This window comes from Fringilla coelebs, assembly GCF_963513975.1.
Source record: "Fringilla coelebs genome assembly, chromosome: 6".
Lineage (NCBI taxonomy): Eukaryota > Metazoa > Chordata > Aves > Passeriformes > Fringillidae > Fringilla > Fringilla coelebs.
In genome coordinates, this window is record NC_140034.1 from 53,540,331 (window position 1) to 53,662,926 (window position 122,596).

At 53.4% G+C, this 122,596-nt stretch overlaps 7 protein-coding genes across 8 annotated transcripts; 4 read left to right on the forward strand and 3 right to left on the reverse strand.

Moving 5' to 3' along the window:
* Positions 1-627: 627 nt before the first annotated feature.
* SIGIRR (single Ig and TIR domain containing) lies at positions 628-3,387 on the reverse strand (the record flags this gene model as incomplete). The annotated part of the gene is made up of 9 exons (XM_084208727.1): positions 628-830; positions 971-1,157; positions 1,753-1,903; positions 1,983-2,085; positions 2,157-2,300; positions 2,396-2,536; positions 2,699-2,829; positions 2,921-3,107; positions 3,381-3,387. 9 exons carry the CDS (start codon positions 3,385-3,387, stop codon positions 628-630), a joined length of 1,254 nt encoding a protein of 417 aa, XP_084064853.1.
* Positions 3,388-7,818: 4,431 nt separating this feature from the next.
* Positions 7,819-20,040, reverse strand: ANO9 (anoctamin 9; the record flags this gene model as incomplete). The annotated part of the gene is made up of 25 exons (XM_084208728.1): positions 7,819-7,846; positions 8,691-8,810; positions 10,140-10,252; positions 10,349-10,442; positions 10,537-10,647; positions 11,067-11,214; positions 11,444-11,596; positions 12,011-12,177; positions 12,312-12,409; positions 12,577-12,634; positions 12,802-12,913; positions 13,403-13,439; positions 13,519-13,683; positions 14,375-14,479; positions 14,734-14,816; positions 15,699-15,759; positions 16,021-16,117; positions 16,217-16,351; positions 17,046-17,128; positions 17,325-17,383; positions 17,629-17,678; positions 17,954-18,090; positions 18,336-18,452; positions 18,639-18,704; positions 20,005-20,040. 25 exons carry the CDS (start codon positions 20,038-20,040, stop codon positions 7,819-7,821), a joined length of 2,433 nt encoding a protein of 810 aa, XP_084064854.1.
* A 6,245-nt stretch (positions 20,041-26,285) lies between these two features.
* PTDSS2 (phosphatidylserine synthase 2) lies at positions 26,286-56,412 on the forward strand. Of its 2 annotated transcripts, XM_084208001.1 has the most exons (13): positions 26,286-26,583; positions 34,883-34,984; positions 39,563-39,645; positions 44,275-44,342; positions 45,866-46,000; positions 46,784-46,834; positions 48,270-48,383; positions 49,035-49,153; positions 49,825-49,939; positions 51,581-51,726; positions 54,567-54,752; positions 55,259-55,425; positions 55,513-55,630. In XM_084208001.1, exons 1-12 carry the CDS (start codon positions 26,390-26,392, stop codon positions 55,401-55,403), a joined length of 1,458 nt encoding a protein of 485 aa, XP_084064127.1. In that variant the 5' UTR covers positions 26,286-26,389; the 3' UTR covers positions 55,404-55,425; positions 55,513-55,630. The 2 variants fall into 2 exon arrangements, with proteins under 2 accessions (XP_084064127.1, XP_084064126.1); XM_084208000.1 differs by lacking the exon at positions 55,259-55,425 and having other exon boundaries at positions 55,513-56,412.
* A 1,215-nt stretch (positions 56,413-57,627) lies between these two features.
* On the forward strand, positions 57,628-67,910 carry SYT12 (synaptotagmin 12; the record flags this gene model as incomplete). The annotated part of the gene is given in 14 exon segments (XM_084207800.1): positions 57,628-57,755; positions 58,045-58,101; positions 58,103-58,168; positions 58,170-58,207; positions 58,210-58,269; positions 58,272-58,452; positions 62,153-62,157; positions 62,160-62,216; positions 63,483-63,676; positions 63,990-64,382; positions 66,445-66,660; positions 66,753-66,873; positions 67,042-67,175; positions 67,717-67,910. Coding segments are annotated over 14 exon segments (1,824 nt in total). The 3' UTR covers positions 67,891-67,910.
* A 2,274-nt stretch (positions 67,911-70,184) lies between these two features.
* Positions 70,185-93,555, reverse strand: IGHMBP2 (immunoglobulin mu DNA binding protein 2). Its single transcript, XM_084208230.1, has 15 exons — positions 93,454-93,555; positions 92,774-92,943; positions 92,340-92,532; positions 91,728-91,825; positions 87,122-87,285; positions 86,226-86,426; positions 84,064-84,211; positions 82,201-82,375; positions 77,524-77,706; positions 76,993-77,111; positions 75,953-76,047; positions 75,543-75,666; positions 72,730-73,629; positions 72,174-72,346; positions 70,185-70,811 (listed from the first exon to the last, which is right to left on the reverse strand). The coding sequence occupies exons 1-15, from the start codon at positions 93,525-93,527 to the stop codon at positions 70,614-70,616; spliced, it is 3,015 nt and encodes a 1,004-aa protein (XP_084064356.1). The 5' UTR covers positions 93,528-93,555; the 3' UTR covers positions 70,185-70,613.
* Positions 93,556-93,586: 31 nt separating this feature from the next.
* MRPL21 (mitochondrial ribosomal protein L21) lies at positions 93,587-104,613 on the forward strand. The gene is made up of 7 exons (XM_084208231.1): positions 93,587-93,641; positions 94,544-94,604; positions 95,776-95,861; positions 98,066-98,229; positions 99,861-99,913; positions 103,797-103,900; positions 104,396-104,613. The coding sequence occupies exons 1-7, from the start codon at positions 93,611-93,613 to the stop codon at positions 104,458-104,460; spliced, it is 564 nt and encodes a 187-aa protein (XP_084064357.1). The 5' UTR covers positions 93,587-93,610; the 3' UTR covers positions 104,461-104,613.
* Positions 104,614-111,065: 6,452 nt separating this feature from the next.
* Positions 111,066-117,429, forward strand: LOC311154613 (ras-related and estrogen-regulated growth inhibitor-like). Its single transcript, XM_084207265.1, has 4 exons — positions 111,066-111,263; positions 114,827-114,883; positions 115,541-115,614; positions 116,123-117,429. Exons 1-4 carry the CDS (start codon positions 111,167-111,169, stop codon positions 116,606-116,608), a joined length of 714 nt encoding a protein of 237 aa, XP_084063391.1. The 5' UTR covers positions 111,066-111,166; the 3' UTR covers positions 116,609-117,429.
* Positions 117,430-122,596: the final 5,167 nt, after the last annotated feature.

Below are 122,596 nucleotides of genomic sequence, written 5' to 3' on the forward strand. Positions count from 1 at the left end.
TACAACCCCCCGCCCTGTGTACCCCTGAAATAAAGGCCTTGAGTGATGCCCACCTGCACCTGTGTTTGGATGGCACCTGGGAGAGGGGGGACAGTGTCCTGGTGATAGCAGTGCCATGGGGACACCAGCCTGGCATGGCTCAAGAGTTAGTGTGACAGGGACACTGGTGTGGGAAAGACAGACCAAGGCACTGCCTGTGGTGGAGACCCATGTCACCTGTGTCCCCATCATGGATCGACACAGTGGGGGCAGCAGCCTTTTATTGTCATGGGGGTTTCCATATGGGACAAAGGCGCTGCCACCACTCCTGTCAGGCACTCCCTGGGGCTGGGGCACATTGTTCCTCGGAGAGCATCACCCATTCCAGCACTTGTCCTTCATGCAGGAAGAACATACCTGCCACCCACGGCAAGGGACATGGCCCAGCCACCTGGGTGGCACCCAGGGGTGGCACTGAGGTATTACGGGCCGGGTGCTCCTGGTGATGGTTTTCCAGTTCTCCACTCTGGAGCCAGCTCCTGCTTTCCCAGCACCGCCCTGGCTCTGATCCCATCATAACTCCCAGGCTCCTCCACCCTGACCTGGTCCATGTGTCCTCACAGGGCTGGGGGACACTTGTGGTCCTGCTCAGATGTCATCCTCTGTCACCAGGCAGTAGAAGTCCGTGCGGGCGCCGTAGTTGCGCGACCCCAGATCCGAGACGTCGAGCTCGGAGCGCTGCCCGTCCCGCGGCTGCGCGTCCTCCATCCCGCCGGAGGCCGGAGCTCCGGCAGCGCCGGGCCCACCGAGGCGGGGCGGCGGGGGGCTTCCGAAGATGCGCCCTCGGAGGCCTGGCAGGAGCAGGGAGATGGGTTTAGCTGGAGGGGGAAGGGGCTGGACCCACCCCGCCGCCACAAGAGGGGGAGGCAAAGCCCAGGAGTGACGTCCAGCGCGCAGCTGTCCCCTCGGGAGAAGCAGCGGGGACACGGACCTGTGCCGAGGTCTCCGTCCGGGTCCAGGTCTCCCGCGCTGTCCAGGTAGCTGCTGTGCAGGATCAGCATGGGGTCCTTGTCCTCCTGCAGCTGGGTCTGCGGGTCGCCCACGCTCCTCCCCGCCGGGAAGGACACCTTGCGCGGCAGGGCCAGGCACAGCTCCTTCCAGAAGTCCGACGATGGGGTCTGCAGGGGCCCGGAGGGGATGAGCCGGGCCGGGACCAGCGGAGCACGGCCCCGCGGGGTTTCGCGGGCTTGGCTCGCTCTCCCCGGCGCTGGGAGCTCGGCCAAGGCGAGGGCTGTGCTCCGGCGTGGCACCGTGCCCACGCGCCGACGGAGAAACCGGCCCGACCTGCCGGAACGCTCCGCAGGGCTCCGGCTCCCAGCCTGGCCCCGAAATGGCCGGAGTGGCCCTGGGCCAAAGCTCCGCTCGGGGAGCCGAGGCTGGGGAGGCCCTGAAGTGTCACGGGGTCCTGACCATGCAGGTTTGGGGGACGAGCTCCCAGGTCCGGGGCTCTTCTGGTTGGGTTTTTAAATGTCCTCCAAAAGGGGAGTGCCCCAACCTGCTCTCTAGCACTGGAGCCTGGGGCGCAGTCCCAGAGGGCAGCAGGGAGGCTGACCCAAAATGGGGAGCTGGGAATGGAAGGGGGTGCTGGTGGGATGGGTCCTGCTCCGCTCTCACCATGGGGCAGCCCTAAAGGGCAGCAGGGAGGCTGGCACTGTGGGGTGCTGGGGAGGGAAAGGGGGCTCTGGGGGGGTCAGGATCCCACTTGGCATTCACCATGGAGCCGGCTCTCCACACCAGCAGGGTCACTGTGCTTCGGTGCTGCTTCAGCAGGGTGATGGCGGGGTGAGTGATCTCCCGGTACTGGCTCTCAAAGACAATGAAGATGGGTTTCCTGGAAAGCTCCAGCAGCCTCCAGAGCCCTTCCCTGCGGGACAAGTGGGTGACAGGAGGGTGAGTGACCCGGCAGCCCCTCTCCTCTCCTGTGGGAGCTGCTGTGCTCCTACCTGAAGCTGCTGTTGCACCACTCCTGCTCCAGGTACGCCACGGAGAGCACCACGATGAGGCGCCGGCAGCGGCTGACGTTCATGATGAGGTCAGCTGACGGCTCTGTGGGCAAAAAGGGTGTTAAGCCCCCAGGTCCCTGTGCCACCCCCTGCCCAGCCCTGCCTGGTGCCTACCTGAGTTGGGCAGGATGTTCTGCTCGTCCAGGAAGAGCTTGTAGCCATGGCGGTTTTCCAGCTGCGGCTTCACGATGAAGTGGATGAACTTCCGGTCATCGGGGGCATTGGCGTGGGAGACGTAGGCATCGTACAGCTTCCCATCTGGGGAGATCCACGGAGCAGGGATAACATGGGAAGGGCTGTGTGAGCCGGCAGACTGCAGGAGGCTGTTCCCAGCGGGAGCACCTCTGGCTCACCGTTGATCTCCAGCTCTCCGTAGCGGTCCCGGTACCAGAGGAGCGCGTTCAGGCGGCACTGGACGTAGAGCACAGCCAGGAGCACCAGGAGCACCAGTACCAGGAGGGCTGCCAGCACCGCTGGCACGTGCCCCACCGCCTCTGCCGGGACAGGGAAAGGCACGGTGAGCAGCACACCTGGGCTTGGTGCAGGTTTGCACCCCAGTGTGGGAGAAGCAGCAGGCCCCTATCACTCTCCTCAATCCCCCCGTGCACCAGGGCTCTCGGTGGGATGCCCCCTCCCTGTCACCAGCAGGTCCTTACCTGCTCGCCGCAGGGTGAAGGTGGCCGTGGCATTGCTGATCCAGCAGGCAAACACCCCAAAATCGGCATCCTGGGTGAGGTTGAGCTGCAGGACGCTGGCCAGGAGCCGCTCCGAGGAGTTGTGGCCAGACCTGATAGGACATGGGGATTGCTGTGGGTCGGGCTGTGTGGTTACAGCCCCCAAAAGCAGATGGATGGATGTTTCCAGGGCAGGCTCCTTACCAGACAGTGTCCTGGCTGCTCCCACTACTCAGCCACTGCCCATCCTTGCTCCAGGTGGGAATGGGCTGGCAGTGTTCCGTGCCTGCCCAGCGCACAGTGCAGTTCAGCTCGACCTGGCTCCCCAGCACCAGGTCCAGCGTCTCGTTGGCAGCCGGCACCAGGATTTCGGGGGGCACGCTGCAAAGGTCTTGGGGCACAGAGAGGAGGGGGTTTGGATGGGAAAGCTGATCCAGCTCCCCCCAGGGCACACGGCTGCTGTAGCCATCCCGGAAAAACAAGCTCTGCCTTGGGGGTCTGACAGCGAGGGGTGTCCGTGGCTTTAGCAACATGCTGAGCCGGTTTGGGGGGCTGGGAAGGACCCTCGGCACCCTAAGAGGTGACACCAGAGCAGGACCCCCAGCTGAGCTTGCACAGGGATCCTTCCCAGCTGAGAACAGGAGAGAAGTGGGATTTCACCTACCTGCCATGGCGCGCTCAGATGATAGGCGCGGGCGCTGCCAGCATCTCACGCGGCGTCTTCCGGGGGGGACAAAGTCCACCTGCCCCTGCCACAGGGTGGGCTGGGCCTGGGACACACCGGGAGTAGCTCTGTGAGTGCTGGCACAGGGAGGGCCTGGCCACCCCCATCGGCCCCCGCAGCGATTCCCACTGGGGGTGGTGGGTGCTGCTCTGCCGTGAAGCCGAAGCCACGTCCCACCCACAGCCTGGTGGCCACTGTGTCACCTGCCCTCCCTGCACTGACTCCCAGCCTGGCTTTCCCAACCATAAATTTGTGTGTGGGAGGTGATTAATGACCAGCTGGGGGTTGCAGGATTTTAAAAAATGTGGCTTCAGCCCAAATACAAAACCAAGGTGGGGAAATGAGCTCAGCTGTGGGAAACCACAGCTTTGGGGGTCTCAGTGGTACCTCCTTCACCTGCCCAACCCCCTGCCTGGGCTGCAGAGCTGCCTCCAGCCTGACATGCCCTTGAACCTACTAATTAACCAGACCAGCGGTCTGGTTTGTTTATGGAAACGCAGCTCCCACCTGGAGAACTCCCTGGCGGGTGCCGTGTTCCCGGCGTGTTGGGAGCCTGGGCGCGTTGCTACCCCATGGCTGTGCCCAGGGATTGGGATTGGCACAGCTGCACAGCATTCCAGGCAAGTGAGGAGCACAGGGATGGCACACGGGGACCCCCCCAGCTGGCATCACTGGGGTGGCCCCATGGGAAGAGGTGGATACTGGGAGCAGAGCCTGGCAAGGCCGGGCTCTGTCCCCACACAGCTGATGCGGGTGATGCAGGTGCTGGGGCTGAGGTGGGAGTCTCAGGGATGCCACGGCGCCCGTGTTTCCACGATAAACACCCGGCCTAACTCTGGGAGTCAGGAAGGGTGAAAGCCTCTCCCAGGGCTCCTCTTTGCTGTGGAGCTTCAGCACTCCTGGCTGCACCCTGATTTTGGGTGGGAGCAGGGCTGGTCCCCCTGTGTCTGTTGGTGTGGAAAGGGAAGGGGGAGGTGTGTGGTGCTGCCTGGCTTGGAGCAGGGATGCAGGCACAGTGCTTCCCTCTGGAGCCAGCCTAGTGCCAGGCGTGGAGTGAAACCAGGGATCAAGGTACGCGAGAGACGCCCAGTACGTGTTCAGCTTGACCAGCTGGAAGTGATTTATACCTAAAGGATTAACTGAGTTTCTCCGTGGCCAGGGAAGGAAGAGGGTGGGATGGAGATGAGCCCGCCCATCTGGACTTCACATGGAGAAAGGGTGGGAGACGCTCATGAGAGTGGCATGGGGCTGTCTCTGCCTGGTGTGATGCTCCAGCTCTGCTCCTGGATGGGTCACTCCTAAGCCATTTCCTCTGATGGTCCGAATAAGGAAGTTCCAACAAACTGCAGCCTGGCCAGGGGGTGTGGGGAGGCCCCAAAACCCCCGGAGCCCTTTGCTTCAGTGTTGCATGGCAGGAAGTGCGTGCTGGGGCTGCCGAGGGCCAGGGAGGGAGGAGCACCGGCTAACGGGCAGCAGCGGCTCCCATTTCCCATCCTGGCGTGGGGACGCCCCGGATTTGAGGCAGAGGACCGTGTGGACGTTGTGGGGTGGTGAATGATGGCTGGGCATGGCATTCCCTGGAGCACGGCCGTGGGAAAGCGAGCAGGGCAGGGAGGCACCCTGGCCAGGGAGTTGTGGGGTGGGTGTGCCGAGGCAGAGAGTGGGATGGAGAGCAAAGGAGAGCCCAAACGGGAATGCACAGGGAATGGGGTGAAGGTGAAAGCCTGCTGACCTCATCTGGGGCGGCTTCAGCGTGGAAAGAAAAGCAGAACAGAGCTGCATTTACCTTTGGAGCTTCCCCAGCCGCAGGCTTCCTGCTCGTCGCCTCCTGCTTGAGCCGACCCGACCGGCCAGATCAGTGCTTGGAATTTCTCTCTCTCTTTTTTTTTTTTTCCTTTCTGTTTTAATAGTTTATCTATTTCTCCTCCCAGTTCAGCCCCTGCCCTCGGCCGGGCGCTCCCGCTGCCCCAATCCCCGGGCGCCAGGCCCATGGGAAGGGCTGGCTGTCCCTCCCTCCCACTGCTCCACCTCCACCTGAACCTGCGGGGGAAGAATTCAACAACTCCGGCTTCAGGGGAGGGGAGAAGAGAAGAGAAGCGAGGAGGGGGACAGCAACACACCCAGCAGGTGCCACAAGGCTTGGGGGCCAAGGAGGAGCCCCCGGTTTCCCATGTCTGGAAGAGCCCACAGAGGTGTCAGGGCGAGGAGAAACCTGCCATCAGCTGTGGGATCTCTTGTTTGTTTCCTTCTCCTCCCTTTCCTTCTCTCTGTGCCTTTAGAGCCTTTTTGCCAGATGAAGCTGGTGCTGGAGGTGGTTGCTCCAGCTGGCACTGGCTGTGGGGAGCCAGATCCAGCTGTGGCCACTGTGGACAGCAGATATGCCCTGTGCTAATTACTATGGAGGTGATTAGAGCCTCGGCACGCCCCAGGCATGGATCATGGATGTGGTCACAGCAGCACCAGCAGCCCCTGGACAAACACCAGCCTGAGCCAGAAAAGCATCAACCAGCACGTGATTTGAGGCCAAGAAGATAAGAGGGCCACGGGTGCAGTGTATGTATTTTCATATATATATATAGTATTATATTTAATAATACATAAATATATGGAGATGTATATTGAATAACTATGTATATATAAATAAACAGGTGCAGGTCACAGGTAGGACTCTGGGCCTGTTCCCATGGAGAAACACCCAGACTCTGACTCCTCATTGTTTAAGATATAAGCTACCAGTGCTGTTGGCTTGTTGTGGGAGGGAAAGGGACAGATCCCTGTTGGCATCTCTGGGGAGAATCCCCTGCTCCTGGTCTCCAGAGTCACTGGCTGTGTGTGTTTGGGGAAGCAGGTATTGGAGCAGCCTTTTTTGAGGGCTGCACACTTCTCGTGGACACTGTGATGCATCAGCTGGAAAATCCAGTGTAAATCTGTTGGATTTGTGGGATGGTGAAGGATTGCATGGAAGAAGCCCAGGTCCTGGGGATGGCAGGGGTGTGGGGAGGCTTGGGAGCAAACCAGGAGCTGATAAGATCTTTCTTGTCCATCCAGGTTATCCCTGTGATAGGTAAGTTACAGGGAGGAGCAGATCCAGTTTTGGTCACAATGGTGCAAAACCAAGACAAGCCTGAGGGCTCAGCAAGCTCCTTTCCGTTCCCTATGGGGTTGTTTGTGGCTTTCCATGCTCTTGGGAACGAAGTTTTGAGGCTGAGTTAACCGTGGTGCCTTTCCCTGCAGTCCTGACTGGGGTATGTCACCTCCAGGGCACAGCCCCCAGGACTGACACCTTGGGAAGTGTCGTGGGACAGGGGCAGTGCCAGGGTGGTGTCCAGCCAGGTTGGGGTCACTACCACTGGGAAAGGAGGGGGCTGCCCCCCAATTCTACTTCTGGGATCCCCTGTCACCCCATTCCTGCTGCAGACAAACTCGTTCTGTCTGGAGCAGGGGGGCCAGCCAGTAGTGATGGCTCTAAAGGAAAAGGTGGGATAACCCTATCATTTGGGATTTGCTGTGGTTTTCCTATTTCCCCAGCTATTTCCATTATCCTGGCACGTTTACCAGGCTGTGTTGTTCCAATGTGCATGGCCAAATCCTGGTGTCCCACCAGCCAGCTCCCACACAGCCCTCAGAGTGGGCACTGCAGCTGCCACTCGCTGTGATTGTCCCCACTAAGACAAGGAAAGGTTTTGGGGGATGATTTGGGGTGCCAGAGGAGGAAGGCAGGAGCAATACCAGGCAGTTGTCCACGTGGGTGCTGTATTTATTTACCGATGGCTGCTGGCAGCTGAGCCAGGAACAGCTCTCAGGACCCGGCTGAGCCCGAACTAAAGGCGAGATTACAGCGGCGTTTTCCCAGTGACCATGGAGACAGCCGGGCGGAGCTGCAGCCGTGGGGGAGTCGTGACACACGGGGAGGAGTTTGGTGACAGAGGGACCCAAGTGCCCCGGTGGTGCAAGGGTGAGGAGGTCACGGGAGGCAGTGGAAAAAGAGGCCAAAGTGCAACAAAAGGGCTGGAGAGGGAGCCTGGAATGAGGTAAATGGTGTTTCCTGTGCTTAAGGAAGTGAGTGACAAGGACCAGGTGATGTCCTGCAGCACAGCATCAGGGCGCTGCCCCTGGGTTTGTCCCCAGGCTCTGTCCCAGCCACTCCCCGTGCCGGGGAGGCACATCCCAGCTCTGCCACAGCATCCTTCCTTCCCAAGTCAGAAAGCAGCCTGCTCCTGTGAAGCCACTGTCTTGTCATCACTTCCCAGCTCAGGTCCAGCTCGGTCCCAGATGGGACATGTGGCACCGTGTCCTGGGGTTCATCCGGCACCCCTGGCACTGCCAGGCTGGGAAAGGGGCTCGAGTCCGTGTTCTCCTTCTCCTTGGTGGGCGGTGGCTATACCTCGGTGGAGTATTCTGCCGTGCTGGGGAGAGAGGAGAGAGGCGTTGGGAAGGGAACTGTCTGAGCTGGGAGGTGTGGAAAAACACTCCCAGTAGGAACAGGGCCTCTTCCCCAAAATAGATGGAGAAAGAATGACAGGCTGTTTGTGGGGAACCCCTGTTTGAGGGAAATCCCACAGTCAGTAGGAAGGCAGAGATGGAAATCTGTGACAGTGTGGTGTTGGGTTGGTTTTGCACAGCCTGGTTTTTGGTGGCGGGGGGGCACAGAGGTGACTTCTGTGAGAAGCTGCTGGAAGCTTCCACCCTGTCTGGCAGAACCAATTGCTGATGGCTCTGAAGATGGACATGCCACTGGCCAAGGCTGGGCCAGTTAGAGATGGAGATGTTCATAACAGGTTTAAAAAGAAAATCAAAACAAAAAAGGGAACAGGTTTTTTTTGCAAGCCAGAGAAGAGGAGGAGGCGAGAACATGTGAGGGAAACATGCAGACACCAAGGTCAGTGTAGAAGGAGGGGATAGAGCCGCTCCAGGTGCTGGAACTGAGATTCCTCTGCAGACTGTGGTGAGACCATGGTGAAGCAGCTGTGCCCCTGCAGCCCATGGGGACCCAGGAGGATGCAGAGATCCACCCACAGCCTGTGGGGGTTCCAGAGGGGATGCAGAGATCCACCCGCAGCCCGTGGAGGAGATGCCCAGGCTGGAGCAGATGGATGCCTGGAGGAGGCTGTGATCCAGGGGAGACCTGGTGGAGAGAGGGGGCCCTGCTTCCAAGCTGGAGCAGCATGTCCTTGAAGGACTGAGCCTCTGGAAGAGTGACCCACACCGCAGCAGCTTTGGGAGGACTGTGTGCCCATGGGAGGGACTCACATTGCAGCAGTTTTGGGAGGATTCCTGCTTGTGAGATTGGAGCCGTGGTGGAGAGGGTTGCAGAGAACTCTCTCCTGTGGGAAGGGACCCCACGGTGTATCAGGGGAAGATCTCATCTCCCTGAGCAGTGGAAAAAAACCTTGGGTGATGAACTGACCAAAACTCCCATGCCCTGTCCCCTGCACTGTCGGTGGGAAGGAAGGAAGGGTTGAGGGAAGCAAAAGTGTTTTTAAAGGCTTATTTTACTTCTCATTATCCCCCTCTGATTTTATTAGTTGTAAATTCACTTTGTACTTCTAAGTTTAGCCTCTTTTGCCCTTGGAGTGTTTTCTCCCTGTCCTTATCTCAACTTGTGAACCCTTTGCTAAGTTTTTCTCTCCTCTGTCCAGCTGTGGCAGGGGAGGGTGAGTGAGCGGCTCTCGTGGGTGCTTGGAGTTTGGCCAGTGTCAAACCATGACAGGTTGTCTTAGTTTGAAAGATGTTAGTGGGGGTGTGTATTCTATTTGCCATCTGTTAGAGGTGGGGTATTTGTCTTCTGTTAATTGGGCACTTTTCTTTTCCTCTTCCACAACCAATCCTCCCTCCGGGAAATATCTCTGTTAATGGGCCATTGAATCTCATTGCATGACTGATAAAATTACATCATCCATTATGAGAAGCTCCATCCGGGGGGAGGAGCTAAGCATTCCCACCTGGATATAATCAGAGATTTAGAACACCACAGCTCCTCTTTTCCCACTGGATTCCCAGAGAAGCAGCTTTCTTCTCCACTGCATTCCCAGAGGAAGACCAGACCCATCTACAGCACCACTGGACCTTCAGAGGAAAACTCCCCCCTTCTACAGGATCCCTGCTCCAACAGAATCACACCTGTCACTGCAGGAGGGCTGTAGCCACCATTTAATGGGACTGCTACCACCACCCTGACCCACAGGGTGTCAGGTCGTATTCTGACTCTGTCAGTGGTTTGTTTTCTTTTTTTGTACTATGACATTTGTATTTTTAGTTTTCCTAGTAAAGAACTGTTATTCCTATTCCCATATCTTTGCCTGAGAGCACCTTAATTTCAAAATTATAATAATTTGGAGGGAAGTGGTTTACATTTTCCATTTCAAGGAAGGCTCCTGCCATCCCTAGCAAACACCTGTTTTTCCAAACCAAGACGCAGGTGTTTCCTGAACCCCGCTATCTGCACCCATTGGGATTTTGGGTGGCAGCTGGACGGGGTGGCCATGGAGAGGGATCAGGCTGAGCCCTTCCAAGAGCTGGGCTTAGTCAGTATGGGACAGCAGCACTGGGGCAGCTACAATGGTTCTGTTTCCGTCCTTCTCTGGGCAAAATTACTTCTTGTTTTAACTTGGGGCTTTTCTTTTTCTGAAGGAAGAGGGGCTCCAGAGCAGGCAGATCCTGAAACCTGGCAACTCCTAGCACCTTGAGGGCATCACCTACCTCAGTTCATTACGGAGATGGATGTGTTTTTCCGTCAGAATTTTATTCTTGACCTTCTGGGGGACGTCGGGGATGTACCAGGCTGCGATCAGCTTCACGCACAGAGCCACGTGCTGTGGGAAGCAAAGGCAGTCAGGGGCTCCCAGCCTGGGCACGAGGCACAGATCCACCCCCTTTCCCAGCCCTCTCCTGCCTCCCTGAGTGCTCACCTCGAAGAGGATGAGGAAGGCAAGCCGGGCTGCGAAGATGTGCCAGAACTGGACGGTGTAGGTGTAGTCGTCAGCACTCCGGTAATCCCGGTACCTGCAGCACAGCTCCGTCGATGCCAGCCCAGGCCACTCCATTCTGGCCTGGATGTCGTGGTGAGGGACAGGGGGTGGCAGGGGGCTGCTCTTACCTGCACTCCTTGATCTGCTCCCCTTTAAATTCTGGCAGCACCTTGGTGTGGGGCTCGAAGTCCTGGATGTGGAATACGGAGAGGCTGTTGTTGATGTAGCCGGTGGAGCAGCTGTGGGGAAGGACCGGGTTGAGCACGGATTGTACCTCCTGTTCTGGGGAAGCAGAACCCACCTGGGCGGAAATGGAGGGCTCAGAGGCTTCTGCCCAGTTTGAGTGAACTGGGTCAGTCAGACTAGGCTTAGAGAAACAGGGGGAGGGCAGGAGAGATCATGTATCTGCATCCTGGGAATCCTGTAGCTCTCCAGTGTTACACACTGCCCTTTCGGTCAGTTTACCCACCACAGGGATGATGTGATGATGCCATGTGGGAATGTTCCCCTGCTCCCCTTCCCCCCCAACCTTGCTTTGGGGGACAGCTCAGCTGTCTCGTGCTCCTGCAGTGGTGGCCCTGAGGCAGGAGGGGACATGGCTGTGGGGACAGGGCCGTGGGGAGGCTGTGGGCAGGAACTGTCTCAGAACTGAACTCACTCCATACTGGTGTGGTTCCCCCTCATGCAGGGGCTGTACATGTACTTGTAGACCTGCACGGGGATGAAGTCGGAGGTGATGGCGATCACCAGCCCATTCCCGATGACAGCCAGGGTGCCAATGGCCTCTAGGACCTGCAGCCAGATCCCTGTGGGAGAGGAACAGCCGGTGAGGTCCCTCTGCCAGCTCACTGCCACCATTCCAGCTCAGGGACAGCTTTAGCATGGCCAGGTCAAGGAAGAACCCTCCAAGCTGCACTTCAGCCTCTGGCAGAGGCTGAAGCAGCTTGTCCTTCTCCAACTCGCGGCTGTCCCTGTGCTGTCCCAAAGCCATGGGGGCTCAGGGGCTCAGGCTGGTGCTGGCAGGAGCCCTCTCACCGATGTCCTTGGCCTTCCTGGGCACCATGCGCCGGCGCAGCCGCATCATCTTGATGGCATCCATGTGGATCTCGATGACGTTGTTGATGAGGGCCAGCAGCGGGGCCAGGGGAAAGGCTGCCGCAAAGATGGTGGTGAAGCTGTACTGGATCACTGTGGAGGGGCAAACGCAGGTGCTGGTGTGAAGCCACCGCAGAGGGGACGTCCCCCTCTGCTTGGGTTTGTCCTGCTTTGTGGCTTGGGTCAGAGGGGTTTGCAGGGGTGGAAGGGGAGACAGCCCCATCTCAGGGATGCCCAGTTCTCACAGGGCTGTCAGAGAGTGGATTCTGTGGGGATAGTTGAGCCAGCCAGGCACAGGCACACCCTGGGGTTACAGCCGTGCCTCTGGAAGGAGAGGAGGTCTGAGGCAGGCTCAAAGGCTAGTGCAGTTGTTTGCTCTCTGTTTTGGGAATGATGTTGGTGTCCCAGGGCTCTCAGACCAGGGCTGGGTGTGGAGCTGTGGCTCCTTGTTTGTGGGTGGTCTCCCTAGCATCCATCGCTCCCCAGCCAAGGATCTGCCCCACGTACCCATCTCCAGGTACTCGTTGAACAAGCTGAAGACATTGACCTCGTTGAGTTCATAGTTATTCAGCCACTGCCTTTTGCAGGGGTCCTCTGCCTCCTCCTCCTCTCCTAACATCAGTCTTCTCTTCTTGGGGTGCTTTTTCTTCTTCCGTAGCTGGTGGGATATCAAGCTGCAGGGTGAGAGAGGGATTTGTGTGGCTGCCTGCAGAGGACAGCAGGGCTGGGCTGCTTCCAGCACCTCCCTGGAGGAAGAGGAAAAGGAAGAAGAGCAGGGTTTCTCTCCCTGTCAATGTGGGAAGCTTACGGGATGAGATACTCCATGATGTTGCTGATGGTCTGCTTGAGCACCATGATGACAGCCATCTGGATGAAGAGGTCGGTGATGCAGCCGCTAGGGTGGCACTGGAGGGGACGACAAGACAGGGGTAGTGCCCTGCAAGCAGGGTGGGTGGGTCCCGAGGGACCCTTTGGCAGGTGCAATGGGAGAAAGCTGAGCTTCCCAGGGGCTCCCTGGGCAGTAGGGAAAGGAAGAGGAGAAGTTGTTTGTGGGGTCAGAGTGGGTGCCTCACCTCCTCCAGCCTCCAGTGGCCAGCGATGCGCACGTAGTGCCCTGGGTGGCCATTGATCCTGAGCAAGGAAGCAACAGTGATACCCATGGGGTCATGGCCCTCCTGAGTCCCAGATGGGGTCCCTGTGCCTGGTGGGGAGGGTAGAGGGGCTGGGCTGTCCAAACACCCTGGGGAGAGTCAGGAACATCCATCCCAAACCCTGGCTGCCCTGTGTTCCCCACTCACCGTCCCAGGAAGAAGGCGATGTAGATGAGCGAGGAGAAGTTTGTGAAGAACTGAAAGAGGAAGATCTTCACAGTGAAGTTGTTCTCCCGCTGGGAGGAGGTCCGTGGTTTCTCTAGGAAAGGGAGCAATGCCCAGGGGCTTGGTCAGAGCAGTGGGACCTTGCCCTGCTCCCCCACGGGTGCCACCACAGCTCTGAAGGTCCAAAGGGTGTCTGCCTCTTGTGAAGCCTTCCCTGCTCTCCACCTGAGCCCTCTGATGGAGGTAAGTCCAGCCAAGCAGGGAGGTCCCTCAGAACCATAAGCTGAGGGAGAAAGGGCCTTAGAGCTGAGAGGAAATCCATGTTGTGACCTCTCCTGGTGCTGGGGTGGCTTCCTGCTCATGCCAGGTCTCAGCCCTGTAGGGCAACTGTCCCTGCAAAGCTGGCTGTGGGACAGCATGTGGGCACAGGTGAGTGTGTGCTGGGGGGCTGCTGGCCCCCTCTGTCTGGAGCTGCCTGGGAACTGCCTTGCGCTGGTGCAGGGAAGGAAGGGGATGGGAGGCTGGCTGTGCTCAGGGAGAAAAGGGTGCTGCAGGTGGGACACACCCCATTTATTTCCCTTACCCAGGTCGCAGAGGAAGAGGGCCACGTGCCAGTTGACCTGCAGGACAGAGGGATATGATGAGCAGGGGGGGCTGGCCATGGGGAAATCCTGCCAGGCATGCGGTGTGTCTCCCCACCTTGGTCATGATGACGATGGTGAGGTAGTGCAGCACGGCCCCCGTTAGCACGACGATGATGTCGGCGTACTTGCTCAGCAGGTTCATGTCGCTCTGCATGAACACAGCCAAGGCCACCGCCCGGTAGATGACGAGTGCGTGGGCAATGCCAATCAGCACCATGATCTGTGGGGAGGGACAGGAGGGCTCAGGAGCCACCGAGGGCAGTGCTCCATCGGCCCCCATGGTGCCCTCAGGAGGGCCCTGGAGGTGGCCTCAAAGGCAAACCAGCGCCCTTCGGTGGAGGCTGACAAATTTGTGAGGTGGGTGTAGTGATGGGACAGGGAGTAACGGGTACAAACTGAAGGAGGGGAAATTTAGGCTGGATGTTAGGGAGAAATTCTTCCCTGTGAGGGTGGGGAGATACTGGAACAGGCTCCCCAGGGATGTTGTGAATGCCCCAATGCTGGCAGTGTTCAAGGCCAGATGGGACAACCTGGAGTAGTGGGGGTGTCCCTGCCCATGGCATGGGGCTTGGGACTAGATAAGGTCCTTTCCAACCCTTAACATTCTGTGATTCCAGGATTCTATGTCTGCACCTGAACCAGTCTGCAATGACCCACAGCAGGGACAAGTGCATTGGAATTTGCCTCTTCCTGCTCTCCATGTCGCTGCCTTGATCCTCACTGCAAGAGCAGAGCCTTCAGCCCCTGTCCCCAAAGGGTGGGTGGCCCCTGCCGTCAGCACAGTGAGGTGTGGGCATAAGGAAGCCCCAGGATCCTTGTGATGGGCATGGAAATGTCCAAAAAACCTGTGCCTTTGCTCCTTTGTCCATGTGCCCTTAAACCAAATGTTCTCGTTGTCAGCTGGCACGTACCATCAGCAGGGCCAAGGTGAGGACGATGGTGCTGCGCAAGTAGGAGTGCTGGTACAGCCGGGGTTCGTGCTGTGAGTTATTGATCAGCTGCAGAGCCAGCTCCTCCTTCAAAAATATATATATTAAAGTCAAAAATGGGAAAGAAAGGACCCTGCTGTGCTTTGTGCCCCTTTTGTCAGTGGACATATGGGATGAGCAGTGTTGGAGAAGGACAGGGGTGAGCACCCAACACACAAGAGCATGGCCAAGCCTGATTGAGTTCAGTCTGGGCAAGGCACCCCTGTGATGTGTCTTTTATAGATACAGGTGACTCCTGTCCTGAAAGGAGAAGCACTGAGCGGGAAAGATGATGTCCTCACCTCTTCCTCATCCCACCCGTACAGGTCCCAGCTGGTGACCACATTGGCTCTCTCCCTCTTCCACAGCTCCAGGAATACAGTGGCTGGATTGGGAAGGAGAAAGTGCAGTGACCCTTAGGAATGGCTCTAAATGCCACCCCTCTGTCTCCCAGAGAGTCACATCACATCCAACCTGATGGCAAACCATCCTGGACTGCCCTTGGCCCATGGACAGGCCGTTCCCTCTGCACTTTGGTGACCTGGAAGGGCCCTGGACAGGCAGCAGTGAAGGAACAGGGATGGCTCAGGTGAGCTTTCACTGGCCTGGCCTAGTGTGTCCATAGGGAATTTGGGACAAGTCACTTTTCAGGTGGAATGGGTGTCCTGCACTGCACCCTGGCAAGGCTACACCTCTCCAACTCCAATTCCAACCACCCCTTAAGTTAATTGGATGGATGCTCCTGATTGTGTCCCTGTATGACCCGGCCCACAGACACACTCAGGACTGTGCCATGGCTTCGCAGGTGGGACACCCAGCCTGCTCCCGAGGTGGCTGGTCAGGGAACAGGCTGTGGAAAAGCCAGATGGGTGTGTAACTACGGCAGTGATGGGATCCCATCACCCCACAGAAAATACGAGGCCCTGCAGTGATTTGGGAAGGTGGAGGAGGAGTTTGGAGGCCCCTCCTTCCTGTGGTTGTGGCCGTTTATGGGCAGCTGCTGGAAAATTGCTGAGTGCCTTTGGGGAGGCTATGCTGAGCAGAAGCTTCAGGTAGGACAAGCTTCAGCTAAGGAATATTTGGGGAGCTGGAGGATATCACCAGGGTGGTTTTGTCTCTTGCTGTGTCTGGAATGGGAGCTGAAGGCTCTGGAAGCGGAGGAGATGTAAACCCATCCCAAAGGATGAAGCTACGCTGGTGTTCCTTTTTCCACCTTCTGCTCCCTCTCCCAGCCACATGTGCTGGGCACCCAGGCATGGACACCTACCCCAGATGGCCATGAACATGGCAAACACCACCGTGGCCTCATTATCAATCATGTGAGTGACCTGGAAGAGATGAAGGAAGAGTGTGATGGGGCACTGAGGTGCAGGGGCTGTGGTACCTCAGGGTCTTGGGATGCTCATCTCCCCTGAGACAGGTAAAGGCAAAATGCAGGAAGGTGATGGACACTGGGGCTTGTTACTGGTAAAATATTCCATGGTGAGGATGGAGACCTGAGGTGGGGCTTCTTTTTAGTGGTGCGGGAGCAGCATGAGCTGGGAGTGTTTCCCCATCCTTTACCCTGCCCTGGAAAGGGGGTTCCCTACCTTGGCATAGGTGCAGGTGTCAGAGAGGAGCCAGAACGAGCAGTTCTGATCGCAGAGCGGGCACATGATGGTGGTGTTGGCATCACAGATCTCCTTGCTGGAAGAAAGGAGAAGAGAAGCCAAGGGGGACAAGGGTGCCTCAGAGCCACCTGCAGAGCTGGATGGGGTGTGCATTTGGCATTCCCGAGGGCCTTACCTCACCTGGCTGGAACTGAAAACAGTAGCCCCAGCTGCCACGGTTGCCAGCCCAGCCACAGCAGCAAAAATCAGCAGGTAGGTGTACCAGCCCAGCCAGGCAAAGTACAAGGCCACCTTCTCTCCAAAATAGCACCTAGGAGGAAAGGTGAGGTGGGAGTTGCAGCCAGAAAGGAGATCAGATTTTGGGAGTCACTAGAAAATGCCCGTGGTGGCAGTATCTCAGTTTTTATGGTGTGGGGAGCAGGTTGGAGTCACGGATAAGAAATGACCTACTGACTGAGGGACTGGTGAGCCCTGTATCCCATGCCAGCCATCAGAGGTGCACATCTGTTATAAGATCTCCCCTCTCTACCTGAGCCCCCTGGCAGGTTTATAAAGTAACACATTCTTTTTGCCCCCCTGCCCAGGGAGTTAGTTTTCAGAAACAAGAGCCATGCTCTTTCCTGGAATTTCATGTGGTTGTAGGAGCCCCATGTTGCCTTTAGTGCCCCGAGTTCAGCCTCAGGCTGGCTATGCAGCACTGATGCTCCATTCCCACCTCTTCTGCCTTCTGAATGTGGCTGGAAATCAAACAGGTTCATTACAGTCCTCGCAGACGAGGGGGTTGTTTCATGCTGCAGGATTAGCAGATGGAGCTTGGAGCCACAGGGATAACCTCAGGCTAAGAGCTTTGGAAGCTGCAGAGGCAGCCCAGTGATTGTGAGAAGAGCCAGGTTCAAAATAATGATTTTTAAGACAATGCAGAAGCCTGGCAAAGGGCATTGAGCTCTCTGGGTTTCAGGTGGGACCTCCTGGTTCAAAAGATCTGCCTCTTGTGCCTGTGTTACCTGATCTCCTCAATTGGCTGTTCCTTAAATAGAACTCTCCAGCGAGCCCACTTCTTCTTTAGTATTTCCCTTATCTCTTCTTTCTGGAGAGCAGAGAAATTGCTTGGATGCAGGAACATCAGGGCACCCTTAATGCCCTGCCCAGCTGCAGGGCAGCTGCCAGGACCTTTGCTGTGCCCTTCACCCAGCGAGCTCTTGGTGTAGCCCCGGTCACCCCCAGGTGCCCCCCACCCCATCTCTCCTGGATTTTCCTCCCAGGCACTGTGTGCTCAGCCTCACCTTGTGCAGGGGAAAGGCTGCCTCAAACACCTTCTTCTTTATCAGGTCATGCAGCTTCTCTGAGAGCAGAGCAGAAGGGACAGGGTTAGGCTTAGGATTTTGGGGAGACAGAGCAGAGGAACTGCTGGTTCCTGCAGTCCAAATCTCCCAGCCTGTGGTTGCAGCAAGAAATTTACTTGTCTGAGCTCCCCCCATTTCTGTTCTTCCCAGGATGCCAAGGCAGCTGGGACGCCAGTGCCCAGGATTCTTGGGCAGGATTCTTCCTGCAGATCCAGGATCACCCCTGTGATCCCCATTCCCTTACCTAAGTCAGATGTCACAGTGTTCTGCAGGATGAAGTGCACGACCCGTATCCTGAACAAGGAGAAACTCTGCTTAAAGGCTGCTCTGGGATACAGACTTGTGTTGTGTGGCTCAGGAAGACAGGGCAGAGAAGGGAGAAGGTGTGCACTAAAATCCAGGGAAGCAAGGGAAGGAGATATGTGGGCAGCGACAAGCCATCAGCTTTGCATGTGGGAGGTGAAGGAAGGTTCTGTGCAAAATGAAAAGGCTGGGACAGCCTTTTGGAAAATGGATGCTGGTGTGCAGAACAGTGAATGCAGGAGGCTGGAAATCAGCTCAGCACCCACCTGGTGGTCACTGGGACGTCCTGGTAGGCACTGGAGTTTTGCTGTCTGCTGTTGGGGTTCATCATGAGACACTGGTATTTCCAGAAGATGTGCTGCGGGGCACGGACTCCATAAAAGAGCTTTGTGTCCTCTATTTTCTGGTGAGGGGAAGAGAAGAGCTGTTAAAACAGAGCCAGAGAGGCAGGGAAGAGCCAGAGCTGGAAGGGGTGGGGACTGTGTGAGTCCTGGGGCTGGGGTCTTTCTCTGCTGGTTGAGAAAGTGGGTCATTTTCCAGCTCTGATGTGGTGAACAGCTCAATGGTTCATGCCTCTCCCATTTCCTGGGATGCAGAAGCCCAAGTCAAGCCAAGTATCTGCTGCCTTTTCCTCCCACAGCCCCTCACCTTGATGGTGAAGCCCTTCTTTTCTAGCTCATCCAGGAACTTCTTCCTCTTGATCTCCTTCTCACTGCCCATTTCATGGATGTCACTCACCAGGACAAAATCCCACTTATCTTCACTCTGCCCACAAAACCAGCAGGGAATTATTAGGGATGGAAACCTGAGAGCTCTCCTTCCCAGCTCCAGCCTCTCAGAGGTTTGGACCCTCATTGTGGCTGTGTAGAGGGAAGCTGGGAATGAGCAAGGCAAATGGGGATTTGTCCCCTCTCTGAGCTGGGCTGCAGATGCAGAAGGAGCAGAGCTTACCGGGGAGGCAAAGGAGTCCGTGTCCTCAGCAGCAGATTCCCTGTAGGGAGTCAGCAGAATTTCATCCTGGTGAAAAGAAAACCAGTGAAGGGAAGGCTTCAGCAGGCTCCCTGGGAGATCCCGTGTTTTCCTCTTCCAGCAGCCTCCAAGAGATGCCCAGGGAGGAAGGTAAGACCAGCTTGTGTGAAGCCTTCTCCCACATGCTCCTGATCACCAGTGTGGGGTCTTGCCAAGCCAGCCAGGGATTTGTGTTTAGGAATGCTGCAGGGACTGCTGCCCTGGGAGGGTGTGCAGCCTCCCCTAGAACTCAGCATGCCTAACTGTGCCCTGAGGCTGTGAGGGATCTGGACCAGGAGAAAAAACCTCTCTCAGCTCTTTCACCTGATGCCCTGATATTTCTACTGGGAAATGTTTACCTTTCACCCTCTCTTTTCATGCTACAGTGGATTTTACAGGCTTTAATCAGCCGTTTCCATTTGTCAGTTGTTCCTGACAGATAGGTGACAAAGTTTTTGGGTTTTTTGGGGAGGGTGGGGAAGGTAGTTTTAAATTCCAGTAAGGGGAGAGGGGAGCACGGCCACTTGGAGACTGGAACAACTCTGCAGGAAAGCAGGTGAAAAAATTCCTTGGAAAACATGTTGGATGCCTCAGGCTGAAGCCAAGGAACAGAGAGAGGAGGAGGATGAGCTGTTGATTATAAAATCATAGAATATCCCAAGTTGGAAAGGACTCACAAGGATACTTGAATCCAGCTCCTGGCCCTGCACAGGACCACCCCAAGCATCCATGTGCCTAGGAGTGTTGTCCAAACACTGAACTCTGGCTTTTGCCTGCTGCCCTCCTGTGTGTCAGTGGCTCTGGAGAGAACAGCTGTGCAGCTCCCACCTTCCTGCTTGCAGGTAATTGCACTCAGACACCCAAGGTGCAGATGTGGGGGAGCACAAAGCAAACATCATGGAATGGTTTGTGTTGGAATGGACCTTCACGCCCCTCCAGTCCCCCCAGGGACACCTTCCACTAGACCAGGTTGGTCCAATCTGGTCTTGGACTCTTCAGGAATGGGGCAGCCACATCTTCCCTGGGCACCCTGTGCCAGGGCCTCAGCACCCCCACTGGGAAGGATTCCTTCCCAGTATCCCATCTAACCCTGCTCTCCTTCAGCTGAAGCCCCCAGCTGCCCCTGTGGGGGTATTTTTCACCCTTTGGTGTGATTTGTGGTGTGTCCCCACAAACAGTTACACCGCTGTTCCCGAGGGAGGGTGATGCAGCACAGCAGCGGGAAGGGGAATGGGAATTCCCAGGGGTGGGAATACTGTCACTTGGTGTCACCAGAGACACTGTGACCTAAAAGAGCAGCCAGCCAGACGAGTTCCTCCAGCCGTAATCTTGGCAGCAGAGCCATGGTGGTGCAACTGTGCCCTGATGTAAGATCTGCATCCCGAGCTTTCACTGGAGAATGAGGCCATGGGAGCAGAGAGGCCGGGATGGGGAAAGGGCTGAGATATTCTGCCAGATGCTTGCTGACATGGATCAGCCAGAGCACAAGAGCCATGAGGAGGCTGACTGACAAGAATGAGAAGTGGGAAGGCTTGAGAAGAGGGATGCTCTTCCCCGGAAGTGCTGTTGTAACGAGAGCCAGAACTTCTCTTGGATAAAAAGTAGCAGGGGAGGGTTCTGGTGCTGTCATCTGCTCTAGCCAGGTTTGGGGGGCAGGATTGGGTACGGCAGTTCCCTGTATCCCAGTCTGAGCCCCTCTCTGGGCACAGGAGAGGGTGGGGAGCCTCTCAGGGATCTTCCCACTGCCAGTGCTCTCATGCTGGCATGGATCTGGCCTGGCACACTCTGCTGTTGTGTTGGCTCACTCCTGCCTGGCTGGTTTCTCTCAGCCCCCATGTGCACCAGCCTCATCCTGCAGCAATTCCCTGCCAGTGCCACCTGTGATCTTACAGATGGATGTGGAGGGGAAGCCATCCTTTGGGTATGGGAACATTTTGGGGTGTTCCTAAAGCCGCCTTGGCACACTTCTGCTGCTGCTGTCCCCAATAAAGCTTAAGATGAGGTGAAGGGACCTGCTGGCATCACACCCTCTGTTCCCAGGTGGCTCCCAACTCCAGCACCTGTAGGGATGGTCCTGCTTGGGCATCCAAGCATCCCAGCCAGCACATCCACTTCCTTGAGAAGAAGCTGGGAGGTTACCAAGGTGGGATCACAAAACAGGATGTTGGATTCATCCCAGTGGCTGCTGGGGCTCAGGCTGCCACGCAGGTGCCCAGTTTGCTTTTGGGGTGTGTATAGAATCCCAGGATCCCAGAGTGGCTTGGGTGAGAGGGACCTTAAAGCCTGTCCAGTTCCACTTTCTGCCATGGGCGTGGACACCTTCCACTGGCCCAGGTTGCTCCAAGCCTTTCCAGCCTGGCCTTGGACACTTCTGGGGATGGGACAGCCACAGCATCTCTGGGAAATCCATTCCAAGGCCCCACCACCCTCCCAGGAAAGGATTTCTTCCCAATATCCCATCTAACCCTGCCTTCTGGCAGTTTGAAGCTATCCCCCCTGTCCTGCTGCTTGCATTTCCTGATGGGAAGGCAGGGATGTGTGGGCAGGGATAGCCTCAGAGGGCAGGGACTTTGGATCACTGCTACTCTCACAAGTAATTGTTTTTTCTGGGAATTAGGGATACTGTCTGACAGTGGCTGCTGTGCTCTGGCCTGGCAGGGCAGTGGGATCAGGTGCAGGTAAGGCCGTCTAGGCTCTGCGGTGGTTGTACGAACCCTGGGCTCTATCCCTGCTCTCAGGAAGGACAGTTTCAGTTTCACTCCTTCCTGCCCTGTGGAACAGGATGTGGAGGTGCTGCTGTGCAAAGGTGTAAAAGTGACTGCCACAATGGGAAGCAGGAATTTCCATATTGAAAAGGGTTTCCGTATCTCCAAGGTGTACCACTGGTCCTTGTCCCTGGCCAGGTAACCCACAGCCCTGAGAGTTCCTTCTGGGAATGGCCACAGGCACCCTTGGGCTGTGCGCACAGTCACCCTTGAGAGTAACTCAGGACAAGGACCTGGATAGGGATCTGGCAACCTTGTTATCCTTTCCTGTCATGGATTGGTGTGGGGTTGGGTGGTTCCCTCACCCACACTGAGATGATCAAATTGGTTTTATCTCCAGGATGTTTCTTACTCAGCTTCCCTTGGAGCACTTCCACCTTAGCCAATGCCTTGCCGAGAAGTAGGACAGTCTTTGCTTGCACAGAGAGGGCTGTACCTTTACTACCTGTCCTGAATTTGGACAGTTTGCCTGGCTTTTCCCAGGAAAAAAACCCACATCTTTTCTTCCAAATTAGAGAAGAAAAAGATCACAGCTCCCCCTCTGCCCTTGCTGTATTCCAGGTGCTCCTGGAACACCCAGGGCTGTCACCTCTGCAGTGCTCATTCCTGGGTTAACAAGCTAAGCTCCATCCATACCATCCTTCTCTGATCCGTACTCTGGCACCTCTGAACTCTGGGATCAACATGTGGGGCCAGTGTGACCCCACTGCACCTTGGGATGGTGCATGGGACCGGCAGCACATCCTGCTTTCCCTGTCACACACTTGTGGTAGGAATTTTGTACCTTAAAGGCTGCAAGCAGGTGAGTGGTGGAGATTGGAAGTTAGTGTATCCTGTGTTTCCAAGCCACAGGTGCTCAGAGGTGCTGAAAAGCAACATCCTGGGAATATCGGGGTAGTTTCTGTTCCTACCTGCATGGTGAAGCGGAGAGCCTTCCTCGGTGCCCCTCTGTCCCCTCGGGGCAGATCCCTGAGGAAAGGGCTGGCGTGCAGGATGGGCTGGAGGCTCCTGGGCTCTCTCACGCTCTGGTTTCCTTCCGCAGCTCCTTCGCCCGAGGTCTCAGAGGTCTCATGTGAACCGAGTGGTGCTGTGACTTCCGTGTGGCACTCGTGCCTGCCTTGGGAAGGAGCTGCCTCTGCCTAGCAGTGGGCAGATATCAGGAGGAGGTGAGGGAGCTGCCCTTCACCCTCGCCCAGAGGAGTGGCAAGCCCAGAACCGCCCTGCGCAGGTAACAGTGCCGAGCTCCTCCTGCCAGCTCCTGGGCGCTGCTTTCCCCTCTGCCCCTCGGGGTGCCAGGGCTGTGTGTGGCACCCTGTGACATCCCCAAGAGGTGCAATAAACTGGCCAAAAGGAGATATTATCAGAAGCTCTGGAAAGCTCTAGAAATCTCCTCTTGATGCCTCACTGGTTGGTAAAACAGCTGTGGGAGCCGGGTGCTGTTTTCTTCCCATGTGTAATGGTGCTGTCAGCCTGACCTTGAACACTTCCACGGCTTCTCTGGGCAACCTATGCCAGGGCCTCACCACCCTCACAGGGAAGAATTTCTTCCCAATATCCCATCTAACCCTGCCTTCTGGCAGTGGGAAGCCATTCCCCTTATCCTGTCACTCCAAGCCCCTGTCCAAAACACCTCTCCAGCTTCCTTGCAGGCTCCCTTCAGGGAGTGGAAGGGGCAATTGGGTTACCCTGAAGCCTTCTCTTCTCCAGGCTGAGCAATCCCAATCCTCTCAGCCTTTCCTCATGGCGGAGCTGCTCCATCCCTCTGATCAACTTAGTGTCCCTCCTCTGGACTCTCCCCAACAGGTCCATGTCCTTCCTGTGCTGGGGACCCTGGAGCTGGATGCAGAAGTTCAGGTAGGGTCTCACCTAAGCAGAGCAGAGGGAAAGAATCAGCTCCCATTTGGACCTATGGCTTGCAACAGGGAATAACTCTTACTGTAAAAAGTGAGTGAAAATGTTGTGTGTAAGCCAGATCTTGGCTTACACCTCTTTTCTTGGGGGGTTTGTCACTTTCATTTACAAATAAGAAGAGCATTTCCGGGAAATAACAGGAGGGTCAATAACTGCTCAGGATTCCAAACAGCATTCCTGTGGGCTGCTGTAAAATAAACCAAGTCCTGTGGGTGGTAATCCAGCTGTATTCTGCTAGGAAAGGCAGCCAGCATTTCCAGAGTGGCGCTCCCAGTTAAGCCACCATCATCCTGTGGCTTTGCCAAGTGAACAGGTGCCAAACCAGATCTGGGGATTATTGGGGGGAAAAAAGAGTTATCTTCCCAGTATCCTGCTGTGTGTGAAACCAAGGTGTGGGCAGACCTTTAGCCTTCCAGGGGTGATCCATGAGCTGGGAGCGGAGAACAGGCTGTATCTCTGGGAGATTGTGCGTGTTTACCCAGAGAGAGTGAAGCCCTGTCAGGTGGTGCTTTCCAGCAGGGCAAAGGCCTTTGCAATGGGAGCGCAGCCGTGCTCCAGGGAAAAGGGGTTATCTGTGGGAGGAACAGCTGTGGCACCCCTCCCATGCTCCTGCTTCTCCTTCCTGAATAGGGCTCAGCTCTCCGGACAGCCCAGGAGGTGATGCATCCAGCAGCAGTTCCCAAAGCCCATGGATGTCACAGCCAGTGGGGAAGGTGAGTCTGTGCCTGCAGGTTGGCTTTGGCTGAGGTATATCCAGCACCTGCAGGATCTTTGATGGCGCTCAGAGGAGACCATGCTGCTGCTGCTCCTCTTTAGGAGGAATTTGGTTTTGCCTGGGCAGGATTTAGCTGCATTTGCAACAAGGCAGGTGAGCAAGTTGATGCTGTCCCACTTCCAGCGCTTCCCTCCCCTCCTGCATTTGCTGCTGTTGGGTGACGGGGGCTGAGTACGGCAGCAGGAAAAGCTGAAAGTGGGGATGGAGCCACATGAACCCTGTGGGAGCAAAGGAAATTATTTAGGATGGGATCAGCTCTGTGGCTGCTGGGTTGGTCACACACCTGAACCCACTGGACTGCAGCTGCTTTGGGCAGCGATTTGACCTGCACTGAGCACTGGTGGGGAAGCTCCAGGAGCACTCCCTGAGCTGTTAGTCCTGGATGTGGAGATGGTAATTCCCACCTGAGGAGACTGCTGAAAGGTTTTGTGTGTGAAACCAGTGCAGCTGGATGGAGGCTGCCTGTCCACCCCTGCCTGGCAGCTGTGTTTTTGGACAGGGAGCTCCTCTTCTGAGGGTGCAGAGGCACTGATTCAGGATGGTGCTCAAATGGCTGCAGATGTCTGTGTTCTCTCAAAGCTGGGCGTGTTTTCACCCAAATCCTCCTGGTCTGTTTGGATCCATGGGTATCCCTGGAGCTACAGTCAGTGTTAGAGCAGAGGATGTGGTTTGGGGTGAAACCCTGCTTGCAATTAAAGTACTGGGTGCTCATTCCAAGCAGGGAAGGCTTGAGCTGGATATTAGGAGAAGGTTCTTTCCCCCAGAGGGTGGTCAGGCACTGAGCAGGCTCCCCAGGGAATGGTCACGGCCCCAAGGCTGCCGGAGCTCCAGGAGCGTTTGGCAATGCCTCAGGCACACAATGGGATTGTCCTGGTGTCTGTGCAGGGCAGGAGCTGGACTGGCTGATCCTTATGGATCCCTTCCAACTCGGGATATTCTGCGATCTCTTGGAACAAGCCTCCAGCTCTCAGCAAGCATCCTGGGATGTGCAGGAGAGTGTTTTAGGCTGGAGGGGGCATTGTGCCGCAGACAGAGCTGTGCTTGCCCGCTCGTCGCCCAGCCCGCTCCTGCCCTCCCGTGGCCAGCTCCGTAATTCCACAGAATCCCACAATCCTGGAGTGCTTGGGATTGGAAGGGACATCAAAGCCTGTCCAGTGCCATGGGCCCTGACACCTTCACTATCCTGGGCTGCTCCAAGCCTTGTCCAGCCTGGCCTTGGACGCTGCCAGGGATGGGGCAGCCACAGTTTCTCTGGGAAACCTGTGCCAGGGCCTCAGCCCCACACAGGGAAGGAATTCTTCCCAATGTCCCATCTAACCCTGCTCCCTTTCAATATCTCACAGAACCATGGAAGAGCTTTGGGTGGGAAGGGACCTTTAAAGCTTGTCTTGATTATTTGCCATCCTGTAAATATTTCCTCTAATTTCCTTCCCTGTTTCATTTCTCTGCTCCCACAGGACTTTGCCTTCCCTCCACACAGTATTCCTGGAGCTTGCTGCCATGCCAAGATCTTTCCAGAAAGCCGGAGCTCCCTGCAGGCTATCCGGGATCAGCATGGCACATTCCGGATGAGGAGCCTGACCAAGGTCATTTGGGAAGGGCTGAGGGATTTTAGAATTCTTCAAATCCAAGGGCACAGGGGGCACCTGCAAGCCCCCCCAGCCCCGGCCAGACCCTGCGGGCGGGAACAAAAACTTTTGCCAAGCAAAACACATTTTATTTCGCCAGCAAAACGCACATATTTAACAGATATTGAACATTTCATCGCACAAAGACGTGGGAATCGGGACAGCTACGGCATCAGGAATGGGGCACCCAGCGTGGGCTACTCGAGGGCCGCACGGCAGCCTGGCAAAGGACACTTTTATTCCGGGGTTTTGTTGAGGGCGCGCGGAACGGAGGCATTTTGTTTAATTACCGCTCTCCGGCTCCTGAGGGCTCGGGCTCCGGCCCTGAGGGGCGGCGGCTCCGCCTCAGGGCGCCGCCTGCCGGTCGCGCGGGGGTCGGGAGGCCACGCGGTTGCCACGGCAACGGGGGGGGGGGGAACGACGCCCCGCCCGGCCCCGCCCCCCCGGGCCCCGCCGTCCCGCGCACGCGCCGGCGCGGGGTCGCGCGCACGCCGCGTCACGCCTCCCGCCGCGCGGCCCCGCCCGCCCCTCCCGCCGCGGCCCCGGCCCGCGTCCCCCGGGGCCTCCCCCGCCACCCCCGGTGCGCCCCCGCCGGTGCCCGTGCCCTCCGCCGCCATGAGGCGCGGCGAGCGGCGGGCGCACGGCGGGAACGTGGGCAAGGCCGCTCTGGAGGAGCAGCAGCCGCCGCCGCCGCCGCCGCCCCCCGCGCAGCCCAACGGCGGCGCTCCCGGGGCCGAGCGGGACGGCGTCGGACCCCGCCGCAGCACCGAGTCCGAGGTGTACGACGACGGCACCAACACGTTCTTCTGGTGAGAGGCGCCGGGCATGGGCCGGGGGGCTCTGCGTGGGCCAAGGGGGCCCTAAGGAATGGGATGTGGAGGGGCTGGGGAATGGGATGTGGGGGATCCCTAAGGAATGGGATGTGGAGGGCCTGGGGAATGGGATGTGGGGTGTCCCTAAGGAATGTGGTATGGAGGGGCTGGGGAATGGGATGTGAGGGTCCCTAAGGAATGGGATGTGGAGGGGCTGGGGAATGGGATGTGGGGAGTCCCTAAGGAATATGGTATGGAGGGGCTGGGGAATGGGATGTGGGGGTCCCTAAGGAATGGGATATGCAGGGGCCCCCAAGGAATAGGGTCCCCGAGTTATCTGCTCCCTATTATCTGCTGTTTATGTGCCTCTTCTGTTGCTGATAGCGGTGCTGGAATCGGCTGCAAGTGTTTCCCTGGTGTGGCCCTACCGCTAATTGTTTGCTGGCAATTTAACGGGAATTCAGGGCTGGCTTTTGGCAGCAACACCTCTTTTCCCAGTCCTGGTCCCTGCTTTTCCAGGAGCAGGATCCTTAGGGCTGAGCCCGACGGCTTGTCCTGCCTGGTGGGTGCCTTGGAGGTGTTTTCCAGTACCTTGGGAGCCCACTGTGTTCGGGCAAGCATTCCTGCCTGATTCCAGTTATCAGCATGGTTTACATGGACTCCACCTCCTTCTCTCCTCTCCCGTAATCTTGGAAGGGGTTTTTTCCTCTTTTCCTCCCAGTGATCCTGGCAGAAAGTTGAAGTTGTTGTGCCCCACTCCTGCTGGGCAGGCGTTGTGTATTTTTGTGTATCTCAGTCCGTAAAACGGGTGCAGAAACCCACGGCTGCTGGTGTTGGGCCAGCGGAGAAAATCAGCTTATTGTTAAATTCAGTCCTCGCAGGGAGAGGTGTGTTCGTACCTGGAAAAGTGCTCCTAAATCCCAACCTTGCTGGAGGTGTTCCATGAATCCTCTCAGCAGCACGCTCCGTGTGTGTAGGCAGAGGTGTTTTTCCGTGTGTTAAACACGCGTCCCTTTCCCTAAAGAAAACCCAGCCGGCACTGAAGGCGCGCGTTTGGAATCTGAGCCAAAGGCGATGGGATTTGGCTGGAGCCTGGCGTGGAGGAGTGGGAGGGGAGGGCACTTGGCTCTCACCCTGCCAATCTGGGCAGCAGAGGAGCCGAGGGTGTTGATCCCGATGAAGGAGGTGACATTCCTGCCAGTGCAAGCTGCGGAGGAACACTGGGATGCTGCGGGATCCCTGCGGAGCCCTGCAGGGACATTGTGGTCTCGGGGACAAAAGGACCTTTCCCGGCGGGCACACCACGTGTAGGCTGAGCGAATCGCGGGATCCCGGTGCCAACCTTTAAATGGAAAATGGGTAAAGCTGTCCTTTCCTTACTCCCTCGTTCAGGTGGCTCCTGCCAGCTGTTTTGTGAAGCTGTAAAATACTTGGTTTTGCTGTAGAATCTGGCCTCGTTGCAGCTTTTGGTGGTGCTGACAGGGCTGTCACCCCAGAATGAACACCGTAGTGCAGTTTAGTGTGGCCATGTGGATTGTTCCTTTGGAAATCTGGATGTGTGCCTTGTTCTCTCAGGAGCTTCCCTGTGTCAGGTGGTCCCTTCCAGGAGGGCAGTGTGGACAAGTGTTTCTTAAGTTCGCTATTTATCCACTTTTCTTTTCCCTAGTAGCTCATGCTGGCAACCGGAAATTTGAACATCTGGAAAAGTCCCAAGGTTTTTCCTCCTGTTACTTTTGCCCTGTATGTGTTAGAGTATCCTTTGGCAATGACTCAGTTCCTACCGTGTCCAAGAATAAAGATGATCCGGAGAAATGATTTTCTTCCTGTGACCCTTGAGACTCCTCTCATGCTGTGGAGGTGGCCACAGGAAAGGGAAATTTTTAAGAGTGGCCGCTCTCTGAGTTTGGGAAAACATGGAATGCACCTTCTCGTTGGAGTTCAGGAGTTAGGGATAAGGTTACTCTTGTGGCTCGCTCCTTTTGCGAAAATTAGAAGATTTTGGATCTGTGGACACAGAAATCATTCCAGGTGTAGTTTAATTTGCAGAGGTTATTTTCCTCCTATAAATGTGGTCCTTGGGAAAGGTGGAGCTTCCTAGCTGGCTTCCTGCTCTTTAAAATCTGTTTGGAGCTTTGGAAAACCACTTGTGCGCTAATATCTCTGGTCTTATTCCATGTAAATGACTTGGAACTGGAAAATACTCCCCTGTGGAAACCTGCTCAGTCAGCGTAACCTGGCAGCTCCCTTTGCCATTAGGAAATGCCAAGGGAAGGGAACAGGAGGAAGCTTTCTGAGGCAGATCCCTGGTTTCTGTATCATTTATCCCTGAACTGATTTCCTAGTGGGGAGCTGGGAATGCCAAGCTTTCCTGGCAAGCCACTGGAACATGTTCCCTGTTGTTTCCAGCACCTTGGATTGTTCTTGTCTGTGTGCCTTCAGTAGGAGCTTTCACACAAAGCCCTGCTTGTTCTGGGGTCATTCAGTTGGATATTGTGTGTGATGTTCTCCTAAAATTTCTGCAGGTATTTCATGGCTTGTCTTTAACCAAAGAAGATCTTCCAGGGAAATGTCCATCGAGTCTTGATTTGAGGGTGTTGAGAGGTGCCAGATGCGCTTTTGCCACCACATTGTGACTCAGTGGGTTAATTGCTTTTTCAAAGCCTTACTTTAATTTGGATTTCATTAGCTTTAATGTCACCTTTTGATTATTAATGTGTTTTATCTCTCACACTAATAATCTCACGTTGCCAGCACATGGATGTGATATTAATTCCCGAGGTCATGGTGTGGCAGCAGAGGTCTGTGGAGCTCAGGATGTTAAAATTAATAAGAAAAAAACTAAAAAAGAGTGAATGGCAGTGATTCTACAGGCTAATGGCAGTGTTTGTAGGAATCATTCCACCTTCCTGTGCAAAAAGCATGGAATTTGCAGCTAAGCAAGAGGCAGTCCCTGCTGGCATGTTCCTCTCGGTGTGTTCAGTGTTGTGACTCTTCCCAGATGGCCTGGGAAATGAGGATATATGTGGGCAAACCAGCTGGTGTTGGAAAGAAGGGATTGCTACTCAACCCAAAACATTCCTTCCCCATTCCTTGTGGAGATTGCTCTTATCTCTGAAATACCCGGGATTTGCTAAGGGCGGTCTGCAGGAAGAGGTGGGGATTTATCCAGAAGAGAGATTAGGGAGATGGAACATCCGCAGGTTGGCAGGAGCTGCTCTCTGTGCCCTCTCCTGAGGGGTGGCTGTGGCCCTTCCAAGGCAGCTTTCCTGGAGTTTGCTGGGAGCTGAACTTGGGATTTTTCCCTGCTTTGATGATGCCGCTCCGAGCCACGCTGCCCGCTCAGGATTCGCCGCACTGGAGAAAAGGAGCATTGCTCCGGAGCCCTGGGTCACCCTGCCATGCTTTTCCAGCCTGTGGGAATGCCCTGGGCAGGGAGCAGGGACATCCAGGCCTTGTGCAATCCCACTAAGCCACATTTGCCAGCTGGTCATGGATGAGAGGGCCTGTGCCTTGGGAATTGCGCTATGGGAATGGCATTGCCCTTTCCTCAAAGGAAGGGGCAGCAATAGTTCTGCCAAGTAAGCTGGAAATGCAGAAGGGATGTCTTTGTGGAGAGGGCCTGTCAGAGTTCAATGCCCCATCTGGATATCAGGTCTCTATATTGCCTTTTTTTTTGTAGACACATTCCCAAAGTTTTAAGGAGAGTATGGAAAAATGTGCTCAAAGAATGTTCCCTGTCATTCCCTGTCACCTGTTTCAGTAGAACTGCCCTAAACTATCTTCCAAGACTCACATTTCCATAGGTTTAAGTAAAAAATGTTTAATAATTGAAATAGTGCATTTGTGTAACTTGCAAGCTCTGTGGAACTGATGGAAACTTTGGGAACTTGTTCTTTCCTCCTGAGTGGAAGGAAAACCCCAGATTTGCTGAAGCTTTGCTGTTGACCTGAGGTTCTGGGCCTCTGGAGGTCTGTGCTCCTGGGCTTCTTTGGAGAGATGGCAAGGAAAAGGCAGGTTGCTATTTTGGAGTGTCACAAGTCTGTACGGAAATTTAATCGGCCTCGGGTGACTTCAGGGATGTGCCGAAGATCTGCGACTGCTCTAAGAATAGGGACTGTTTTATGGACTCTGAGAGTTTAAACAGATTTTAAATCAAAACTTAGAGCTTAAAGCCAGCAGGGATATTTGTATGGTTGGGTTTGACTTGAAGTTGTCCAAACCGACCATCTATCCCCAACAGTTAGTTACAATTTTTACTTAAAATAAAAATTAAATTAGTTTTAAATTTGTTTTAAATTAGTATTAATTTTTGTTGTGTTTTCTTGTGTCTTATTCTTGACTCAACCCTCTGCTGCTTTTGGAGGAAACTTTGTTGTACTTTTTTCCATATTTTCTTAGAATTTCCGGGTGATATGTTGTTTTATGGAGGGTACGGAACTTTGACATCCATTTAAAAATCTCTTTCAGGAATGGTTTAATGAATTTTCCATTATTTGGAATAAAGAATTAAGTAATGAAAAAGTCACTGACAGATTTTTGGGTCTGCTGACAGATCCTTTCACCAGCAGCTGCAGTTAATGCAACTTTTTTAACCCAAGGGGCAAACTGGACTGCCTCTCCTTTGGAATTTTGTTCCACTTAAGAGGACTGACCAAAATATTAATAAATAAATTCTTTGCATTGTGTTCCAGTGATTGTTATTGTTTTTAATGGAGTTATTGCATCACTGGTGACAAACAAGCCATGGATAACAAGGGTGTGGTCCCTGTATAAGCTGATTTTAATTTGTGGGAGATTGAATGAGGCCAAGGGCTGCCTGCTCCTGGGTGGTACTCTCTCCTTTTCACCCAAGGATCTGCCAGAATTGCCCAAAAAATGACATGTTTAAACGATTTCCTTACATCATTTCTGTCATAGACTTCAACTGGAAAATAAAAGAGCTTGTAGTCATTTTCTTGACAGACCTGCAGTGTCTCAGTGTGACAGGAGAATGACCTAGCATGAAAAAGAGAAGTTGGGATCAAACTTAATCCTATTAACTAGGAAAAAAACCACTTTTTTTGTGATCTGCAGTGCGGGAGAGCTTCACTTGCTCTCACTTGGTGTTTGAATTAGCAGGGCAAGGGCTTGTGTGAAAACAAATCTGATTTACTTCATTTCAATCTCCCAGGGCTTGAGCGGGGAAAGAGCCAAATGTGTGGTGCAGAAAGGCAGAAAAATAAGCCACTTAATATTCCAGCTTTTTAACAGCGTGGGATTTGTTGTGAGTTCTCTTCCTGGCCTTAGATTTTTTTGTGCCCAGGTATGTCAGGCACTGCTTTGCAGAGTTTTTGATGTGAAACCTCCCAGATCTGGCTGCAGTTTGTACCCTCTTTGCTTCGGGCTTGTTGCCCAAGCTCCTGTGTGTAATTCTAAGGGGAAGATTCCCAGCTTAGCTCTTTTCAGCCTCCCAGGCTCCAGGCCAGGAGAACATAAGCCTTTCCATGTAATTCCTGCCTTGCTTACCTTGCTGGGTTGTTCTTAGCTCACCTTCCCCTGGTGTATTATTTTAAGGTGTGTGTGGAGATGGAAACAATCCCCTTGTGCCGTTAAATTCATCCTGATCTCTCAGACAAACCCTTCCTTAAGGAGAGCTGCTCCTTTTTGTGGATTTTTATTTTATTTTTAAACTCTTGAGCTGTGAGAAGACATGGTGCACATCCATATTTCCTGGCTTGTTTTCCTCTCTGAAGTGGATTTGTGTGATGCTGTGCTCCCTCTCATTGCTGTGTCACTGCTCACAGCTCTCTGCCAGGGATGCCAACTTGCTCTTCCCAGAAGTCAAGCCCATCTCCAGAGTCTTTTATCCCAGCTCCTGGAATTCATGCTGTGCTGGAAGCACCTTTTACCTTAAAAACCTCCTAGGAGGGAATCTGGTAGCCTCTGGAGATGAATGCTGAGCTACAAGGGAAGTGATGAGAGAGGAGCCTCTTGTTTCTCCTTAAACAGGGCAGCTGCTTGGGTATCAGGCTAGTGGCTGTGGCACCAAAAAGAAGTGGGAAATGCATGGGGCTCCCCAGCCCTGACCCTTCACTGTCCTACAAGATCCTCACAACACAACTGAGTCACCCTTGTGCTGGTAGAGGGGTTCCCAAGGTGTTTGTCCAAGGGCGGACCTGTAATAACTGATTTTTTGGCAATTTATGGGATCTGAATGCATTGAAAAAGCAGCTGACTTGTTGTGGGTGCTCAGGTGGTGAAACAGCAAGGTGGGATTCCAGATTTGTTTTCGTAGCCTCTTCAAAAATAAACAACAATGTGACTACTATATGTAATACATAATATCTATAACTCTACAACAATAAGTATAACCGTGTAACAATATAACAACACAATAATAAGTTTCAAAACCAGACAAGCAAAACAAGGCGTGAGATACCAAAATAGCCGGGAGTTCATGTAACCTGTCTGGTGTTGGCTGTAGAATCCATTCATTACATCCACATGTAATGGGTGTACAGGAGCAGGGTGTGATTGGAGCGTGGGCTCCGTGCTGCTGTCCTGCCTCCTGGCAGAGGCAGGTCCTGGGAGAGGCTGGGTTTAGTTCTCCAGTTCCTGCAGGATCCAGGGCAGGCCCCACGTCAGCTCTGATGGCTGAATCACCTGTCCTGGCACCTGGGAAGATGCAGCTGCCGAGCAGGAGCTTGCAGCTCCCAAGCTTTTCCCTGGGTTTTAGCACACTGATTCCTTGCTAATCCTGGAAGTGCTCGTGGGTCCTCGTGTTTTTCTGCTGGAGCTGGTGGTCTGTGTCCTCGGGACCACGAGGGAGGAGAGCCGTCAATGCCAAACTCTGTTCTGGCAGGGGCAGAAGAGGATTGTGTCTGCTTATGAGGTATTGCCTGTGTGGGATTGCAGGGATGCTGTGGAGAATGTGGGGTTTGCAGTAGGATGGAATTTTTGTTCACTGGCAGCCTTTCTTGGACTTTCAGAGCAGTTTTAGGTGGGTTGCTGTGGGGTTGTTTCAAGGGAAAGTCAGTGAATGGTTTGGAAATTCCAAGGTTTATTGTGCACTGTGCAACCTGAATATACAAACCTTGGAATAACATGGAGATGGGGTGTGAGCTGCTGTTACAAAGAATATATAAAGAAAATGGAAATAGTGCCAAAACATGTCACATACACTTTCTTCTACAAGTTTTGTCCTCCTTTCAGCTTCCTCTTTATAGGTGGGGGTTTTTATTAGTTTGTGTTAAGGGATGTTATTCTCTGAACCAAAACTCATGGCCTGTCCTTTGGCCTTACTTGGACAGAGTTCCCATGCTTCCCAACTGGAGCCAGAGGAGTTTTCCAATGAAAACAGTAAGTTGCTCCTCATTAGAAAGGGAATTTTCAACTTGAAGTAAGAAAAGATGCAGGCATTGTAAGAATATTCTCTGTGTGGTGATCAGGGGGTGTAGGGTATGGGTGTCACCTTGGGTGGGTATGCTCTGCTTGCTCTCCTTCCATAGAATCACAGAATCCTGGAATGGTTTGGGCTGGAAGGGACCTTAAAGTTCATCCAGTCCCAAGGGCAGGGACGCCTTCCACTGGCCCAAGTTGCTCCAAGCCCAGTCCAACCTGGCCTTGGACACTTCTAGGGATAGGGCAGCCACAGTTTCTCTGGACAACATGTGCCAGAAGAATTTCTCCCTGAGTGCTTCACCAAAATCCGTATAAATCTCTGGACTCCCATGGGTGAGGATGTTTTACTGCTATGGAACAGCCACCCAGCTTTGCTGACATGGTTGTTCCACAGAAACCCCTTGTGCTAAGTACACTGAAACTGTAGGAATATACCTGAAAATCTGACATCTTGAGGTGGCGTCAGAGTTCTTATAACAGCAACTGTTCTCCTTAGGAGTTGGTTTTTTTTTGTGTTTTTTTTTTTTTTTAATTTTTAATGTCTGGTTTTTCTTGGGTAATTCCCATGTCTGGAGTGAATTCCCTTTGGTTGCTCTCAAGGGCCTGCTTCCTCAGCTGCAATTTTGATTTGTAGGCTGTGAAGTAGAGCAGCACTGTCAGGTGTGGACCTGCCAAACCTGGGGAGACACCTGGAGCTGTTTAGATCCGGGTGTTTGCACTGGGTGCTGGTTTTTTCCAAGCTGCTGCTGATCACATGCAGTGCCACTGTAAGTTCTGCTCTCTGTGCTCTGCAGTTCAGAAAACATCAATATTCCTGACTGCTGGCCATGGTTTTGGCCTCCTGAGGCTGCACTGGCAGGGTGAGATGTGAGTTTTCCTGCTGTTTAACGTCAGTTTTCTCTGTTCTGAATTTCAGGAGAGCTCATACTCTGACAGTGCTGTTCATCCTCACGTGTGCGCTGGGCTACGTTACCCTGCTGGAAGAGACTCCCCAGGACACAGCCTACAACACAAAGAGGTGAATATCTCTGTAATATCTGAATATTCCAGGTGTGTTTTGGAAAAGGAACCTCCAGTGACCCCTGTGCTCCCTTGTGGAAGTGCCTGTTCCCTTAGGAAGTTACAAAACCAGTCCTAAGTCTGTCAGCTTCTCTGATGCTGATCATTGAATTCAATTTCTAATCAGTTTAGTGTCACTGTCAGGCCTGTGGCTGCTCTGTGGTGTGATTTAAAGCAAAACACAAAAAGCTTGCTAAAGCCTCCTGGCTGGGTTTCTTTGGCAAGGATTCTGTTGCTGTTTCTTAAAATAGTCTTTTCTTAAAAATAACCTTTCCTTAAAATAACCATCACTTCAAAATGCTGGGAGCTGTGACTAAATTTTTCTGGCTCAAATGCTCTTTGTAAAATTCTGTTCAAGATTTCAATACAAATCCTTTTTTGTTGTTGAAAATTGCTGGGAGAACGTGTAGCCCGGAGGGAAGCTCTGGGGAAATAAGAACGAATCTTACATGTGTGGTCAGTTCCTACTGTAATTTAAACTGGTCCAATGTGGTTGAATTTCTCCCCTTTTAAAATACAACAGGGAAGAAGAAGAGGGTAGGAAAATGGTGTTTTTAAAAGCTTAATATGTTTTAAAGATACGCTGCAAAGCATCATTGCTAGAAGCAAGAAAATAATTCTTTTCTACCAGTCTGGTTTCTTAAATATAATGAAATTTTCCCCCTTGCTGTTGAAGGGGTTTATTTTCCCTCTTTTTGTACATTTCTGAAGTGACTCAGGATATAGCATCCATTGTTGTGGAGATGCAGGAATTGTGGTATTTCCTGAGATAATCTTGGCTCTTTACACAATGCCTGGGGGTAATGGAACTCCCACTGTGCCCCACTATGAGCTGGGATTTCACACGTGGGGGTGACATGGGACAAGCTGGAAGGTGTCTGGAGCTGGGAAAGGTTCTGGAAGGTTACTGTGTGAACAAATGCCATTTTGTTCCCAGTCATAATGAGGGAGGCCAGGCTTGAGGGGTGGTGTGGCCTGGAATGGCCACTCAGAATTGGGAAGGGGAAGAGCTGAAAGAGAAGTGATGATGCATCCTTAGGGAGTAATACAGAGCTAAGGTGACTCAGTGGAATATCTTATTATTGAGCTTAGAGCCTCAGCTGCCCTAATCAAAACAAACCCAGGGAAGATTAGTCAGCAGGTGGATCTTTCTCTCAGGAAACACAAGTTGTTGTGTGCTTATTCAGTGCCCAGTTGTTAAAATCAATTTACAGCATCATGCCAAGAAAGGGACAGCAAATGGGCTTTGCTCACTCCTGCAGCCCTGCAAGGTCTTGGCACAAAAATCCTCGAAAAGGAGCATCCCGAGGCTTGGACGTGATCTTCCAAATATTCCACGTTTCATGTACCTCTGGACAAAAGGAAGTATTTCAGAGCAGGCTGAGACAGGGGCATGGTGTGCATCGTATGTGCTCATAGCCCAAATTAGCGCAGATTTTTTTGCGTTCATAATTTAAAATCCCTCCCCCTGCCCTGAGACCTTTGTCAGTCCTAGTGTGGAGCTGTGTTGTCCCGCGGTTCCAAGCCCCACCCAGCACGAGGCTGTCCCTGTGTGCCGGTGTTCCTCGGGAACACTTGGTGCCTAATGACCTGGGGGGGGGGGGTTTGTCACCAGGGAGCAGCGTCTGGAGCTGTCACAGGGTTTTATTTCCACCTCCTGCACACTGACAGTGGAGCAGTGTCTGGGGTAGGTGCAGAGCCTAAATGCACACTTCCAAAGGCTCCAGCCTCCTTTGTTACCATGCCCTGGCTGAGGTGTCCTTGTGAGCTGCAGTAAGTGCTCAGAGCAGTAAATTGGGGTGAACTTCCCAAATTTGCCGGCTCTGTTTCCCAGACTGGAGTTGTGGGATGGTCCCCCCTTCCCCCCTGTAAAATCAGGATTTTATCACCCTATAAAATGCTCCATGCGGTCACTGGCAGGAGCAGGGTGAGAGGTGGATTCGTGGAATCACTCACGGGAGAAGTGATGGACAGGAGCCGAGTGAGAGCAGGAACCTCTGAGCTCACGGGGTGCGGTCTCTGCGGCTGAGATTGGTGTTTGCATCTGTTACAGGACTTCTGTCCTGCAATAGGGCAGGGCACTGAAACAATTAAAGGAGGATTGCTTGGGGTTTTTTTAAGATTAGTTTGCAGGAGATTTTTATATGTAAATGTAGTAAGAGTTCACTGGGATCACACACGTGGTCAGCCTGCCCCCGGTGTGAGAGCAGTGGAACATTGCCTTTGTTAGGCAAGGAGAGGTTGTGCTGTGAACCTGTCTGCTCCGTGAGGGCTTTATTCCCACTGTTCTTCCAGCCATGGCATAGCTCATCCTGACTGACAGCTGTGACATTCTCCTCTGTTCGGCCTGGACTGAGCTCCAGCTCTGAGTGTAGCCAAATAAACACTGAGCACCTCCTCTGCATACCACGGAAGAAATCCACAGCTCCCAAATATTTTGAATGCTGAGCAGGGTCTTTTGGGGGGAAGAAAAGTTCTTTTTTTCCATAAAAACATGTTCGGGTTTAAAAGCACCGGTGTGCTTCAGGGCTGTACGTTGAATTTCCAGCTGGGAAACGTCTCTCCTGAGATGATTTTTTACACAGCTCTTGGCAATGCCTGCTTTCCATGGGGACAGGTCTCCTGCTGATCTCCTGCTGCTTTGGCTGAGCACCCACAGGGAAATGGAGGTAACAGGAGGCCAGAGCCCTCTTCCAGGGCTTGTGGTGCCCTGAGGGGGTTGTACCAGCTGTGCCAGCATGGATCCAGCCCGGGAGAGGACAAGGAGTGGGAGCTGGCTCCTTGAATCCCAGGACAAAGGGCCATACACAGTTCCTCATTGTCCTGTGTGCCTGAATCAACTCTCAGCACAAACAAGAGTCTGTTTGTACTGATGGAGCTGCTGCCAGCCTCTCCCTTTTTAAAATTTTTATTTTAAATTTGGTTAAGTGCTAAAATGATTTTTGTGGGTGCACTTTGCTGTTTTGTGCCTTCCTGATTTGCTGCTCAGGAAAATCCATTGGCTGTGTCCAGCCAGGTGAGGAGAGGAGAGCCCCTCTCAGGTGCTGGAGCATTCCTGCCTCAGGACAGGCTGCTGCTTAGGCATTGGAAGTTTCCTAAGGAGGTAAATTAATGAGGATAAGAGGGAAAATTTAGTTAACACTGAGGGAAAAAAAAATAAATGGAGCTGGTGGGGTTATTTATGCAAATTTGTGATTTGCTTCCAAACTTCCTGTGGTGAACTTGAAGTGAATGTATCTGGATCCCCAGCATATTTCAGCACAGCAGCTCTTGGGCCAAGAGTGGGTTTTGAAGGAAGTAGCACAGCTGAGCTCTTGTGGTGATTTGATTCCAGGATGTGAATTCCAGCTTTGGGAAGACAACCCTCCCAAGGCCAGAGCAGTGGTCTGAACCCCTCAGTCCACGGCTGAGCTTGTCGCACCACACAGGACTGGGGCTTCCAGATGCAGCCAGGGACTCAAAATGCAGAATATTCTCATTATTGGAGGTCAGCTGAAAGGGTTTTGCCCTCCAGATCTTTAGAAACCCCTATGGAACTCTCTATTCACAGATCCATTCAACACCTAATTCTGGTGTGCTTCCCAGTGTTTAAAGCATGCAAAATTACTGAGTTACATCTGTTAACTAAACCCCATTTTTATTTTCAGGAAGGACAAACATTTGTACTCAGAGGTGAATGTTACAAAATAGTTTCTGTAAATCCTTTAGTCTTCTGTTTTGAAAGGTTCTTTGACATGTTTAAAGCACAAACAGTCTCCTGTTGCTTCTGGTTTGTAACATTTTCTCTCTGGCAGCAAAATTACTGGGTATTTTGTGTGATTTCTGCAGACTGAGCCATTTTATTTGCAGTCAGGGATTGCATCATTTTCTGCAAACATGGAATGAGCTCTTTCCCAGTTGTCCATCCTTTCAGCCAGCTCTTAAGCAGGTGAAATGAGACAGCAAGCAGGACCCAGTGGGAGCTGAAGTGCAGTAAAAAGAGCACTTTTGGATTGCTTTATGCCATTTAATCCATTAAAACTAAAGGAACATGCCCAGGGTCGTAGGTCTTTGGTATACTTGGGCTTCTGGTCTGATAATTTATTTTTATTTAAAGTCTCTGTTATGTTCCTTAGGCTCTGTGTTATGGTTCCAGCTCTTGAAATAGCAGCAGTGCTGGTGTGGTCTGGAAAGCTCCTGCTTGTCTTTAATTGGTTAAGAAGCTGTTTTGGAGTGGTGACAAGTCTGACAGCTCCTTTTTAAATTCCCTTGAAATGTGGTGGAGCGGTGAGAGCTGTCTCACTGCTAAATCCTGTGTGTCTTTGTGAGCCAGTGGGAATAAAAGCTGCTCCCAGGCACAGGGAACTGTTTGACTCGCTGTGATCCTCAGCCTTTTTTTGGCTGTTTTTTCTGGATGGTGTCTGGATCCATTTAAGAGGGACACATTCAGCTGTTAAAGAACAAGGGCCAGACATTTCTTTCATCAGAGAACATAATTTGCAGTCTCAGGAGGAGGAGGATGAGGCAATAAACCAGAGTGTTCTGTTTTTCCTTGCAGAGGAATCGTCGCCAGTATTTTGGTTTTCTTGTGTTTTGGCGTGACACAAGCTAAAGATGGACCATTCTCAAGACCTCACCCAGGTAAATTCACCTTGCTGGGCTCGCTCAAATCCTCCTGAGCAGCTGCCTGCTCTGTGAGGGAGGTAAATGTTTGTGCTGCCTGGAGAGCAGGTAAGTTGTCATTTCAGTAATCACAGGTTCCTCAGCAGTGCACTGGTCATGGAGGCTCCTCCATAACCACCCTGCTGGGCTTCCATGGAGCCTGCAGATCTGTTTGGATCTCCCTGCTTTGGCTTCCTGTTGTAGTTAAAGAGCTCTGTGAGAACTGCCAGGTTCTTAAACCTGAACTTGCCCTGTTTATCCTCGTTTTTTCTCCTCTCTGTGTTGGGACTGCACTTGTGACCTTGTATCCAGTGCAGGAGCACTTCCTGATCTCCATGTCCATTTTCCATGGGAGATTAGAGGCCGTTGATTATGATTTTAAAGGTTTCTTGTAAGACTGGAAGTCTTGAAAGCACAACACAAACCTCTTCCAGGTAATGAAATAGCAGGTGAAACATGAAAATATTTAAATGGCTTTGATCTCTTGCCTAGTTTTAAATGTGAATCGTTGAAAGAGGAAGAATTAAGGGAATTCATATAGGCTTAAATAATATTCCTGAAAGCACTGGGCTCTCCTACAGCCAAATAAAGCTGGGTTTTATGCCAGAAATTTAACCCAGCAGCCACCCCACAACCCTCAGCCAAAGCAGGTGTGGTTCCAGAGCAGTGCTCTCAGCACACCTCTGCAGACCTGGGGCTTTATTAAATTTGCCTTTCTTATTTAATAGCAGGTTCTAGTCTTTCCTTCTGTTCCAGTTAATTGTGGTTCCTTCTGTGAAATCAGTTGCTCTTTTTGAGGACACCAGTGACACTTGGGTGCACCCAGGTTTTGAGGGTTTGTCTGGGCTGGTTTTAGTCCCTAGAACAAAGCAGGGAAGTTTGGCTTTTAGTCTTGCCCCCAATGCAACATTTCCCCATAACATTCTGGCATTGTTTTGAGCTTCCTGCTATCAATGTCCTCTCCAGAGCTGCAGGGTTATTTTGGGGATTTCTGTGATAATGTGATGCTTCCCAAATTCCTGGTTCTGGACCGTGGAGCTGTGTTAGGAGCTCCTCTGTCACTCCAGTCCCTTGGGATCATCCTCTGTGCTGTCCCTGCCTCCCCTGCTGCTCCTGCTGTGTTTCATTAACCTACTTTTCATTAAGGCCATTAAGGAAACTGATCCCAGCCACTACCTTAGTGGCACCTGTCCAGATTGGTGGCTTTATTTCTTTTTTTGGTTGCCTTTTCAGTATTCCCAGCTTTAGCCAGGGCTCATCCAGCTTTGCCATTTCCCTGTTGATTCCACACAGGCCCCCGTTTTCTGCAGTTTAATAATTTGCTATATGGACAGACACCAGTTGCCTCCCTGTAATTCAGAAATGTGGGATTGTCATGGAAATAAGTAGGTATGATTGTTCAGGCAAGACTGTACCAACTTGCCCTGCTTTTATCCCATTTTCCACTGGCTGTGGTTCTATCCAAACCTTCACTGCTTTAGCCCCAGAGGAGCAGTACAGTGCGAGGGACAGGTCTTAAACTCTGCTTGAGGATCCATTTATTTATTGGTGGGTGAACAGCCAAATTTGGGGAGCATTTCCTTGTAGAATTAATCCTGGGTACAGCCAGCATCAGTAGCCTGTCTCCTTAGGATTTGCAGATAAGAGATATTCTTCCTTCTCCCTGCCAGCTCCTTTTGTGGAGCTGCTGCTGTAGGAGCCCAGGGATGCTTTATTGCCTGTCAAGATAACACATCCATGCTGTCATTCCAAAGAAATTTTCCATGACAGTTATTAATGCCCTGAGAAGCAGCTTTTAATATTCCCAGCCTCTGCCAGGAGTTAGTTTGACTTAATACAGGCTGTGTGATAGGATGAGCTGGGCAGGGAGTAAATTGTGAGGGTCTGGAGTAACTTGTGGGATTGAGGGCTGGGGTGGCTGGGAATGTGCAGGCAAGGGCAGCACTGGTGGCACTGGAAGGAGCAGCTCCAGGGCAAGTGTTTTCCTTGGGCAAACAACCCGGATTTTTGTACTTTTTACTCATCTAGCCCCTCAGGCAGAGTGGGCCAGGCTCTGAGCAGAAGAAGGGAAAGAGGCTGGTTGGATTTAGCTTGCTGGGATGTTCATGCCCTCTTCCCAAATCCCTGCAAGGCAGCAGTTTAATGTTTGAGCCGAGGAATCACTGGGTTATCAGGTGTGTCAATGATTAGTGGGGACCTCCTCACTCAGGAGGAAAGCCCTGACTGGAGGGAGGCAAAATGGCCAGTGAATTAAAGGAAAACAAGTACTGGAGAGGTGGCAAAAATAACCTTTCAGCTAAAGCTGAGCCTGAGCCAGCAGGAGAGAGAACAGTGTTTGTACAGCCTTGAAGACATTTGGGGTGCAGGTCTCTGGGGAGAAACCACAGCACTACATCAGAACCAACCACATCTCAATTTTTAGTTATCTTTTTTTGCTGAGCCTGCTCAGCAGCTGCCACAGCCTGTGTACAGAGGGGAATAAAAGCTCAGACAAGGATTTAGATTTCTCTGCTTTCTCTGTCTACATCACTTTCAGGACCAATCTGTCACTTTGCTGACTGTGAGCAGTGTAAAATCTCTGGTGCAAGGTTTACGGGTTAGAAAAAAAGGCATTTTTTGGTATCTGGCAGTGACATTTAAAGGTGGGAGAAGTGTGGTGGTGAAAAGTTAATTCTCCCTGCTGGCTTGAATGTGGTGCCAGTTTGGGAAGAGGCTCCTCTCTTCCAAATAATCCTGTGACCAATGGAGGATATTTTTTTTTTTTGCTGTTTGTTTTTTTCTTAGATGCATTTTGGAAAGAGAAGCAGGTGAAAGCTGTCACAGAGCTCTGCACTGCTGTTCTGCCGGCCACACCTGCCTTTTTTTATTTTCCCTTTTTCTTTTTTTATTTCTCAGAAGTGTAAAATAGGTGATTCTGATTAATTTAGCAGGATTGCTGCAAAAAGGTCTCACCTTGCACACTGTGGTCTCTTTTAATGATGGTGTCAGAGGCTGCTTTTAAAAATGTGTGGAGTTTTGTTGGTATTTTTGGTTTCATTTTTTTTATTATTGTTTCTTTGTTTTGGTTTTTTGTTTGGGTTTTTATTTTTTAAATAATTTATTTCCTGCTTGAGGCTGAGCTGCATAAAGATATGTTTTGGGAGAGAACATCTCCTGAGGAGCTCCATGGGGAGTTGATTTGGGGTTCTGAGCTGATAACTCTGTTTGTAAGCCTCTGTTTGTTTCATTCTTGTGTAATTTATGCCTGGCCCTGCTTTGAACATCAAAGTGCCTACATTGCCTTGGAATTAACGGAGAAATTCCCAAGGCAGGCCTGAGAGTCTTGGTTTCCTGGCAAACCCTGCTGGGATTCCTCTCCATCTCCCCCATGGGCCTGAGGAAGGAGAACTCCATCTATACCCAGGAAACCCCTGAAGGCAGGTCTCATCCTGAGAGTGCTGTGTGGCATTTTTGGAATTTCAGTGTCCACCAGAATGTTGTGAGTTTTCCCGAGTTCCCTTGTGTGGAATTTTTGGGTCTGGGTAGGGAGAACTGCTGGAGCTGTGTCTGTACCCACCCTGGCTCTGCATCAGCCGCTCAGGACAGGAGACAGAAACACTGAGGGAGTCCAGAGCCCAGAAATCACTGCATGGAACAAAAGCCAGGCTCTGGATGGATCAGGGGCACAGATGAGCCTGTGGGGCACAAAACCTCCATCCAGGATGGGCTGTGACCCGAGGGCTGAGCCTGGCAGGGGAGCTGGGAGCGTGCAGACGCTGTAATTTGGACACCCTTTGGATTCAGGTGTCGCTGGGTGTGTGCATGTCTGTAATCTCACATCTGAGGAGGGCTCCCAGCAGCTGAGCTTTGCATGGCATTTCTTAGGGACAGGCCATGCATCCAGCACCTGCTGAACCTTTGGTCTGCTTGTTTTTAATTTCATTGCAAGTAAAAGTGGAGTTATCTTTGGGGTTTTGAAATGCTTTCTGCCCCTGGGGACACGACCTGGTCCTCAGGCCAAAGCTGGGCTGCTGAACACGACTCCAGCCTGCCTTGGGTGTGTCTGGTGCAGGCAAGGCTGGACAGGTCAGGTCACCTGAGACCAGGGAGAAAGCTCAGGAAGGATCAGGTTCTCCTCCACAGACTGCTGGAAGGCACTGCAGGTGGCACATTCCTTTCCTTCCCCTTGTTAACTGCTGAGTTTGTTGGGTTGGGGTGTTCTGGACCTGGATCCCTTCTTCCAGATCCAGGTCAGTGCCTGAGCAGTTCCAGCAAACTTGCACAGCAGCCTGTGTGGGAGTTGAAGATCCTTTCTGGTTGTATCCCTGGGGGAGGGTGGGGAGCACTGTGCTTGGGAGCTGGGAATTAGAGTTCTGTGGTGGGAGCCTCTCTTGAAATGGAATTGGTTTCCTGAGAAGCTGTGGCTGCCCCGTCCCTGGAAGTGTTCCAGGCCAGGTTGGATGTGGAGCAGCCTGGGCCAGGGGAAGGTGTCCCTGCCCATGGGAGGGGTGGAATGAGATGTGGTCCCTCCCAACAGAAAGCATTCCAGATTCTGTGATACTGAAATAAATGGAAAATAAATGTATGGCTTGCTCCAAAGCTGCTGACATCCCCTGTGCCTCTCTGCAGCTTACTGGAGGTTTTGGCTGTGTGTCAGCGTGGTCTATGAGCTCTTCCTCATCTTCATCCTCTTCCAGGTAAGTGACTGACACCTCCAGCTGCTAAATGCCACTTCCATGTGGGGATCAACTCCTTTGTGGTATTTTTTTTCCTGCTGACTAGAGGAGGTGCTGGTTTTTGTGAGATGGAATCATTAGGCTGTTTAATGAGACTATGAGGCTGAGGGAAATGATGATATAAAAATATTTCACCTGCTCTGACCTCCAGTCACCCTCAGCCTGGGGTAGACACCGTGTTGAAGTGGTTTTGGATGAGCTGGTGAGGGAATTCGTGTTCAGCAGCTGGTGTTTCACAGTCCAGTCTGTGCCCTGCTGGGCCACATGTGACTCAGGGGGAATTCACCTGGTTTCACCTTTGGAAATATCTTTTACCTGGAGTGACAGGTTCTTTGTAGGTGTGGGGGTTTTGCAATAAACCAAAACTTCACACCCAGCTTTGTGTGGTGGCAGGAGCTGAGGAGGAGGCTTTTCATAGAAAGATGTGCCCTTGGTGCTTCCAAAGTAAACATTTTACCATATCTTGTCCTTTAGTAAACTGAGAACTTCCCCCTGACTTGTACAATTATCAGAAGTTAAAATTAAATGTTTTGAGACAATATATTCAATCAGGCAGCTCTAAAAATCATTTTGTGTGAAAGAAGGGTGGGGAATGGTTTTTTTAATAAAAGTTTTCCTTCTAGAGGCTGTGTGAGAAAGTGGGACTGGTCCCCCTGTTTTTTTCCAGCCATCCTTGAGCATGATATTCCTGAGTAGCTGCAGTCAGACTGAGTAATTTTTTTTGGTGTAGTTCTGAATTCCAAAAGAAAAGCCTGGAATGGCTTTTCTTCCCTGTGGCAGCGTGTGGTGTCAGCAGAGATTTAGTGGTTAAGGAACTCCCTGCTGTTGCTCAGCTCTCTACTAAAAATACATCATTGCCTTGCCCAGGTTTAAATAAGGTTAAATTCTGCTGAGTCTGCAGGTGGCTGAAATTCCTGACAGCAAATCCAAGCTTGCTCATGGCTGAAACTTGTCCCAGAGTTCAGCAGTTTATTCTGTAATTTTATTTTTACTCTATTAATTAATTTTGGCTTTGTCCAGCTTTGCTGCCTGTCACAGATGTTGCAGGGTCGAGCCTTGACCACAACACTGAGTGATTCCATTGGGAAATAAATGCTCAGCAAATATGTGGCTGATTTAGTGACAGATGAGTTCACATTTTGGTCATTTTGATGGTTTCTTTTTGCTGTTTGCACGGGACCTTACTGGAAATGGGTGTTGGGAAGGATGAGCTGTGTGAAGCTTCTGGGAGAGATGGGGAGCACAGAGGAGTGGCTTGGGGTAAAGCATTAGTGATCACTGATTTTTCATCTTTAAGGTCATTCTGTAGCCATTTTTTCCTTTAATATTTAGGATTAAAGGCTTCAAGTCAGGTGTGTGCCTGGCTTTATTTCAAGACTTGTTCCTCAAGGAATTTGAAAACGGGTTAATTCTAAATCCTTGATTGTGTTGGTGCCTGCTGTGTGTGAGTCCTTCAGGGGATCCTGGTTTCTGTTCCCCTGCAGACCGTGCAGGACGGGAGGCAGTTCATGAAGTACATCGACCCCCATTTAGGGGTTCCTCTGCCTGAGAGAGACTACGGGGGCAACTGCCTCATTTATGACCCTGGCAATGAAACTGATCCTTTCCACAACATCTGGGTAAGGAGCAAACTCACTCACGAGGCTGGGTTTGGGTCAAAAGCTGCTTAATTGAGCTCTTCAGAGTGAGGTTGTGAGTCTGGCTGAGTGCTGAATCTGAGCACAGCCTGTGAGGGACTCTCCAGCCTCTTCGTTTCTCTTCTCTTGACCTTTCCTGTCCATCAGAGGGGGGTGTGCCTCTCTGGATCCCAATTACCTGATTGCCCAGGGCTGAACTGTTCAGCAGCTCTTCTTTCTCAGCTCCTTGGTGTCAAATTTTCCCCTCAGAGTTTGGATTTCTTGGTGTGCTTGAGGAGTCTTCTCCTCAGTCACCCTGGAGCACAAAGCCCTAAAGCTGCACCACAGAATCCCAGAATGGTTTGGGTTGGAAAGATGATGTAACCCCACTCCCTGCCATGGGCAAGGACACCTTCCACTAGTGCAGGGCTCTTCTGAGTCCTAAAAGCCATCTGGTTTCTCACTGGCAGAAATTCCAGGGCAAAGAAATGATGGTTAATTACAGATCCCTGATTGCATGGAGTGAGGAGCACCCAAATCCGTTGGGTCTACCCTGTAAATCTTCAGTGCATCAAAATCTAGAATAGCTGGGATCTGATAAAAGTAGAGGGAAAGGCACTGTGTCCAGGGACTGGCAGGCTGGTAAGATTTAGGAAGCTCTGCTAAATTCTTTCCTGATGAAGGAGTGCAAGTATTCATGTGTGGGAAAAACAGATGTTTATTGCTGCATTTTCGTGGAGGGGAAAAAAAAAAAAGGCTGTGACCTTCACTCTTTTTGGTTTCCAGGACAAGCTGGATGGGTTTGTTCCGGCTCACTTTTTTGGGTGGTACCTGAAGGTAAGAATGGCTCATTTCACCTTGGTAACTCGGCTCCTCTGTTCTCAAAGCCTCACTGCTGCTGCTTTTGTGGTGCCAGGCCTTGGTCACTTAAACCAGGCTGTTTGTAATAGATGAAAATACATATCAATATGTGAAAAGCCCTTTTCCCCCCTTTTTTTCCTGTCTCCTTCCCATGTTAGGCCACCTCATTTCTTTCCAGAGCCTTGTTACATCAACAGGCTCCTTCCTTCCTCCACAGGGATTCATCCTAGGGTCAGATCAATAAAGAACTTAATTCCTGTAGCAACAGAAATGCTGGAACAACCTTTGGAAGTGGAGTGTGAGGCTGGCAGTGACAGTGATATTCCCAAAGGCAGATGTTGCTGCTGCTTTCCCAGTGGCATCAGATCAGGATTTTAAACCATTAAATGGGTAGTGGTTTAATTCTTGTTACTTTTTAGTTGATATCAAGGAGCTGCAGAAGGAATTCCAGCTGTGCCTGTCTCTGGCAGATCATTCAACATTCAGTGTTTTGCTCATTACTTTGGTCTAAATATTACCTTTTTTAACCCAAGCAGACTGCCTGACTCAGGAGATTTTGCCCCCTGCAGACCTTGTTTGGGTTTGCTGTTCTAATAACAAACTGACAGAGCTTGGCTGTTCTAAAACAAGCTGGAACTGTTGGTTTGTATTTTCATTTAACAGTGAAGACGTGTTCTGTGAGTGGTTCACCTCAAAACCAGAGGTGAATTTGCTGGGCATGGGGAGACCTGGACTTCAGCTTGTTCTGTTAATGAACTGAATTCTCAATTTGGAAAACTTGAATCCTTTTTTTTCCAAGAGAATTGCATTAGAAGCTGGGCTGCCCAGTGAGAAGGAGCCTGGCTGGGTTTCCTCACAGCCATAGCATATTTTGTCTTAAATAGGTTAATATTTAACCTATTTCTCTATTAAAAGCCGGAGGTTGAGTGTGTTGTCTCAATAAACAGAGATGGGCTTGTGTTTGGATTTTTTCCCCCAAATCTCAAAGTACCAGGGTGGCAATATTGAGAATGAATGGGCCTCATTCATCAGAAATTATTGTGGCTTTGGAGTCGTTTAGAGCCCATAAAAGGCTCTGAAAAGCCTTTTCTGAGCACTGTAAGAACGATGCTGCCTGTGGTGGTTGAGCACCCAGTAATTCCATGCATTTAACTCATTTCCCTCCTGCTGAATCCCATTTTACCAGAATTTATCATAATCTGTATTCCTGTGCTGGTTTTGGCTGGCATGGAGGTGATTTTCTTCAGTGTCATTCCTATCTCTTTGTGCAGGTAATGGTGATAAGTTGAGAGGCCTGTGAACAAAATAAAATTGTCCTGAGTTTCCTGATCCTTTTCTGGATACTGGAGACAAGATCTACAACTGTAGATGTTTTTTAGCAGCTGTTTGAAAGGCTTTTTTCTCCCTTCAGACTCTGATGATTCGGGACTGGTGGATGTGCATGATCATCAGTGTCATGTTTGAGTTCCTGGAGTACAGCCTGGAGCACCAGCTCCCAAACTTCAGTGAATGCTGGTGGGATCACGTATGTACTGCAGGGATCAGGGTTTGTTTGGGAGTACAGATTTTACAGGGAGGGCTGGGAAGTGAGGAGAGCTGAGTTGTATCACGTGTGTGACTGCTCCCTGTTGAGTTTGTGACGTGCTTGTCACTGTCTCTGTTATTTGGTGTCTTACAAACACTTAGACATGCTTAAATATTTGTTTGGGTTTGTTTCACACCACAGGGATGATCTAAAGCTGTACCTGAACATTTTCAAATATTTGCTGATAAAGCAAATAAAAGCAATAAAGTAATAAAGTCTGAAATTCAGAGAAAGGCAAAACTTGGTGCAAGCTTAAAGGACACCCTTTTACAGTTGTGTTTTATTTTCCTGTTAGGTCTAAGCTGGTGCCAGAGTGAATAGAATTCCCTGCAGTCAGGGCACGCAGCTCTGGGTCTGTGTTTGGATGGATTTTGGGAAAGACCCAAGCTTGGAGTCATTTGCTCCATGATTGTATTTTCAAAAGTCAGTGCATTGTTAGAGACATCAAGCCAAGCTTTTTAACCTTCAGAAAACCCTGTGGAATTAACACTCTGTCCCTCTCCTTGGAATGCAGGGATGTGCCTGTAGTGATTCCCTTTGCCAAGCTCTAGTGTTCCTTCCCCAGCATCATTCCTGTGTTTCTCCTTCCAGTGGATAATGGATGTGATCTTATGTAACGGGTTAGGAATTTACTGTGGGATGAAGACCCTGTCCTGGCTTTCCTTGAAAACCTACAAGTGGCAAGGGCTCTGGAACATTCCAACCTACAAGTAAGTTGGGGAGGAGGGAACTCCACAGGCACAGCACAAAGGCTGAGCCCCTGTTCAAGAGCTTGGTTGTTCTGTTTGGTTTAATATGGATTAAAGAATTCCCAGGTGACTCCAGGATCCAGTGGCTTATTGCTGCAGGGAGCTTTGTTGGAGAGTTTTATTCACCTTGTGAATGGGATTGTTGGAAATCCACCTGTGTGTCCCAAACATTGCCTGATGGCTGGGAGTGAGGGCATCCTGTGGAAATGAGCTTATTGGATGGAATGGTTTAAGGAGGTGCAGGAATCCAAGTTGGCATCATACTCCCATTCACAGCAAGGATCTGTTTGGTCTTTTTGCATTCCCTAGTAACCAGAACTTCACAGGAACTGGGACACTGGGAATTAAAATTTAATAAATCCCTTGTAGTTGTGTACCAGTAATGACCCATCGTGCTCTGTAGTGTCTTTGCTGAGCAGAGCAGAACTGCTTACAACAGTGGGTGTAGTATATTAAAGCTTAAATTGATAATTAAAATAACAAGCTCAGAGCTAATCTCATTAAGTTGTGATTTTAATGGAGTAAACGGAGGCATTTTGCATATCTGAACTGGTGTCTCAAATGGGAACTCTGGCAGATGCCTCTTGCCCGCTTTCCCTTCAGGCTGCAGTGGTTATTTTGCTTTTTTCCAGAGGCAAGATGAAGAGGATTGTGTTCCAGTTCACCCCCTACAGCTGGGTGAAGTTCGAGTGGAAGCCGGCCTCCAGCCTGCGCAGGTGGCTCGCCGTCTGTGGCATCATCTTCGTGGTGAGGACACCTCTCTGGCCCTCCTGTCCCCTGCTTCCAGGTTCTGTCACTCAGGCTGCAGCTCTGGGGATGTTCCTGAAGCTGAGGCCAGCAGGGATCCCTTCCCAGTCCTGCAGAACAGGGGGCTGTGTCCGTGTCTCTGGGACAGGTGACACATTCACTGCAGAAAGGGCTGTCCTTGCTTGCTGCCCATTGTTGTGGCAGTGGGAGCAATATGAACTGGGATCATTGGGTTCTCAGCAAGTTGCTGCTCCCCAGAGCAGTGGCTGTGGGTGAAAGTAGCTCGAATCCCTCGGTTTTATGCAGCTACAGGCACGTTACAGCTGGAAGGGGCTGTATCCAAGGCCTCTGGCTCCTCTGAGCTCACTCCTGAAGCACAGATCTGCTTAAATCATTCAATTCTCCTAGATTTTTTTTTTTTAACATTTCACTGCACACACAGCACCTGAGTGGGTGGAATTGTTTTATGCTAGGAATGCAGCATCTGAAATTCATACCAGTGTCTGTGAAACTGAACTTGTCACCCAGGTGACACTGATAGGGAGGGTAAACTGGGCAGTTGAAATGCTTTTTTCCCCTTGTGCCTCTTTGCCAGCCAGGGGACTTTGGCCTTTGTGCCATCCATGGGATGTCACTTGGCTCTGCTCTGAGCAACTCAAACTTATCTCAGCCCAGCAGCTGTGAAATTTAACTAAATTCATCCCCGTGACACTTGTGGTGGGTGATCCAGGGGCACTGGGCGTGAACCAGGTTCAGTGGCACAGGACAGAACTCTGTGTTTTGCCAGAACAAACTCCCAGCACCTGATTCCTGCTGCAGGACACATTGGCCAAGCTCACATGGCACACCAGGCCTGTTCAGTGGGAGGACTAAAAGAGTATAAATAAAATAGATGTTTCCCAAAAAGGTTTCTGGTTGCACCCTGAAAAAATGGGGGTTTAGGTGCTGCTGCAACAGAGATCCCAGTGAATTTATACTGAACTGTGGGATTATGTTTCTTTTAGCACATCCCAGCTTCAGCTGACAGGTTCTAAGCAGCTTCAGGTTCTGGCTCACTCCTTGGGTTTCAGCAAGGCTTAATGCCCTTTGTTATCACTTCTTTTGAAGTGACAATCTGGTGTCTCACTGCTCCCTTAAGCACATTGCCAGGGCAGCTGCTGGAGAGAACATTTTGCTCTTAATTTATAATCAACTTTCCCAAGTTGGCTTTGAGGGTGAGTTTACTTAACTGAGAAAAAGCAAAACAACCCAGCCCAGCCCCCCAGGATGTGCAGCTCGTGCCTCTTGTTATGGTGGGGCTCCCTCAGCTGGATTTTGAAGGGCAGGGAAAGGGAAAGCTGTGCTTTTGGGATTTGCCCTCAGTGTTTGGAGGTACTTTGTGCTCTTTGTTTGAAGTTCAAAATCTTGTTTGAAATTTGAGGGTACTGCTTGTCCAGCTTTTTGTTGTGATTTTTAGTGCCTCTTCCAAAGTAGAGGAAATGTTTAAAAACCCAATTGGTTTTGGGCTGGTGCTGATGGTTCACTCAGAGATACTGAGCAGGGCTGAGAAAAGCGCAGGGGGAGCCATTCAGGGAGAGAGGGGCATTCCAGGCTCCATCCAGTGCTATTTTCCAAATGCAATTCCAATGTCCCCCCTCCCAGTTTTTATTGGCAGAGCTGAACACGTTTTACCTGAAGTTTGTGCTGTGGATGCCCCCTGAACACTACTTGGTGCTGCTACGCCTGGTGTTTTTTGTCAACGTGGGAGGAGTGGCCATGAGGGAGATCTACGACTTCATGGACGACCCGTAAGCCCCACCTCTCTGTACTTCCCATGTCGAGCTCCACGTGCTTTGTTTTGAACTTGCTCCAGCTTGCTGGCATCCATCTCGGGCACCAGTTCAGTTCAGCTTGTCAGGGACAAAAAGGCCTAATCCCAAAGCATCCGCTTCGTGTTCCTTTGTTTTGGAGGTACCACTCTCACTCCCCCTGGTCAGAGAGCAGCTGTTGTTAAGGGCATTGTGTGTGCACTGTGTTAACCTCAGTGTCTGGTAAATGATCTCTCTGTGGAGAAGGGAATGTGGAAATGAGCTGGAGTGCCCCTGGCTCGTGGGCAGGGGAGCGCTGTGCTCCGATTCCAGACTGAGAGCCAGGAACTGCAGTCCTTGGATGTGCCCTCTGGGGTCATCGGGGCCCAGACTAAAAAAATGTGATTCTTAAAGGCACTTCTTTCCTTGAGCCTTCTTCCCCCTGGCCCTCTGGAGCTCTCCTGGCATCCTCTTGCAGGTCAGGGGCCCTGGGTAGCAGGATGTGCTGCAGGTGAGGCACCACACACAGCAGTGCATGTACTTGAGACCCTTCCCACCTCAGCATCATATTTGTCCTCGCTGCTTTTGTTTCTGCAGACCATATGAGAGCTGAGAAAGCTTTGTTCTCAAAATCACCTTTTCTTTTAATGTCACAACCTGCCTGAGCCCACATCCTCAGCCTAAAGCACCGCCTGGCTTCCAGGGGTGTTCATTGTCTGTCGCTGACCAACGCAAAAAAGTGTCTGTGTTCAGAATTTAGGGTTCCAACATGGTCTGAAGATCAGTTTCCCTTGCAAGGCTTTGACTCCTAGAACTGGGAAGAAGGGCCAGCCCACATTGCTTAGTCGGAATTCAGGACATTCCGCAGGGGCAGGATGCCCTGCCCTTGGTGTTGGACCTACTGGTTTGGGACGTGCCTCCAACTCACAGGTAAGAGAGTCTCCGCCTCGCTGCTGAGCTCCTCTCCTTAGCACCATTCATCTTCTTGTGTTGGGGTTGGAAAAGCTCCTTTGCCCTCTGTCCAGCCACGTGGCATACTACTGGAATTTGGGAGAGCCATCCCTGGCCAGTGCCTTATCCCTGGCTCTGATTGTTGCTGTTCTTTCCACAAGCCGGAGCGGCTCATCCTGAGCTGTGCATCCCTGTCACTGCCACCACCTCCTCCTGTGTCCCCTGCTGGGGGAGGTGACTGCCCCCACATCCTGGGGTTCCTGGCTCTGCTTGATGCCCCCCAGAGCTGACATTAGGCTGCTCCTGCAGAAGGACAGAGCTGAGCTGAGCCCTTACCTGGTGCCTTCTCTGCGGAAGGTTTTGTAATCCCTTCCTGCATTCCAGGCAGAGAGGATCTGCCCCCATTTACCAGCTTCACTTGCACATCCTTGCACATCCTTCAGGATTCTTCTCATGGTGTTGTAGGGGAAGAGCAGGGGAAGCATGATTTGCTCCATGGCCGTATTTAAAAAAGTCAGTGCATTATTCCTGCTGGAAAGAGCGGGCTGTACCAGAGGCTCCTGGCTTACATCACATGGGAAACCTTGCTGACCTTTTCCTTTTAGAAACTCTTAATGCTCAAAGATTGGAATATTCCATTGCCCTTCTTTGACAAAAACGTGGCTCACTGCCTTGTCTGGTGGTGATGGGATTGTCGGGGATGAACTGAGGAGGTCTCTTCAGACAGCCCTGCAGTGCTGGGTCTAGAAAGCAGTGAAATTCCAATGTGAAGAATTCTTTTTCCCATTCAGCATTCTGAGTATCTGCAGGCAGTTGTGGGCCATTTCTTGCAGGACCTTGGGCTGAGCATGGTGATAATGTAGTGCCTGGAATTGTCATAGTCCCAGAAGAGGGATGAAGCTTTCTCCAGCTCTCACACACCACTCACTGCCTCCAAGTTCCTGAGGACTGGATGTGTGAAATGTTCCTGACCAGGAGTGACTTGATGCATTTGTAGCATTTGACCTAGTCACACATTTCTGATGGAGTCTTCCTCTCACCTCTAAGGAGTCTGCATCAAGGCCATGAATTTTTATCTCCTTCATCACAAGAAAAATCTTTCACATCTTTCCTGAATATTAGGGCAGGAAACCAGCTCTCTTCCTCGGCAGCCTTAGGGGCTGCCCAGCTCTTGTGTTGGGGTTATCTTTGATTCTGTTGTCAGGGAAAGGATGGCAGAGGAGGAAGCAGCCCAGCAGAGCAGAAAGCTGCCCTCATCATCCCAGCTACTGGAATTCCCTGTGAGAGATCTGCTGCTTCTCTTTTCATCTCTCTGCCTGTGGGTTAGGGCTGGTCTCTGCCCATTTAATCTGTCACCACCTGGAGCAGTTTCTGCAGCCCTTTCATCCGAGCTGATCCAGGCAGGATACCTTTTAAGAAGGAATGCACTCACCCTTCTGCATCAGCACTCCCCTACATTTGATTTACTCTGTGTTTTTTCACAGTGTATTTGGATGGTTTGGTGTAGCTTGAACTACACTTTGGTGTCAAATATGGCTCTGGGCCTCGTGTGTGCTCCTGTTTGGAACCATACCCTGAACATCAGCTGGTCTCAGGCTGGTCAGAGAATTGTTTCATGTGGGTTTACCTGGGAATGGGGACACTTCCCTGCATTGTGTGGTGAAGAAGTTTAATTTTTCTCACTGTTAGAGCTTCTAAGAGGAAACTGAAGTAGCACCAACATGAAAATGTCATCCTGCAGAGCCTTAGTGCATGTGTGATCTGAACTAGACTTGCAGGACAGTGCAAAGCTGAATGAAATCCCTGCCCCAGCTGTCTTTTTGTGCAGATTTCTCCACATCCCCAATTGTACAGCAATGAGATGTTTTTTGTCTGTGTTTCTCCCGCAGGAAGTTCCACAAGAAGCTGGGCCAACAGGCCTGGCTGGTTGCTGCTATTACTGCCACGGAGTTCCTGATCGTCGTCAAGTACGATCCCTACACTCTCACCCTCTCCCTGCCCTTCTACATCACCCAGTGCTGGATCCTGGGGATTATCCTGGTGCTCACCTGGACAGCCTGGCGCTTCTTCATCCGGTGAGTGGGGCTGCATTTAGGGCTGGCCAGGGTTTTGGGAGGATTTGTTCAAACCCCATCCTCAAATGTGCTCCCTGGGACTGCCTGGGGAGAGAGCACGGCTCTCCGGGGTGGGTGCAGGTTCTGAAATGAAAAGGGAGTTCCCTGGGCCTGATCCTGGCAGTTTCCTGTCTGGATCATGGAAAGCAGCTCCACAGGGCCTAAGGAATTAGCAGACTTCCAGTTTTGGAAGCTGGAGAGGAACTCTGCATATCAGGGACTGGAGGGAAGGACAAGGGGGAATGGCTCTGCGCTGTCAGAGAGCAGGGTTAGGTGTGGTGTGGGGAAAAATGAGGGTGCTGAGGCCTTGGCACAGGCTGCCCAGGGAAGCTGTGGCTGTCCCTGGATCCCTGGGAGTGTCCAAGGCTGGGATGGAAGGAGCATCCTGGGATAGTGGAAGGTTGCCCATGGCTGGGGGTGGAATGGGATGGGCTTCAGGATCCCTTTCAACCCAAATCATTCCACAGTTGTTTGAAGTGCAGTGCTGTGTGGAGGGGGCAGCAGTGGCTGCTCCTGCAGGATTGGCTGTTGTGCTCTGGAAGAGGTGGGAAGAGCCAGGACACCAGCCAGAAGCACAAACTGCCAGTGAATCAGTGCCATCAGCAGTGGTAGAAATGCCCAGCCAGAGGCTCCAGTGAGTTGTTATCCCCAGGGGCTCGGTGCAGAGAGGCTCCCTTGGCGTGCTCCTGCAGGCTGGAGCTGTGTGCTGTGTGTGTTGCAGGGACATCACCCTGCGGTACAAGGAGATCCGGCGGCAGAAGCAGGAGCACAGGCACGAGAAGGACAAATGCCTGAGCAACGGGGATGGACACTCAGCCCTGCTGGATGAGCCCAACGGGAGCAAGCTCCGGGAGAGGAAGCTCTGAGCGCGGACACGGGGCTGACAGGAACTTGTGGTGCCCGAGGGGGCCTGGTGCACAGTCCCAACCTTATCCTACCTAACTCCTCATTGTCCTTGTTAGCGTTCCAGCCTGTGGGAATCCTCACGGGGAGGATGGCACTGACACAGCCCCCCTCTCTCCTTGTGTCACCAGGGCAGGGCCAGAGGAAGTCTGTGTGGAGGGAGGTCAGTGCTGACCCTGCACACGGGGCGGGGCCTTCACCGGGTGCTGTGTGTCTGCCTCGGAAGCGGGTGTGGAGATGGGGCTCAGAGCATGGCACACAGGGATCTGCTGCTCCATTCCCTGGGAACCGAGAGCTCCGTGGGGCGTTTGGGCATTAGGAACACTTGTTTTGGAGTGTACAGAGACCAGGCACGGGAAATGAATTCTGTTCTTCCTGCTGGAACTACCTGGAGCTGCAGAGGAGGATGGGGTGAGGCGCTCGGTGAGGTGACCACGGGTACACGGGGACGTGTGGCCAAGCTGCGTTCCTTGCACAGGATGTACCACGCTGCACTGCTGTTCCAGCCCCTCCACGGGGCATCCCTCTGACTTCCAACGTCCTGGAGCGGCCTGTGGCACGTGGGTGGTGTGTCCCAGCTCTGGGGAGACTGACAACTTCTCCTTAGCTCTTATTTTTAATTTCTCTTTTAGTCTCGGTCATCTCTTAAATGTAAGGGAAGGTGAAGTGAGAAGGATCAACCTGCCTTTGCTCTGCGGAGTAAAATGTGTCACGAGCAGAAGCTGGGAGTGTCCCATCGGTCTGGAGTCCTTTGCTTTATCCTCAGCTGGGTTCGTGTCCTCGCTGCAGGGGGTTTGCTCTGGGGTCTGACAGGAGCACATTGCGCTCTGCCGCCCTTTGTCACTGCCCTGTTCCTTCCAGGATAGCTCCAGAGTGAGGGGTTTCTGGGAAATCTGATCCCTGCAGTGTCACACCTCTGTCCCTGTCCCCCTGCCACCAGCAGGCCCAGGCCAAGCATGTCCCTGGCACAGCACAGCCGGGGAGCATCCTGAGCCAGGCAGCGTTTCTGCTGGTGACTCAGCATCCTGGAAGGGGAATTGGAAGCCTGGGCTGCTTTGTTTCCCCAGGTCATTATTCCAAAATGTGAGAGCTTCACTAATCCACATGGATTCTGTACCCTCTGCTCCGAGCCCTCGCGTCGCTGTCCCGGGCATTGACGTCACCCTGTCACTGCTTAATCCAATCTGGCTGCTTTTCAGGGAAGTGTTTATCCAGAGGAAAATGGCACAAACACCACAGTACAATTCCGAGAGTGCAACCCCAAACTTCTTGCAGAGCTTGCAGAGCTGCTGCCCAGCACGTCTGGGTTTTTAATCTGGTTTTGTCTTGTGGGAATGACGGCCAACATCTCCCAGCTTTAGTGTCTCAAATGCTTTCCATCTATAAAAAGTGGGCAGTGGGAAGTTGGGAATCCCCAGCTGGGGAGGTGGCCAGGTGACACAGGGGGACTTGTCTCTGCACTCCTCTCCCACCAAAGCGCCACTTGCCTGCACTGGCAGCACCTGGTGAGGAACGTCCAGAAAGATGCAGGAGCTTTGACCTCATATGTGAACCAGTGACTCATCTGTCTGCATCCAAGGGATCTCAGGGACAGTCTGGATCCTGTCCATGCAGTTCTGAGTGCTAGTTTGTCCTTTGGGACAGCATGTGCCTGTGGGTCCTCTCTTGTCACCTCACACACAGAGCCAGGGGGCTGAGGGGGCTTGGGCTGTGTCCCCTCCAGCTCACAGGATGGGTGGATGCATGCAGGGCCTTGAGGTAAGGAATGTGTCCAGGTTTTCAGGGAAAAAGGTGGGCTTTGGTCACTGCAAACTCACCTGGATTTGGGAATCCTTTTGTGATTATCTGGGAGCAGTGCTCAAAGCAGCCTCATAGGGAGGAGGTGGAAGGAGACCCAGATTCCTCATGGGAATAATGCTTGGTGTGGCCTATAATGGGACCCTCCCTGTGGGAGGGCAGAGGTCCAGCTCCTGCTTCCACAGTCAGGAGTGTCCAGCTCACCTGGAGCAGGTCTCCCACCTGTGGTCACACCAATTTCTTGGAGAGCTTGGCCAAAGGTAAGTGTTGGCTTTAGAAAGGAGGGGTTTTTAATAGGTGAGTTGGTGTCTGTGTGAGGCTGGGTGAATCCAGGTGCTCAGCTTGGAAATTTCCAAACCTCAGCCTGATCCAGTCCCATCTGGAACAGATCTGGGGATCACTTTTGCCCCGAGTCTGGAGTGGTGAGTTGTGAGGTGCCATGCTGGAGGGTGCTGGGTCCTGAGCTGTCCTGTAGAGGGACATCCTGCCACATCCCTGGGGAGGCAGAGGAGCTTTGGGAAGTGGGGAAGGACCGTGGCCTGCTCCTTTCCAGCTGTACCCAGAGGAAGAGCCAGGAAGCCTCATGGAAAGGAGCCTTGGCTGTTCTCCCATCCAGGAAATGTTTTTGGTACAGCCAGAACTTGCCGTGTTTTCTCCCTGGAAATGAACTTCCATCCAGAGATCATGGGAGCATCTCCCAGTGCTGCCCTCCCTGGATCTTTCCAGAGCAGGGAGCCTGCAGTCAGCACTGAGCTGGCCCTGTGGCTGGATGTGGATGTTCTGGGAATTACAGGGCCTCTGGAATGTTACGATGCTCCATGGCCTCTGACCCCACCTTTTCTCAGGTTGTGTGGGTGTCTTTTCCCCACAAAATCGCAATTATTCCATTTTCTCTGAGGAAAGTGTTTCTCCTGCTCTCTGAAATTGCTCCTTGGTGCCCTGGAAGTCACCGGGCATTTAGGTGAGGTGGCTGAAGCCATGGATATGAGGGCAGGGAAAGGGAAGATCCCACAGGAGGGAGTGAAGGCACAGTCTTTCCAATGGTTGTGGTGTGGTGGGCATGGAGCCAAACTCTCCGAGGGGCTTTCAGGGCCAGATCCCAAAAGGTTCCACTTTCTGCTGCAGAGGGAGGGGGATCTGATGGTTTTTCTTAGGAAGATCCAAAGCCAAGAGCTTGCTGGACAGCCCCAGGTGTCCCCATGGCAGGAAGGACACATAGCTGGAAGCTGTTTGGGATGAGGGAGACTCCAAGGATTCGGCTTTAGGGTGGAGATCCAGAGAGCCCAGAGGGGCTCTGCAGCCTTTGAGGGACCCGGGGAGGGGACGTGGGACCCCATGGAGAGAAACACTCATCAGGGTCCACAGGGAGGAGCAGCTGGAGATGCAGAGATGCAGGGGGAAGGACCAGGGAGTCCCTGGGAAGGGGGATTTGGGGAAGCCTGGTCTGGCCAAGCACACAGCAGGGGGGCTCTGGTGTGGGATGAGGGATCTGGCATTGTCCCTGCTCACTCCTGGCTGGGATTTGGGGTAAATTTTGTTGAGGTTTTTTTTATGGCAGCTTCCTCAGGAAAGCTGGGAGCCCGGCAGGCAAACCAGACTGAGAGACCCCCGGGGTCCCCAGGCTCTGCCGGGGGCATCGGGCTGGGCTGAGCCGAGCCCCGGGGAGGGTCTGGCGAGCGCAGAGACCGCCCAGCTCATGGCACGGATGAGCGGCGGCTCCGCCCCGGGCTGGGCTGGGCGAGGGAGCGGAGCCGCTCCCGGTCCCGCACCGCCGGGGAGCATCCCGGCTGCGGGGGGGCATCCCGATCCATCCCGGATCCATCCCGGACCCCGGGGCTGGCCTCTGGACCCACAGGGACCCGCGGGCAGCGGCGGGGGGCCGGGGAGCGTCCCGGGGCTGGGGAGACCCGTGGATCCCGGGCTGAGCTGGGGACCCCCGGGCGGCGCGGGGGGCTCTGCCCGGTCCCCACCGCCGGCCGGCCGGGCCCCGGGGGTCGCAGGGTCCCCCCTGCCCGGTGGGAGCGGACACAGCTCGGCGGATGCCGGGGCCGCCCCGGGGTCCCCGCAGATCCCTGAGGATTTGTACCTGTCCAGGTAAAGCACGGGGGGCCCCGGTTTGGGTGGGATGTGTCCCCTGGGGGGAGGTTGGGGAGGCGATGGGTGAGAGCAGAGCCCAAATCCTTCTGTTTTGGCAAGTTTGGGATGCGTCTTTATTGGTGCCAGGAGCAAACTCCATCCATCCCGCTTCTGTGCCCTGCGGATGGAGGCCGGGCAGGCTGGAGAGGGTGGAAGGGGCTGGGCTGGCAGAGCAGCGCTGCAGGACCGGCACCACCGCGGTGCTCAGCTTAGCCCGGGCTCGGCGCACCGGCCTCGGGTGCCTGGGGCAGGACAGGGAGGGAGGATGAGCGGGGAGATCGCTGGAACCTGAGCTGGGACGTCTGGGGACTGCAGCGTGCTCGGGGGGCCATAGCCAGGCTGGCCCAGGTGCTTTGGGAACAGCAGTTGGGGTTTCTGTGCCTGTGGCCTTGGCAGCAGCAAGGTGACAACCCCATGAAGGCTGAGGGACCCCCTTTTCTGGGAGGACAGGTGGCTTTGATGCTGTTTTTCTCTCCCTCCTTGAGCTGTTTTATTGTCCCTCCAAGCAGGAAAAGGGACCTGAGCTCTGCAGCAGCTCCCAAGGAAAATTAAGCTGCCCTGGCCCTGGCATTGGGGTGTTGGGATGGATGGAGAGGGCTCTGCACCCCAAAGCTGGGGCTCTGCGCCCCAAACCAGTGCTCTGCTGCCTGATCTTGAGGTCTGGGGGTGAATAACCCATCAATCCCTGTGCTGCCAGCAGCGGGAGAGCAGTGCCTCTTCCCTTCCCAATGCCTCAGGCTTGATTTCCCAGGGATTTGAGCAGCAGGTCAGGGGGGTGTCAGAGCAGCTCGGTGCAACGCTCCAGGGAAGAGCTCAGTTAACAAAAAAAAAGCCATAAATCCTTCCCCGAACACCTCCACCCCCGTTTCCTCACTCAGGAGAGATTGATGCTGTTTTCCTAATAGGAAAATACCTCTGGGTTTCATCCCAGTGCTGAGCACTGCAGTCTCTTTCCAGGTGATGCCTTGGAAATATGCTTAACTTGCTGCTTAGAGCTCATTAGAGAGGGAGGTTTTGGGGAGAGAAGCTCTGAAAGGAAAGAAAAATTAGAAATTCCTTCTAATTTCCAGAGGAAATTGGGAAGAGATGGAGGGGGTTTAAAGGGGATGTTTGTCCTCCTGCAGGGAAAGTCAGTCCTGAAAACTTTGCTGTTCTCATATTAAAAATAATTGGGAAGCAGGGAGAGGAACATAGCACCTTGCTTGGGCACAGGGGTTTTTCAGGACTTAAAAGAGGCAGTTTAGGGTAAATCTCCATCACATTGCTTTGTTAAAATGTCAATTTTCAGCTCTAAACAGCAAAGTGGGCCTTGAGCTGAGCTCAGCCCATGACATGAGCTCAGCACGTTCCCAGCCAGGGCAGGACTGGTTTGTCCATTGCACAGGGAGATTTGTGCCAGAGGGAGGAGGTGGGCAGGAACTGGGCACCTCCCAGCCCCATCCCAGCATCGCTGCCACATCCAGAGTTCCCCTTCCTCCTGTTATCCCAGGGATGGGCCGTGTGCCCCTGCAGAGGGGGCCAGGCCAGCACAGCTGATATTCCGTGCCATGAAATTCTGCTTTTGCCTGTTAAAGTCCAAGCCTGGTTGGTTTTGGGGGGAGTTGATCCCCCCCACCCAGTGCCTGAGGCTGTGAGCACCCAAGGGGTGGAAGGTGGGGCCCAAACATTGCAGAATCTGTCTGAGGCCAGGCCAGCTCCCTGGGTGGGCTTTGGGAACTCTGGAGAAGGGCTGGGGTGCTCTGAGGGGGGTGTGGGGGGGTTTAGGTGCAGTGCTGAGGTTGTATCCCCGTGAGGTTCTGTGGGATCCCACCAACTCTCCACGGTCTGTGATTCCCTGGCACGGATGTCAGGGAACAGGGGGTGCTGGTCAGTTCCCATTGGATTTGCTTGTTGGGTGTTTTGGGAGATCCCAAACCCCCCTTTTCATAGCAGGAGTAGCTGCCTTGGATAAATCCCCCTCAACATCCATGGTGCCTGTGCTGTGATCTGCCTGGGAGAGCAGCTTCCTTTCGACCTGACTGGGAAAAACCCTTTTTGGGGGGGAAGGTAACAGAGCTTTCCCACTGCAGGAGCTGATTCCTGGGGAACAACATCCCCTAAACCCCGCAGTGACCCCAAAATGGGGGAGTGGGGCTGCCCCTCCTGGGCTGGGCCCAGGGCAAAACCTCGGCGGAGGCTGGGAGACTGCAGGAGGCAAAGGAAGGTTTCAGTTGGAAAAGCAGCAAAGGGCTTTGAGGGCTCCTGGAGGGGGGATTCCGCACACAGAGAGCTCGGGAATGTCGCCTGTTTAAAGGCTCCCGTGGTAAATCGAGCGGCTCTGCCCCTTCCCGAGGGTTCCCGTCCCTCCTGCAGCTCCTGCCGGTGGCTGAGAGGCTCCAGCGCGTTTGCTCAGCGCCTGCGAGCGGAGCCAGGGCCGGGAGCGATGGAGGGGGAGAAGTGATGGAGCGTCCCTGATGGAAAATCACAAGGCATTGGATTTTTGAGTTCTCCCCCTTCATCCTGACGCTGTGTCTCGCGCATTCCAGGCTGTCCCCTCGCAGGGAGCGTTTGCCATGGACACTGGGCACGTCAGCAGATCCCGCTTCAGTGGTGAGTCCTCCCCAGGGAGCCCGGGAAGGGTTTGGGGCAGAACTGCTGGCGCTCACATGGAGGTTGTTTTGGGGAAGGGTTGGCTGGTCTCCGCTGCTTTCCATGGGGAGAACCCTCTGCTCCACGTGCCCGCTGGGTTTTGTTTCCTAAAGCAAGGTAAAACCCTTAAAATCTCCAAGTTTTCCAACATGAGTGCTCAGCCCTCAGAAACAGGCAGGGATGAGGGGGAAGCAGGTTCCAGTCAGTTCAGCTGGGATTTGCACTTGGAGTTCCTCAGAGGTAAGAGCCAGTAAAAGATTATTCTGCTATTTTTATTTTCATTCCCAATTTTGCCCCTCCACCATAGCAGGAGCCTGGGAGCTCTGGCACGGGAAACCTCCAACTGCTTCCCACAGCGTCCTTGGCCGGGATGCAGGGATAGAGCAGAGCCCTTTAGTGCGTTGGCTGAAGCAGGACCCGGGTCCCATCCCAATGTTTAATCTCGGAGCTCCCCGTGGGCTGCTCCCGGGATTCAGTTCGCTTTGGCTGGGAATACTCGGTTCCTTCTGCTGTTCCGGCTGGAGGAGGGCTGTGGGGAGCAGCAGGTTGTCCCTGCGCTCGGATGCGATGTGGGAGTTCAGCCCGGCTCCGGGCTTTTTCCGGCTCCGAAGGAAGGAGCGCTGCGGCGTGGTGCTGCCGGAGGACTCCGCGGCAGCGCTCCGGGATGAGGAATCCTCCCGCTGCCCCTCGCCCGTGTCGCACGGGGCGCTCGGTGCCGGTTCGGCGCGGCAGCGATGGAGGCTGGTGCAATGCAGCAGGAACCGCTCGCAGCCGAGCCCGCCGCTCCCTCCCCGCTCGCTCCGGCGGCACCCGCGGGGCTTTGCCTGTTTCCAGCAGCTTTCCGTGTGGTTTTTCCCTTCTCCCGGCTTTTCCTGGCACCCCCAGGCAGCAGCTGGGCCGAGGGCAATGCAGATGTGGGCTGGGCGCATCTGCCAGTGGGACAGAGCAAGGGGACCCCCGGCACCTGGGGAGTGACACGGCCGCTCTCTGGGAAGCGGGGCTGGGACACAGAAGAACTTCATCTTCCGGGAAAGCCGAGCCAGGGTCGGCATTTTCTGGCTGGCAGAGCCTCTGCCCGACCCGTCTGGAGCCCCCCGGGTGGGAGATGCAGTTTATCCGCTCCTCGGCCCATCCCATCCTCGGAGCTTGGAGCCGAGTTCCCGGCGTGGAAGCAGCCGAGGCTGAAGGCTCCTTCCCGGGATTGTGACCAGCCCCTGTCCCCCGCAGTAGCCTCCAGCCCGCCGCGGTGGGAAATCGGCCTCTACGCCGCCGGCGCCTTGGCGCTGCTGGGAATCGCAGCCATCAACCTGTGGAAGCTGTGGCGCTCCGGGAGCTACCCGGCCCCTTCCCCCTTCCCGAACTATGACTACCGATACCTGGAGCAGAAGTACGGAGCGGCGTGCCCGGACATCAGGAACAAGGTAAGGGGCAAGCTGCGTCCGTCTCCTTCCCTTTGCGGCACGTGGGATGCTGGAGAGGTGGGAATACCTCCTGGATCCCCTCGCGGGGGGGAACAGCCACAGGCAGCAACCTGGTGCTGCTGGAGCTTTTGTGGGGATCGCTGGAGCTGGGAGCTGCGGGAAGCTCCGGGCTCGTTGCCGCGGCAGCTTGAGGCCAGGCAGGGGCCGGGATGCATCCAAGGAGGCGCCGGAGAAGCCCAGCTGTCCGGCTCGGCACGGAGGGATGGGATTGGGATGGGATGGATGGCAGCGCCTGGTCTCCTTTCCCTGGCAGCGAGGGCTGGCCCCGGGCTCGCAGCGGGCGCCAGGCCGGAGCTCTTCGTCCCGCAAGAGCAGCCTGAGGGCAGAGGACACCTTGGAGAGCATCCAGGAGCTGGGCAGCCTGGAGCTGATGGGCAGAGACCTGGGCCTGGCCCACTACGGCCCCCTGCGGAAATCCATCTCGGCTGACTCCCTCAACTCCATCTCGTCCATCGGGAACAACTTCGGGCAGGATTTCACGGTGGGGCAGGTGGAGGTGTGCATGGAGTACGACGGGAGGGCGGCCGCCCTGCACGTCACGCTGCTGCAGGGCAAGGACCTGCTGGAGAAGGAGGACGCGCGCTTCGAGTCCTGCTTCATGCGGATCAGCCTCCTGCCGGCCGAGCAGATCGTCGGCATCTCCCGGGTGAGCCCCTCCTTCCCCGCCAGACCCCCCCACAGAGCCCTGGGTCACCCCGGGGGTTTGGGTGGCAGCGTCCCCTGGCCTCATTTCCCAAGGAAGCGGCGGGGTTTGGGAGCAGGGAGTGCCAGGCATGCCAGGATCAGGAATGGTTGGCACAGGATTTGGGGGATATCAGCTCCCCAAGGCAGTCGTGGGGTTTGGGTGCATGGGATTCCAGGCTGGATGTGGTTGACGTAGGATTTTGGGGTGGGTCTCAGCTCCCCACAGCAGACATGGGATCTGGGAGCAGAGAGCTCTGGATTGGCACAGGATTTTGAGGGATGTCCCAGGTGGGTTTGCATATTGGAAACCCAGCAGAGGCAGGAGTGTCTCCCCCTTGGCTGGGATTTGGGCTGACTTTGTCATCTCCAAACATGGCTGGTGGGAAATTTTCCTGCTTGGCTGTCCCTGCTGGAGAAAGGATGCTCTGGCACATGGAGGAAGGGGCCTGGGGTGGGATTTGGGGGGCAGTGGCAGTTTGGGCAGGTGCTGCTGGTGTCTTGCTATGGCCCCACAGTCCCCTGAGTCCCCACAGTCCCTCTCCTTCCCACAGCAGCCCCAGCATTTTCCCTCCCACAAAGGATGCGGCAGTGGAAAATCCATGTGGCAGCACTGACAGCCACAACCAGGGTTGGATTTGGGGCAAAACCTCCCTTTTTAAGTGCCTCAAAAGCTGCTTTTGGAAAGCAGGAGCCTCAGTTTTCTTCTAGCAGTTCCTCTGTTGCAGAGTCAGGTTAATTTAATCAAGATATTCCAGCAAGGAGCAGGAATTTTTTCCCCATTAAGGCACCTCTCCACTGGGGTGGCAGTGCCATTACATCCCCACAAACTGGCTGCTGCCTCCAAAATATTTCCACAGTGCCCTTTTAGATCATTTTTCCGTCCAAATCTCTGGCTCTTTATTTATGCTCTGGAGATATTTATTATTTAGTGTCATTATTTATAATTCACCAGCACAATTTACCTCCTTGGCTGCCCCAAGGCCATGGATGAAGGCCCAGCCGCTTTTTTTCCCCAGTGCTTCTGGAGGGTTTTTAAATAGCTGCTCCTGTTTGATTGTACTTGATCCAGAGCTCCCAAAATACAGCGTGGGCTGCAGACAGACAGTCTGTAAAATCTGTAGGGCTTTAAAATCTGCTCTTCACACAGAGAAACTTCATTCCCCAGGAACTCTGGAGGTTGGTGGTATCCAGTGGGAGAGCATGGACTAAGAAGGCAGGAATGGCAGGTGCTGCCTTTGTGTCCTTTATCCCAGGGATGGAGAAGGGTTAGGAGCAGACTGAGACAGGAGAGAGTCCTTGGAGGAGAATCTCCTGGGGGAGCTTTTGGGGTGACAGAGCCCCACAGAGAGGTCCCTACTCCACCCAGATTTGGGCGGCTTTGGGGAGCTGGTGGTTCCACTTTGCTCCATGCTATCCAAGGCTGCAGCTTTCCATCCCATGGGACAAAGCCCTGGTTTGCCTGTGACATCTTGGGTGCTGAAACAGGGCTGGAGTTGGGGAAAAAAAATTTCTAAATTCATTACTTCAGAGAATTTCCCCTCAGCCAGTTCTTTGGGATCAGTACCTGCAGGATGAGCCATGGGAGCTGCTGCTGCCTCTGCTCCCGGGGAATGACCTGACACAGGGACACAGCTCCATTCCCACTGGGCACATGTAGGAGTTGGTTCTGCTTGGAGAAGGGCTGGGGGTTACACCTTGTAGCCATAAATCCCCTTGCCTGATACGGCCAAGCCGGACGTGCATCTGCACTCCCAGGGGCTTGGGATCTATCTGAGAGCACTGGGCCAACGCTGATTCTCTAATTAAAATAATTAACAGTCACTGGGGCAGGTCACAGCCCTGATTTTTCACTCCAATGGCCGAGCAGTTGCTGCGGTCAGCTCGGGAATAAATCATCCCGATTGGATGGGGCGTGCCCTGGGGATGCCCTCCCTGCGCTCCCGGCAATCCCCACGAGCTGGGGCAGAGCAGGGGTGCAGCCCCAAGCCCCAGGGGGCCAGGGCTACCCTCCCTTCCCACGGCAGATCCAGAGGAGCTCCTACTCCGTGGCCTTCGACGAGCGCTTCTCAGTGCCGCTGGATCCGGCGGCGCTGGAGGAGAACAGCCTGCGCTTCTCCGTCTTCGGCGTCGACGAGGACGAGCGCAGCGTCAGCACCGGCGTGGCCGAGCTCAAGCTCTCCGACCTGGACCTGGCCACGCGCCCCTTCAATGCCTGGCTCTACCTGCAGGACACCAACAGGGTGAGCCGGCAGCGTCCCATCTCCCAGCCGGGGTTTGGGATGTTGTTGCCGTGTCCTGGACGTGGTGTCCCACAGACTGTGGTGTCCCTCAGGCGGTGGACACGGTGGGGGAGATCCTGCTCTCCCTGAGTTACCTGCCCACGGCCGAGCGGCTCACCGTGGTGGTGGTCAAAGCCAAGAACCTGGTGTGGAGCAATGGGAAGGTGACTGCAGGTGAGGTGGGCTCCATGGTGGGGTTTGTCATCATTTATCCCGGTTGCTACACGGGAGTGGCTCCCCGTCAGGACAGACCTGCCGGGAAGGGCCACCAGAAGGGTCCCCCCGCTTTCTCCATATGGCTGGGGACACATGGGACTGATCCCTCTCCTGCCCTCCGAGCAGATCCCTTCGTCAAGGTGTACCTGCTGCAGGACGGGAGGAAGATCAGTAAGAAGAAGACAGCGGTGAAGAGGGGAGACACCAACCCCGTGTTCAACGAGGCCATGATCTTCTCCGTGCCCGCCATCGTGCTCCAGGTCAGGCCCAGCCTGGGGGGCTGGGGAGGGGGGCACATCCCAGTGCTCCTCAGGCTCCCCAAACCCACTCCTTGGGAGCTCCTAAGGGTGTGGGGTTCTGGGGGGGATCCTGGGAACTGTGGGGGTTGTGGGTGTGTGGGGGGGCTCTTATAGGGTATATGGATGTGTGGGGGCTGTTTGGAGAGGTGTGGATGTGTGGAAATGGCTGCTGGAGTGGGGATGAGTGTGGGGGACTCCTGGGGAGGATATGGATGTGGGATATAGCAGGGCGCACCCTGTTTGGTGTGTGGGGTAAAAAGAGGGGGATGTGTAAGTGTGGGGGGTATATGAGGGTGGGTATTTAGGAATTTGGGGGGCCTTGAAGAACAGGGGGTGGGATTGAACAGGATGGGGTCACAAAGGGCCGTGTGTGTGGGGGTATGGCAGGCTGGATGGTGACATGTGGGATGGCACCCATGCAAGTGGATGCAGGTCCCCGTGGAGAGGGCACAGGGACACGTGTCTGGCCGGGTGTGTGTGGTGACAGCCCCGTGCCCGCCAGGAGCTGTCCCTGCGCGTGACGGTGGCTGAGAGCGGCGAGGACGGGCGCGGTGACAACACGGGCCACGTGCTGATCGGGCCGGCGGCCAGCGGCATGGGCACCACGCACTGGAACCAGATGCTGGCCACGCTCCGCAAGCCCGTCTCCATGTGGCACCCGCTGCGCAGGAATTAGGATCCCTGGATGCTGGGGACGGCGGGCCCGCAGTAGGGACTTGGTGGCACCCACAAGGCCGAGCTGCTGAGGGGCCCAAAACAGCTGGAGCACGGAGAGAGTGGCTCTGTGGGCACATTCCGGGTCATCCCCGCATGCGCCGGGCCAGAGCTGCCAGGCAGGAGCCAAATGGACCAAAACCAGCAGGAACCTCCCCAAACCGCGGCTCCCGGGCGTTCTGCGTGCTCCCAACGGCCTCGAAATCCACGGAATCCTCAAATGGGGACTCTGAGCAAGGGAGAGGGGGGGATTTCCTTGGAAGGTGGTTTTTGGGTGGGAATTGTGAGGGGGGGTGACAAAAGCCAGCCTGGCGTGGGTGGTGATCCTGAGGGGATCTTTTGTAGCTACTTTGGTGCGCTGTGCCAGGGTTGGAATGTTTCCAGTGAGAATGGAAAAAGGGAACAATAACATCAGAAAACCAGTTGTTACATATGGCTTCTCCTCCTATCTGCTCCCCCACACAGTAAATCCCTGCCCATCTCCACTGGCTGCATAGGCAGGGACTGGTTTCCAACCTCTTGGTTTCCAACCTCTTGGGTCTGAGGTCAGATCTATGCTGGGAATCATCCCCTAAAGGTTCAGTAGGATCAGGGGCAGCTTTTCCCACCCCAGCCACTTTTCCAACATAAACTCCCCTTCAGAGTGCTCAGGACAGCACTCCAAATTCCTACTCTTCAACACAACTCTCACAACTGGGGATGGTTTTTTCCAGCCTCTAATCCTGGCCTTGGGCTGTGACTTACCCTATAACTCATTATATCCAAGATTTGGGCATAGAGAGGAACATCTTGGTCTTGTGATCCAAGGCAGGTGGGAAAGGTCCCTAATTTTATAATTTTTAAGCCCAACGCCTGTTTCAGGAGAAAGGCAGAGGAAAAGCCTGTGTGGATCCTGTCTGCTGCTGGGCTCTGGTCCAAGCCAGGTTTGGGATTTTTGGGGAGCTAATTCCCACTCTGGTTTGTGGAGGGTGATGGAGCCCCTCATGGCACAGGCTGGAGAGCAGAGGATGCACTGGGGCCACATCCCTCCTTGCCTGGAGCCTTGACTTCTCCCTGCCTGCAGGACGCTGGTGGGAAGCCAGGCTGAGAAATCTGGGGGTGTCTGGGACCCTGTGCCATGGAATTGGCACCATGGGATGAGCATGGGCTGGGATGTGGCTGCTTGGATGATTTCTGCAGGGAAAAAGGTGTGACTTTATGTGTTTTTCCCTGATTAAAAAGTAACTCCCAAGGTGAGTTATCCCCTGAGTGGTGGCACTTTTCCCTTCCCATGTGGCCTGCCTGACCTTCCCTTCGGGACACGCCTGCGACGTCCCTGTTCCATCACCCTGCTCTGTTCTGGCTCCTCCCCCTGCCCGTCTCCACTCATTGGTGCCCAGATTCCCTTCTCCCACACTTCCTCCTCCCCACCTCTCTCCCTGTCCACCGGCTGCCAGGGGAGCCAGTGCCGTCCCTCCATGGGTGATGCACAGCGCCAAGGCACGAGCCAAGCATGGAGGGGTTTGAAGGATGAGGTTTTCTGAAGGATGAGGAAGTTTTTGTGGGAAGTTGTTCACAGCCAGTACTCACAGCCCACGAGGTTTGGGGGAAAATTTGCTTATTAGCTATTCCAGCCAAGTATTTGGGAAGAGATGGACACATAAATCCTGGGCTGTCTGGCAGCTCCTGCTAACTGCTGAGCTTTACCTGGGATGAGGTGAGTGACTTCCACAGGTGCTGGAATCTGTGATGTTTAGCCCCAAAAGGATGGGGAATGTGTGGTTTAGGCATTTTAATAGTGCTCCTCCCCAGCCATTCCTATTTGGAGGCACCTCTGCACCTTCTCCTTCACCCTGGGGACAATAAATGCTGCTGGAGCTATTTTGGGGGTGGGATGGATGGACCCTGTGTGAAGGATTAGGAAAAGGTTCAGGATGGACACAAGGCTCCCTCCCACCTGAAAAGCTCACGGGGCTGTACCTGCTGTCACTATAGGCTTTCCCAGTGGAAATCAGCCTCCAAGGAGCTCTGTGGGGAGGGCAGAACAGGTCTGGGTAGGGACAGACAGCAGTGAGGAGGGAGAGACCTCCCAGTGGCACAGGAAGGCTCTCCCAAGGAAATGGTTCTATGTGCTCGAACAGCTCCTCGTGGTGCCAGCATGGTTTGGGCTCAAGCACCAAACCCATCCCTATTCCCATCCCCAGGTGCACCTGGAGCAGGGCTAAGCCCCCTCCTGAGTCCCTGGCCCAGGTGGGAAGGGAATGGCCGCGGTGTGGACAGGCTGGCTCCCTCCAGCTCTGAGCAGAGCCACAGGATTGCTGGGCTGGGACACATCCATTTCCTCAGCCATCCTCCCTGGAGCACAGGGTCACCCAGGGTTTTCCATGCCTCCCACGTTCCTGTTCCCGGGCATCCATCGTGTGCTGCCGCAGGGACCGATGTGACAGTGACAGCTCTGGGTGTTTAATGCCCGTTTTACCAGCGTGCTCTGGCCCCTGAGCACATCCATCACTGTGTCCATACGGATAACCAGGACAATGCAGCAGCTCTCCCTCCCCTGCCTTGGCCCTGCACCTCGGGAAGGCTCCCAGCTCCAGGTTCCCCCCCAAAACAGAGCCCCCTATTCCACCCAGGCTCAGCACAGCAGCTTTGCCCCGGGGGGGCTGAGCTGTGGCTTTGAGGTTAAAACAGCAGGATTCAGGACCCTCATTTCTCCTTGTCTTTCTTTTTGCCCTTCCTCTGGCTCGTCAGCTCACTGAGCTTCTGGTCCAGGCGCCGCTGGAGGTGGGCTCGCCTGGCGGGATCCAGGGATTTGTCCTTGGAGCCGCTGCCGGGGTACAGGATCCCCTCCCGGCTGATCCGCTGCCGTGCCTGCGCCTTGGCCTTCTCCCCACAGCCGTGCACCTGGGGAGAGAACGGGCACTGGGCAGTGGGGCACAGATCACCCACCTGGGAGCCAGGGCTGCCACTCCTTGAACCTGGAATTCCTTTATGGCCTGCTTTGCACCCCCCTAAAATCATCTCCCACCATTTACAGCCATTATTATAATTTTGTTATATATTATTATATTATTGTGCTGTTATATTGCTTTATATACTTACATATTTTTATAATTTCAATTCATTATTTTATTATCATTGTTTACTATTTATTCTATGTATTTTCATTTTATTTTTATTTAGTTTCATTTTATATTTAGATTCTCTATTTTGATAGATTTATTCTTATACTTATTGTTTAAAATTAATAATTGATATTTATTATTCTGTGTTTTATTAAATCATCTTTTATAGCTCCTCTCACACAGAATGAAATATAAGGATCCAGGCCCTGGGCTCTGAACAGCAGGTAAATCATCCTTTGGGATGGTTCAAGTGGCTCCTTCCACCTCCTTTTCAGTGAACAGGGAAAGCAGTTTTGGGGAATGGGAGACCTTTTTTAGCCATGAATCTGCTGCTTTTAATGAGCTAAGTCCAACACTAGAATTATCTCTTGCAGGTGAGATCCTAAAATCTGATCCCTTTTCTTGGCCCATCCCAAAGTCATTTATGTTTCCATGGAGTGAGATCCCAGCCTGTTCCCTCAGAGCTGTGACAGCCCTTCCCATGGCTGACATGGATTTGAATCCCTACCATTGTTGGAGCCTTGTCACAATTCAGCAGGGAGAGGCCATTCTGCAGGGAATAAATCTCCATCCCCCTGGATGTGAGTGACCATAAATACAACTATTCCTTGCCATGGAAACAGATAGCTCTTGACAGAGGAAAAAGCTTGCCAAGGATTTATAGGGCTGCTGAGCTCCTGGGGGCTCCACAGGGTGAGGAACAAGGACATAGGGAATTCTGAATTGCTGGCCAGGCAGCACTGCACCGTGCCTGTCCTGTCCCCAGGATGCAGAGACAATCTGCAAATGGCTGGGATCATCCTCAGAATGCAGAGGGAATGTGCAAAGGGCTGGGAATTGAGTCCAGGCTCACTTGAGCCTGAAACTTGTGCTTCTCCATTTCTGCTCTCTGCCTCACTTTATCCACACAGAGTGTAAGTGCCAGAAAATGGTAAAGAAGGGCACAAAATGAGAGGAAAACAGAAAAGCCCTCAGGAAGAGGTGAGGAGAGCCCAAGTGTCAGCACCTGCCAGCCCTGTGTACCTGAGCTCCGCACAGGCTCTGACAGGGAGGGCTCTGCTCAAACTCCCAGCAAGGAAACCCTTCCCAGGGAGCTCCACAGGGAAAATTCCCAGGCTAAGCCTGTCCTGCCCCTCCTTACCTCGGGGATGTGGTGGCTGAGGCAGAAGAGCCGCTGGCAGTGGTGACAGAGCTGGCCCAGGGTGGTGACAGAGGCTTTGCAGCGGGGGAAGCCACAGGTCCTGTCAGCTTTGATGGCAGCGGAGATCAGAGCGTCGAAATCCTCTCCGACCGCGCTCCCGATCACTGGCTTTCCTGGGAAAGGTGAGCACACACCTGGATTGGGGCCTGGGAACAAACCCACCTTCCTGCAGCCGCAGGGCAGCCTCTGCCTTTACATCCTTCAGTGTGGGCAGGCACTCCCCTCAGCTCCTCTCCTTACTCTTGGGAGCTTCACATGTGATTCCTGAGACTCTCCAGGGAAAGGGTCTCCAGTGTTTTTCCTCTGACTTACAGAATGTGCCTCCAAGTACCCAAATCCCTCTACCTCGATGCTGCAGCCAGTTCCCACCTCCCTGCAGCTTTCCAAGAGCCACATGATCCATGCCCAAATCCCACAGTCTGGAGCAAACCCATTGACATTAAGATCCATTCAAGGAAGAGCATTAATTGTGCTGGTTACAAAAAGCTTCACCCACCTTTGGCTTCGCTCTTGTCCTTTTTCCTTCTCCCACTCCTGGGCTCCTGCACCTTCTTGGCCGCCTCCTCCTGCCTGGCTTTCTCCCTCTGGACTCTCTCCAGGTGCAGGGATTTCAAGTCCACTTTCCCCAAGCCCTTGCTGCTTTCCCCCAGCTCCGAAGGGTCAGGGGTGTTCCCATGGGAATGCTGGGGCTCGGGAAGGGGCTCAGAGGGCAGCGGGGGCTCAGGAAGGGGCTCGGAGGGCAGTGGGGGCTCAGGAAGGGGCTCAGAGGGCAGCAGGGGCTCGGAGGGCAGTGGGGGCTCAGGAAGGGGCTCAGAGGGCAGCGGGGGCTGCTTGGGGAGTCTCTTGTGGACACTGATGTATCTGTCCCGGCCCTCCCCGGAGCTCAGGTGCTGCAGCCCGTACTCCTCCGCCAGCATGTGGACCAGCATCCGCTCGTGGGAGTTCAGGGATGTCGGGAAATCCAGATGTGCCTCGCTGCTCGCCAGAAAGGCCACCAGCATGGCCCTGAACCTGTCCCCACCCTCCCTCGACCCTGAGCCGTCCCTCCTAGCTGCGGCAGCGCTCAGGGAGCTCCGTGCTCCCGGTTTCTGGCTCCCCGCTCCGGCTGCCGCCGCCTTGAGCTTCCCAGGCGGAGCCGGCCGCGTTTTGGGGCCCGGTGGTTTGGGGCCCTGCTGGCGCTGGGCCCCGCCCTCCCCGGGGTAGTTTTGGGGCACGAGATCATCCAGGTACTCGAAGGCGGAGCGCACGAGGCCGTGCTGGGCCAGGTGGTCCAGCAGGCGCCGCAGGAAGGGACGGCTGCCCACGGTGTGGCTGTCACACACCACGGCCACCTGGCGCCGCGCCCGCGTCACCGCCACGTTGATCCGCCGCTCCTCGGCCAGGAAGCCCACCTCACCTGGGAAAACAGGAGGGAAGGGATGCCAGAGGGGACACCACAGGGACCCTGTCAGGTAGGGGGACCCTACCCCCTTCAAGTGTAGGGGTTTGGTCCAAGGGATCCAAGGATTTATTGGCTGGAGGGTGAGATTTGGCATTTATGGAGCTCTGCTCACTGCTGCTCCTCTTGCTACGTGTGTTGCAAAGGTTCCACACTGAGCTCCTGGGGCTGGGAAGAGGATGGAAGGCACATGGAAAGGGGAAATATCTCCCTGCCTGGCCCACGACACAAGCTGAGGCTTGGAGCTGGGAGCAAACATGAGATGGGGCAACGTGGAAAAGGCTCACCTTGTGACAGAGGAGGGACTGCAGGTAAAGAGCTCCCCCCTGTCCTACAGAGCTCTCCCCTGCTCCCAAATTCCCTGAGGTGTAGGAACAGCCATTTGGGAGGTTTTGCTCTGCTCACAGACAGCATGAGAGCCAGCAGTGCTGGGATGACTCAGGAAGGATCAGGCAGCAAGAGCGGAGCGTGGGTGGCTGCGAGCTCCCAGCTCCAGGGAACAGTGAGGAGGCCAGGCAGGAAAAGATTAATGCCTCTGCCAAAGCAGTGCCCAGCCTGGCTCTGCCTCAGCAGCCTCTTCTGCGCTGCCTTTGAGGGACAGGCTGAGGGGGAGCCCCTCTCCCTGCTCTGCAGCTCGGGGAACAATTCCCAGTTTCTCTGATGATGTTTAACCCAGCTGCAGGGGCAAATCCAACTCCTTTGAATCCTGGAATGGTTTGGGTTGGGAAGGACCTTAAGGCCCATCTTGTTCCACCCCCTGCCAGGGATACCTTCCATTATCCCAGACTCCAAGCCCTATCCAACCTGGCCTTGGACATTTCCAGGGATGAAGCAGCCACAGCTTCTCAGAAAACCTGTGCCAGGGCCTCAGCACCCTCACACAGAAAAACTTCCTCTTAAATGAAGGTTTCCTGCTGGATCAGGAATGGCTGTAGAGGAATAGGTCAAGAAGAAGCCTCCCTGTGTCCCCAGGAAAGCAATTCCTGCCCACACCTGAGTTTTGGCCTTTCCCTGTGCAGGAAAAGGGGCTGTGGGACACTCACCCTCCCAGGGCCACCAGCTCCCACTAGCACAGGAGTGAGTCACTCCTGGATCAGGACTATTCTTAGTGCTGTCCCCACCTCCATTCTCCCCACAAGGCTGCTTTCCTCCTCTAGGCTTGGAAAAAGAGGCACCTCCTCCTTCCATGAATTTCCCCCCTTTTTTTCCCCTTCCAGCCCTCAGCATTTCACCTCCACCAGCACAGGGAGGGCCACAGGACTGTAGGTTTGGAAAGGGAATTGATCCCAGCATGGAACAGAGGCGATCACAGGGCGATCCTGCTCAGCCAGCTCCATCAAACCTTTCAGCTCCCTGCACAGGAACCTTGTGCCCCCAGGGCAGCAGCTTTTTTTCCAGCTATTAACTTCCACTGTAGCTGCTGATAGCAAAGAACTTGATTTTCCGCTCTAGATTTTGCTCCCAAAAGCAGCATTTTCTGTGCATGGCTTGGGATGCCAGCTCCTGCTCACTTTCTGCAGGGAACTCACCCAAAATGGGCTCAAAACTCAAGAAATTACCCCCCAACTCCCCTAAATGTGGGGCTAATGGGATGTGACATTCTTAGGGCCCTGGTTTAAATAATTTCTGAGGCCTCAAGGGCCAGGGAACTTCAAACTGAGCAGTTCTGACCTCCTGTAGCACGGGAGCCTCCTCGGCAGCCCTGACAGCACATACATTCATTAATTAAACAAAAAAGCCTGAAAAGGGAGGGTTTGCCAGTAAATCCATCCAGAGCCAAGCGTTAGAGCACTGCAATTAAACCACAGCACTTGGTGACACGCCTTCCTCCCCATTCCCAGGGGAGTAGTGCTCCAGCAGCCAGGTCTTACCTTTTCTGTTGGATCTGACAAAGGACAGAATCACTGCCTCCTTCTCCCTTCCCTGGAAACCATCCACTGATTTGATTTCCAGCTCGGGGTGGCTGTGGCAAAGGTGCTGTCGGAGCATGTCCACCTGAGAAACAGGCCAAGGGTAGCTTTTAAAGGAAATACATGGGTGAAAGGGATGAAAACAGCAGGGTTTTGGGGGCAATCCCTCCCTCCCAAACCCACAAGGATGAGCATCTCCCGAGGCTGTGAGTGGAACACCTCACTAACAGCTCTTCCCTCCAAGGCCCCAAGCTGCTCTAAGGGTCAGGAGTTGGTCCCAAATGCTGGTTAAATTTGGCTCTGCAGGTCTCTGGGGTCTTGTGTGCTCTGTGTGCAGGGACAGGGGGGATGTCAGGACAGGGACAGCTCACCTGGAGGTTGTAGGGGGCCACCACAGCGATGTCCTTGGCCTTCACACCAGCGTCCACCAAGGCCTGGACGTGCATCCCCACCAGCTGGACCTCCCCTGGGACAGACAGGCAGAGTGTGACAGGGGACAGAGGCCAGAGGAATGTGCCCACCTCCCCCAAAACAGCAGGAAAGGCTGCCACAAACTGGTTATCCAAAATGGTGCCTGGTTCAGAGGGATCTAAGGGAAAAATTAAATCCTGTATGAATTATTTCATGGTTCATTGGCTGGGCTTCTGCTTTGCAGCAAAACACAGCAATAAACATCAAGACTCTGCAGTGAGCTGTGCCAAAAGGCTGCCTCACAAATTTGGGGAGATGTGCCTCTAATCCTCTGCTCCAAATCCCTGAGTTCTCTCAGACCAGGCTTTTTGGCTCTCCACAAGGGAATGAGAGCCTGTTGTGTTCAGCAGGGCTCTGGGAATGGAAAAATGAGGCACTCAAATGATGGTGGGGGTCAAACAGCAGGTAGAAGATATTTAAACTGGTAAAAACTGCCCTTATGTTTTCCAGCCTGACTTTGCACTTAAGCTCTGTAACTAAATCCACTTTTTCAGGTGAAAAGCAGCAGAACTCAGTGTCCTAGGAAAATCCATGCAGAAGAACCAGACAGGATTTCATGGAATGAACAGAGGACTGGAAAGTAATTCTGAGCCTTATCCATGGCCTTCCCAAAACAGGCCTGTGCTCTGCCTGCTGCTATTTGCCCTTCCTTGGTGTAAAGTATCTCCACAGGGATTCTCCACCCTGTCCCAGCCCTCAGCATGGAGAAATGTCCTTGCAAGGGGACATGGCAGCAGGAGAGGCCACCCATAAGCTGGACACTGTCCCCAGAGCTCCCACACAGCTGAAAGTCCCTGGAGGCTGAGGATTTATGGAGGGACGATCTCTCAGCTAAGCAAGGCTGTCTGGGACCCCACCTTCTCCAGGGAGACATCTCTGGGACGTGGCCAAGCCTGTGGTGGGCTGAGCACCTCAGTCCATCCATTCTGGCCAATGGTACCTGGATTCCCCTTGGACTGTTCATCTTCCACTTCCAGCTCAAACAGGCCACAGCCAGCGGTGTCTATGAGCAACAAGGGAATGCTGGTCTCTTCCGTGTCAGAGACACCTGGCAGGTCCCTGCACAAGGTATTTGGGAAAGGGCCAGTTACCAGTGCTGCTGTTACAGCAATATCCACTCAAGCTGTGGCTGCCCCATCCCTGGAAGAGCCAGGCTGGATGGGATACGGAGCAGTCTGGTCTAGTGGAAGGTGTCCCTGCCTGTGGCATGGGACTGGGTGGGCTTCCAACCCAAACCATTCTGGGATTCCATGATTATCATAGCAAAGGAGGACACAGAAGACAACTCTGCATCACTTCTGGTTACAGAGCAAAAAGGACAAATTCCCCCAGTAATGTCTCCTCGATGAAACAATGCCTGAAACAAAAACACTGCCCCAGCCTCAGCAGGATTGGAAAACTACGCAGGGAAGGGACAAACGAGGATGAAAAGGACATTTCAGCTCTGCAGCAGCAGAGAGCAGGAACCCACCTGAGCAGGTGCTGTGCCACGGAGGGGTGTGCGCTGAGCCGGCCGCCGTAGAGCTCCGAGGACGCCCATTCCATGATGTGCCGGTGCATGCGGTACTGCACCGTCAGCATCCGCACCGCCCGCTCCCCGTAGTGCCCCGCCAGCCGCTCCATCAGGCTCAGGGACAGCCCCTCGGCCGCGGCCCTGCGCGGAGAAGCACCTCAGAGTGGGAGTGTCCATCCCCCGGGGACGGCCCAGGGCGGGATGGGGCTCAGCCAGCCCCTCCCGACACACGCGGTGCTGAGGGTGTCGGTGGGAATGCTCTGGGAGCAGCCGCGCTCCAGCCCTGTTCAGCACCTTCGTGTGGCTCCCCTGGGGTGGCACTGTCACCCCTGTGCCACCTGGGTGCCAACAGTGCTCTCAGTCAGACCCTCAGGGACAGACTCAGAAATCAGAGAAGCTTGGACACAGATCCTGTAATTCAAGCAATGCCAACAGTATGGCCTCTGGAGTCACCACCCCTGGAGGTGTTCGAGGAACAACTGGATGTGGAACTCAGTGCTTTGGTCTGGTTGACAAGGTGGGGATCGATCACAGGGTGGACTTGGTGGTCCTGGAGGTCATTCTCAACCCCAGTGATTCCATGATTCCGTGATCCATCAGTGTAAGGCTACACTGGTGTTACTGCAAGGTCAGCCACAGCATCAGCATCACCCACTGCAATAGGATCAGAGCTCCACCCCAAATTTTGGAATGCCTGGTGCTCACACAGCCAACCCTTGCTGCTTTCATCAAGACACCCTGCTGCTCCAGCATTTCCATCCTTCCCTGGCCACTCACCCTGGACTAAGGCACAGATGCATGTTGCTTCTTCACCCACTAAATCCCCATCACATCCAGCAGCGCCCCTTGTTCATATACATGGCACAAATGAATCAAATTCCTACAGAATTCAGCCTTTCAGGACCCTGTTTGCTTCCTCCTGGCCTCACAGAGGGTTTGTTGGGAGGCACTGTCTGAGGAAGAAGGATGGAAGTCGTTGCCCTTGGAATTTGTGAGCGTACAGAGATTTTTCATACTGAGGCTGACACTGAGAGTGCTGGTGGCTGCCAGACACAAGGAAGCAGCATGAAGATGATGGAATGATGGCAGGGAACAGCTCAGGAAAACACTTTCCATCAAGCTCTGGGGCACAGCACGCATCCGATCCCTGCCGGGGGAATTCCAGCACTACACGGCCCCACAGCGAGTGCATTGTTGTGGCACCAGCCAGCCCTGCCACGCTCACCACAGGCACTTGGGAAATGTGACAAGAGACTGCCAAGTCATTAAACCTGCAGAAGGGACAATTAAGGACAAATCTTTCCAAGAAGCCGGGCCTCATTAGCTCTCCTCCTCGCTGAATCATAGGATGCAGCACACAGGCAAAAAAAGGGGAATAACCTCTGGATGGACAGCGCTGTGGGACATGGGAGGCAGCAGTTTGCCAGAGGGGAGCTGGGGTAGATGGGATGAAGGGAGACAGCAACATGTGGGGTTGGGGGATGCATTCCCGTCATCAGGAATTAACTTGATTCTCCCAGCTCTGTTCTGCCCATGGAGCCTGGATCTCTGGTACAGGAAGGAAATTGAGCAGGGAGAGCTGTTGGCACTCAGGTGCAAGTACATGCCTGAAACAGCCATTAAAGCTCTGAGCAAGCCTCAGGAATGAGGCTGTTCCCTACCCTTGCAGCAGCATTCCCACCGCAGGGATCCGCAGGAGGTTATATGCTGAATTAATAATGAGGAATTAATCTGCTCAGGAATATTTCACCTGTTAATAATTTTCTGTTATTTTACCACTCAATTAATTCCTATGGTGGTTGATTTCTCTGCCAACAAAATCCTGAGTGCCCTGAGCAGATGTTTTTTACCTATTGATTGCTTTAGAGAAATAAAATTGGGATAAGTTGGACAGACAGAACCATGCATGGGATGCTTGGGAATATCTACTTGAAAGTACCTAAAGTACAGATGGGAAAGGCAGAATTCCCAAACCCAGCCCACAGCCAGCAGGATTTGTTGCTAACATGGTTTCACCTTGTTTTGCCTGCAGGAAATGTGCTTGGCCAGCCTGCCCTGTACGTGTCCAGAATGATCAGTACTAGGAGAAAAACAGGAACTGTTTCCCATGGAAGGCTGGATCTGTGTCTTCAGCCATGGCATATTTTTTCTTATTCATCCCTGAGACAGAAGATGCTGGTGTGACTGAAACCTGCAGTACACACTGGATTTGGCTGGAAAAGCCTGGAGAAGGAGGTCACTGTGGTTTCCCACCTCAGGAACTCCACATTAATGGAGTTAATTCATGGATGTGCACCAGGACATTCCAGCTGTGGAGGCTACCAGAGAAACCCAAAACCCAAGGCCTGGCACTTCAGTGACAAAGTGAAAGGAAGCCCATTCAGACCTGCCATGGGAATCAGCACATGGATTTGGGATGGTGCAGACATCCAGATTGACCATGGACAAACAAGATGGCAAAATATCCCTTGTTGAGAGCAAGAGGTTTGATAAGCATCTGCCAGTATCTGAGGGGAGTAAAACCAAATTAATACATCAGAGCCCTGATGTGGAGACAAATTCATCAGAAAAAGGATGGAAGGAGGGCTCCAACAGGCAAACAAATGTTCCTGACAGACTGCAGGGAGTGCCCTGGCATGGAGATGCCCACAGGGACAAGGACAAATCGGAGGAGGAGAATCTCCAAGGTGGAAGCTGCTGCCTGTGAGCCTGGGCTGGAGCTGCCGAGGGAGAATTGGAGGGGGCTGGAATTTGCCAGCATGGACTGGAAGGTGTGTGTGGGGATGGCCTTTTCCTCCTGGACAGCTCCAGGTGTGTCAGAAAGCAGGGAAGAGGAGCAGCTTCAGACCCTCTGCCAAACGTTCCCTAGGCCTCAGGGGGTCACTGCTGGTAGAAACAGGGAAATGCTGATTCCACGGAGGAAAAAGCAGGTTACAGGAAGGTGGATAGAGTCCCACAGCATTCCTGCTGGACAGAGGCTTCCTGTCTGAGCAGGACTGACTTCCCCTGCTGTAGTAACAGCCGAGCCTCCTGCCAGCCTGGATTCATCCCAGATAACTTCAGACCCTTCCCCGTGGCCCCAAAAATAGGAGCCCACCCACTCCAGGCCCGCTGTCATCAATGGAGAAGGGGAAGGTGGGCGGAAGGGTTGGAGTCCTCTGCATGAATCATCCCTGGAAATAGCTCCTTGCTTCCCCTGAACCACAGAGGAGCTGGCAGGTGATTTGGGGCCTTTGTGGGAGCTCTGGAAATACCCACGGAAGGAGGTGGAAGGGATCTGCCACTGTTCTGCTTCCCAGGCCTGCAGGGAACGTGGAAAGCCCAGAACGGGGTTCTCCAGCATTCCATTTATTTCCATCACAGTTGTTCAGGCTGGAAAAGATGTTTAAGATCATGGAGTCTGATGTTCCCCCAGCACTGCCAAGGCCACCAAGTCTGATGGAGAGAAAAGCACAACTCCTCGAGCAGGAGCAGCAGGAGGTCCAGGAGGAGCTTTTGGCCTCCAGCTCCAGCCAAGGCTCCTGGCAGCAGCTACCGTGACAGAGCAGAAAAAAAAGCAGCTGCTACAATGTTTCTGGAGTGAAGAAAAACTGCTTTTGTCTCAAAAGAGGGAGCCAAAAGTGACACCAGCTGAGTGTCAGCCCCGTTCCAGATAACAGAGCTGGGATTTTTACTGTGTTTTGCCCTTAATCTGACAGTCTGGGGGAAAGCCAGGCTGAGGTAGATCCAGCTGGATGGGCACTATGGAGCATGATGGAGCTATCATGAAGTTTTTCTGGGGGAAAAGAGGAACTTTATGCACCACTCACAGAAAATAAGAACTCTGAAATTAGAAGGATCAAATGGCCAGTTTCTTCTTGCTACCAACAAGATACTGCTCCAAAAAGTGGAGGGCTCTGGAGAGGCTTTTGGAGCTCACCAGCCTGGACACTTCCAGGCAGTTGAGCTTGTGTTTATCACCTCCCAAGATCTGCAGAACAGCAAGCTTTTGGGCATCTGAGAGAGGTAAAATGAGAGGATGCTGCAGCCACTGAATGTTGTTCTCGCTATCTCCTGGCCATGTGCTGGGAGCTGCTGCCTGCATTGGAGTTTTCATTTCCTGTGTTCAAAATCCAAGTGAGGTGGCAGATATGTGTCTTGTTCATTATTTTCTGGAAGCAGGAGAGGATGTTTATGAAGTCAGGCCTATTTCTCTGCTTCTGTGGTTCAGTAATTCCAGATCTGGAGCTGTCTAAACCAGATAAACATGAGCACATTTATGTTTTAAATTACTCAAAGATTCCTCAGTACTCTTTGCAGCATCCCCCTGGAAGCACAGGCAATTTGCACTGTCCACAGATCTTTTCCACAAACTAACTGTTCTTATTATCCCTGTTGTAGGGACTGGGAGGTTTTATAATCCCTGAGGTGTGTGATAATGCAGCATCTCACTGGGCCAATTCACATATCAATACATTAAATAAATAAATATGGAAACCACAGAAGCAGAGTTAAAGGAAAGACTTGGATTAGCCTGAGGATGAGCCCAAACGCATTCCACAGAGCCTGTAGGCAGCACAGCTCTCCACCATGAAATGTCTCCAATCACCAGGATTCAGAAGCTGCACAAAGAACGGGAGGATCCAGGATTTTTACCTGTGGGAGATGATGGTGGGGGGCAGCTGCTTGTGATCCCCAGCCAGGATGCACTTGGGAGCCTTCAGCAGAGGGATCCAGCAGCTGGCTTCCAGAGCCTGGGCACACTCATCAATCACCACCAGGTCAAAGTGGGTTTCGGGCAGCAGCTTCAGGGGGCCGTCTGAGGAAGCACCTGGTGGAAGGAGAAGGTTCCCAAGTGAGCAGGGGAGCAAGGAAGAGTGAGGGACCTGCTCTGGAAACAAACCTCACAAGCTGTAATAGTGACTGAGGCAAGTGAAATAATGTTTCCTTGCAGAGATGTAGGAATTCAGCCCTGCCAAACACGTATCCATTGATATGTGTAAATCAGGATTGTTTTTGCCAGCTCCTCTTTGTCCTTTTTTCCCCTGGCATCTGGGCACAGAAGCTTCCAAGTATCTTTGGGAACAGCAGTGAAGCCCAGATGCCAAAGAGCACAATATGCTCCAGTGCTTCATTTGGAGCAGAGCAAGGAACACCCACCTTCCTGCTGCCCCCCAGTGCCAACAAAACCCCTCATCCCCAGCACTCAGAGGGTGAGGGACTGGGGATTCACCTGTCTGGTAACTGAGGGACACCCTGAGAGGGGGAGATGGGCTGACTCTGCTCCTCCTTGTGGCACTGGGAAGAGGGAAAGGAGACTGGAAACAGCCACATCAAGAGCTAATTTTTAACATCAGAAGTTCATTTGTAACATTTGTCTCCTTACAGACATCCTGCTCTAACCCAGACCTACAGATACTGATCCATACATTGATCAGAAATGTGAATTCCAGGGGCATCCAAATCTCCCTGCAGTTCACAAAGAAGAAGGATGCAAAAGGAGGAGGGCAGGGTGAAGAAGCCAGTCTCCCAGATTATGGGATTTTTATTTACAGAAATGTTTTTTCCAAAGCTCCTGTGCTATTGCAGCTCTGAGAGCGGGGATTTGGCTTTGCCACTGTAAATCCTGCTGCCTCTGCAGCTCTGCATCACTTCAGACATTCCAGTTTGCCACCAAAGACACTATTCTCCTTCCAAAACTGTTTTCCAGCCTGTATGAATCCACTCTGGTGAGTTGTACAGTCATAACTCGATTTTTGCCACTTCCCCAGCTGGCTGGGAAGCTCCAGTTCCAGGGAGAATCACAGCTGATCAACAAAACCACCAGTTTTACTGGGAGAAGGAAATCTCCCCCTTTCTTTCAGGCAAATAAAAAGAAGTGAGAGACCAACTCCCAGGGACTAAGACATGGAAGGATTTATCTGTCCACTAACCTTCACTCCAGTAACTTGCTGTTTTATGACCTAAAATTATTCATGTTTCCTTTCAACAAATGACCCTTGAGCAACCAGATCTGAAGATTTTGAGTATGAAAAACCTGAGCCAGTAAAGCCCTTCCACACCTGCCAAACCTTCCCAGCTGCAGATGCCTGATGGCCACCTGGACCTGCTCCCTAAAATCCTGTGTCACATCACACGGGTGAGTGCAGAAGCAGCCACATGCAGCCTGGGAGCAGGCTCTGGAAACACGTGTTGGGTTTCATCAGTCCTGGCAAGGGTCCAAGCAGGGAAGCAATCCCATGTGATTTATGCAATGGGGAGCAGATTGCACACCTCCAGCAGCACTTGTTTACTCACTGCACTCCCAGCTCCTACTCAGAGCTAACAGGGGCCCTTCCAGATCCATCTTCTGTGCTCAACAACATCCTGTGCCATAGTGGAAGCTGGGAGAATCTCACTGCTGAGCTCCCAGAAGCTGGGAGCAAGTGAAGTGTCCCAGCCATCCCAGGACAGCTGCCTTGCAGAGCACCTGGTTTACCTGGCAAAGGGAGGGAAAACACAAGCAGGAGGATCTCACACCTGTGTTGGTGGCAAGGACAACGCTGGCCTGGCTGAGGGCTGCAGCCATGGCAGCCTCTTCTCTCTCCTTCAGCTCCTTCCTCAGGGTCTTGATCTCACCCAGAAAATGGCTTTGCTCTCCCTTGTCTTGGGCCTTTTTGGTTTTTGCCTAGAAAATAGAAAAATTTGGATAGACCCAACTGCTGCTACTCAGTTCTGGCCATGTCTATGGCCAGCCAAAGCATCTGGAGGGAGCAATGTTTGGGGAGAGGGATCTTGTTCCTCTGCTGGGGGAGGGACTGGGATTTCCTATCTTATTCTGAGGAAGCAGAGCCCTTCTGGAAGCAGGAGGGCTCACCAAGCCTCACCAGCAGCTCTCCCACCTCAAACTGGCTTCTCTGAGCTGCTGGAAAGAATCCAGACAGGCCCAGGACTTTTTTTTTAGCAGGTATTAAATGTATCTACCACCCCAACTCACCAGCACTGGGCACCAGCCCTGCCAGAGCAGCAACTATGGGACCACAGCTCACTGAGTAATCCCAGATGGAAACTGGAATTATTTCCCTGGAGGTAAAACTGATGACTTGGGAAGGATGCAAAGGCTGCAGACAGAAGCTCTTATAGGCAGCCAAAAGAGTAAGACAGGCTGGTTCCTATAGTCATGCCATGGATGGATGGATGGATGGATGGATGGATGGATGGATGGATGGATGGATGGATGGATGGATGGATGGATGGATGGATGGATGGATGCATTTTCCAGGGTGTAACATGGATCAGCTCGGCCCCCTATTTTGGCTGAATTCATGGGTACTTAAAACTGTGAAATCTCCATGTATCTGACAAGTGTCATCAAAATGGGTTCAGGAATTCCAGGTGTGGGATCACAGGCCCTGAGCATGAGGTCAGTCTGGATGTCACCCCTTCCTAGTTAGGGATTAGGAATATCAACTCTAATCATCCTCACCTGCCTCATATGAGCTCTCTCATCCCCTCACTGGTCTGGCAATCTACTTAAGGCCAGCTCATGGAGTGAGCCTGCTTTCTTTCCTGGGCTCCCTGCCTCATCCTCCTGCTCAGCATCCCTGGAGCTGGACTGGCCCTGGATCTGTGCTGCATTTCTTTCTCAGGTACTGTGGGGCTGAAACCTTGCTGGGGCAAGGAGTATCCAGAAGCTGAGATCCTGGGAATCTCAGAGCCAGGTGAGAGAAGGAGGCACAAAGGGGTAGGTAAGGCCTCAAGGTTTTCATTTCTCTTACTGCTTCTTCTGCAGGCTGGGCAGAAGGCAAGGAGAGAAAAGAGTCAAAACATCGAACTGCAAAGGGAGAAATTGTTCCAGGGAGAAGTGGGGAATGGGGCAGTGGAGAAACATAGGCAGGAGGAAGAAAAGATAGGTCAGGATCTTGGAGATGAGCTCTCTGCAGCCAAGGGCAGCTTCTGTGTCACTCCTCCCAAGGAGATGAAAGTGAAAATTAACCACCAGTCAGAAAGATGGAAAATAAATTAAGAAGCAAAAAAAAAAAAAAGCTTTTCTTTTGGACAGTGCTGCCACCAGAAAAGGGAAGGAAAATAACCTAATAGCCTAATTAGCATCAAATCCTCACCCCAAGTACCAGAGCTACGCTGTAAGAGAATGTTAGGAAAATTGGGGTGAGAAAGAAGAAATTAAGAAAGCATTTTAAAATGTGCTCTGCTTTCTACTTGAGGTGGCTGAGAGTGGGAGGGAGTATCAGGACAGGCAGACAATTTGTTAGGAAGTGAATTAATGATGGGAATGCTTCCCTGGTAAAGAGGAGGGCACGGATCAGGGCAGACGGGTGATGTGAGGGGCAGCAGCTCCCCATACAGCAGCAGGGACTGGAATTTCCCCACCTCCATGAGGGATTCAGGCAGGAGTTCTGCCCTCCAGCACATGAAGATCAGAGAATTCCAAAATGGTTTGGGTTAGAAGGGACCTTATGGATCATCTCCTAAGGGCAGGGACACCTTCCACTAGCCCAGGCTGCTCCAAGCCCTGTCCAACCTGGCCTTGGACACTTCCAGGAATGGGGCAGCCACAGCTTCTCTGAGACATCCACTCCAGGGCCTCCCCACCCTCCGAGGGAAGAACTTCCCCCTGGCATCTCCCCTTCCCATGGGATCACTCCAGCCAGCACACATTTCCCCCCTGCAGGGCCACGCACCCAGGCGTGGTCGATGTCCCTCCTGATGTCAGCCACGATGTGGGCGTTGTCCCCGCGGGCCAGCACGGCGTCCAGGGAGTGCTGCTGGATGGGCTGGAGCAGGCGGGCGGGGTGGCCCAGCCGCAGCAGCCGCGCCCTGCGGCCGGCCAGCCGCTCCACCAGGTTATCCACGGCCACGTTGGACGGGGCACAGCACAGCACCTGCGGGGACAAACACGGCCTTGGCACCCACGGGCTGGAGCAGGGGGTGTCTGAACAGAGAGAGGGAGACCAGCACGCTTCTGTTGGGAACACAGCACTGGCATCACCACAGGTAATTCCCTCCTTGCTTTGCAGCACTTCTGCAGGGCCCCCAGTGAACCCCAAACCTGAGCTCTGTCAGCACCTCCCTGGAGCTGGTGGGGAAGTCCCTGGTCCCTGCAAGCTAAGCCAGGCTCAGGAGCTGCTCTAGCTGCCACAAAGCCCAGGACTGCAAAATAATCACAGAAACCTGGAATGGTTTGGGTGGGATCCAATCCAGTACCCTCCTGTTATGGGCAGGGACACCTTCCACTATGCCAGGTTGCTCCAAGCCCCATCCAGCCTGGCCTTGGACACTTCCAGGGATGGGGCAGCCACAGCTTCTCTGGCAACCTGTATCAGGACCCCTCCACCCTCACCCTTAGGTTGGATATTGGGAAGGATTTCTTCCCAATATCCAACCTAAATTTCCCCTCTTCCCATTTGAAGCCATTTCCCCTTGTGGTACCACCCCAGTTCCTGATGAAGAATCCCTGTGAAGCTTCCCTTCACCTCATGGCTGGAAGGCTGCTCTGAGGCCTTCACACAAGGAGAGGTGGTCACTGGTGGCCACCTGAGGTGGTCCCTGTCACCAGAGCCCTGGCAGTGAGCCTCACCTTCAGGCCCTGCTGCACAGCCTGCAGAATGATCTCCACCAGCGTCGTGGTTTTCCCTGTGCCCGGGGGCCCGTGGATGATGGCCAGCTCCCTCTGAGCCAGGGAGAAGGACACAGCTTCCCTCTGAGACTCATCCAGGCAGGCATTGAAGAACTCCAGAGGCTCTGGGGAGACAGCAGGAGAGTCACTGGGATCTCAGCCCCAGCTGGGAAGAGGCTGAGAAGCACAAATCCAGAAATACGTGGTGCTCTCTGCAGCAGGCCCAAATCCACTTGGTAATGAGGTGAACCTTGGGAGGAAAGCACTGAGGGGGCTGGAAGACCCCAGAAGGTAAAAATAAGCTTTTTATGCTTCCAAAACAAACAGACTCCCTCCCCATCATGCATCCATGGTTCCCTATCCCCTCCCTTGCCCTGACACTTGGCCTTCAGCCAATCAGTGCTGGAATTCCCAGAATTTAAGAGGCATTTAGCTGCTCCAGCATCAAACAGGTAGGTTTTCCTGGCTCTGGAAGGAGCTCTGGGTTTGTTTTTCAGGAGAACCAGCATCTCTAGTGAAATCTTCAATGAAAATTGGGGAGGAAGTAGCAGATCTGGCAAACAAATCCCTGACAGTGAACAAACCCAATGCAGCACCAGTGAAAAATCAGAAAAACCTACGGAGTCTGTGAGCAGAACAGAGCAGCCCTGTGCTGGTCAGCCAAGACTGGGAATGAAGGCAGGAAAAGGTACAAAGAACAATTTAAATGATAAAATTAAAACTCATTTCTGCTTTAATAAGGGAGGAAAAAAGAGAAAAGAATATGCAAATTGCATTAGAAGAGAATTGGTTTCACTGCAGAGACTGAATTCTCAAAAGCTGCTTTTTAACCTCCCAGATTGATCTCATTTAGGCCCAAATTTATTCTCATCCCCCCCTAATCCTAATGCTAATCTCCCTGTTCATTATGGGAGTTAATTACAGCAGGGATGATGACTCATTACACCGAGGTTTCCCGAAAATAACGTTCCCACAAAAGCTTATATAAGACACATCTCTGGGCATCCTTCCCTGCTGGGCATCATGTGCTTCATCCTTCCCTTTGCATTAAGGGCTGGATTAAAAACGTGGCAGTTTCTTCTGGTTTTAGACAGATGAACCTGTGTGTGGCCTGTGGCTTTTGAAGCAGCACCACCAAATGAGGTTAAACAAAAGATATTCATTGAGAAGGTGATGATGAAGAGAGAAATGGGGCTGAAGGTGATTTTTGCTGTCACCCAACCTCTTGGTTCATATGTAAATTTGGGGTGAGTGTGTTAATGACTAAGACAACACCAGGAAGCATCCCATGGGCTGGGGAAAAAGCAGGAATAGCTTCAAACCTGAGAGGCTTTTCCCCCAGTGAGGAACAGCTGGGATGTGGGAGTCATTGATGCTTCCTTGCTCAAGGATGAGCCAAGGAGCTTCTCCAGGCCTGTGCCCACCCTCATCCCTCCCAACCACAGGCTGCCAGGAGCTGCTGTGTGGGAAGGCTGGCAGTGTGCCTCTCCTGGGCTGGCCACACCGGTGGGGAGGAGGGAAGAGCCTTTTATGGGATGCTGTGGCTCCTCCAAACTCTTCTCCCTGCAGCAGCCAGGCTCCAGGTATCCTCACCTGAAGAAATCCCTGGAATGTGTCTCGCTGGTGGCCAGGTAATTGTGCCCTGATGTGCAACTCCATTTAATAGTGCTGAAAACCAAATTTCCTTGGCCATCAAGGTTGGTGCCCCAACATTCCCAGGGACTGAGATGCTTTTCTGCATGGTTCCAGCAGCTCTGGTGAGGCAGGGGGTTGGGGGGTGATATCCAGGCCCAGGAAAGGGGTCTTTGCACCAAAAATGGATGGAAACAGCCCTTCCTGGGAGGAAGAGCCCAGGATTTCCAGAGCTGGAAGCCCTTTCCAAGGTATATTTCTGACCAAGAGCAATTCAGACCCCCACCCCCAGCAGCTCCTCCCTGGTACAACCTCACTGCAGCCAATGCTGCTGGACAAAATCCAGCTGGGTACTTCAGCCTGGATTAGAACTTCCCCTGTTCTCCAGAGGAAATACCTGGCAGCTGAGTTGTCTGGGCTGCTTAGTCTTCCCCAAGAATCTCAGAGGCCTCTCCATGGCCCCTGTGATGACAAGAGGTGTCACAGGGCAGAGGGATGAGGAGCATTTCAGGTTATTTTTGCAAATGACTTGTGCCAAAAAGCCAAGAAAGTCTTGCTGGAAATCCCTAGTGCTTCCCCAGTGCTCTGCTGCCAGGTTGACTTTTTCTGGGGACGTTCCTGCCTTTTCACCAGGATTGCTTCTTTCCCTTTACAAATGTTTTGACAACCATGGGCAGAGTTGGACACAAGCCAGGAACAGGAGCCAGGAACGAAAATGAGTATTCCTGACTTCCTCCAGCCCAGGAACACAGGAGAGAACTGGCAGCTATCACAACCTGCACAGGTACAGCAGAACCTGCTTTCCAAAGGGAAAAGGGACATGTCCCTCTTGGATGGCCAGGAGGAGCACAGCAAGCAGAGCAATGCTGGCCTCTGCTGGCAAGAAAAGCCTCTCCACTCCCCCCCCATTCCCAAAATGTAGGGTGCAGGGATCCCACATGGATGCTGGGAGCAGGGGAGGATTGTTTGGAGATTTCAGCTGTGGAAGCTCCAGCAGGGCCACAGGTGCAGATCAAAATGGAAGGGAGACAAGGAGGACATTTTTGATGAGTGAGCACCTGGATTCTGCTTCCCAGGGATTCTGATAAGGGCAAAATTCCTGCTCAGTTCAGAGTCTGCCCTTTCTGAAAAACTGTTCTCCCCCTTGGAGACTTCCTGGAAGCAGCAGGGTGAGGTGTGGAAGTGCTTTGTGCCAGTCCCAATCTTTGCTGCAGGTCCCAGCTACCCACTGGAGATCCCTTCCTCTCCTTTTGACTATTCCTTAGGTTATTCTTCCCACAGCCTGTCCCATGTTTTTCTTTTATGCCAAGGGTATTTATTGCTGCATATTTAAGTGTTTTGAAAGGACTTGGGCTTTGACATGCTGTGCTGGGCTGCTGCTGTCTGGTAATTAATTACTGAAATGCACAGCGGTGTCAGAACCCACCTACAAGATTCCCTGATTGAAAAATTAGGATTCTCATCTTGTCCCCCACAAAAAAAAAAAAAAAAAAAAAAAAAAAAAAAAAAAAAAAAAAAAAAAAATCAGATTCAGGCTTCTGCTGCTGCACATTGCACCTACTGGAGTGGATTTTGCCCTGTCTCCCAGCTGTGGCTCCCTGGTTTATGAGGGAAGTGAGCTTGTCTGGCATCCCTGAGCAGTGTTGACACAGATGTGTGTCTAGACAGCCAATTTCAGGAGCTGTCCAGGACTTATTGACTCAGCCTGCTGCTGATGGGTTTGTTTGAAACCAGGTAATGGATGAGATGAGACAGATCCCCAGAGAAACCAGGCTAATGGGTGCTTGGTCATGGAATGAGAGGCTGTGACATGGAAAAGCTCCCTGAGTGCTGTGAAGTTTGCCTGGCAGAGCCCTTCAGCTCAGGGCAGGCTTATTCCAAGTTATTAGCCCTTAATTCCTGGCTGGTACAACATCTCTCTAGGTGGGGAGAAAGCAGCTCTGAAGGGAGGAGGTAACTGCAAGGCCTTTGAGTTCATATTGCACCTCTGCTGTCTGTCTAATGTGCCTCCATCTACCCATCAATATTCCCAGTGCTGAGCAGATGGAAAATTCATCTCTGCCCAGCCTGGCACAGCTGAGTGATGTGGTGAAAAGGAGCTTTCCTTCATTGGAGGCACTTCTGCTCCCTCAGGGGTAAAAGCACTGTTGAGAAAAGCTGATTGATTAAAATTTAATTCTTTCATTTAATATGAAAACCTTGAGTGCACCAAGGTCCCCAGGCAGCCAAAGGGCTAAAAGGTTTGACTCAGACTGGGATCAGTGCTTAGAGAAATGGGGACAGGACTCATTAGCACCCATTTTTTGTCCCTGGCACATCCTTTCAGAAGTCAAGCCTGTCTGGAGGGGATGGGAGAGAGGCACACCATGATGGGCAGCCAAATCCAGGGCTCCAAAGAAGACAAACAGTGCAGGGGGCTGTGGCAGGGAGGAAAAGGGGCAGAACCCCGGCAGGGATGGATGCCACGAGGGGGGAAAGCAGCCCTGAGCTCTGTATGTGGCCTAGACACAGCCCACCCTGCTGGGCAGCCCAGCCCACTCTCAGCCCTCACTCCCTGATTTTTGCACCCCTCCCTTCTGCCAAGGGATAATATCCATTAGCAGGTGTTGATATCTGACACTGCTGCTGATCAGAGTCTTTGCTCTCCCCAAAAGGTGAAGCTGTGTAATTTAATCTTTGTTTCTTCCAAAGAAGCACAACAGAGTGGATACTACTTATAGCCAGATTTGTTCAGGTTCTTTCCATGAGGAAAGTGTGCCCAGTACAGACCAGTATGAACACAATGCTACCAGTTGCAGCACCACTGATGACTTGCGTTGAACACTGGGGTCTTTTCTGGAGCATGTGTGGATAAAAACAGGGATCAGAGCTATTTGTGTTCTTGTGGGCAATTCCCAAGGATGCCCATCAAGCCTGATAAAAAAAGCATCCTTACTTGTTTCAGGGAATGCCCTGGGAGCAGAGGCAAAGAAGAGGACGTCGATCAGGTCGGAGGCTGGGCCACCCCGGTACTGCTTGAGTGCAGTTAGAGCTCTGCCAAAGAAGGGAAGATCCAGGTTACAGGCACAGCAGAAATTCTTTGGAAACTCCCAAGTGCCCAGGGACAGGCTGTGAGTAAGGACTGAACTATTCCACAGCTGAACAATGCTACCCCACAAGACTCATCCCACACAATTCTTGCATCTCCCAACCCTTGCACACACATCCCTGTGCTGGTCAGGCTTCCACCTCCCATTGTCCCTGTCTGGTACAGCCAAATGTGCTTTTTTGGGTTGTTTATCCAGCAAGGAGCTGTTCACTCCTCCTGCCAGGATGGAAAAGGCCCTACACAGAACCCAGAGTGTTCCAGAGGTGATGCAATGGGACGAAAACACAGCCTGAAGAGGGAAAGGGAAGAGCAGGACCAGCCAGCAGGTGGGTACACTGAGGCTGTTGGGAGACTCTAAAATGACAAATCCAATCTGGGAAGGGACTGGAAAGAGCTTTTCCAGACTAAACTTGGCACTCCTCATCCCGCTGGGCAGAGTGAGCCGGGGTGAGCCCTCACCTTTTGAGCCTGTTGTAGGTGACATCGTTGGCCAGCTTGAGCAGGCGGAAGGAGCGCTCATGGTCCAGGGCCAGCTCCCCATCCCGGGCCTCCTCCAGAGCCACTGTCACTGCCTTGGGAGTGACACGTGTCACCACGCCCGTGCACAGCGGGTCCCCCTGCCCGGCCGACTCATAGAGCCCCACGATGTCCCCTGCAGAGGTTGGAAGGGAGAGAGTGAGGTGGGGCAAATGTGTCACTGTCCAGGCCAGCTGCAGCTGCCCCATCCCTGGAAGTGTCCAAGGCCAGGCTGGATGGGGCTTGGAGCACCCTGGGCGAGGGGAAGGTGTCCCTGCCCATGGCAGAGGGTGGGACTGGATGGGCTTTAAGGGCCTTTCCAACCCAAACCATTCTAGGCTGTCTGTTCTCTTTAGAAAGACAGGAGTGTCACTGACCAGGCCCAAAGCTGTTGGAGGGCAGCTCGGTGTCCGAGTCCTGCTTCCTGAGCTGGAATGTCACGAGGAGACGCCCGTAGAGGCCGGTTCTCTGGCTGCTGACCTGGAGCTTGAGCAAGCAGACACCTCTCCGCTGCAATTCCTTCAGGGAGACGCTCTCCTGCCATGCCCTGGGAACCACACACAGGTGGGAACACCATGGGGTGAGGCTGAGGTTGACAGCTCCAGGGGACAGAGCGGAATGACCTTATCCTGGCACCTCCATTCTCCTGACTGTGTGTCTGTGCCCCCAGCAAGGCCATCTAAGAGAGTGACTTGGTCCTGTGGGGGCGAGCCCAGCAGGATTCCCTGTGGATCAGAACCCTGTGGGCCAGGGTTCCTATGGGGGGGGGGCTGGTTAGAACGGTGGGACTCCAGCAGCGCTCCCACCGGTGACAGGGGGGTCCCAGGGGAGGACCTCTTGGGGGTTTCCATAGGTGACAGCAGGTCCCAGAGGAGTCCCTCTGTGTTCCTCAGGGGTGACAGCGGGTCCCAGCTCAGGGTCCCTCAGTGTTCCCCAGGGGTGACAGTGCTCCCGTGGCCCCCCCGCCGCACGTGTCCCCGGCTGTGGCCGCCCCGTAACCCCCCGGCGGCCGGTGCCGTGTCCCCGGCAGTCGGTGCCGGTGCCGTGTGTGCCGCACCTGCTCTGGGCCAGCTCGGCCTCCCGCTCGTCCCGCAGCAGCCCCAGGTGCCGCTCCGCCGCCTCGGCCGCCATGGCCCCTCGGCCGCGCGGGCCCCGCCCCCTGCGCGCGCCGGGCCCCGCCCCCGCGGTTCCGCGTCCGGCGCGAGGTCACCGCGATGGCGGCGGCGCGAGCGCGGCGGGCGGGAGGTGAACGGGGACCGGGAACGGGGACAGGGAACGGGGAGGAACAAACTCTGCCCCTGCCGCTGGGAGGGAAAGCAAGGAGGAAGGAAGGAGCGCTGCCTGCTGCTGGGAAGTGGGGAAGAAGGAAAAGGAAGGAGCTCTGATTGCTGCTGGAAAGGAGGGATGGACGGACGGACGGGACTATTGCTGCTGCTGCTGGGGGGAAAGGAAGGGAGGAAGGAAAGAAGGAAAGGAAAATGCTCTGCCTGCTGCTGGGATGGAGGGAAGGAGGGAGAGGAAGGAGCTCTGCCTGCTGCTGCTGGGAAGGAAAGAAGGAATGAAGGCAGATGCTCTGCCAGCCGCTGGGAGGAAAGGAAGGATGGGAGGGCTGTGCTCTGCCTGCTGCTGGGATGGGAGGAGGGAAGGAAGGAGGCTGGCAGTAGGTCAGGGTCCCCACTGCTGCCTCCTGGCCCCTCGGTATCCCTGCCCTGCACCTGCAGGATGAGCCCTGGAGCTCTTCCCAGAGGTGGAAGGGATCCGGGTCTTTCCCAGCATCAGCCTCGGAGCAGCCTGGAAGCCAGGGAGTGTTAACAGAAAGGAGAATGAGCTTTACACAGTTCTTTCCACCTTGGCATAAACCCTTCAGCAAAATCCAGTGGATAGGAGGGAGTAGGGACTTGATCAATCTCCTTCCCAGGCTGGGAATGGGCTGCCCAGGGAGGTGCTGGAGTTCCCATCCCTGGAGGTGTCCCAGGAATGCCTGGACATGGCACTCTGTGCTCTGGGCTGGGTGACAACGTGGTGACCAGTCACAGGTTGGACTCGATGGTCTGGGAGGACTTTTCCAGCCTGAATGATTCTGGAATTCTGCAAAAGCCCAGCAGCTGCTGCCTGTGTTTAATTCTCTTTTTTCTCTTCCCTTTCAGCCTCGCTGCTTTCGGCTGCAGTCCGGCACTGGAGTTCCCAGAGCTCATCCCCACAGGCAGGGTAATGGCACACATCCATCGCTTTGCCTCTTCCCCCTGGAATGCTGCCCTGCTTCCAGGCTGGGAGGGCAGCTGGCTTTCCTCTGGGAAGGAGACTTGGCTGTCCCTTGGTCGCTCCCCAATGTTTTGGGCTCTGCCTGCCTTCAGTCACCTTTCCCAGAAGGATGCTTCCCTTCATTTTTTGGGGTGTTTTTTTTGTCTCATCCCTGGAAATGTTCAAGACCTGGTCAAACAGGGCTTGGAGCAGCCTGGTCTGGTGGAAATTGTCCCTGCCTTGGGTTGTGACTGGATGAGCTTTAACATCCCTTCCAAGGCAAACCATTCAGGAATCCTGTGACTCCTCTTCCAATGGCACCTTCAGGCTTTGCTTTTTCCAGCCCTTTGGGACCTTTTGTTGTGCCTTTATTCCATTCCCTGTGCCAGGATCTCCTGCAGGACTGAGGAGCTGCTGCTGGCTGTGACCAGGAGGGGACACTGCAGGAGCAGAGAGTTCCTGCCAGGGAGGATTGCAGGATGTACTGTTCCCTCTTCCTGCTCATCCCCAAGGATCAGACATCCTTGGATCCCCGCCTGGGTGATGCAGCACCCAAAATCCTCACTAAACCCCGTGAGGCCTCGGTGCCTGTGGCCATGTACTCACAGGTGCTTGCAGTTCCTGTTGAATTGAAGCCCTTTGGGATGTTTGCTTCGGGGTTACAGAGTAAATCAATCATTGCAAAGGATTTTCAGTCCATTTTGCTTTTTTCCACTACGTCTCATGCTTATTCCTGAATATTTCATGCATTTGGTGCATCCTGTGTTGCTTAGGCAAAGTGTGGATTTCTGCATGCAGGAAAACCCAAACTGCCCACTGCTGAGGGGGATGGGATTTGCTTCTTGTTCTGGGATGGTGTTTACAAAATCTGCTAAATTTTCAGATTTCAGAAACCACGACTTTTCATGTTCATCCCATGGAGTTTTCCAAGGCAAATCTCCCTCCTCTTTATATCTAAGATTGCTTTTGTGCTATTGTAGATGCTTGTCTAATTATTAAGGGTAATCTGATGCCTTGTGAGTTGTGGTGTTTGTGAGTAATATCCAGTTCTACTCCATCTCCTTTTTCCTTCTTTCCCTGTTTTCCATCTCTTGGCAGTATCTGTTTGCTGCAGTGAATTTTGCCTTGTCCTTCACAGACTTGTTGCCAAAACTTCCCTGACTTCGCCTCCGTGGCCTGAAGTGAAACTTCCAGATCCAGTGGAAGAAGCCAAGTATCATGCAGGTAAAAGTCTCAGATCTGGTCTTCCAGCACTGCCCCGAGGCCTGATTGAGCATAAACATCTTCAGTTGGAAGTTTGGGTTCTTCACTTCTTTTAAATTTCATTTCTGATGTGTTTTAGTGCCACTGGAATAGTGCTCCAGCTGCTCTCCAGGTTTGGGAGATTTGGGTACAATGTGATCTCTCCTTAGTTTAGGGCAGCTTGTCACTCTCCCAGAGGAACCTTACCTGATGTGATGTGTGGCATGAAACACTATATTAAAATAATTAAAGCGTGGGAGAAGCATTTTGAGCAGGAGAAAGGAGTTGTTTTCCATTCACTGGCTAAATCAAAGCCAGCAGGAGCAGTTGGATGGTGGGCACACGGAGAGCTGGTGTATTTTGGTGCATGAAACAGAACATCCAGCCAGCAGGAGCAGTTGGATGGTGGGCACAGGACAGACCTGCAGAGGTGGGACACAGCTTGACAGAACAATGGGGGCCATGTCCCTGTCCCCTCAACTTGTCAGGACTGCTGGGTGAGAGGAAACAGCCTCAAGCTGTGCCAGGGAAGAGGCAAGTTGGACATTAGGAGGAATTTCTTCCTGGAAAGGGCTGTCAGGCACTGGGAGGGGCTGCCCAGGGAGGTTTGGAGTCTCCACCCCTGGGGATGTCCAAGGAATGGCCGGAGGTGGCACTGAGTGCTCTGGGCTGGGGGACAGGGTTGACAAGAAGATCTGAGCCCACCTTCCTGCAGATGTCCCCCATCAGTGGCTGGAGTGTGTCCCTGACTGAGGGCTGTGCTTTGGAGGGAGCCTCCTGCTCCACATCTCCTGCTGGCCTGTTGTGATCCTGCTCTTTCTCTGTTCTGTGATAACCAGTGTCAGTAATCCCTCAGGTGACAGATGGGCGCCCGTCCCTGTGTGTGAAGTAACCCAGCAGTGAACCACAAACTGCTCCCTGCCAGCCCTGTGGGGAGCAGGGCCCCATCCTCAGGGATTGGTGCCATCCTGCTCCCATGCCATTGCCTCCTGCTGCTGCTGCTCAGCATTGCATCCTTATCTCCCGGCTGTGCTCGTCCAAAGGGAACAGCAGCAGGAGCTTTCCAGTTCTGCCTCCTGCCTCCTGCTGGCCATGGAAACAGCCCCAGATATTTTAGGATGGGTCTCTCCACATGGTGCTGAGATCCAAGCCAGCAATCACTTGATGTTTCCTGGCACTGGAGGTGTTGGAAGAGTTATCAACAACTCTTTATCCTGGTGGGAATTGCAGCAGCTCCTGCCCTGCAAATAATTTGTGTTCCTGCCTGTACCTCGAAGTTTGAATCCTAGGGCTTGAAGCCTGGACCTTTTCTGAGCTTTCCTGTAAGGACTGGGTCGGGTTTGCCTGGCTGCTGGATTCCTGTCTGTCCCAAAGGGATGTTCTGTTTGCATTCCAAGAAAAAAACCAAAAATTATTCAGCCACTTTTTAATGTGTTTTTCTGAGCAGCATGGGAGGGTGGGAAGCTGCTGTTTGTCAGTGGGATGGTGTCAGGGAGCAACACCCTTTGGTGTTCCCATAAAAACTGGGGTTGGATTCACTGCCCAGGAAGCTGATCACAGGGAATGGAGTTTGTCCGTGTGCAGGACCTGGTCTCTGGGGTCTGCCCTGCTCCTGGCACCGCTCTCCATGCATGTGGGAAGAAGTTTTTCTGGGAAAGGGCAAGGGACAGGTCTCTCCTGTCCTTGCTGCAGGTACGAGTTCTGGGGCCAGGCTTTCCCTGGTACTCTGCCAAGCTCTTCCCGATGTTCCTGTGTGCCTTAGGCACCGCTCAGAGCCCTGGGCTGTCTGCATATGCCTTGGAAATGGAGGGAATTTCCTCCAAACACAGGGTGCATGGACAAGAGCTCTTTTCTGGAATGCTTTATATCCAAGTACAGTGTATTTTGGGATGCCTGAGGAATGGGCTGAGAGTCAGCAGTGTAGAGAAGCTGCACAGTGTATACAAGATGTTTACTTATGTGTGGCTTTGCCAGCACCTAAAACACAAATAAATCATTAATTTTAAGAAAGGGAGGCTCACACATCTGGGAAGCAACGCTGCTGTTGATCCTTGCTTAAAGATTCCCAGGAGATAAGAGTGCTGGGGGTGTGGGGGTGGGAGGGCAGGGTGGCTGGGTGAGTTTTCCCAGCCCTTCCCAGCTCTCTGGCTGTGCTGCCCTGACCCTGGCCCGCTGTTTGCCGGCAGAGGTGGTGCGCAAGGTGAACGGGCTGATCGCGGCGGGGCACTACGGGCGCCTCTTCGCCGTCGTGCACTTCGCCAGCAAGCAGTGGAAAATCACCAGCGAGGACCTCATCATGATGGACAACGTCCTGGAGGCTGAGTGTGGAGACCGGATCCGGATGGAAAAGGTGAAAAGAAACCAGGAGCAGGTTCCCTGCAAACGTTCCTGGAGGCAAAGCCCATCGCTGGTTTTATCGCCACATCCCAAAGTGCTCCTGGGGGTCTCCCACCTTCATTCCAGCCCTTTGTTTTGTTCCAATTCCCTTGGTTTTGTTCCAGTTTCAGATATTATTGTGATTTCTGTTCAACAGGGCTGGAGTGAGTCTTGCCAGACTCTGTGGGGAGACAGATTTTTGTTGTCCTAACTCCTTCCAAAAAAAGAAAATGACAGTTGTTGTTTCCAGAGCCGGCAGCAAAAGCCTGTGTTTGCCTTGAGAGTCCAGCACCCCGGATCACGGAGTCATTTAGGCTGGAAAAGACCTCTAAGATCATCGAGTCCAGCCTCTTAAATCCTTGCAGGTCTCCCAGAGGGATTGTAAACTCCTCAGGGCTCTGCAAGATCCTTATCGTGCTGGGCCGGGTGGAGGCAGAGGGATGGGGCAGGGAGGGGAGAATTGCCAAGATCCAATTAATATCTTTATCCTCAGCCTTGGACAGCCAGCAGGGACTTGCAGAGGCTCATTAATCCAGGCTGAAGGGAAATATTATGGAGTGGGATTCTGTTGGCTTCACCTTCCTGTTGTTTGTTAGAGCTGAGCGAGTAATTAAGGAGAGCTGTGGAGTTTTTGTGCTTGCCCATTGCTTTGAAGCCCAGTTTTGAAGCAGCTTTTTAGGAATGTCCTCATTTATGTCCCCACATCCCTGTGTGCAGCAGAGAGGAGGAATTTCTGTGCTGTAGCCAGCTTAGAATGCAAAGATCTAAATGGGAGTGAAGGAGAAAATTTGCCTGAGCATCAGAGCCCTTTAATTTGTTTTTTTTTTTTTTCTTCTGTCTAAAACACAAGCCAGGACTTCTCATGATCATTCTGTGTGGGTTTTAAGTGCTGCCAGAGGATTTGTGAGGCAGCTCTGAGAGAAGTGGCTCCAGATGTGGCACTTGAGGGACATGGTTTAGGGAAGACTGTGGTAGTGCTGGGTTTGGTGTTTGGACTCCATGACCTTGAGTTTCTTCTAAACTCGATGATTTCAGTGAAATGCAGCCTCTTCCTATTGTATCATCTCTTATCCTGCCTCTTCCTTTGGATGTGGCTGAAATGCCCCAAAACAGCAGGGGCTGGTGACCCCCCAGGTGTTCATTTCTTTATTCCCCATCTGGAGGCCTTACAGAGGAGAATGAGGGAATTGTTTCTCCACTGGGATTTGTAGCAATTGCTGTAAAAATGCAACGGTTTAGGAGCTGCCATTTGTCCAGATCCCACATGAGGCTGGTTATTCTTCTTCCCTGATTGCCTTTTTTTTTTTTTTTTTTTTTAATGGCTGCTGGTAAGCCAGGACAGAGAGGTTCAGTGTGTTCTGATCATGGAGGAAGATACTTCTGCAGCCTGTTTGAGTGGGATGAGCTCTCTGGAAGAGTAATGGCTCTGTCTGCAGCCTGTTAGCAGCTTTCCTCACTACCCCTCCAGTTAGTGTCAGGTTTGAAATGTGGGAAAGCCTGGTTTGAAGCAGTTTGATGCCTTTATGGCTGTAGGTTTTGAAAGGTCTTGTTTGCATTTCTGCCAGGACAATGAGCAGTGATTTGTGCCTGATTTATTTCCCCCAGGTTTTGCTGGTTGGTGCTGATGACTTCACGCTCGTTGGAAGGCCGCTGCTGGGGTAAGATGCTTCATAAAGGAATTATATGACATTTTTGTATTTAATTGCGGCTTCAGGGCTCTGCAGTCCCTGAAACTGGGATTTATCAGCATTGACTTTGATCCCAGCCTCGTGGCTTTTGGAGGAGTCACCAGGAAAACAGCTCCTCAGCCTCTGGTGGCTCTGCCCCACCCCGGTGCTGGGAGGGCAGCAGGTCTCAGTGCTGAGGTAGCTCTGGGTATTCACTCAGCTGGGTCTTTTCCTCCTTGCACAGACTAGCAGGACATGTTCCTCTTCAACACCTCTACCCTCTTACCCTGTTTTTGGTGGTGGTTATCCGGAAATAAGCCAGAAATCCTTTTCCTTAGTCCCTGAAAAGGGTTTTTAACCCTTTTCCCTTTGCCACTGACTTACTCCAGCTGGCCTTAACCTTAATTTCAGTGTTCCTAATTTTCCCCTTCCTCTTAATCACATAATCCAGCAGTCACAGAACTTGGGAGAAGTGGATCCCTTGGCACTGCCTCCATCCCACTGCTGTAGGACTTGCTGTGCAGAGCCCCTGGTTCCTCAGCCTTTTCCTTCCCAGGAGGAAGGGGGCTGTGGCCAGGTGTTAGTGCTGGTGCTGTTTTGGGGTTATTTGTGCAGTGATAACGTGGCACTGGTGGAACCTGCCCCAGGTCCCTGTGCTGAACAGGATTTTGGGAGCTGCCAGTCCTTGTAGCAGCACTGGAAGTGGATCTGGAATAGCAGATCCGTCAGGATTCTCTGAGTTATTGCCAGACACTGCCTGTGGGGAAGGCTTTAGGAAGGGAATCTCATTTTTAGGACTAGAAAGGGGCTTTTGGTTTTGGTCTGTGCCATGTCAGGCAGGTGAGGAGCAGCTTCCTTCCCCAGCTGTTCCAGGGGCCCTGGGGTGGGTGTTGGCAGCTCTTTGTGCTGGATTTGGCACAAAGGGGATAGCCAGGAGCTCCAGGACAGGAAGAAAACCAGCTGTTGGCTCCTGCAGGTGCTTGGAGGGTGTGGGAAGTGTTGGCAGCTGCTTGAGGCAGACCAGGCTGCACATCTGGCCTGGCCTCGGGGCCTGTGGCTGCAGGGAGTCCCTGGGGGGAGGAAGAGGCTGGCCAGGAAGAGTGCAGGCTGAGGGGGAGATGCCATCACCCTCTGAGCTGAGGGAACCCCCCAAATCCCAGCGCTCTGACGCGGGATGAGGGAAAGGAGAAGGGGAGGGGAGAAGGTGTCCCCAGCAATGTACACTGGGGTTCAGTCACACAATGCCCGAGCCCACAGACATTCTGGGGAGGAGAGGAGGGGCTGGATGGGGAGAGAGGCAGTGCTGTGTTCCTGTTGTTGTACAAATAAACCCCCAGTGAGCGCTCACTTCACCGGAGCCCTTCCTGCGGGCTCCCACACAGGACTTGGGATGGCTGGACAGGCTTTGTTCCCCTGATAGCCCACAGGATGACACTTCTTTAAATCCTTGCACACCCCATCTGCATGCTGGAGGCTATTCTGGGAGCTTCTGGCTGGCTCCTGCTCTGGAATCTCTTGGGCTCCACGTTTGTCCGAGCCGCTGGCACAGGGGCTGGAGCCTGCCTTAGGCACCAGTGCAGGGAAGGTTTGGCTTATTTCTAGACCAAACAGAGCTGGTGGGAATTTTCCCTCTAGGAAAGCTCGCTGTTTCTCCTGCTACCTGCCCCTTTTAGCGGTGGGAGTGCCAAAGGCTTTGGAGCTGTGCTTGTCCCAGCCGGCCGGGCTGGGATGCAGCCCTGCAGGGAGCGAGCCTGGCAGCTGCAGCTGTGATCCCAGGGCTAGTTAGCATCCTGGCAGCTTGGAGCTTGCCTGCATCTTCTTTTCTGCCTCTTGACAGCACCTTTCAGCCCAGCTCAGATCCATGGGGTTCCAGCCTGAGTTTTTTCCACCTCCTGCAAAAATCCAATCCGTGGGATGTTTTGCTGCTGGAGGCAGCAGGCCCAGCTGTGTCGGGCTCTGGGAATGGAGTGACCCTCTTCTTATTTTTATGGACATTCCAGTCATACCTAAAACGTTCGATAGAGATTTTTATTTTTTTTTCCTTGGGCTCTGTTTTGCTGAGAACTTGTCCTGCCCTCGAGCTCTTCTCCAGCAAGTTGGTTTCTGTGGTGCTTCAGCCTCCTGCCAGCAGTTCCTAGAGCTGAGTCCCACAGAGAACCCTTCAGGGCCTTGAATCCAGGAAGTTTAGTCCCAGATTAGTGGTAAACCAGGGCTGGAGTGCAGTTTGCTTTCTGGTTCCTCCTTCCTCGGGCTGGCAGGGTTTGTGCGTGGCTCAGTGGTGCTGGATCTGGAGCAAATCCTGGAGCTGGGATGTCGGGGTCACACAGTGGTTTCTTAAAATCTGTGTTATTTTATATCTCTTTTCTTCTGGGCTGGTCACTAACTGCAGATAAATCAGTTTCCTCCGGGATCCAGTCTCTGATTTAATCACACCCCCAGGGTGAATTTTAAGAGATGGTGGCTGTCTGAAGCCTTTGGCCTCCCAGTGACCTTGCTGGAACAATTTCAGCTGGATGGGCTTCCCCCTCTGCCCCCCTCAAGTGCAGACAGAGCCGTTTGTCAGCAAAATGGTCTTTAAATGTCTTCCTGTGGCAAACTTAACGAGCTTTTAATGGAATTCTGGAGTGCTGTGCATGGAAGAGCAGCTCCTCCTCCTTCCCTGTGGCTGCTGACTAAAAACCCCCTATGCAAAGCTCCTGTCTGCATCCTGCCTGGGGGCTCTCACCTTCTGAGACCTTTGAAACATATCAAGGTTGATTACAGTGGTTTTAGCAAAACTGAGTGATTTTCTGTGATTTTCCCCAAAATTGTGTACCCACAGCAGCAGCAGCTTTATGGCAAGCCTTGCTAAACACTGGGTACAGTGGAAAATTGCTTATGGTTCATTAAAACAATTAATTGAAAAATATTGGAAAAGTTATAGCATTTCCAACAAGGTGAGATTTTCTTCCAGCTGTCTGTGATGCTTTAGAGGGGGAGGAAGGATTTCTTGTTGACCAGGAGCAGGAATGGGCTCATCCTGTGCCAAAACCAAAGCAGGGCACATGAAGATCACCTGGAGGTGCCAGGGGAATTTATCTCGCCTCAATCTGACAAGTTCCTGCAGGTCCCTGTGTCTGCTGCCTGCTCTGATGGAATGATCTCATCCCTCATGGCAGGGAAGTTGTGACCTGTCACACTGAGCCAGGTGTGGAGGCTTTTGGCTGTGCCTGGGCAGGTGGCCCTCCTCCCAGGGAGGATCTGGAATTCCCAGGATTGTTATCCTTTTGTCTCTTCTCCCAGAAACCTGCTGCCCAAGAGTAGGACGTTGTGAGAATCAGAAAACCAGAAACTTCCACAGACACTAAAAAATTTGATCTACAGCCTTAAAGGAATCTTAGATTGATGTGAAAATACAATACACAGATATTAAACAAAAAAAAATCATAAACTTATAATTCTATAGTTGTAGGTGAAAATATACCTTAAGTGAGAAACTGTACTGATAAGACAGTGAAGAGTTTGTAATACAAGGGTGTAGTTGTTAAAAGTTAAAATAAAAACGTGTGTGCCTGTGAGTTAGACACCCATTGGGTAAAAGTACCTGCAGTGCAGCAGAAGTAAGTAAAGGTGATAAGTTAGCAAAGTAAAATAAACCCCGTGGCTGCTGTCTGTTGAGTTAGAAAGTTGATATATTGCCTTGTAGCAAAGAAACTTGTGACTGCTCTTGAGCTATGGCCGAATACTTTCTCCTCTAAAATCTCACAGCCTCTGAGATCGGTGTTGATCTGGGCAGTAAATCATTGCTAGCCCGAAAACAGTCCCTTCCTTTCTAGCAGTGACCACGGTAGGATGTAAATAACTAAAACCTGGTGCTTCCAAACCTCCTTTTAAGGAAGGACCTGGTCCGTGTGGAGGCCACGGTGATTGAGAAGACGGAGTCGTGGCCCAAGGTCAACATGCGCTTCTGGAGGAGGCACAACTTCCAGAGGAAGAAAAGTAAGGGGGAAAGGACACATTTCCTTCCCTGCTGGATGTGGGAGGGAAGGAATCCCAGCAGAAGGACCTGAGGAAGGGGCTCGTTCTCTGTGTCCCCAGAGCCCCTCAGGGCCAGCCCCTCTCCCAGGGGCATGCACAGAGGATTTAGTATTCCCCCAATGTTCCCTAAACTTCCTGGGCAGGAGAGCAATCCCAGTCCCTTCCCCAAAGCTTTGAACATTGGATATGTCATCACTGCTCCCAGCAAGCCCAAACAGGGTGCTGCCCAGCTTTTGGTTGCCAAATGACTTTTCCTTCTCTGAGAGAGAGAAGGATTATGACTATTTTTATATGGGATGGATGGTAAAGCCTTGACCAGGCTGCCCTCTGGGACCTGCTGTCCTTGGCATCCCCATGGAATGCCACTGTCTGCCAGCAGGAGCCCTGGCATGAGGTAGGCACCAGGTTTATGCTGTTACCTGATCCTTTTTTTCCCCCCTTTTCCTTCATTTCCAGTCATCACAAACCCCCAGACCGTCCTCCGGATCAACACCATCGAGATCTACCCCTGCTTGTCCTGACTGGGGAGGTGTTCTGGGAATCACTGCTGCTCCAGGCAATTGTGGAAATAAAACTGCCTCAGCACTGGGAAGTTCTGGACTTCTTGTTGTGGTGGGAAATGGAAATCTCTATGTGCTTTCTTTTTAAAATAATGAAACATTTTTTAAACTGCTGCTTCAGCCTTGCTGGTGTTTATTTGCCAGGAGTTTTAAACTGCCTAGGATCCAGTGCTGGCTGTCCAGCCTTTTCATGCCTAATGAATTTTTTTGCCTCCACACCTTCTGAATTTTAGGAATTCTGGTCATGTAATTCCTGGCATTGTGTTGGCTCCAGGGAATATCCTGGGGCGCACAGCCTGTGGGACTGAAGAGGGCAGTGAAACCAGGTGACTGCAGGGTCTCAAATCTACTCCCAGATCGTGCCAAGGGGTGAAAAATCTTTCTTAACCCTTAGCACTGGTAAGTGGAGCTGAAAAATTCCCCTCTTGAAGGTGAGCAGCAATAAATTGTGTGTGTAACACCATCAAAATGAGACACTGGTGGCTCAGGAGGGATTTTGTGCCTATTTCAGAGCTGAGTTTTGACCTGCTGAGTGCATTCCATGTGTAGATCCTGGTCTTTTCCCTCTTCTGTGGCTGCACATTGAGGACTGTCCTTTCCTGAGCAGCACATACAAGGCCAGGTGGATCCTGTTGAGGTCTGCTGGTGTTTCTGGGCTGGATATCCACCAGGAGTAGAGTTTGTTGAAGTTTCCTGTAGTTTCTTGTACTGTGGGGTTCCTAATAGCCCCCATGGGAAGGGATAACGGGCCCTGCTCACCTTGTCACTTCCATAGGGAGTGGCTTGCTTCAAATTGGGAATAAAACCACATTTGGGTGTCCTTTGCACTCCCACCATGGCTCCCCCTGGGACAAAGGTTGCCAGAGCCCTGTGCTGAGGGAAATGGGAGCTTTGTTCCATCTGGAGCTCTGGCCCTGGCTGTCCAGTCTCACAGTTCCTTTGGGAGATCACTTTGGTCACCGCTGTGGCGGCTGTGGCTGCTGGAAAAGGATCCAGGTGTTCCAGGGTTTAGCTGGTTCTTCAGCCACTGGGGACAGCTGATCTGCAGGGGTGGACTGAACCCTCCCCATTTCAGATCCTCTGGCACAAATAGCCCTTGGGAATGCTGCTCTCTCCCTGCTGCTGAGGTTAAACACACACAGTTTTTAGCAGCTGATGGAGCGTGGAGGCAGGGACAGACTGGATCGTCGCATCCTCATTCCCAACCTCTTCCAAATGGAAAGGGTGGGGAGGCCCCTCCAGAAACCATCTCCCACCTGTTCCCCTTCTCCCACAGGTGATTGCAGTTCCCTGCTGGGACCAGCAGATCCCAGCAGCAGGCAGAGTGTGCCTTGGGCTGGCACAGGGACCACAGCCTCCGGATGCAGGCTGTTCCCGGTCCACAGCGGAAGCGGCGGTGCCAGCCTAAGGAATTGGACTGGAAACCCTCAGTCCCTCTGTGTTTCAGTGCTGGGGCTAAGAAACAGCATGTCTTGGCTTTCAGGGGATGTAGCAGGAATGTTCTGTCCTTCCCAAATAGGAAGAAACACTTGGAAATAACACTGGATTCTGGGCTCAACAGTACGGAGGGCAGAGGCTGCTGTGGAGTCAAAGGAAAAGCAAAGGGCTTAAGTTCTGTAAGTCTGATCCCCAAAAAGCCCTTGGGAATGTAGTTCTGATCCAAGTGAGATACTACACAAAATTGGGGTGGTTTCACAGCATTCTGGGGGGAAAAAAATCAAGAAGGGAAAATCCAACCAGTATCAGGAAGTTTTTGGTTTAAAAAGGGTTATAATGCAAAATAGGCAGGTTTTGTTGGAATTACTTATTCAGACTGAGGTAAAAAGGGATTATTTTAAATGCTTGCTTCAGGAGAACTTGAATCAAAAGCTTTTTGTCTTTCCAAGGGGAAGCAGGAATGCCCAGCTCTCAGGGATGAAGTCACAGGTCTCCACGGGGCTTCATGTGTCAGGGGGGCAATCTTTGTCACCCTTCCTGGTGCTAAATAGCACTGAAATAGTTTAAGAGCAGGAATTTCTCATCAAAATAGGTTGAGAAAACTCAAGGATTTTTTTTTCCTTAAGCACTGATTCGCGGTGGAAGTTTCTCTGCCAGGACCAAACAGATCCGGGTGGAATTTGAGATGCTTTGCCCAGAGCTGGAGATCCACGTGGGTCAGACAAGAAGCAGGCCTGGGCTCCGGCCACCCCTGTGGCGTCTGTGCCCCCCCGGCAGGGAGGGAGGCTGGAGAGCCGAGCAGAGGGCATGTGCTGGGAACTGGGAGTGAATTCCAGCGCTGATCCCTGCCCGCTGGCCACAAAGCCGCTGCCTGTGCTGCTCCTGCTGTGCTTTCCAAGAATGCCGGCAGGGCTCGGCGGCAGCAGGACAGCCGGCTCCGCAGCCCTGACATTTCCCATCATAAGGAAGCGTTGTTTTCTCGCCAGCTGCAAGGTTTGCTCGGGAATGGCTGGCGGGAAGGATTCGGGAGGTGCCCTTGCTGCTCCCCATGGCATCCCTTGTTTGGGGCAGGAACACCAAGCACATCCCTGGCCCTGCTCCTCCCTGGATCCCAGGTGTGTGTCCCCCATGACCCCTCCTTGCCCTCCCCTCCCCGGGAGAGGCTGGATCCCTGATTTCTGTGTGCCATGCACTGAGCCCAGCCCTCCTCCTCTGCCCTTTCAAGAGTTGCCTAGGGCACCAGAATTCCTTTGTGGCTCCAGGTTTTTCCCTCCCCCTTAGCTCCAGCTGCTTTTAGGAGCCCTTTGGAGCGAGGTTTCCATCATTTCAAAGGCTGGTGCTGTTCCAAACCCCTCCAGTGCTCTGGACCTGGGTGTCACATGAAATCCTTCTTGTGGCTGAAGGTAAGACAGCCCCATCCTGGCCATCCCACAGGATCGCTTTTTGCAGCGTTTCTGGAGGTTTAAGTTACTTCCACGATGGGATTTGTCTTCCTTCCCTCAGCACGGTGCTCTGTGTTCTAAAATCAGCTTCCCAAGCAAAGCCATTCCCGCAGCGGGAAGCTTCCCGCCGTGAGGAGCTGTTTGTGGAGTGTGATGGAGCCTGACAGACGGGGTCTGTGGCTGTGTCCTCCTTCCCAACAGCCAGCTCCTGCGGGAAAACAAAGTGCAGGACACTGTCTTTGGAAGCCACGGGGGAGCAGAGGGATTTAGCAGCTCCGTCAGGACATTTGGATCGCGCGCTCTGCCAGCCACGGGCTGCCCGTGTTTATCCAGTGGCAAAGCTCCGGGGACATGTTGTTCAGGCCCTGGGGCAGGAGGGAAGTGCTGTTAATGTGCCCCTTCCCTGTGTTTTTTATCCCTCACAGCTTTGGGAAGGAGTCTCTGAGCTCTGACGTGGAGCCAGATTTGTTTTCTCAGCGTGATGCAGCCGCGTGTTGGAATCCGCTCCGGCGGCAGACAGGAACGGGACATCGGGAAACTCTGTTGGTTGGATTTCTCTTGCACTGGAGGTTTTATTACCTCCTGTGACCTAAAAAACAGCCTTTTATTAAAAAAAGAAGGGGAACGTGTTCCCAGTGGGTCCGTGTTGATGCAAATCCCACACGAAGGAGCCCAGCAGTGGCCGGCATGCCTGGACATGGGGCCTTCCATCTGTTTTCCCTCTCCCTATTTATAGCAAATGGAGAAGCAGCTGGGATCTGTGTCCTTGTGCCTTGGATGTGAATGCACAGGTTTCACAGCGGGATTGGTGTCAGAAGGAACAGAGTGAATCAAGGAAGCTGAGGGGCTGAAGGCTGGGAGGACTCCTGGGTGTGCTGGGTTTGCTGCAGCAACCCGAAATATGTTTATGGGCATTTTTTGGGTTGCTGCAGCAAAGGGCAGCAGTGTCTTTGGTTATATCCTTGGAGAGCATTCCCTGATGAAGCTGCACACGGGAATGTTTGTGCAGTAATTAACAAGTGGCAATTTAATGTGGTGGGTGAGCTGGAAAAGGGTTTGAGCCCTTGAAATGGAGGCTTGGGAGAGGAGCTAAGCCTTGGAGAACGAAAGTCTGAGATACCTCAGTCATTTTTGAACTGGAATTGGCTCCTGCATGGATCTGTTGGCATTCCATGCCTTTGGATCATCTCATGGAGAGAAAAGGGACTGGTGTTACTTTATCTTCCTCTCCTAAGTAAGAAAACACCATTGCCCAGTTTCAAAAGCCTCAAAACTCAGTTTCTGGGCACCTCTCAAAACAGCTGACAGTCCAGTAGGGAAGTGGTTTGGACCATGGAACGGGATCCCCCTGACCCAAGGCTACGGCCTGAGGGGAATTGGCTCTTTGCTCTTGGCCAGCTTTTCACTTCAGCAGATTTTCTGTTTGCAGGGCTGTGATTCATGGGAGCCTCTGGCTTGGTTCCCAGAGCAGGCTCCTTGTGTCTTGAAGGACCGGCAAGTATGGAGGAGCCTGACCACAAATATTTCAGCAGGACTCAATATCTCCTGCACCTTTCCCACCCAGCTGTGCCGCAGAGCGCCGGAGGTGGATCGTGCAGCGATCACCGGTGATAAAATCCTGCTTCCACAGCCAAACATTCCCTGGCAAACGTGGGACGTGGTGCTGAGTGCTCCTGTGGGAACACGCATGTGGTTTCCACCAGGCCAAGGAGAGCTGTGCCTGGGGAGCTGGAGTTTCTCCCAGCTGTGCTGTTAGGGACACCAGCTCCCCAGCCCTGGGACTCGCACTGACCCTTTTCCTAAAGAATCCAGGGATTTATTTTTCTGGAGCAGCTGGTATTGGATTGGAAGGTCATAGTGGTCATGGAGGTGGTGGGAAGGGAGCTAATTTTCCCAAAGTGACATTGGAAGTCTGTGGCATGAGTGCAGCTGTGCTTCCATTTTAATTCCGTCCTTCTTGTCCCTTTGTTCCCTCATCCCCAAGAATCCATGTGCTGTTAACACACTTGGAATTAAGGCAAGTGTGACTGCCCAGCTGCCAGGGCTGTGCTGCCAAGGTGTTGCACCTGAGGCGAGAACAGCAGGAACCTGGAGCAGCAGGAACTGTTACTCTGCATTCCCCCAGCCAGTTTCTGCCTTCCAAAGTGCAAGGGTGGATTTTCCATGAAATTTGCCCATTTGTTGTCACACAACTCGCAGGAAAAGTGCTTTCTCTGTGGCTTCTCCCTCGTTTGCCTGGAATCAGGCAATGTATTAAAACTGGTCTTAGAGAGGATCAGGCAAGAAGAGGACTTGATTGCAGACATCTCATTTCCGTAGGAAATGGGGCTAAAAATAGGGAAGGAATGTAAAGGAAACTTCTTTTTCTTGAAGCCCCCCCCGTTCCCCAGCTGGGAATCAGCTTTTGTCCCAAAATCTGTTTATTGCCTCGCTGTTGTTTTCTGGGGCCCAGATGTTGCCATGAGCCTAATTTTTGGCTTTGGAGAAGCCGGAGCAGGGCTGTCTCCAGGGGCTGATGCACAAGGAAGACACACGTGATGGCAAGATGGGTTTCTGGGAGAGGTCTGCTGGCTCTCCATGACAGTCCCTGTGTTACCCAGGGGCCTCCCTCCAGCCCTGATCCCGCTGGCAGCAGCTGTGATCCCGATAACCCTGTGGCTCGTTGAGTGCTGATGTCCCTGTGGGCACCAGGACGTTCCCTTTGGACACCTGATAGGGGCTATAAATACCAGGTGGGTTCATGTTCCCTCAAGCACCGAGTGGGCTGTGCCAAGCCACCCCAGATGGTCAGGCTGAGAGATCCCTGTGCCAGAGAAATGACTACAGCCTTTAGAGAAGGGACTGAGTCCCTGATGTGGGCATTTGAAGGCTCCACACCCTTGGCCAGGGCCCTTCTCCCAGCTTCTTTTTTTGCAGCCCTGGTGTCACCTGGAATCTGCGTCCCACTGGTCAGAAGTGTTCTGGGGTCTGATGGAGAGAGTCAAGATGCTGCTCAAGGTGCTGCCAGGCTTATCCCTTCTTCCCAGGATGCCCAAGGCACACCCATGGCAGCTCCAGGTACTGCTCTGAGCTGTCACACGTTCCCTGCTCACCTGCTGCTTAACAGCCTGGTGGTGCTGCTGCCCCAAAACACACAAAGTTCAGTTCCAGGCCTGGTGTGGAGTCCTTGCTGTTGGATATCCATGGGGATTTAGTGGCTGGGTTGTGCTGAGCCAGGATTCACTCCTCGTCCTGCTTGTGGGACGGGGCAGGGGGGAAGGCCGGGGCTAGGTCAGCTTCTCTTAATTAACTTGTCTGGTGCACAAAGATGGGGACAATAATGATTTCAGGCAGTTTGGGGCAGGCAGCACTCTGGCTGGGGAGGTGTTGCACCACTTCCCTCTTTCCTCACTCTTACAGACTCAGGGAATGCCAGGAAGGTTTGGGATGGAAGGGACCTCACAGCCCATCCAGTGCCACACCCTGCCATGCACAGGGACACTTTCCACAGCCCAGGCGGCTCGGAGCCCCGTCCAACCGTGCCTTTGCCCCTTTGCGGGGAGCACCTTTCCCTGTCCGGGAAGCGCTGCCCGGCGCTGCAGCCTGCGGGGAAACTGAGGCACAACTCCCGAACCGCCTCCGGGACGGGACGACAACCGCCTCTGCTGGCCAGGGAGGGGGAGGAGGAGGGCATCAGCCGGGCCCGCCCGGGGCTGAGCCCAGCCCGGCCCCCGGGGCGGAGCCGGCGGAGCACCGCCCGGCGGAGCGGGGAGCGGCGGATCCCGGGGCAGCCCCGGCCCGGCTCCGGGATGAGCTTCCCGCGGCCCCTGCGCCGCTCTGTGAGCCTCAGCCCGGCCCGCACCCTGCGCCTCGTCGTGCTGGGGCAGAGCGCCGTGGGCAAGACAGGTAGGACGGGGCTCCCCGGAATCCCCCGGTGTCCCTCGGTATCCCCCGCATCCCTCTGGCATCTTCCTGCATCCCTCTGCTTTGCCCTGGCCCCCCTCTGGCATCCCCCCGGTATTCTCCCTCCCGGCCAGAGCGACCAATCTTCCCACGTCCCTTAGGAAGCCAGGACAAGGGACGTTCTCCCGGTGCCCCCCCAACCTGTGGGATTTAAGGGCACTGAGTTTCCTTGCTCTCGAGTTTCTCACACGGACGCCTTGCCCCGGGGCTCGTTTCTCTTGCCCGAGGGGTCCCCGGCTGCGTGGGACTCGGGGTGGACATCACCGACCGGGAGAACTTTCCTAAAAGCCGGGCTCGGGAATGGGTTTTCCCGGGTGTGAGGAGTTGGCTGCTCATTCCCAGCGCCCACAGCAGCTGTGCGGAGCCTCCTCCGCAGCACCGGGCTGTTTTCCCTCAGGAAATGTCCCTTTCCCTGTGCCTCGTTCAGCGCTCTCCGTCTGTGCCTGCTGAGGTGGGGGTTTGGGATACTGTGCTGGGAGCATCTCAGCTCCCTCCTTCACCCCCTTCCTTCCCGGGGATCATCCTTCCCTGCTTCCCATTCCTCCATCCCGAGCTGTGAGCTCTCAAAGGGGCCAAAGGTGTGCCCTGTAGCACCCGGAGTGCCAGGACTGGGGTCAGAGGCAGGGAAACGTGGATCTACCTTGCAGTGATCCATGATCCATGCAAAGCTGGTAGGACACAGCTATGCTGCCGTGCCCTTGGGGACAGGGAATGTCCTGCCCCTCTGGAAAAGGGAAGGCACTGCAGCAGTGGCACCTGTGCCGGGCTCTCAGAGCCGCTGGAATTGTGTTTCCATGGACAGCAACCGGCATTAACGAAAAATCCCCATTCCCTGATTAAACTGAAGGTAGCGGCTCCCAGCTCTCCCTGAGCAAAGCTGGAGCACGGGATGGGGCTCAGCTCCGGGGTACCCAGAGCCCTGGGGGGGTCCCTGGGGGCGTTTGGCCCCAGTGGAGCCGATGGTTTCACGGGGTGTACGAAGCCCTTGGCTTGCTCCCGCCCCAAACACGCGTGTTTCTCTGCTGCTGGCCATCCCACCCGGCACACAGCAGATTCCTGGCAGATTTGGGCCCCTCCTGTGGGCAGGTGTGGGGTTTTTGTGCCTCCTCCTTAGGGTGGGATCGTACTGAGGGTCTTTAAAAGTTCCTCCAGTTTGGGTCGGCTGTCAGCATGTGTGCCTTGCAGCAGCGGGATCTGTGACAGGGGCACAGTGACACAGGCCATGGAGTCGGGGCACAGGGGGGAAATTGATCCATGGCTCGTGCAGAGGAGAGCTGGAGTGTGCCAGGAACAGGGAGCAGCCCCCGGGAACGGCAGGCATGCAGTCCCCCTGTGTGTGTCCCTCCCCGTCTGTGTCCCCTGGGCGTCGTTCCACACGTCCTCCCCTGCCGTGGGACATCGTGTCACCTTCCCCAGGGTCTGTGCCCCAGCTGCTGGGTCCTGCTGCCTGCCAGCCCCTCCGCTGGGGATGAGGACACCTGTCCTGCTGTCCCTGCCCAGCTGGCAGGTGACATCCCAGGTGATGGATGGCGTGTGGGAGAGGCGGGGAAGGAGCCAAGAGCAGCAGCATCATTGCTTCAGCTCCTGTGGGGAGGACAGGGGAGGCAGCTGTGTCCCCAAGGAGGGGGTGACATCTCTCCTGGCCAGGGGAGGCTGAAGGTGGATTCCATCCCTGAGCTGCCAAGCTCCCATCCTGGCAGGGCCCCGCTCCAGAGCATCCCCAGGAAGAGCTGCTGCAGCCATGGGATGCAGAGCCAGGTTGGGAGAGTTGAGGGGTGGGAAAAACCAAAGGGCAAATCCCATGTGGACAGCTGCAGAAGGGAAAGATAACCCTTGATTCTCAGCAGGAGTTTGGGTTTTTTTGGAGCAGTTTGGAAACCTTCAGGATCTGGAGACCCAAGGTTCTAGACCCTCCAAGCAGGGTGGGTGCAGCCATGTGCTTTAAGGATCAGGGCTGTGTGAATCAGCAGCAGGGGCTGGAAATCCAGCCCAGCTGGGGCTTGTGCTCTCCTCTGCTGCTGCTGCCCAGCGTAAACTCTGCTGTAATCCAGAGCAGAGCTCTGCCTGCAGCACGTGGAGCGAAGATGGATCGGTGCTGGGGCCGTTCCACAGCAGCACAAACAGGGCAGCACGTGGGCACGCGCCCGGCGCTATCCTGAGGTGCCCAGTCTGCTTCTGTGGTAGGTAAATCACCCCCTGAGCCCCTACCCCACATTTAAAGCACAATTAACCCTTTCAGCTCCAAGGAAAGCCCTTCCCGAGGTGACTGATGTTCAGGATGGGGAGAAAAAGCTCCTTATAAGGCTGGGTGGCCACGGCTGCTCCGCCTGCGGCCGCTTCCCCCACTGGCAGCTCCCCTCATGTTCCTGCACTCCAGCCAATTTTTAATCAATCTAATTGGCTCCTCTTCTCATCCCACACCATGTGCTCCAGCTTTGGGTGGCTGCCTGACATATGACACATAATCAGGTGCTTTCTAGAGACCAAGCCCACCTCGTCCCGCTCCCCCGATAACTCCGCTGCCTCTTTGAAGGTGCCTGTAGGTGCCTCCTGCAGGATGCCTGGTTATCTCCTCAGAGCAGTTTGGCTAAATTACCTGCTTTTTTCTTCAAATCCCTTCCCTGCTGTGCAGGTTTCAAACCCAGAGACAGACTGGGGGGATGAGAGGATGGTGATGCCCCCAAAGAGGAGCCGAGCAGGTGTGAGAGGCAGGAGAAGTTCCTGCATCTCTCTTTCCCTTTCTGTGGTTATATAAGCCTGGCCCATGTGGGGTGCCTGCCACATTCCTGGGATGAACACACAGATCCTGGTCGTCTTGGTGTGGGTCTGTGAGGGCAGGACACCAGCAACATCTGCTGGTGGGCAGCTGGGACAAACTGACCCTGGGTTGTAAGGGAAAGGGAGCTCCGAGTGTTGCTCCAGCTTGGTGTTGGCTTTTCATTTCCACTTTTGTTTCTGGAGGGGTTTTTATCACATCCTGGTTCTGGTGAGGTTTATCCTCCTGTCACACTCCTGGTCTGTTTTCCCTTCCTCCTCTCCGTCCTGGCTCTGTGCTCCTGCCTAGCTCTTTTGCGGTTCCCCTCCCACCCCATTTTTTCCCCTGTTCCACTAATTTCACTTTCCACTCCTGTTGCCTTTCCAAGCTAGCTCTCAGCCTCTCCAGCACCTTTCACTTCCATCTCCATTATCATCATTAACACCTCAAAGGGCTCAAGCACCACTTCCACCTTCTACTCCTGCACTCTCTTCACCCTCCCAACTGTGGCTTTGCCCAGAAATTCCCTCTCCAGGCATCAGCACTGCGTTTTCATTGCAGCTTCCTGGAAAAGATGTTAGGGCCAAAGGCTTTGCCTCTCTGGGCTCTGGTGCAGGGAGATGTGTAATCAGATGAAGGGGTTTAATTGCCTGAGCTGTGGCTGCTCCTGCTGCTCCTTTACCCTTGCAAGGAGGAAAAACTAGTCCAGAGGACTGACAACTCCAACAGGGTTCGTTGTGTTTTTTTCCAGCGCTGACCGTACGATTCATCACCAGGAGATTCATTGGAGACTATGACCCAACCCTAGGTAGGAAAACTCATTTTCCTTGGGGTTGTCACCGTGGCAGAGCCAACTCTGCCCCCAAATTCACCATATTCCCTCTTCTTCCTCCTCAACCAGACAGGCAGCCCATGGACATCTTGACACCTCCCTGGGTCCTGCATGCCTTTTTCCCTTTCTGGTCTTATTTAGGCAAAATCTATTGGGATGAGCCTTTGGATTTCACAGGGAAGTGCTGCAGGTTCAGTCATGGGGTTGTGGAATCATGTAGCATGATAGGATCACAGAATCATTTAGGTTGGCCAAGACCTCTGAGAGGCCAACCATCAAACCAGCAGTTCCTCCTCCGTTCCTCGAATTACTTCCCAATCTGCTGGGAGGTGGCTTTTAAGGGACAGGAGGCATCTAAACCCCTGGAGCCTGTGCTCTTCTGAATTCTAGGATTTTGGGTTTTGGTTTGTTTTTGCATTTGGGTTGTTTTTTCAGCACTGAAGCCATGTCCCTGCTGGGATGTCCCAGAAATATCCCCTCCTCCCTCTCTCCTGTGGAGCCCCTCTCCCTCCCTTGTTGCTCCCACACTTTGGTCACTGCTGCCCTCTTGGCCACCCAGGTGACTGAAGCCACCTGGGCTGTGGCTGCTCCCTGGGGGCTCTCTCACACACCTTCCCTGTGTGTCCTGCCCAGAAATGATCTACAGGCATGTGGCTGTCATCGATGGGGAGATGGTGCACTTCGAGATCCTCGACACAGCCGGACAGGTGAGCTCAGCCGGGAAAACAACATGGAGCAGAGCAGCCTGCCAGGGAAGGCAGCCCCTGCTCTTCCACTGCCCTAATTCCTGGTGTCTGGAACATCATGGTGGTTACCTCAGGAAAAGAGTGTTTTGCTGAGTTTATGTCTAACCTCAGTTACAGTGTAATATATTCCTCCATTCCCTTCAGGTAAATATTCCCCCATTTTCATGCGGGGCATAGCTGTGCTTCCTGTGCGAGTGGAGCATCCTGGCAGCTCAAGGGAGCACTGATTCCCCCAGTATCCATGCCAGGACAGGGCTATGGCCGTCTCCACCTGCCACACTGCCTAAGCCACCCCATCCCTGCCTCGGGCTGCCAGTGCTGCAGCCCCTTTTCCCTCCCACAGCTCCAGAGGTGTTTCCTGGTGCTGCTTGTGTCTTTCCAAGGGGTTTCCCTCGGGAGGTTCGCCGGGGTTGCATCCAGCAGTGCCTCCATTCCAGCAGTGCTAACAGGAGCCTGTGTGCCCTGGCAGGAGGAGGACTCCCTGCAGATCGAGGAGAAGATCAAGTGGGGCGACGGCTTTGCCGTGGTGTACTCGGTGACCGACCGCTGCAGCTTCGACGAGGTGATGCGGCTCTGCTTCCTCATCAACCACCTGCACGCCAGCCCCAAGCGCAGCGGCGGCGCCGAGCAGCCGCCTGTGGTCATCGTGGGCAACAAGAAGGACCTGCAGTTCGACAGGATGGTGTCCACCGAGGACGGGGAGAACCTCTCCAAAGCCCTCAAGATTCCCTTCTACGAGATCTCCACCCGGGACAGCTACGAGGAGCCGGTGGCGGTGTTCAGCAGCCTCTACCAGGAGCTGCTCAGGCAGGGCCACTTCTCCCCGGGCTCCTTCAAGAGGAGGACAGTGTCCAAGCTCATGGAGAAGATTCCCAAAATGCAAGCCAGCTCCACCCTGAATTCCGCGGGCAGGAGCCTCAGCTTTAACTCCTTCAGGGACTACATTCCCGAGTGAGCGCCCGGCTCACGCCCGGGATGGGGGCAGCTGCTGGGGCTGTGCTGGCTCTCTGGAGGGGAAGGGCAGGAGTGCAGAGGGTGGCACTGGGCTACAAAAGCCTCTGGGTTCTTCTTACATGGGGCTTTGTGCCAGCAGGGACGGTTTTCTCCATCTATCTGACCCCTTTGTTCCCTCCTCCCGCTCTGGCAGAGCTGAGGTGACTCAGTGGTGTTGGGACAGCCCTTGGAGGGAGGCTCAGCTGTGTTTTGGTGGGGCTCGGACCCAGCACAGGCACTCCTGGGGGGGCTTTCCCCCTCCCCTGAGCTGGCTGGGGGTGTCTGCACCCCAAATCCAGTACCCACCATGCTGGGTGACCCTGAGGGCCGTGCTGGCACCCGGGCTGGCAGCAGCCATTCCCTGGGGATGGAGCCTGCTTCCTCAGCGTGGCTGGTGAGTAAAACCCCCGGGTCCTCCAACCCTTCTAGCCCTTCCAGGCTGTGCTCAGTAGCATGGACACAATGGAGCCAATTCCAGAAGCTGCTTGCAGGTCCCCCTCTGTCTGCTCATCAGCTGCCCTGTTCCCAGAGGGAAAACCACCGTGGTCTGAGGGGGTGTTGTTTTGCACAGGGAAGGGGCAGGAAAGGTGTGGGAAGGAGGCAGGCTCGTGGCTCGTACTCCTTCCCTCCCTCTGGATGTTGGGGCTGCGTGGCTGGTCAGGGTGTTGTGCTGGAACCCTGTGGTGTGACTCCCCTGTCCCCTCTCTTTGACTGACCCCATTGTCTGCTGCCGTATCCTGTGACAATAAAAGCCAAGTTCCCAACTGCCTGTGGCACTCCAGGATAGGTTATTTCAGGGAGCTTAAGGAAAGGAGTGCATGGTGTGGGATCACCCTTAAATTAGGGCTGGGCATCCCTCTGATCCTCCCCCTGAGCCCTGACACCATGTGCCCTCCTGGCTCCCTCCACCTCTAAAAGGATTCCCTGGAGGGTCACAGCCTGGGAAGCCACTTATCCACCTCCCCAGCCTGCTCCAGAACCCACCCAGGCACCCTTTGCCCTCCTACAGCTCCCAGAGGTGTTTCCTGGTGCTGCTTGTGTCTATCCAAGGGGTTTCAAGGATTCATCACATTCCATTTCTCTCCGTACACCCACATTCTCCTGTTGGGGGGTGAATGAGCCCCATCAAAGAGCTGGGCCAGGAAAGCAATTTGGGGCTGCTCCTTCTCAGCACTTTGATTAAAATCCCAGTTTTATTGAATTAAGTTTAATTTAGCAAATGAAAATTCGCTCAGGGCTCTGTGCATGGGCAGAGCCCAAATGGGGCTAAAGCGCCTCAGGGGGCTGGACAAGGGAGGGGTGTTTGTTTATTTTTAGGGGATTAATGGCATTCCCAAGGGAGTTGAGCACTGGGAGCTGGGTTGGGGGTTTGTTTCCCAGCAGCTGGGGTGGATGTTGCTGCCCTGGCTGGAGAAGAGCCAATTTGGGAAGTGCTGGGATGGGCAGAGAAGAGCTCAGGAGGGATTAAACTCCACCGGGATGCTGAACGCACACTTGAGCCTGACAAATGAAGGATTTGGGTGCCCTCATTCCACGTTGCTCAGTTCCCAGATATCCCCAGGGCTGGTCCAAGGGGATGGATTTAGCTGCTGGCTGGAGCCGGGCACGGCGGAATCCCGCAATATTCAGCAGGAATTATTCCAAGTGATGGATGAGACAGGAGCAGCTGATGAGCAGGAAGCCAGGCCAGCCCTGGAACAGCATCCCCTGCGCTCCTGGCAGAGGAGGAGCCCTCGGCAAGGCCAGGATTGCTGTCCTGGAGTAACCCCAGCCCTTTTTTACATCCCAAGGAATCCAGAAGGCTCCGTGTGGTCGCTGCCACAGCCCCTCACCAGGGCTCCTGGCCCTGCCTGCTATAATTAGCACCAAACCTCATTAGGAGAGGCAGGGGCAGCTCTTCAGGCCTGGTAATTGCTAATTACTGGAAGCCTCTAATGGCTCTCCAGGGGCAGTTTCCTCTCCCTTATAAAGGAAGGTCTTGAGGATGCAGCATTCATTGGGGTGGGGAGAGGTTTTTGTGGGGGGAATTCTGGGGGGTATAAATCCTAAATTCCTGTGGTGAGAGGTCTGCAGGAGTTGGGCAGGGGAGAAGAAGGAGGTGGAAGAACAAAAATAAGAAAAAAGAAGAGGGAGAAGATGAGGAAGAGGAAGGTCTAAGCCTTACTTGGAGCTGAGCCTGGAGTTTCAGAGCCCTGGGCAGGTGAGTCCAAGCCAGGTCCCTGGAAAGGAGGTGCCCAGAGCCTCCTTGGAGCCCCTTGGAGACACCCATGGATCTGTGAGGATGTGGGACTGCAGCCTCCTCCCTGCCCAGCAGGGCAGTGCCCCTAAAACAACACTTCAGGGAGGGTTGGGAATGGAGGCTGGGAGTGAGGGCTGGGGTTTGGTTTGCCTTGGAGCCCTCCCAGAAAACCACAACTGTCCTTGGGGAGCACCAGGCCTCAGGGCTGCTGCTAAGAACCCCCCCAGGGAACAGGGAAGGATGGAGCCAGGGCATCCTGTGCTGATCCCCTGGGTGGATGTTCCTGTGTGTGGCTGGAAGTACCACCTCTCTGGGGACAGGTGAGTGTCCTGAGAGTTGTCCTGCACCTTTCCAGCCCGTGATGGCTCAGCTCCACAGAGAGAAGCTGAGGAATTTTGGTCTCATCGTTATCCAAACAGCATCTCCAGGGCTGGGATTGAATTTGGCAGCAGGCAGGCTGCAAATCTGCTCACCAGATTTCTGGGAAGCCTGGGAGAGGCAGATGAAGCAGAAAGGTCCTTTCCAAGAGCTCCCTCGCTGTGCTCACCCCCAGCAGCTCCCTGGCACGCCAAGCCCCCCCATTATCCCCCTTTGTCCCCTCTGCCAAGGGGTTTCCTGGAAAACCAAAATCGTGGGCTGAGCTTGTGGGGTGCAGCTGCTCCCTCTTCAGAGCCACAGCTTCTATCATCAGTTCTGCCTTGTTTTAATTTAAAATATAGAGGTTTGGGGCCCTTTGAAGGCTTCTCCTGGAGGAGCAGCACATGGATCTGGCCTCACCACAGCCCTGCTCCTGGGAGTGGTGGGGACAGTGCAATCCCCAACAGCCCTTTCCAAGCAGGTGCTGCCTTTGGAGATCCCACATCAGCACCCTCACATCCCCCTGAGGGATTTAAGCTCGGAGCAGGAACACTGAGGCTGTCTGGGTGCTAAAATTCCCTGGATTTAAGGTACCTGGGCTGGCCATGGGGGTGCAGAGGGGTGAGTGCCACATGAATGGGGTTTTCCTCAGCACAGGGGACTCCTCTCTGCCCAGATTAGAACTTTTACAGAATATTGTGCATTAGGAACTTGGGTTTGGTGTCCCCAAAATATCAGGCTTTGCCTGAAGGGAAAAGGGGGCAAAGGGCACACAAGGGCTGTTTCCATCCCAAAACCGGCAGCTGGAGCTGGCGACTTTCCAGCTGCAAAATTATCCATCCATGGATTATTTCAGGTGCTCCAGGCTGTCCCCCAGCCCAAAATCTGCTGCTTGACATGAGACCCTCCTGAGAGCCTGGACGGGCTGTGGATGGACTTAAGGAGCTCCCAAATCCAGGCATTGCTGGTTCAGGGCACACAGCTGGGATGGGAAGGGACAGTGGTCGCTTCCAAGGGCTGATGCTGTTTATAAGGCCACGTTGTCAGTGCAAGTCCTGCTGCTCCTTTTTTCCTTTATAAATAGCTGTGGAGTTCATGGAAATCTGGGATTGCTTTCCGGGAGGAAATCTGGGCTGAGATTTTGGGAATTTAGGAACCAAATCACTCTTTTTGTTTTGTTTTTGTTTTTGGTTTTTTTTCCCTTTTAAACTGAACTCAGCTCCAATAAGGAGCCCAAAGCTCTCTAAGGCACGGAGGATTCCAGCACAGCCAAAGGCTTTTGCTGGCCCTGAAAGGCAAGGCTGGGAACTGCAAGGGGAATGAAAACCCAAGGAGAACACCCACCATGGCACATGGGCTGGTTTATTCTCAGGATGGATTCTGAAGGTATCTTCTCCCTTTGGATAAACTCTGGGAGGGCAGGAAGGTGGGATAATCGTGTCCATCCACGCTGCCAGCTTCAGGGAATCCACTCTGGCTCATCACTGTGTCTCCCAGCTTAGAGATAACGTGGATAATTTGATAAAAATGAGAGTTTGGTGTTGGCTTTTGAGGGACTGTGGGATCCATCCCCACATGGAGAGTGTTGGGGTGAGGCTGCTCCCCACTGGGAAAAATGGAGGAGAAATGCCAAGTCCTGGAGGCACTTTGCTGCTCCCACCAGTTTTCATTTGCTCTTGGCCAACCCACACAGCTTTCCTGTATCTTTTTTAAAATAATAATATTTAAGAAATCCCAAACCAGGAACCTCAGGAGGGTCTGGCTGGAAAGCTGTGGCTGTAGTTGCTGGTGCTTAAAGGCTGGAGGAAAATATTGATGGAAAGGGCTGTGCCTTCCCAGGTGCAAGCCCACAAAAGTGGAAAATCCCTGTGGCTCTCTGTGCTCTCCCTTTTTCCAGCCAGTCTTCAAGGTGATGACAGAGTTCTGGAAAGGAGTGTGATCCACAGGGTAGGCAGTGATGGAAGCCTCTCTTAGGGGACAGTGATCCTAAATCCCACTGGGAATAACCCTTAGTCCCTGTTTTCTGGGTGCTTCACCAAAAAGCTTGGGTTCTCAAACTCTGTTTATGGATGCTGGTGAGTTAAATGTGTTCCCAGCCTCCCACTCCATCCCTTCCCTGGGCATTGTCCACCCATTGTCCACATCCCACACAGCCCAGCAAACCTGGAGCCTTGGCAAATCCCTCAATCCTGGAATGGTTTGGGTTGGAAGGGGCTTAAAGTCATGAAGTGGGAAAAGATGCTCCCTTCTGCATAGGAGGAGATTTAGAATGTTTAAAAAAAAAACCCTCTGGAAGCAGAGGGGCAGGACACCCTGGTGGAATCCAGGGAGCCACCCCGAAATATTTTTTTTCCCTGTGGCCAGTGAAGGCTAAGTGGTTTTTGTTGGCAGTGGGAGGAAGATGAAGGGAGGTTTCACTCTGCTCATGGGAGCCAGTTCATGCTGAGATTTGTGATGGGCAGGAAAACTCACAGATCCGTTCCTCCTCCCAAAACCCAGGAGTTCTGGGAGGGTGGGAGCGGGCTTGGCTCAAACCCCCAGGCCACGTGCAGAGTTGGGGAGGCCCAAACTTGGCCAAATATTGAGTTGCTAAAAGCTCCAGCAGGATTTTTCTCTGGGATTTGAGCTGCTTTTTAAGAAAAGCTTTTTCAAACCACCCCCATTTCCTGCTATCCCTCCTAGGCACAGCCCCCTGCTTATCCCATTGCACCCGTGCCATGGACGCGCCATCCCGGGGTTTCCCTAATCCCACCTTGGGGGCCCCTCTGCCATTCCATGGATGTGATTTAATCTTGTGCCATGTGACAGAGCTTTGCCTTCAGCTGCTGCAGCCAAACAACTTCATCAGCTGCCCCCCTCCCAGCCCGTTTTGTGGTGGGAAACAGGGAATTGCCAACCCTTGGGCAGCTTTTGGGTGCTGCTGCCATGTCCCTTTCTCTCGCTTGGACAGAGCATTGAACCTTTCTGGTGTACCAGGATCCCAGACCACCCCAAAGATCCCTTTTTTCCCTCCTCTGCCCTGTTTCTGCAGGTTTTGCAGCCTCTCCCTGAGGCAGACAGATCTGTAAAGCTTCACAAGTAATTCCATTGGCTCCGGTGATGCTGTGGGTGAGCAGCTCTGAGTCACCACAGGGTTTATTCACTTCTGCTTGTTCCCCCTTTCCAGGTCATGGGGAGTGTTGGGCCCCTCAGGTGCCTCTAACACCCCTGGTGGAAGGAACACTCCTCATTCCTTATTTTTGTTTCAATTTTTTCCCTTTATTTTACGTAGATTTGGGGTCCCAAAGCTTTGCTATAACCTCTCCTGATTCTATTTCCAGGGGATGCCCAGCCTGTTTGAGATGAACATCATGG

Bases quoted from the DNA above. Each gene is read 5' to 3' on its own strand.
- PTDSS2 (XM_084208000.1), top strand. From the start codon at position 26,390: ATGAGGCGCGGCGAGCGGCGGGCGCACGGCGGGAACGTGGGCAAGGCC. The intron at 26,584-34,882 runs GTGAGAGGCGCC...TCTGAATTTCAG, and splicing joins GGCACCAACACGTTCTTCTG to GAGAGCTCATACTCTGACAG. The intron at 39,646-44,274 runs GTAAATTCACCT...GCCTCTCTGCAG, and splicing joins ATTCTCAAGACCTCACCCAG to CTTACTGGAGGTTTTGGCTG.
- IGHMBP2 (XM_084208230.1), bottom strand. From the start codon at position 93,527: ATGGCGGCCGAGGCGGCGGAGCGGCACCTGGGGCTGCTGCGGGACGAG. The intron at 82,376-84,063 runs GTGTGAGATCCT...TCCTTCCACCAG, and splicing joins TGTCCTTGCCACCAACACAG to GTGCTTCCTCAGACGGCCCC. The intron at 77,112-77,523 runs GTGGGTTCCTGC...TACCTTGTGCAG, and splicing joins GTGGCACAGCACCTGCTCAG to GGACCTGCCAGGTGTCTCTG.
- MRPL21 (XM_084208231.1), top strand. From the start codon at position 93,611: ATGGCGGCGGCGCGAGCGCGGCGGGCGGGAG. The intron at 99,914-103,796 runs GTAAGATGCTTC...CCTCCTTTTAAG, and splicing joins GTTGGAAGGCCGCTGCTGGG to GAAGGACCTGGTCCGTGTGG. The intron at 103,901-104,395 runs GTAAGGGGGAAA...CTTCATTTCCAG, and splicing joins CAACTTCCAGAGGAAGAAAA to TCATCACAAACCCCCAGACC.
- LOC311154613 (XM_084207265.1), top strand. From the start codon at position 111,167: ATGAGCTTCCCGCGGCCCCTGCGCCGCTCTGTGAGCCTCAGCCCGGCC. The intron at 114,884-115,540 runs GTAGGAAAACTC...TGTCCTGCCCAG, and splicing joins AGACTATGACCCAACCCTAG to AAATGATCTACAGGCATGTG. The intron at 115,615-116,122 runs GTGAGCTCAGCC...GTGCCCTGGCAG, and splicing joins TCCTCGACACAGCCGGACAG to GAGGAGGACTCCCTGCAGAT.